This window comes from Acartia tonsa, chromosome 11, assembly GCF_053477335.1.
Source record: "Acartia tonsa isolate MP-2025a chromosome 11, ASM5347733v1, whole genome shotgun sequence".
Taxonomy (NCBI): Eukaryota; Metazoa; Arthropoda; class Copepoda; order Calanoida; family Acartiidae; genus Acartia; species Acartia tonsa.
The window spans coordinates 38,357,295-38,501,473 of record NC_137270.1 but is presented as its reverse complement, the minus strand read 5'-3'; the positions used below and the strand labels follow the sequence as shown (position 1 = coordinate 38,501,473).

General features: G+C 31.4%; 1 protein-coding gene and 1 long non-coding RNA gene across 2 annotated transcripts; both read left to right on the top strand.

Moving 5' to 3' along the window:
• The first annotated feature begins 31,232 nt into the window (after positions 1–31,232).
• On the top strand, positions 31,233–109,086 carry Asap (ArfGAP domain of ASAP). The gene is made up of 18 exons (XM_080176893.1): positions 31,233–31,539; positions 56,180–56,252; positions 60,195–60,261; positions 61,207–61,291; positions 66,480–66,820; positions 75,350–75,509; positions 80,415–80,683; positions 83,936–84,109; positions 84,433–84,596; positions 84,927–85,026; positions 93,885–94,077; positions 94,202–94,348; positions 94,771–94,893; positions 98,899–99,141; positions 99,332–99,449; positions 102,548–102,823; positions 106,259–106,455; positions 108,577–109,086. Exons 1-18 carry the CDS (start codon positions 31,414–31,416, stop codon positions 108,784–108,786), a joined length of 3,066 nt encoding a protein of 1,021 aa, XP_080033019.1. The 5' UTR covers positions 31,233–31,413; the 3' UTR covers positions 108,787–109,086.
• Positions 109,087–137,506: 28,420 nt separating this feature from the next.
• Positions 137,507–143,022, top strand: LOC145331937 (uncharacterized). The gene is made up of 5 exons (XR_013883961.1): positions 137,507–137,604; positions 139,333–139,469; positions 141,413–141,511; positions 142,180–142,346; positions 142,902–143,022. It is a non-coding gene; the product is annotated as an uncharacterized LOC145331937 (long non-coding RNA).
• Positions 143,023–144,179: the final 1,157 nt, after the last annotated feature.

The following is a 144,179-nucleotide window of genomic DNA, read 5'->3' as shown; positions in this document are numbered from 1 at the left end:
TATTAGCGACATACATTTATTCAATTGATACCATATGCCAATATATGACACAAAATAAAAGTGGTTATAACTGAAATATTATCGACATGCAGTTATTCAATTGACATGTGTTATTTATGCCGATATATGACAAAATAAAGATGATTATGGCTGACTTATTTCGATATTCTAATGAAATAATGACTACAAACTTGTGTAATTCGGTTGGCTTACTTTACGTAAAATAGCCTAAAACCAGCCCATGACCAAATCATACTTTTAAGAAAACTGTATAATATTTGAACATGTGATTTTCCATGCTTGCTTTGGACATAATTAGAGACAATTGATGATAAATTGATGTATATTCCTAATTATGATAAACAAAACTATCCCCTCTATAGAATAAAATTATTGGTTAAAACGTTTGGACACAAATAGTTTGGAAAGAATCAATCAAATTTCAATTAGAGCATCTGAAGTTTTTGACCCAACAAATAAAATAAGATGGCTATAGAGAACATTGGGTACTAGTGTAATTTACAGTCCAATGTCCCCTTCCTCCATGTCGTTCAAATCCATTTCTTACAAATCTATTTATGTCATATGGGTTTTTCTCACAATAAAATTTCCCAAACAAGCTGTTCATTGTATTTTCTTCAAAAAGAATCGATATATTATTACTTGGATGTTGCACCAGATTTCATGCACTCTGAGAAAGTGATGCTCCCAACTGGCTAAAACAACAATACCCCTCGCACACACCCATGCCCTTACCTGGATGAACGAACTGACCCTTAAATGAGGTGCATATTATCAAGCTAAATTGGCGACAAATTTTCATGTCACTAAAATCAAGTATTCTATTCCTAATATTTTTCTTCAAAATGAAAAAGAAAATTTTGATTCCAAGGACGTTAAGGCACTATGATATAAGCAAAATAATGTTAAATATTGAATTCGTTGTTATTAAAATTTAATTCATGTTTGTTTGTCTGAATGTCAAATTTTATGAGCTTCACTTTTGTGGATGTTGTCATCCTTTTCCAATAATTTAGATACAATAGCTATCAAATAAAGGATCTTAATATAAATCAAATAATAATATATCGTATTTTACAAAGTAACTTATTTATGTCAAAAACGTGAATTTTTTCATAAATTGTTTTACTAGTTATGGATATAATTGTCCTTGATAGAAGAGAAGCTTTTCTATAATTATGATGGGTCCGTCCACCCGTAACGGATAGCTTTTTTCGTTGACTTAGATATGTTAGAATTGTTCTATCGATTTCAAGCTTTGCAGGATGATTCCTGTAACAGTTAGGTACGATTTAGATTTGCAAACTAATTTTCTGCTTATGAAGTTCGTTTGTCTTTCCTTCTGATTTTAGAGCTTCGCTTTTATGAATATTGTCATCCTTGTTTTTTTTATGAATGAATAACCATCATTAAAGGAAAAGTTTTAATTCTATTGTACCATTCTATCTAATGGCATTGTGTTTATATTGTTTATGGATGTTTATTGGGGGAGGGATTAGGACGGGATTAACTATTAACATCAATGTGTTTTCATTCAAGGAAAAAATTATTTTTAGCTAAATAATTTTATAAACGAAGCTTTTCTCTATTTAGGGCCGGCCCATATATCCAAAACAAGATGCTTTTTTCGCATTCGGTAACAGTTAAAGAAGATTTAGTAAGCGTAGCAACTCTAAAGTAAGGAATTGGTCAATGGACGGTTGATCATTGCCCCCCCCCCCCCCCCCTCCCCCAATTCTCATTTTTTTAACGTGTGTAAATGGTTTTCAATAATTAAAAGTGGTATTCCTTGTTCCTTGCTTAGTCATAAATGGTTTTAGCTATTTTTCGCGGTTTTACGTTATTTAGAGAACATTTTTAAGATTACTAATAATAAATTGATCAAATAATCCGAATAAACTATATAAACGGATACAAGGAGGTAACCAAACCAGTTTTTAAATATAATATTTTAATACCTTTATATAAAAGTAACAGAATCTGTGTCTGTCTGTACCGAAGGATCTCGCTAACCGCTGAGTAGATATGGTGCTCCTCTATAATGTAGCTTCTCAAAGGTCCTGGCAAGGTTCATAGTTTGGGAAAGGGTACCACCACCCTCCCAAGAGAAATCGCCCCTAGAAAAGAAATTGGCCCAGAAAACTAGCATTCTGATTCAAGGACATTTGTGAGGAAAAATCGAACTACTTTACATAATAGGATCATTAAAAACCCGACTAACATGATTTAAAAGTTTATTTACTTGCGTATTATTGGTATTCTCTAATTCTTTTAGTCTTTGATTTTAGCAGGGAGGTTAAGGGATAAGGCAAAGGACTGTGTATGGATGTGTACAGACAATGATGATAAACAATATCATCAAAATTGGTTGAAATGTTTAAAACTAACCAAAAAAACTTCAAATAAAAGGATCTAATTCAACGAATAATATAACGAGGTTATAACAATTTTGGTACAAGTAAAATTTTCATTCCAATATCCTCTCCCTCGCTGCATTTTTGCTTCCAAATTCATGAATCTAGTGGATTTATTCTCGAAAGAAAAATTGTCGATTTATTTGTAGTTATTACATCAACCTAAAGTTGTAATTATAATTTTAGCATAGAACATTTTATGATTTCTGTCAAAATGATCTCGCTTTACATTGTCACCGGGATTGGTTTTAGGCTATTTGATTGATTGATAAAATCCACCATTAAACACTTAGATTTATTACTAAAATAGCTCAATACCACCCGAGACCTATATTAAGCTTCTCTAAAGCACAATCAGTTTAGTCAGTGGTTCACGAGATCTCAATATACAAACAAACAAAAATATAGGAATAGTTATTTCTCGCATCGTATTATAAACGGCTTTCCGCGGATATAGAATGTACAATTATAAGATTAAAACTAGTTTTTTTAGCCCCGAGGTGCCAAAGGCACCGGCTAAAAAAGTGGTTATAATCTTATGATTGTACATTTTTATATTCGTAGAAACCTGGATATAATACGATGCTAGACATAGTTTTTTCGTATGGATGAGAACCGGTTCCTATCCACCGGATTCGAATGAATACGAGAAAATAGATTCTTAATATCTGTTATTCCTGACATAATTGAACTGGATTAAGAAACCAAATACAAATGCTAATCCGCGCATCCGTAAAATCTCTAATCATTAGTTTTAGACATTTTCCTTTTTTTTACAATTTTACAAGAGTAGTAAGTTATATATGTCTGTCTGTCTGTACAGATCTCGCTAATGCCTAAATCGGTTGAGTTTGCCATTTCAGGGGAGCTTTGTGGAGTTCGTGGTAAGGTTTTTTTTAGCTATATTTATCTCTAAAATATTAGATTTCTCTAGTTGTTTCAGCTTGGGGCACAGCCGTTTTGATGTATATTATAATACTAGTGTACTAAACATTCCAATGTCCCATCCCTCCCTCATTAAAATCAACCCCCTAATAAAAAATTTATCAAAGCCCTAATTTCTTTACCCTCACCCCTGCTCTTTCCCCTCCCCCTACAAAATTCAGACGGTTGTTTAAAACACCAAAGAGACAGGAATAATGAAATTACTACCCCTCCCATTTTAAAACTATTCATCAATATTTTAGTTAAATTTAATTCCGCTAGATCTTATAAAACAACTTTGTAATTCTAATTTTATCTTTATTTATAAATATTTTATTAAACTTTATCTTATTTGTAAATGTGAATTAAAGTTCAAATAAGACTATTAAATTTAAATTTAAGTAATAAAAACGTTCTATATAAAAGCATTAAATGTTATGACCAATATTAATTAAAAATGAATACTCATATGATCGTTAACCTGCATTGAAATAACAATTGCAAATGACATTTCTTGTGGATGAAAATCTGATGAGATTCTATACAAAGATATAATTGCCCTGACATGATTAACATAATTATGTCGTTGTATGGGATTGATTTTACGCACCTTTTAAAGAGCCTAAAGCCTGCTCATGACCTCTATTGATGAAGGCAGAATTAATTTTCAAATTGTACTGCTGGCTTGTACACTTTTTTTACTCACTCTTGTTCTTTGCATATCATATTTTCAAAATTTAATTTCACTTCTTTTCTTTATGAATATGATAGTCTTCCTTTCATATAAAAGCTTTTTTGTCTGTAGCATCCGTAAAATCTCTAATCATTTTTCACAAAGGGAGAGGTAGGTTTCTGGTAAAATCCGTAAAGGTTATGCGTTATAAGTTAAAAACAGTAGTAGAACGATAAAAATTTATGTTAACTTTTAAAAAAATGTCTATAGTTCTTTTCAATAAGGAATACACAAATTTAGTGAATATCATCGTTCTACTACTATTTTTAAGCCTTAAAACATACACCTCTACGGATTTTACCAAAAACCTACCTCTCCCTTTATGACAATTTTCTAATTTCTACAACTTTATTGTTCAGAGAAGAAAGTTCTATAAGCTTGTAAAGATCTCGCCTTGAGTTTGCCTTTTCAGAGAGGCGTTATGTAGTTTACGATAGGGTTTTTAGCTATATTTCAATCTAAAATAATATATTTTTCTAGATGATTAGGGCACAGTCGCTAGTTGATATATTATAATACTACTAGCGGCCGCACCCCTAGCATCTAAGATCTTTAAATTTCACGGAATAGATAAACAGGATAAAAATAACATAAAACTATCTCTCGACATACATCTAATACATTAAATAGCTAAAAACCATCCCATGTCCTATGTGAAGCTTCTCTGAAATGGAGAAACCAATCGGTTCAGCAGTTATCAAAATCTTAAGCTACAAACAAACAAGGATGACAACATCCATAAAAGCGAAGCTCTGAAACGGTAGGACAAACGGACATAAACACTTGTATAATGTCAAAACTGAATAATCAGAATGTAAATGTATAAGAGTCAAAGCAAAATTGTAAGTAAATTTGTTGAAAAACTGCTTGATACAGGATAATGTTTATGGACATACTTACGTTATTAGGACTTGATTATAGAGTTGCTTCGCTTATAATATTGTACTTTGTTGTTCCAGGAATCAATATACCAAAAATCAGATCAATCGGATAATTAGATCACATAAAAATTTGTTGTTAAAAAAGTAAAAAAATCAACATGTTTAAAATGGACGTACGGACATTTTAGTGATGATTATAGAGTTGCTACGCTTTTTAAATCGTACCTAACTATTAAAAGAATCAACATTCAAAATTTAAAATCGATAGGACAATTCTAACATGCCTAAATTAACGAAAAAAGCTATCCGTTACGGACGTACGGACGGACGGACGTACGGACGGACCGACCCTAATTATAGAAAAGCTTCGCTTTTAAAAATCTTATTACTTTATATTAAAGGATAGTGTTCAAACTCCCAATGTACCCTCCCTCCTTGATTAAACTCAACCCCTTTATTAAAAAGACTATTACATTTCTTATCTATTAATAGTTTACCCTCACCCCTGGTCCTTCCTTTCCCCATACAAAATTCAGAGGGATTAAACAATAAAGAGGCGAGATTTATGAAATTACTGCCCCTCCTATATTTTAAAACTATTTATCAAAATTTTAGTTAAAATAAATTCCACTAGGTATCTATAAAAAAAATGGTAATCTTAATTCTATCTTTATTTATAAATAATTCATCAAATTTTATTTTTTTTGTATGTGTGAATAAAAGTCAAAGTAAGATCAGAAAATCTAAATTTGAGTAATAAAAAGTTCTATATAAAAGCACAACAATTTATAACCTATGTTAAATAAATACATTGACTGCCAGTTGATTTATATCCATTGGCTCTATGTCGTCGTACCGCGGTATAGCTAAACTGTACGCATTTATGATGGATGAAAATCCAATGATATCCTAAAGAATATTAAATATGTTATTGTTGTACTGATATGTTTATCACTAACTGTAGCACTATGTTCCAGCGAGTGACAAAAAATCGTTTTTTTACATTTTGGAAAATACACTTTTAAACAATTGTTTAGTAATATACACAAGTTTTTGGAAATAAAGCCGAAAAAATTAGCTGCTTACTATGAAAAATAAGAATTTTATGTGTAATTATACCAGAGGTATGGAATTAAGTTCCTTTTCATCATTGTAAACAACTATTTTTAAGGTCAACTAAACTACATTTCAAATCAGTGTGGACCCTTTATTTTTAAAGCTATTTTTAAGTATTATATATTTTTGGAATCAGTATGTAATAATTTATACGTTTAAAAGAAGTCAAATCTTCATTTTTTGTTGTAATTGTAGATGGTTTTCTTAGCATACCCGATTTCTGTAAAGTAGACAATTTTCTTCTAATGAAAATTTTACGTTTGGTTCCAGAACTCTTAAGCGCAAAAGAGCGCAAGCAAATCCTCTTACATGGTGATATTAGATGTATGTATAATATCAGAGAACTTTACCCTGTGTATGCGAAGCTATGCGAAGTTTGTTTTGTTAAGCCCTAAAGGTACTGGGTCTATCAAAAATAACCTTTTTTTTAAGATATAAAAGTAGTATATATTTCTTATTATTTAAAACACCTATTTAATTAAACTTAAAGTAAAGAAAAGTTTTCAAATCAAAAAAGAAAATATCCATTGATGTCTCAGCTCTTATCAGAACTATCATACCTTTTTATTGAGGGGGGGGGGGGGTGCTCGATTTATATCAAACTTGGATCCCATTAAAGCTAGAAGTCTAAAAATTGGTATGTGTTTTCCTTGATCAACAAAAAATATTCTGATTTTATATGTTTAACATTATCTACTCCCTTTACCCTTTTATTGAGCAACCTTTCACAAAAGGTTCTTTCATACTTATTAAAAAAGAAGAGTAGAATTTATATTGATTAAGATAGAAACTGTTTCCTTTAAAGTTAAATGAAAATAAAAATTTAAGTCTTACATATCTATGATCTAAAGGGATAGGACAATGGCCGGTAATGTACATCCCCAATGCTAATACACAAAATTGCCCTTTCTATAAATTACAATTAGTTGTTGAAATATTTGGACACTTAACTACAAAACCAACCAATCTAAGTCAATAAAAGTCCCAAAAGTTGTTATAAGAAAACACTTTTATAAAAACTTTGTGGATTAGTATAATAAACAGCCCATTGTTCCCTTTCTCCCTGCTTAAATATAAATATTAAAATGAGTAAGAAATTGACTCATATCTGTAAGTAATTTTTGTATTAGAAATCTCTAAATATAAATTTTAGCGGCGGCGGTCGGCGGTTAAACGGCGGCAGATTTTCATGGAATTTTAGTCGTGTATTGTTGTTAGAATAGCTTAAGTTTATATTTTGAAGTCTCTAGGTCAAAAATTAAGGTAAAAGGAGCTAATTAAAGATTTCTGGAGACCTGCAGGATCAGGACCTCCAGGATCATACCTGGAACCGGAAGTTGACTTGATCACCTATATTTCGTATTGGGATGTAGTAATATAGGATATTTTAGTATTTTGGCAAGATGAAATGCTAAGTTTAAGTCATAAAAAAATATTTTTGCCATTTACCTGTATGATCCTGCCAGGTATCCTGGCATCCTGAAGATATTCAACTTTCAGTTATGTGTCATACCCATTTTAAACAAGTCACTCAGTTATAGCTCTCTATTTCACACACAGAAAATGAGATCGAAAATACCAGAAAGGGGAGGGTCGCCCCCCCCCCCCCGAGACTGTTAAGGGTTAACAAACATTGTTAATTGGGTTGTACAATATCTTTTGATATGATTCCCGTCAATGTAGCTCAAAAACAAAGGAAGTTACAGCTTCTGGAATGTGCTTATTAGACTATCTTTACACCCCCCCTTGACGCCCCTTGTGTAAAACCCCAATTATAATTATTTTTCACCATTGTTTTAAAAGATATATGTATACTTATTGCTATTTAAAAAAATTTCATCAAAATTTTCAAATATACACTCTCCATGATTTTTTGTCATTTTTCGGGATTTCTGGAATACAGTGTGTAGGGATGACTGGGAGAGTTCAGTAAAATATCTTAAAAGAAGCATTTATTAATATTCCCTGAAAAGTACAAACCTTTTGAAAAAGAAATTTCAACACATCTTTAGCTTCCAACAAAAAAATCATATTACTTTATGTTATAAGACAATCCGTCAGTGAATGGGATGATTTATCAATATGCACCATTTAAAGAGATAGCCTAGAACCTGCTCATGACCTCTATTGATGAAGACAGAATTAATTTTCAAATTGTACTGTAGGCTTGTACACTTTTTTACTCTCTCTTGTTCTTTGCAAATCATATTTTTCAGATCAAGATAGAATAAATTTAATTTCACTCCTTTTCTTTATGAATATGATATTCTTCCTTTCATATAAAAGCTTTTTTGTCTGTAGCATCCATAAAATCTCTAATCATTTTTTACAAATTAATGACAATTTTCTAATTTCTACAACTTTATTGTTCAGGGAAGAAAGTTCTATAAGTTTGTAAAGATCTTGCCTTGAGTTTGCCTTTTCAGGGAGGCAATATGTGTTTCACAGTAAGGTTGTAAGCTATATTTATCTTTAAAATATTAGATTACCCTTGTTGCTTGGAGCACAGTCGCTAGTTGATATATCCTTAAAATAAAGTAACAGGATGTCTCTCTGCTTGTCCTTATAATAAAGTAATAGGATGTTTGTATGTTTGTACCAAAGGATCTCGTTAATCGCTGAACCGATTGGATTCTCCTTAACAAGGTGGCTTCTCAGTGATCCCGGGAAGGTTTATAACTATTTTGGGGGAGGGTACCACTTCCCTCCCAAGAGAAATCGCCCCCCACCCACAAAAAATATACTTTTTACTTTTTAAAAAATCAAAAATAAAAAACTGTTGTAAGATTCAACTAGAGGCCTTTAGGGGCGTGGCCGCTTGTATTTAAATACTACGACAGTGTTTAAACAGGCCAATATCCCCTCCCTCCTTGATTAAAATCAACCCTTTTATTAAAAAGACTAAGAAATCTCTTACTTATTAGTAGTTTTACACTCACCCCATCTCTTTTCTTTCCCCATTCAAAATTAAGACGGATTAAACATCAAAGAGGTAAAAATAATGAATTTACATTCCCCCCTTCCCCCCTATTTTCAACTGTTAAAAAAATTTAGTTAAAACAAATTCCGCTAGGTATCATTTAAAACAAATTTGAATTTGAATTTATCTTTATTTTTAAAAAAAATAATTAAATTGTATCTTATTTTTATGTGTAAATTAAAGTTAAAATGAGATCATAAAACAAGTTTTATATAAAAACATTACAATTTATAAGACGCATCAAAAAAATATATATATATAGTATGTATAAGCTAGAGTGCTAGTGGAGTGTCATCCATCGGTTCATATTCGTCACACCTGGGTAGTAAAAATGATTTTATTTATGAAGGAAGAAATTCCGATAATACACTATATAAAGTTATTTATCTCTTAAATTTCGTGACATGTTTCTTATGATTCTGTCGGCGAATGGGATTGATTTTATGCATCTTTTAAAGAGATTGTTGTTAAAATGATTTATTCAACTTATGGAAAAAATCATAAAAAATAATAAGAAAAATACAAACAATTAACTAACAAAATGATACACAGATAGCAAATAATCATTAGTACAGTAAGTTAATAACAATGTTTAACAATCTCACAGTGAGTTAGATAGGTTCAAAAACGATAAATATGATAAGTTAGTTATGAGATTATTAGCAACATAATGTTATAACATATATAATATAATGACACATAGATTATAATATGGTTAATATCATGATATAATAGTTAATGGATGATAGAAGTTAATGTTTTAGCAGCTAGATTCATATTTCCTCATTTATTGTAGATATTTATCCACTGACAAATAAAGTTTACTATTGTCACTTTTTACACTATATACATAATCCACAAAGACAAATGTCATTGCTTCTCGGTGCTGATTTCTTCTGCAGTATTACCATGACTTGAAATTTGAAGAGGAAGGTGTCAGGAAACTGCAACTCGTCGACAGCAAGACGCCAAAGTTTCAACTAAGAAACCCTTCATCCATAAATAAAAACGGCTGACGCCTGGCATGGATGTAACCAAGAGATTCATACTGAAAAATCAGGAGTTATGTCAAAATAAATTAGTCATCTCCAACCTAATTTATTTTAAATGTCCAAGATTTACCCATTGTGTGCGTTGTAGTGTTGTGGAGTTTGGTGTCAAATAGCACGCCAACTTGAATTGTGCGTCGGTCAGACTAGAGGGAAGGAAGGTAGGCTCAGGTTAAGGGAAGATGGGGAATTTTTGTAGATAGGGTGTATAGGGTAGGTGTAAATTTAATCTTCTTAGGCGGAAAATAGATTTTTTCAATTTGAAAAAAAGCTGGCATTTATTGAATGGCTTTGGTATGTGGAAATTTCTTCATGATGGTTTCAGTATTCTCACAACTCTATGCTTCACTGGGCTCTTATACATTTATTCAGCCCATATTAATTTTGAGCTGACTGCATAAGTAAGACTGAAAAAATTCAGCAATTCAGTCTTTCACTGGATAAGGTTTGTCAAGACGTCCACACTCCGCCATAGATGCGACATAACTGATCTTTTAAATAGATAGCCTAAAACCTTCTCATGACCTATATTGATGTAGACAGAATCAATTTTCTTCTATTTATTCGAAACCGATTAATATCTGGTGGATTAGAACCAGTTCTCGTCCATACAAAAAAAATCATGTCTAGCATAATTTAGCCTGTGCCTTCCGCGGAAAGCTGTGTATAATACGATGTGATACATAACTATTCCAAATTTCTAATAGGAAATCTGTTCTGGGCAATAATTTAAAAGTAAAATATCATATTAAATTATTTTGCTCTCATTATATCGACATATGCAAATCTGAAATTTCTTATTAGAATTGTAATTACTACAAATTAGCTCCCATAAAAACATTTCGACAAAAAGTAAACAACGACCACCTGAACCAATTCAGTACTGTTGACATAAACTCTATGTCAACAATATACCGATAAATCTAACTGGGAAATATTGAAATACGATGTTGTAAAAGATAGTAAAATAAATTAAAATATAAACCTCATGCTATTTTATATCATATCTATTTAAATTCATTTCATTTTTATCAGAGATTTTTTTCTATAGTTGAATACTATTCGTCCATCTAACTTATGCAAGAAACGGTTAGCTCGTTTTATTTTCATTTTCAATGATATTATAGAGAATTAGCACTTGTTGGCCCTGAGCGTTCTAAGGCCAAGACAACAAAAAAAACATTTTAATCTGTAAATCTTTAATACCAGGGTAACGGACGTTTTTCATTTAATTATTAAAAATAGTAAGGTTTTCAGTTTGTCTGTTATGATTTCCCTAACCAGCTATACAAGTATCTTATTCACGCACGGGAGCTTCGCAAAATTCTGGGAATAGTTTTAGGTTATTTTTCAGCCCAATCCAACCCCCACCCCCCCCCCTTATTCGAAAAAAGGGCCCTATTTGCAAGAGTCACGGGCACTTTATTTGATTTGACCTTTATTATATTATTTTTTTTTTGAAAATGAAACTTGTTATTGCTGCGCTCCTTTTCATATGAGTATTCTTTGTGAAAATTGAATTTCTAGCAGTAAAATTAGTTGAAAACAAGGATGACAACATACATAAAATCAAAGCTCTGAAACGTTAGGATAAACGAACTATAACACTTGTAGAGTATCAGAAATGAATAAGCAGAATATAAATGTATGCATAAGACTAAACAAAATCGAAGTAAATTTGTTACAAAACTGTTAAATACATGATACTATTTAAGGACATACTTACATTTTTAGGATGATTATAGAGATGCCTCTCTTATAACATTTTACTTTGTAGTCCTAGGAATCTAAAAATCAGATTAATATTATAATTATAAAACATAAAAAAAACTATGCCAAAAAGTAAAGAAATTAACATGTTTTAAATAGACATGCCTAAATTAACAATAAGAGCTATAGCAATTGCCGACGGACGGACTTACTCTAATTATAGAAAAGTTTCGCTTTTGAAAATAGATATTGTAGCACACTCTAAAATGAAAAAAAAGATTTTTTACAAAAAGTTGGAAAATCTAGGGTAAGAGAGATAGGACAACGGGCGATAAACTAATCTCCATCCTTCCTTATTAAGTAGGTAACATCATAAAAGACAACCAACTAACTGTACGAGGCAATATTTTAAGGACCAAGGCATTTCCCCTTCGACTAATTTAATTTTCTGGTTTTCTGACAGAGTTAGTTTCTAGAGTTATTAATTTTAACGTCTCCAGTCTCGAACCGACAGCAAGCCGACATGTTTTAATTGTTTATAATCTTTTCGTCAAGGTGGGTGAGGGATCTCAACACCCCTTACCCCCAACAAATCCTTATTTTCCAACTTTTATGTAAATAATGAATTTAAGAAACTCTTCTGCCGCCACCCCATTCATAATTTTTCAATCAAAATTGGAATTTTTTACATTTATCCATTTTCAATTTTTAAGATTGATATCTAGATATACACAAAACAGGGGGAAAACTACACTATTTTTTATGTTAATAAATTCACCAAATTGTCTGTTTGTCTCTCAATATGGGCATGTTTTTGGTAGCAAAGCTACTCTACATTATAAGAAAGGGGAAAGACAGCTATTTTTTGTGATGATTCCCTATACCTATTATGATGATCCGATATATAATTCACTTGGTCAGTGGATTTGTTATAAAAATTGTTCATTTTTGGCTTAAAATCAAATAAATTTTAGAAAGGCCTCGTTTGATTAAGGTTTTAGTTGTACTTTAAGGGATGATACATTAAACTATAAATTGATATACATACCCAACGTGAGAAACAATATTACCCAATCAGTATATTTAAGTTATTGGTTGAAAAGTTTTGACAGATTTCTCAAATTTTGTTGACCCAACAAATAAGATAGCGTGGTTGAATAATTCTTGGTGCCAGTGTAAACAGTCCAATATCACCTCCTCACTAGGTTATAGGCTTGTAAAAAAAGTAATATTTTTTAACTATAGGACTTTTTTCTTATTTTAAAGTATATGAGGCCATATATACCCCTATCATTAAAAAACTAAGGATTCAATTTTCCTTATTTCGATACGAGTTAATATAAAGGAGAGGGATGTATATTTAGTTTAGAAATCGTGTAATTTTTTTGTATTTGTACTCAGGGATCTAAAGATAAGACAATTTCCGATAAATTGATGTACATCCCCCATTACAAGACACAAACTAACCCTTCTGTAGATTGCAATTAGTGTAGTGGTTAAAACGTTTAGACACTCAAATTATTGAACTAACCAATTAAAATTCAATATAAGTCCCCAAAATTGTTAAGCCAAGGGATAAGAAAATGTTATTATAAAACTTTTGGGACTAGTGTAATGAACAGCCCAATGTCTTCTCTCTCCCTGGTATGTATTCAAACTAGGATGACAACATCCATATAAACTAAATTCAACACTACAGGCAGACAAACTAACAGTGACAAATATGAAATAACAACACATTTAACATTATTTAGAAGTCTAACGAAAATTTTATGGATATTAATTAATAACATACTTACATTTTAAGACATTTTACCATGAACTGCACAAGAACCGAAGTTTGATATTTTGAAATTAATACGCAATAAAAAAGAAGATTTAAATTGACTAAAATTGCTAATATAAGTTTATGTTCTGGAATACCCTGTTAAATGCTGTTCTTATATCAACAGGATAAACTATAATGTTGATGGATTTATTATTACTTGGATCTTACACCAGATTATCATGTACTCATGTAATAAAGTGAAACTTGTAACTGGCTAAAATAACTATCCTCCCCCCCACCGACCCCATCCACCCCTTCCACATCATATCCCATCTTATTAGATGGAGGAACTGACCAATAAGTGATGTCCATATTAGCAACCTAAATTGACGATAATTTCTACCCTGCCATAATATTCACGTATATTCTTTGTCCATAATAATTTTATTACCAGAATAGCGTCATTTATTACCTCTATAACATATGTCAACAAGAGCTAAAATGTTTAACAGGGAGAGTTTATATAAAACACAAGTTTCAAGTATATAGAAAAGAAAATCAATTTTGAGTTGTTTCAAAATGGATAGGAGTGTCTTCCAATGTTTGCAATTGTTTTTTTTAGATTTGGAAATTTAGCTGATCCAATTATTGTAAGACACGCTGTGATAGAATACTGTTTGAGAAGTATTTATATTGTTAAAAGCGAAGCTTTTCTGCTTTAAGAGTAGGTCTATACGTTAAATATTATGGTTGTATGACCATCTTATTTAACGAGCTTCGCTATTTAAATGTTGTGCCTTGTTCCTTAGAATGGATATATAATTTCTTGGATGTTGCACCAGATTTTCATGTACTCAAGTAAAAAAATGCTCGCAGCTGGCTAAAGTAACGATGCTCCCATTCTCCCCTTTTACGCCATCACCTCCCCTCCTACTGGATGAACGAGCTTACCAATAAATAAGGTCCATATTTGTTAGCTGAATTGATGACAAATTTTCCCCTGTCAATATATCCACCACATATATTCTATATCCATTTTTCTTATAAACGTCGCCTCTTAATATGTAAGGTACGTCCGTCTACGTGTTCGTACACCATTGTTTATGAAATAGCTATGCTGTTTTTGTTGTTATGCTTCTTTTATAAAAATTGTCATTCTTGTTTTCTTGTTTGCTTATATATTGGATAAAAATAGGAAATAGAATACTTAAACATTGAGAAATATTTCATTTTTTCTCGAATGATACATCTTACATCTAATCCTTTAAATATGAGCTGCGGCCCTAACATCTAGGAGAGAGAGGGCAATAAAATAGCCTAAAACCATAACACCTTCCCGGGCATAAGTTAAGCTTTTCTACAAGAAATTATCATGTCAAGTTTGAAATCGATAGGACTATTCTAACATGCATAAATATAAGACCTATCCGTCAAGTAAGGATGGGCCTATCCTAATTATAGAGAAGCTTCGCTATAAAAGTTTTATACCTGAAAATCAATACTTCACAGCACAGATTTTTTGACAAGGTAACTAAATCAGGATATTAAATTCATATAAAAACAAGGATTACAACATCCATAATACTTCATGCTAAAAGCCTTTGGGGTTTTTGAAAAAAAAATACATCCGTTCTAAGTTTTTAAATAAAAATATCAAAATTAACATCCAGCTAAACTGCACAAGAGGGTTCCATATTCATTGAAATATATTTCAAATAAATAATTATGAAGGAAAAGACTTTTTCACCACAGTGAATCTATCTAAATACAAAGGTGGTTTGGAGCGTGCTATGCCACCCCTCCCCTCTATCCATCCCCTCACGACAAACTAAGGCTTGAAGGGGGCCCGACTTTTAGGAATGAATTATAGATAAGCTTTGCTCCTAATCACCCCCTTATTGCAAACTACATGACCGGATATGATGATAATTAGCAAACTGACAACTTTGCAAAAAATATATTGATCTTTTTTTTTGGATTGAATTAGTGCAGAGTATATTTATCCTATCTATTTATCAATCTATCGAATTAGCAAACTGACAACTTTGCAAAAATTTATTGAACTTACTTTCACATTAAATTAGTGCAAAGCGAAAATTATATTGAACAAGCGGCAGTACCCTTAGGCATCTAGGGGCTCTGTATTTAGAGCGGTTGGGAGAAGAAAGGAAAATGGCCTTAAACCATCTCATGACTTATATCTAAAATTACATAAAATGGCCTAAAATAATCTTGGGCCCTATTTGAAGCTTCTTTGATTGTAGAACTAAATTGTTTCGATCAGTGTGGTTAGAGAAATCTTAATGGACAATGCAAAAACATCACAACTTTAAATTAAAGGATAAGTGCAAAAAGTTGTTTACTTTTTTAAAGTAACAAAGCATCTTTATTATTTCAAATGTTCGTACGACCGTCTGTCTGTGAATCAATGAAATTGTACTTAACTAGGCTGTCGTTAATGATATGTGAGAAAACCAAATATAAAACAATTTTTGATTTTTTTATGAAATTGTTTTTGTTTTTTTATTACTTATAGGATTGTTGACCCCGTTTTCTTATTTTCAAAAGTCATACTGCCGAGCCCTAATTAAATTAATCCATAAAATGCAGGGATCAGACAATGGACGATAAATAATGTACATCCACGATGATGATAATCAAAGTTACCACATCTTGAACACTACTAGTTTGGATTTACCCAAGATTTTGTGCTAACAAAATACATAGCATGTTTAGAAATATTTGGTTACCAGTAAAATATCCCCTCCCTTCCTGAAAAATAAAACAATAAGGTCTATCTATATATTTTTATTAAAAAAGGAATTTTAATCTTCATTAATGTTAAAATCAATCAAAAAAAGCAATCAAAGGGCATCTCAATAGGATATGTTCTATTAAAAATACAACCGGCGCGCGGTTTCAATTCCATTTGACGATCACATCATTTTAGGATACATTTTACGGTGTTTTCCATCAAAACGCCTTGTTGATCGCATAATCATACACCCCCGTCCTCCCTTTCCCTCGAAATAAATTGAAAATACGGGGTTATTTTTTATTAGACCCGCAAGGTTTTGGCCTGCCGAAGGGTTTAGGCATTTTTTAACAATCCTTAAATACACTTGGCCCCAAAAAACGGTTGTAATTTGGCGAATTTTGGCGGGAGATGAAAAAAACTAGCAAAAAATTAATATTTGATGATGGCTAATTGAAATCTTTACGTGGAAATTTTTGTGTTTAAGCCATGGATTTTTAGTGGCGAAACTTCTCTTCAAATAGCTTGTCTTGTATTTTTAGTAGCAATAAAAAAAACAGCAATATAGTTGGTGCTTCCCCTCAACATATTTCTTAATCACTGAAATATCCTTCGTTTTTTCAATTTTCTATAAAAAAAAAATCTGCGTGGCTCCTTTTGACCTTTACATAACATAACATAACTTGAAATATGCGTTTTTGTGGTTCAGCTCCACAGTATGTCAATAGAAGATCTGAACATCCTTTATATAGAAATCCTGGATGCGATCCCAGTTCAAAAATTTTCGTAACTGCGGTGTCAAGCTGAGCAATTTCCTACATCTAAAGTCAGATTCAATTTTGCTAATGAACGGTTTTAGGCTTTTTTATTATTATATTGGTAGTGAGTCTACTCTGTAACTAGAGTATATCCACCCGTCTGTCAAACAGGCCGAATAATGGAATAGTTATTTCTCGTATCGTATTATAAACGGCTTTCCGCGGATATAGAATGTACAATTATAAGATTAAAACTAGTTTTTTTAGCCCCGTGGTGCCGAAGGCACCGGCTAAAAAAACTAGTTTTAATCTTATGATTGTACATTTCTATATTCGTAGAAAACTGGATATAATACGATGCTAGACATAGTTTTTTCGTATGGATGAGAACCGGTTCCTATCCACCGGATTCGAATGAATACGAGAAATATAATTAGATTGACGTATACTTCAAAAAAGTGGACTTGTAACTGACTAAAAACGATCATCCCATCCACCCCCTTTATCCCATCCCTTCCCTCCAGCTGGATGAACGAACTGACCAATAAATGATGTCCATGATAAAACCTATAAAAATTAAATTCATAGCTTACCTAAATTCTGACAAAAAAGATTTTACTGATTATTGCTAATCATCTTCAGTACATAAGTGTACTTGTTCTCTATAGAGATTTAAGGTTTTATGCTTTTTATATAGAAATACGAGTGGTTGCTTCGCCCCAGTGGGGGGTTACACAATTTGGTGGGGGAGAATTGTGGTAAGTAGACAACCCCATCAGTATTTAAAATAAAAATCTGGGGGGGGGGGGCGTTGCTCTTTCTAATAGAAAATAGCTTTGAACCTGAGCGAGCATTTCTCATACAATTATATAATACTAGCGGATGCGCCTCTAGCATATCTTTATCTAAAAGGTACAAATCGGAAAAAATATTTTAAAATCATTTTAAGGTTTAAATCTGTCACCTATGTGAAGCTTCTTTAAAAAGGAACACTCTATAATTTTAAAGAGTTATTGAAATCTTAAGCTTCAGACAAAAACCTAATACTTTATATAATAGGATTAGCAGGTGAAAACATACATTCCAATACGTCATAATTGAACTGCGATATGCAAGTGGAGAAACGGGCATATCTATAATACAAAGTAGCTTTATGTCTGTCCTGTTCATCTGTCTGTCTGTCAGTCTGTCTGTCTGTCCGTCTGTCCCTTAAGATCTCGGTAACCACTGAACCGATCGGATTATACTCTTCAGGGAATATACCTACTGGTCCTGTGGTGGTTTTAGGCTATTTTCTTGGGGGGTGGGACACCCCCAACCCCCCAAAAAATAACATTTTTTTTTGCAGAAGATTTCCTTGGTTCTTTTTTTTGCAGAAGATTTCCTTGGTCCTTTCCCTCTGTCAATTCATTCACTTATTCTATATCCATTTTGAAATTTAACAGAAAATATGAAAATTAAATGATCACATTAGAATATAATGTTCCATTTCAAATTTTAATTAACACAGCGAGGTAGATAGTTTGATAGATAGATAGTTGGAGAAATAGATAGATAGTTAGATATAAATGTCTATCCTCAAATATAAAGTAGTAAGTTTTTTGCCTTAAGCGAAAAATCGGAAATTCCATATATAAATGGGTTGTACTTTTCAGGGAAGCTTCATTATGTCTTGGTGGAATTTTTAGCTATTTTCCTGGTCTTATCCACCACCCCCTTGAGGCTAGGGGTGAAGCAACTATTAAAGGATAGAAAGAAAGAGAGAAATAGGAAGATAGAGTGAGAGAGAAAGAGAGAGAAAATGAGGTTTTTTTGTAATAATAATAATCAAAAAGATTAGTTTTAAATTACAAAATTAAGATGAAATTACTTAACAAGAACAATCCCTACGTTACACAACCAAGGAGAGGTATGAGGGTATACCCCCCCCCTAGATATACCACACTTTTCTGGGATCTTGCTGAGTCAAGTATCAACTGTTGGGAATATTAAAGGATGACTCCATGCAAAATTTGAGCCGGATCCGGCCAAAACCGGCCGTGAATTTTATGAAAAACCGGTTTTTTCCGGTTTTTAGGGGGTATCTGTAAATCGATTCAGCTGGAGCAAAACCGGTTAGAGGTACAAAAAATTTTACTTCACATAAAATTTAGCCAATGCAATTGCCTACAAAAATGTACTTCATCATCAACTTGATTTGACAACTCTTTCCCCTCCTAAATGTCCATTAAAACCTCGGAAACGGCAAAAATCGCCAAAAATCACGCCTTCGGCGGCAAATAACGGCTAAACGGTCAGCCGGAGGCGAATGAAACATAAATAAAGAAATGTCTGCCTCAAAAAGTTGTTCAACATCAAAGAGATGCTTGAAGTCTCTAAAACGACTCCTTCCCCTCCTTTAAGGGGAAAAACTGAAAAAACGTGATTTTCAAAAGTATGCCTACTTCGTGGGTGTGGGGGGCACTGAACCCGTCACCCCAGGGTCACCAAATATAAAGTCTAGGCGGCCCACAATGCTGAATTTTCACCAAGTGAAAGTCTTGTGTCATTATCTTTTATGAGAAAAAAGTTATTAATTAATTAAAATTTCAAATTGTGATTTTTTGATGGATTTCTTTGATGAAATGACAGGCCGGTCAATTTTTAGGCCATTTTTTGCGGTTTTTGGGCCGTCACGCCCAAACGGTTTGAGATAATCTCACTAGACCTTTTGCCCAACCTAAGTCTGGTTATTTGTGAGGTCTAGGAAAAAAAACAGACTTACGCAAAAGATTATAATTATAATCTTTACACAGAAAAATGGCACGAGGTGAGGGTTTGAGGGGGCAAAATGAGCCGACCAGCGATTTTTTACGGCACGCAGCGAGGTCGTGCTTCATCCAATCCGGGATTTTTTTTTTCTTAGACCTTACAAATAACCAGGCTTAGGTCGGGCAAAAGGTCCCGTGAGATTATCTCAAACCGTTTGGGCGTGGCGGGCCGAAAACAGCAAAAAATGGCCTAAAAATTGACCAGCCCGTCATTTCATCAAAGAAATCCATCAAAAAATCACAATTTGAAATTTTAATTAATTAATAACTTTTTTCTCATAAAAGATAATGACACAAGACTTTCACTTGGTGAAAATTCAGCATTGTGGGCCGCCTAGACTTTATATTTGGTGACCCTGGGGTGACGGGTTCAGTGCCCCCCACACCCACGAAGTGGGCATACTTTTGAAAATCACGTTTTTTCAGTTTTTCCCCTTAAAGGAGGGGAAGGAGTCGTTTTAGAGACTTCAAGCATCTCTTTGATGTTGAACAACTTTTTGAGGCAGACATTTCTTTATTTATGTTTCATTCGCCTCCGGCTGACCGTTTAGCCGTTATTTGCCGCCGAAGGCGTGATTTTTGGCGATTTTTGCCGTTTCCGAGGTTTTAATGGACATTTAGGAGGGGAAAGAGTTGTCCAATCAAGTTGATGATGAAGTACATTTTTGTAGGCAATTGCATTGACTAAATTTCATGTGAAGTAAAATTTTTTGTACCTCTAACCGGTTTTGCTCCAGCTGAATCGATTTACAGATACCCCCTAAAAACCGGAAAAAACCGGTTTTTCATAAAATTCACGGCCGGTTTTGGCCGGATCCGGCTCAAATTTTGCATGGAGTCATCCTTTAATATTCCCAACAGTTGATACTTGACTCAGCAAGATCCCAGAAAAGTGTGGTATATCTACCCCCCCCCCTCCCCCCTACCTTAACAAACAAATATTTGATTTCTATAAAACATTACCCCTAAAAACAATTTTGCCTCGAAATTGGGGGTTCATTAGACAGCCCTAATTTTTTTTTTTGGGGTGGGGGGAGAGGAGGGATTATCTTCACCTCTTTATCTAAATTTCTTAAACTTACCATATAGAAATTGTTTAGAAAAATAGAATAGACGAACATATAGACAAATCATACTTATAGAGTATCTGCGTTACAAAAATATTAAGAAGAAATTATAAGAAATTAAAAACCATCTTTTCTAAACATTAAGCAGTTATGAGGGTGTGCTAAAACTTCCGCATTTTTTATGTTAATCGATATATTATTACTTGGTTGTTGCACCAGATTTTCATGTACTCTGATGAATTAATACTCGCAGGTGGCAAAAATAATTACCCCTATCCTCTCCCCTCTTACTAAATGAAAGAACTGACCAACAAAGGAGGCCCATATTAGCAATCTGATTTTAAGTAGACGTAATCCTTATATAAAAGTAACTGAATGTTTGTCTGTTTGTGTAGTTTAAGATTCTACTAATTGCTAAATCGTTATAAGTCTCCTTTACAGTGAAGCTTCTCATAGGTCCAGGGAAGTTTTGAAGAAGTAACCACTATCCCCCCAAGAGAAAAAAAATGACTTCACTAAAAATATTTAAAACTAAATAAGAGAAGTGTATGTTTAAGAATGAAAGTAAAGTAAAGGGGAAAGAGCAGTTTGTGCTGTAGTGTTTTGCTAAACAAATTATGCAGAGATCTAAAAGGATAAGACAATGGCCGATAAATTGTTGTTCATCCTTTATGATGTTTCACACTTTTACCCATTGTAATTTAAAATTAGTGGTTAAAACGTTAAAACACTCAACTTAATCAATCAACCAATAAAATTCAATAGAGTCCCCAAAGTTGTTAAGCTAACGAACAAAAAAAGCTTATTATAAAACCTTGGGGACTAGTGTAATAAACAGCCCATTGTCCCCTCCTCTGAGTTTGTGCTGTATTGATAATATGTGGTTTTGCTAACCAGATTCTGTGAAAAATCTGCAGAAGAGATTGCAAACCGTTATGAGAGCTATTAAACTTCTAAATTGGTTTTAAGCTTTAACAAGGATGATAACATCAATAGGTACAACCATCGAATCAAAATATTGATTATTCTGAAGTATAAGAAGTAGGTTCTCTGTCTATTTTTTAGTTACAAAATATTAAACAATTTAATTCAAAGTTTTTATGCCAATCAAGATTTTAAAGTTGTCAAATATTTTGACTTTATTACAAAATTATACACAGACAAACACACAGACATAGAAGCTTAGCTCTCATCATAAAAAGTTGGTTTAAGCCTAAGGGACATAAATAAAAAGATAAACCATTATACTAAATTTCAAATTCAAAATAATTTTTAGTTAAACAAAATGTGTTATATTTTCTGCCATACAATCTTAGCTTTTATCCATTAGTTGTTTTGGAGAAAATCAAAAAGGAACTGTAATTTTTACAATAAGCAGAAAATATTGAAAAAGTTACTTTTCGTCACCTAAAATAGGTATTGATTGATCTACTTTTAACGCATATACTATATAACACAAAAAAGTTTTAAGATTAAAATTGAAATAAATCGCTGAATACCTTTTTCGGTAAAAACTTGATTGAGAGAAAAATATTAGATTAGAAATCAGTTTTTACTTTAGGGTTTTTTGTTGTTATTTATAACTCGCAATTTATGTTCCTTAGATCTTAGATCTAAGTGAAACTTACTAAAAAGGAAACATCAATTGATAAAATAGTTAAAAACCTTACCTAGGAATATTAGAAGCTTTACTGTAGAAGAGGACCATATCGGTACAGCTGTTTGCAAGATCTTATGGTACAGACGCACCGAAAGAAAGACATTCTGTTACTTTTATATAAGGATAGGGGCACCTAGTTAGTTTGTTTTTAAAGGGAGCCGGGATTGGGGGAATAGCCTAAAACCTTCCTACGACCCTAATCTAGAAATATAATTTCCTAAGAACATCCCGTGACCTATGTAAAGTTTCCTTAAAATAAAGAACTCAAAATTTTTATTTTTTTATTGTTATGAAGATTTTTAATCTTGTTTTATTGATTACTTGAACCTAATTTTTAGAAACTCCCATTTACTTTAACTATACTTTCATTTTTTTATAATAAATAATCAAAAATAAATGGTTTTGATTTGGTTTTGGGAGGGAAACGAGGATGGGAAAATGGGAGATTTATTAATGTGCCCAAAATGTTTTTTTTAACTCTGGGATGCTTGTTTTCATTATTCCTTATAGTTTTAGGATTCACTTTTAAAATATAAGAGACAGTAACTATCTAAATATATATTAGGTATGAAAAGATCTTGATATTATTACTGTATAATAGTTAATTGTCTATGTCGTTAGGCTACTAATGGATATGATAATCCTTTTTATCGATAAATAACTGAATAACAAAAAAAGACAATTTTTCATAAAAAAATAAAGATATGTAGTAATTGATATTTTATCGATTTTTTTGCAAAATTTTTCAATAAATAAATAAGGTCTATCTTATTATGATTTGGAATAGGGTAGGTTATTATGGAAAATAAATGAATATCGGAAATAAAGAGGAAAATGAGCTGTTTATGACAATAGTCCAAAAGTTAACAACTTTGGGGACTTTTATTGAAATTTGATTGGTTGGTTTATTAAGTTTAGTGTCCAATCGATTCAACCACTAATTGTAATCTACAGGAGAGGGAATTTGTGTATTATCATGTACATCAAATTATCGTCATTACCTTATCTCTTTTGGTCTGGCCCAAAAATGGAGACCGTATACCTTATGGTCCTAGAAATCCATATTTTAAAATTTAGTTAATATCATATAACAAATGATTAATTTTATTTTTTCATAATATTTGAGTTTGTGAATGGTAATGTTATAGTTACAGATTTAAGTTATCTTAAATATATTTTTTTTTTTTTAATAAATGTCCATTTCTTTGAATTTATTTATCTATGTATGATTAACGGAAATGATAAATGATAAAAAATAGGTTTTTACTGATAAATTATGGTTAAACCAAATCACCCCCCCTAACTCACACGCAACCCAAATTCAATAAAATCAAGGGTTAAGACAGGGATGGAACAATGGATGATAAAATAAATATATAACCAAGACAACTACCTGGCCCAAGTGATGGGGACCTTTTTCGTCTGCTAGCATATAACTGTATACACTTAGCTGTCTGTGTTCATATTTCCGACGCTATTGGCTGATATTCAAGTACCTAATTTCTAAAATCTATCTATATTAGCAATAACATATAATATTTTGGTAGATTGAGAAATATTTTGGCAAAAAATCAGGCCTTCAACAAAAAGATTGTTTTCCAAAGTAGGGAAACCTGAAAAAATGGTTAATTGTTTTTTGTTTCATACTTATCCTTATTCCTGAAAAAAAGCTTCCTTTTTTCATTTTTCTAACAATGAAGATGTCCATTAACCCTAATCAATGAGGTGTGCATTAATTTCCGCCAAATATTTATATTTCTTGCCCCCTCTATATTATTTTGCTGTACTCATTTCATATAAAAACTCTTTAGGAATATTGAAATGATCGGTTAAGCGGTTAGCGAGATCCTTTGGTACACACAGACAGACGGAAAAATACCATGTTACTTTTATACAAGGATTAGTTTGAAAATCATATATTAAATTGATCCAAAAAGATCTCAATTCATTTGCTTTTTAATTTTCTATTTTTTTAATGGTAAGAAAAAAAGTAAGAGAACAAGGATAAAGAGATAGTCAAATAAAAGATAGATTAATCTTTCCACAAATATTTTCATTATTGACTCAAGCTCTCTTAAAGCGCTGTCCTGATGTTTTTTATTTTTAAATTTTTATGCAGTTTGTCACATAATATCGATAACATGTCAGCCATGGCCACAATTAATTAACAAATAGTCGATATAAACCATTGAAACTACGATGGTTCCATTAACTAAGAAAAAACCAAGAGAAACTACCAGGGACATCCAAGCTTTTTATATTGAATGGTGATGAAATGAAGGGTTTCAAAGGTTGGTTCGAGGGGGGCAATCAATTGTATTTTTAAAAATTTTAATAGGGTAAAATGAGGGGTTTTTAAGTTTGAGGGAATAAAACACCCCTTTATGCCTATCCCTATATTCCTTATCTAAAAAAATCGGGGAAAGTGGATGGGGAGAAATAAGAAAAATGGCGTAATGGAAAAGAAAAATTATATTTTGATGTTTTTGAGTTTTACAATTTATAGGATAGCTGCAGGAGAGATTTTTTATTCGGTAATCAATTTTAGTAGCGAAGCTAATTTAGAACTATTGTCTGTATGTACTCCGCATTGATTGAGCATAGTTATTTCTCGCATCATATTATAAACAGCTTTCCGCGGATATAGAATGTACAATTATAAGATTAAAACCAGTTTTTTTAGCCCCGAAGGCACCGGCTAAAAAACTGGTTTTAATCTTATGATTGTACTTTTTATATTCGTAGAAAGCTGGATATAATACGATGCTAGACATAGTTTTTTCGTATGAATGAGAACCGGTTCCTATCCACCGGATTCGAATAAATACGAGAAAGAAAGTTAATACAATAAATATAAAGTGTTTTTACTTTAAAAAATTTTCTAAACACAAACTTTTTGAATTAAAATGTTAAACTTTGAGTATTTTTATTAAATCAAGTTAGCAACTATCATTGTCTTATTTTTTCCACCTATATATTTATCTACTGAAGGTTAATTATGTTTATCATTATTTGGGATGTACATCAATTTTCGTTGATTTTTGTCACTTAAGATTTCTAGCTTACTTGTTAAGCCAAATAATTATTGCAGATTTTTTGTTTTGCAATTCTCCTTCTGAACAAATTGGCCCTTGTTTTAATAAAAGTTTTTTTATGATTATTTAGTTTAGAATGGTACTAAATTTAGATTTCAACGAAACACAGAAAATAGTATTAATGAAATAAAGTATACAATAGAACATTACTGTGATATTATGTCTTATTGGCCAAGGAATCAGTATTATACAATAGATGGTTTTCTAAATAATACCTTATTATTACAAGAATCTTTAGGTCTGGTCATAAAGGGTATATATTAGGATATATAAGTTGGAATTAATTTTAATGTTAGAGGGAGATTTGAAATCTGCATCAAATTTTAAGGATTTTTTATAAAATTCGTTTTTTGTATAATTCTTTATCTAAAAGCGGAAATACAATTTAAGTTCATAAATTTTGACCAATAGGATGAGTGGATTGGAAACTACCTGCACTCTAATTAGTTGAATGATGTGCGACACTTAAGCTTCACCAATCAGAGCGCTGATAATTTTCAATCCACCAATCATAGATGTCAAAATTAATTAACTTAAATTGTATTTCCGCTTTTAGATAAAGAATTATACAAAAAACGAATTTTATAAAAAAAATCCTTAAAATTTTATGCAGATTTCAAATCTCCCTCTAACATTAAAATTCATTCCAACTTATATATCTTTATATATATCTTAATATCTTTAGCCTAACAAAGATAAAAATTAAAATGTAAGCTTTTTTAACCAAAATAAAAAACTAGGCCACTCTAACAGATTTTTTTTTATATTTGAATCAGGTTCGGTCTATTAAATCACATATGGTAAATAGTAACAACATAACAAACTAACCAACAAAATGCAAGGAAAATGAAATGTATTAAGAAAAATAAATTGATAGACATTGATAACTAGACAAGAAAAAAAAGAAATACTTTAATAGTTATTTATCGCGTCGTATTATAGACAGTTTCCGCGGATATTAATATGAAAAAAATATAATAGTAAAACCAGTTTTGTTACATATGTAATTTGTTGATTTTTTATTATGGCTGAGAGCCAGCGGATATTAATCGGTTTCGAAGCCATACTGGAAATAAAAATAGTATCTTCGCCCTTAGAATCTACGGGATCTGCATTTGATGATGTGGGAGTGGGAAGAAAATAGCCTTAAACCCTCAAAAGACCTAAGTTTAACCTAAAACCATTCTGGGACAAATGAGAAGCTTTACAAAAATGAAGAACTTAATCGGTTCAGTGGTTAGCAAGATTAAAACGGACAAACATAAAAACCTTACTAAGTAAGTCTTAGATAACCTCTTACAAGTTACCAAAGCCATAATTACATGATGTAAATAGAGGAGAAGATTAAATTATCTTCTATTATCAATCCCTGTATGTCAAGTTTTACCTTATAATGGATAAAGTATGCATGGATATTATGACAGGAGAAAAATTGTAATCAATTTAAGTTGCTAACATTGATATGATTTATTGGTCATTTCTGTCATCCAGTAGGATGGGAGTGAATGAGGTAAAGGGGGGTATCGTTATTTTAGCCAGCTGCGAGTATTACATTATCAGAAAATCTGGTGCAGCATCCAAGTAAGAATATATCCATTGCCTGTAAGTCAAGTATTACCTCACGAATTTGTTGATTACATAATTTTTCATGAGATGATGGGTTAATAATCAAATTTAAATCTAAACCATGCATGTTTTAATCATTAGTTAATACCAGGAAGGGAGGGGAACTTTGACTGTTTATTACATTAGTCCCCAAAGTTTTATACTAACGTTTCATATTTGTTGACTCAACCACTTTGGGGGCTTTCATTGAATTTTGATTGGTTGGTTCATGAAGTTTAGTGTCCAAACGTTTCAACCAGTAATTGTAATCTACAGAATGGGTAATTTATAGATCATCATTGGGGATGTACAATGTACATCAATTTATGTCCATAGATTTATCCCTTTAAACCCCTGACATTGACTTATATTATGCTAGTACCCAATGTTTTAAACACTTTCTCTAGCGTATTTGCTTGAAAACTTTGGGTACTTTAATTAACTTTGTTTTTGTACTTTGTAAGTTAACAGTGTCCAAGCTTTGTACTTAAAATTTGAAACTAATAAAACCATTTTATATTCTAGGAGTTTTCTACTACTTGTTCTTTATATATAATGAATCTTGGAGATTTGGAAAGTGTCATGTGTGACGTCATAAAAATACGTCTAAAAAGGAAGGATGAAAGGATAAGTGAGAAAGGAAATTCTTAAAAAGAGATGGATTTAGACCTATTTTATGAGATCACACATGATACTTTCTAAGCAACATGCTTTTTTTTAAAAACCTTTGGCATTAAAACTTCATACTTTAAAAAGGGGGGAGAAGGGTTGATTGGTAAAAAGTAGTTTGGTACTTTAATTTACATATAACAAACTATCTTCCTTGATAGATAGATAGATAGATAGATGGATAGATAGATAGATAGATAGATAGATAGATAGATAGATAGATAGATAGATAGATAGATAGATAGATAGATAGATAGATATATAGATAGATAGATAGATAGATAGATAGATAGAAAGAAAGATAGATAGATAGGTAGATAGATAGATAGATAGATAGATTAATTGTTAATGCTCAACTGTCTGATTTAATGATCATTCATATTATGCATGTTGTCATCCTTGTTTAGAAACAACTTCTCATATAAATCACAAATAATACATGGTCATTAAAAGAAAATTTCTTTTTTTTATGATTGATATTTCAAACTAGGACAAATGTGTCTATAGATAGCGCAGCAATAACAATTTTTTCATCAAAATAATCCGCTTAAGTTATATATCCCAAATAAGAGCCCTTTAAAAGTCTTTTCTTTGCTGATGACATTGGAGGGGTTGGGGGAGAGGCGAGTTCATTGATTAGTAAAATATTAACAAGTTATAAAAACATAATCTATTTGTTGAAAAATGAAACATCTGGGCTACGAGAAACTGCTTAATTAAAGACTCTAAATAGAAAGACTGGCATCATAGCATTTTTCTAAAGCTTTCTAAAAATATAAAGCTTCTCTGAAATAAAAATGCCTATTAGCCGCTAGTTTTAAAAAGAAATCTAAAAATGGTCTTAACCAATGCTAAGCTTCCTGAAAAAAAACATAAACATATAACTTGGGACGTTTACACGTTCTTACTTGACACATACATGAAATTCAGCTATAAGAGAAGGAATAAAATAATATAGAATTTTAAAAATCACCAAACCTCTTAAAATGTCAAATTTAAATACCTTAAAATTTTAGCAGCAAAATTTTTTTTTCTCAATTATTGAACATTAAAATTAATTTCCAAATGATTTAATATTTAAGAATGACAAAAATGATTTTGCTACCAAGAACGAAATCATTTCCATAACCGTAATTTTTAGGATGAATCTTTAAATAAGTATTATACGTTCTCAGAAGCAGAAATCTGCGTAGAGGCAAGAGCCACTTTTATAATTTTCATTCATATTTATATGCTTATAGTACACACCCTATTTATAGAGCAGCTATGCTACTGTGAAAAATCATTAATACAATAATACTTGAACTATATTTCATATTTCTTCTATAATAAATAATTTGTTTCTTGTGAACCAAAATTATTTTCTTTAAAAATCACCAAACCTCTACACATTAAAATTTTCCTAATTATGTAAATTCCTTAGCATATGAAATAATGAATTTATTGTTTGTACGTTAAGCTCTCACTAACCAATGATTGATTGAGTTCTTTATTTTAGAAAAGTTTCTCATAGGTCTCTGGATGTTTTTGAGGTATTCTTAAATTTCAAGCCTTGGGTTAGTTTTAGGCTATTTAAATCTTCATGACTTCACCCTTAAATATATATGGAAGAAGCCACTATCTCTATATGTATCTCTTTGTGTCAAGTAATATCTCGAAAATGGCCTTTGATTTAAGGAAAATTTGACAGGTTTTAGGCTATTTTTAGTGCAGTAAACAATCTAAAAAAATAATCATGATAAACAAAATTACCCCTGTGTAAGCTAAAATTATTGATGGAAAAGTCTGGCATTGCTAGTTTGAACCACCCAATCAGGATTTGATAACTTTCTCCAAGGTTTTAAGCCAAATAGTGAGAAAACATTTTAAAAAAACTTTTTGGGCCATTAAAAATTAGAGTCCAAACACCGTATTTCTTAGTCAAAGAGTAGCCCCGCTACTAAAAAGCAAAAACAATTGAGAAAAAAACTTGTTTCTTAAAATGCATATATACATACATACACACAACACCTTAAAGCAATTTTAAACACGTATATTAGCATCAGGGACTAATAGGGATAAGACAATTGAATACAAATTAGTACCCAAAACGAAACTTTGGGTACTTTTATTAAATTTTGATTTTTGATTGGTAGGTTGAAAACTAGAAGTGTCCAAAATGTTCAACCATTAATTTTGGTTGTATAGAAGGGATAGTGTTGTTTATCATCATTGGGAATGCAAAAGTATCAATTTATCATCCATTGTCTTATCCCTTAAGATCTCTGGTGTTTATTAGTGTATGTACATGAAATACGATGTTTCATGCCTCTGTAAGCGTAGCAACTATATATGTATGGTTGGAATCAGTGGCGTGCACCGGGTTTTGCCAGGGGGGTGCATTGATTGAGGGGTCAAAAAAGGGAAAGTTAGGGCTTTCAGACAAATTGTATCCCATCAAAGAGTCGTTTGTCTGTAATGTCACATTTATTGTATCTACTAATGCTATGTCAGGTGCATATTTTATGTAGTATGAGTTGTGGTAATGCCTTGGCCAAATAAAAGGTACAATCTACTTTTAATATCAAGACATTATACTAAATCACATCAAACAAGAGATATAAAAAAGGACATCTTTGGCTGAATTATATATGTGTCACATGTCATATAAGGAAATGACAATTTTTATTGGCTTAATAATTCGTATATTTTTTTCTCTTAAAGTCCTTTAATTTTTATGAATATTGTCATCCTTGTTATTTTGGTTATTCTATACGTAGAGTATTATCGTGTATTTTACGTATTTCTCTCTCTCTCTCCTTTCTCATCTTACATTTTTAATCTCTTTCTCGCTCGCTCCAAAACCTTTCTCTCTCTCAAAAATTGACAAGTTCTAAAACCAAACACCTCTTCCCCCGGGGGGTTTAAAAAGGGATTAGAATAAGAGAGAGAGAGAGAGACACTGAGAGGGTATGGGAGGAAAAGGGAGGTGGTGAAAGGTGATAATGCGCTCTACACTACACGGGGTTATGTGTGCGGTGTGTTAGCGTGCGTGTGTGTGTGTGTGTGCTCGTGTGTGGAAAGAGAGAAGTACAAGGAGAAGTTGCAAAAATCCGGGAAAAAAGAGAGGATACAACTATACCCCGTTCCCATTTAGGGGCTTAAAACCCTTTACCCTCACCCTCCTCTTTCCCTACAGGGCCTGGGCTACGGAATGGCACGGACTACACAAAACTACGGTATTTCAGTAGTAGTGCTCTGCACGTCATTTAAGGTTATGTGAGACATATTCATGACAATTTTTATAATGAATTTATACGAAAAATAAACAAATATGATTAAGTGAAATTGAATATATATAACAATAATATATTAAAATAAAAATATTTTGGTGAAAATATAAAAAAAAGTTATACAAAATGCCGGGTTTGATAACAATACCCGAGTTTGTGCGCGAAGCGCGTGAAGATTTTAATAGTCCAACTACGTCGACTTTTTGTAATAGAATTCCACATTGTCGTGACACTATTAATCGTTATGATGAGGTTTGTATTTTATTTTTTTTTCATGTTTCACATACCCAATCGGCCCCCTCCTCCCCTAAGAAAAAATGTTTTCTTTATAAATTATTATTTCATATATTTTTATAACAAATTAAAGTACATATATAAAAATATCATAAAATGCAAAGTATACAATTTCTTTGTTTGTCATATTTTTATGGAAAAAAACAAGTGTTTTTATTAGATTAAGATAAATATTATTTATTTTTGCATTATAATTTCTTAAATATATATAGGTGTATTAGGTATCATTTTTATATACAAAAAAAAAATCATGATTTTAGTATTTAAAATTTTCTAAAACAATTCTTATTTCGAGATAAATGGCTTCGGTTATCATTTTTTATGTAAAAAACAATAATAAATATATAAGTTATAAGAATACAGGTAGTTTCTACACAAAGACTCATACACACACACAAACACACACACACACACACAGGCACCACATATGTATAAGGCAGAGATTAAGCTTAGGCCTTGTCTAACAATACATAATTATCCATCTATCTTCTAGCTAACTCTATCCATCTATCTTGCTACCAAGGCAGCTAGGTATCTTGTATACATGTTGTATGCAAATATATTATGTTTCAAACCATTGGGAAACATAAGATTTTTATATAACATTTTAAATGATGTATAGGTTGGATGCTTAAAAATACAAAAAATAAGATAAAAAAGTAACATGCCAAAATCATTACATTTTGTATTAAAATTTTTAAAGTTCTAGGTAATTTTTTATATTTTGATATTATAAAATTGATTTTAAACATTTTTCATGTAATGAATATTAAAATCTCCAAAACCCTTTCTAAAATTAAAGGACCCTTTTTGGGACCGCGTAGAATTGTATTCCCATTTTTAGGTCCCTAAAAATAACTGCGTATAGACACTTTTTACGCACCCCTATGAATGGGCTTTAAAAATATTCTTTTTTGAAAAAGAAAATTATTATCAACTTGTACTAATAAATCCTAATATAAGTTAACGTTAATGGATATTAGAGAAAGAAAAATATTTATCTTTCTCTCTCTCTCTCTCTTATTCTCTCTCTCATTTTCTCTTTCTCTCTCATTTTTATATTAGTCTGAAAGCATTAGATTAATTAGATTAGATTAGATTAGATTTATTATTCTTGGGTGTACATACATAGAAAAAAAAAAACAACAAAATAATAAATGAATTAAATGAATATTATATACATTTATATATACAGTCAAATTTTATTGATATGATTAATTTATAAAAAAATTTTCTTCCCAAATGGCAGTTTCCTAAAAACTAGGAAGTATGCAGTAATGTGTATTCACACATTGTTTTCATACAGGCCATATAAATAAGACAAAAAAATAGAAAAAAAGATAATAAGCAATAAATAAAATCATATTGGAGAGGAAAGAATGATAATAGGAAGGATTGATTAGGACATACAAGTCTCACACCATTATTGCAATAATAGAAATTTAAAAAAAAATTTAACAAATAGATTTTGATTGATTTATCAGATTTCAAACAATATTGAAAAGAAATATAATTTTATCTACATTCTTGACATAATGGGTTGTTACACACTAAAGTTAAGCTTGATAACAAAGATTCTTTTAGATTTTTCATAAATTTTTTTCTTGATTGATTGTGGGTTAATAAATCATTATTACAATGGTTATTCCATAATTCTTGGAAATGATACTTAGGAAATCTTTCAATAGATTTAAACTTCGGTTTTTTAACATCAAACATATTAGAGTTTCTAAGATTTCTGGTATGTAATTGATTACGGCGAAGCCATGTACCTTGAAAGGAACTTGGTAGCTTACTGTTTATAAAATCATACATAAATAATAATTTCAAATAATTAGCTGATTCATGTAAAGGAAGGACATTCATTTTTTTAAATAAAGGCATTGTGTGTGAGATGTGTTTCTTACTAAAAACAATTCTTATTGCCTTTTTTTGCAATTTAATTAATGGGTCCATAGTAGATTTTACATAGAGTAGATTATTTTTGCCAAACCCCAGTTAAACAGTTTTGCTCTTATTAGGTATAGTCATTAACTGTTGATGAAGTACATTGCCTAAACAAGTATTTTTTTTATATAAATTTCAAAGGTTTAAAGTCCCTTTTTCATATCAGTTACTTAAAATAACATAAGTATTCTAAAAATTACTCATATTACAGTTTATTTTTATATTGATCTGACATTTTTCTAAACAGCTTATCATAACACAAGCAAGTGGATTTTTTAGAATTTTGATAAGAATTTAAAACAAAACATTAATTTTTAATTATTAGGGGGGGGGGGGGTATATGTTCCTTGCTTTAAAAGATTATTTGTTAAATACTGAAGTAGAATTTTACATATGTTATACCCAACATTTTTTTGCTGTGACTAATATAAAAAAATATGTTTTAAGTTTAACATGATAATTTTTTTTCAAAAACATCAAAAAACCCATATTGAATTTAATAACAGGTTTCATAGTAAGATACTTCAACATAGAACTTTTTTTAACAACTTTATCTTTAAATCCTATCATTTTACAAAAAGCAAAAAGTTGGAAAACAAAAAAATCTCTTTTCAAATATCACTACGGGACAGTTTTAGCTGGGATGTATATTCGTTTCCGCAAATGTTTTACATTATAAGATACTTAGAACTGCAAATTATTACAATAGCAGAATAAGCCAAATATTCCTTGCTTCACTCTCATAAAATGGATATAGGATTGGCCTCATTTACTAGTCAGTTCGTTCGACCAGTAGGAGGGGAGGAGATGAAGGGGGATCGTTTTTCTAGCCAGCTATGAGTGTCACTTTATTAGATTACATGAAAATCTGGTGCAACATCCAAGTAATAATATATTGATTCTTACAATAAAGCATCCTCTGTTATAAATTTGCCATTATTTTTTTTGTGTGTAAATTTGCGTAAGCGAATGCACATCTTATGTTTAGGTATAAACAGATAGAAAGTGTAGATACATATCTAATAAGTTTTTTACTTATCAAAATTTTAAATACAAATTTAAAGTTAACATTTTTAAATTTCCCTGTCGAAAAAGTCTTTGTTGTTATATCAACATATTACATTATTCAATATTAAAATAAAGGTTTATAAAATGACATATAGTCGAAGAAAACACTGAATTTTTTTTTGTTTTTTTTTAGACTTTTAAGGAACAAATTATATTTCCCACATAATGCATTTGTATAATGTTAAAAAATGTAAATACTACCTATATGCAAAACCACTCAATTACCTTAAAAGAAATTTTCCACAATTTTCCCAGAGATACCTGCATAGAAAAAAGTATTGATTATACCGGTGCAGTGCTTTAATCTACACACGGCTCTCTGTATGCTGAGTTTGAGATCTGTTAAAGTATCCAAGTTATGAAAAGATTCTTTATATCAATAAATAACCAATCACTATTCGTTCTATTAGAAAATTGAGCTTAACATATTTTGAAGCAAATACTTCATCAAAGGTTTCTTTCAAAGTTTCAAAAACCTATTCCAAGGAGCAGTGAATGGCAAGCAAATTTGGAGTGAAAAATGTTGTGAAGGTACCTACCCTGTAATTTTTGCAGTTTTCTGTTGTCTTTGTGTAGGTAGTATATGCATATGTGGTTGCTGCCAGGGATCTAAAGAGATAAGACAATGGCTAATAAATTGATGTAATTTCCCCAATGATGATAGAAAAAATTTACCCTTTTGTAAATTACAACCTATGGACACTCAACTTCATGAAACAACCAAACTTATTTCTGTGTATTAACTTATATGTATTTGTGTACATTTTTGTGTATAAAAATCTATGTATCTCTTTGTGTGTGTATATGTGTGTGCGAATTTGCATATACTTATAAAATCACGCTATCCCCCTTTCCCCTTTATCTCCCCTCCCATGCAAAAACTAGTGCAACTTAGAAACAAATTTTTGTGCAATTTTCACTTCTGCAAATGTGTAAATAAAAAACTGCCCCAACAACAATTTAGAATTCGAAATATGCAGGAGGCGGCTTTGGCAAAAAATGTCTTTACCTAAATTTTACACAAAAACGGTGGTATGCTGTGCGCAAATTTACATTGCGGATTTTTTAATGAAAGTAAGCCCAATTTTTATCATGTTTGTATAATTCATTTGTTATTCCATATTTAAGATGTATTTTTTTAATGTTTTGATAAAAAAAAAACATCCTATTCATATAAAAAACATAATAGAATAATGGCAAAAAATCAATAAAATTGACAATAATGTTTAACCACCACTTTTATTATTTTTCAATATTATGACTATGAATAGGTATATCTGTATATATTCATTTTATTCAATAATCTAATAAAAATATTGAAAGGGGGGAGGGGGGAGTCAAATAGTGATTTTGACCAATATAATATTGATTCTTTCTGATTATCGACCCTTAACTATTTAAAGTAGAGTAACTTCTCTAAAACTCTCCTTTTGTAGGATATACTGTCTTATATTGGACATAACTACCCTTGTTCCTTGTATAATAATTCAGCCAACCCCTTTTGTGGTAAATGACAGATTAAAAGAGCCTTTAAAAAACCCCACCCACCCCCCTATCTACAAAAATACTTCACCATACCTAATAAAAAAGCTTTATCGTGTATGAAAAATTGATTTCAGCAAATATCCTCTTTTTTTGATAATTTAGATGATTATTATTTTGGGAAAATTTGATTGCTGAAAGATTAGGTTTTCCATCAATTTTCGGGGATTTTTTTTGTGAAAATTTTGGAAGATTTTTTTATTAAAAATAGTACAGCGTTTGAAAGTATTTTCAGCGTTTTAAGCAATAAGTACAGAGTTGCTGTGCTTATGATAACTGTTAAAAAAGCCTTTTTTTCTCACAGGCCAAATCGACGGAAATATCCTTAGTTAATAATAAAACAAACGAGCTCGGTTGGTTACCTCTTGATCTTTTAACTACTCCCGGTCTGTAATTAAACATTAACTTAAACCTTATGACATTATGTAAAACTGCTTAAGCCGAAAAATGACCCAAAAATCAAGGAGGGGAAATTGTATTAGGGAGAAAAAAGTGCATCTCTATTGAAACAAAATACATTATTTAAAAAATGTTTAAAATGAAATGGATGTAAAAATTATTGAAAACAGCTTTTAAATTTTCTCCTATTAATTACTTTTTAGAAAACTAGCCTAAATCCTTGCTTCTAGGGGGTCTTGTTACTCAACAAAAAGTTTATTACCGGGATAAGGGGGGGGGGGTGAGATGAACTAATTGTAAAAGGGAAGTAAGCCCATAAATTAGATGAATACTCACTTGTTAAATTACTACATACATACCTACTTACACACAGACAGACAGACACACACACAAACTCTCTAGTACTACTACTCCGGAAGTATAAAAGTCACCTTTTCGCGGGGTTTCTCTTTTTCTCATGTTTTACTTCTTTTGTGGTTATGTCTGTCTGTTTGTCAGTCTGTATGTTTGTCTGTCTGTCTGTACGTCTATTTTCTCATACAAAAACCACCGTTCCCTTTCATGACCAATACTTATTTTTCAATCAATTAAAGTTTCTCTAATTTATATTTTTGGTCTAGTTTTCCCAAGGGGGGAACAGGGGGAATTGGAAACCTATATCTACAATTAAATCCTATTCTTATAATGTAGTTTTGAAATATTATAAAATTGAAATTATATAAAAAGCATGTTACGACACTTTTTTTAATCCCTTTTACAAAAATGTATGGTTTAATATGACGATGAAAGGTAGAAAAATAAAGCTTTGTTTTCATTTTTCTAAAGTTTTCATCACCTAATACACCCTAAGGGGGGAGAAATTTATAACAAGTTGCTTTCAATCTTATAATGTAGACCCATTAAGCCATCATTATATTGTAGATAGAGGTTTCTTGTAGTTATATGGCTTTGGCATAAAATTGTCGGTTGAAAAGTTTGAACACTTCTGTTAAATGTTTAACCTTATTACAACATACTAAAATATTGCAATGAAGAAATAATGATTGACGTATTGACTAGTAGTATAGCGGTTCTTCAAATTTTAAAATGCAATTTTTATCGGCTGACTAGTCGCTTACGGCTAAATTATACATTAAGATTGGTTAATTTTGCTTAAAAATAAATATTATGATCAAATAATATATGTTATATTTATAGCAAATTTGCTTTTAATTAAAAACAAATTGTAAGATCAATGTCCTAAGTATGGAAAAAAGAACAGGGTCTTATATTCAGTAATTTTATTAATGTTATTTTTTTGTCGACATCATAAATTATCCATTTCAAATTCTTATGTCCCTAATCCTTAATTAATACATTCTATTTCATACAAACTTTGCATGATTCAAATTAATTAAAATGGCAGAAAACCTGTCCGCCATCCTTGCCAGTATGTTAAAAATGTGTGTTTTATTGCACATATCTGATTTCGATGCATTTATTGCTCTGCTCCATTGCCCCCTCCCCCCCCCTTCTTATTTTTTTGGCACCTCGCCCCTTTATTTGGTGGGAGAGGTGGGGTTCGAACCCACTTCCCCTGTTTTTTTTGTTCTTAATAATAAATTACCAAATTTCTTCAAAATAACTAATTTAAAGAAAACAGCAAAAGTGGCTGTTTAAGCCGTTTATGAGATAGTAAGCAACAAGCAAACTGGAAACTTCTGTTTTCTTAAGATGCGCCTAAATATGAAAAAAATTAATTGGCTTACGGACAACCGTACTTAAGAACAGACCTTACTTACAATACTTTTCCGCTATTTAGATATAATTTTGTAGTTACTTTATAATAACACCCAGTAAGTATTAATAAGTTAAGACTGATATTAATTAGCACTTTATTTAGGTTCTTAACAACTAAGAACTTAAATTTTATATTCATATTTTTAACTTGTTTATTTTTTCTAAGTCCTTGCAATAAATTGGAGGATTAACATTTTATTTTGTTAATCTGTATATTTCCGTATTCGTAAGTAGCGCAGCTACTTATTAAGTAGGGCCTGTCTGTCTGTTTATGGACATAATTATCTCTGTTTTTTTTTATGTTTTACAGAGGTCAAAATTGATATGAACCCTACAAAAATGAAGAAGAATAATGGATATAAGAATATACGTGGATATTATGATATTAAAAATTGTCGAAAATTTGGGTTGCTAATATGGACATCACTTAGTCAGTTCCTTCATTCAGTAGGAGGTGATGGGATGGGTTAAAGGGGGTGGATGATTGGGAATCAATATTTTAGCCAGCTACAAGTTGCATTTTATTAGAGTATTACTACAATATGGTGTAAGATCCAAGTAATAATAAATCCATTAGAAGAATGTCGTTTTGCCATCTCTGTGTGGCTATCTTGGCAGCCATCTTTCCCTAGATAACTTGACGTTTGACTGTCTGCCAGGCAGATATCAAATTTGTGTAACTGGATACCCCGAGATCAACGCAAGGGTAGCCAGATATCAATCAAAATAAAAAAGTGTACGCATTTAAACAAGGACAGTTGCGTCTATCAGTAGCGTAGCTGAAACAATCCGATTTCTTCTAAAAATAGCTACCAAGACGTACAGACTAGCTTAAATAGCTAAATTTTAGTAGCTGCGCTACTAAAAATATAAGTTTCTTTATTTTTCAAAATTCTATGTTTAAATGCCGTATCAACAGATTATCATCAGCCGAAAACAAAATATTTTCAATGAAAATTAAAGATAATCCGCGAAAAAATGTCTGGAAAAATGCGGTTAGTCAGCTGTGGCGTGTTTGTGACGCAGCGGGATAGCTTAGCGGTCAGTAACATAGGGGTTTAAGGTAGCAGAGGGGTGGAGAGAGAGAGGGGGAGAGAACAAACGTAAAGGGGAGAGGGAGAAAAGCAATTTAGCTTCAAAACAAAAACAAAAGTAAATAATAAATTGAAATATTAACAAAATAGATTATTATTTTTTAACATATAGAATGCTATTACTTTTAATCTCAATAATGATTATTCTTATTGAGTTTTTATGTATAAGCAAGATTGATTAATATTGCATAATATAATAATGATAATAACAAAATGAATTATTAATACTGCATAATTGTTTTTACTATAGAAAAGTTATTTTATGAATAAATAATAATAAAAAAACATTTTTTTCTGTAGATTTTTATATATAGATGCTATGCTTACTAAAATGACAATTGAAAAACGCCAAAAATCTGTGAATTGTTTGAGAATCTTCCTAAGAAAGGGACATATATTTAGACTTTTAATGTTCTTATGTATTTTTAGTTAGAAATCCTCTTTTTATTCCCTTTTTTACATAAATAGCAACATTTTACACTTGCATAAAAAAATGATTAAAATAAAAAAATATACTTATTGATTGTCTGTCCTTTTCCTCTGTTTGTCTGTAATTTGCCCCAGTGAGGGAGGAGACATTGGGCTGTTTATTAGACTAGTCCCCAAAGTTTTATAATAATGTTTTATTATTTGTTGGCTAAACAAGTTTAGAGACTTAAGTAAATTTTGGTTGGTTCTTTAAGTCGAATTTTCAAACTTTTCAACCACTAATTATATTCTACAGAAGGGATGATTTAGTGTATCATCATTATTGATGTAAATCAATTTATCGGCCATTGTCTTATCCCTTATGATCCCTGAATTCGCCCACACATTTGGAAATCTTTTCTGACATCCACAAATTATAGAAAAAATAAAACACAAATTGATAATTTCAATAATTGGGTTGAGTAAGGGTATTCCAAAAAGATAATAACTAACACTCAAATTTCTTTTATTTTCTTTGTTATTGACAATTACAACAGTATACTGTACTTTAACCAGTGATTTTAATACACAAAATTACCCCTTCTATAGAAAAAAGTTAGTGGTTCAAACGCTTGGACTGAATGAAACAACCAATCAAAATTCATTAGAAGTCTCCTAAGTTGTTGAGCCTACGAATAAAAAAAAACGTTATAAAAAAACTTTGGGGACTAGTGTAATAAACAGCCGATTGTCCCCTCCATCCCTGAAAACATACAAAAAAACAAAATATTTTGTTTTAAAAATATATGTATATCTTTTTTTTTCTTCAGTATAATAATCCCTTTCCCAAAGTCTGCATTTTCTCAAAAAGAAACTTTGAAACACATTTTGGTTAAATGATGATTCCTATTTGGATGTAGAAATAAGGGAGTGGCAACTTTAAATGTATGGTTAGCTAAATTTTCAGAATTTTGGGGGATTGGGGGATTTTAAAAAAAAAATATTCCAAAAATTGCAACTTTCTACAATCATTACGAACACAAAATGTTTGTCTTTTTGTTTTATCTTTAAAATATGATACCATAAGTGTTGTCAATAAAAAAATTTTCCCTTTATGACTGGTTTCAATTGGAAAGGAGGATTCTATATGAAGTGTATTTTCAATAAAAAAGTCTACGCCCACTTCTTGATGTAGTAATGCTACTTTTTATACTTATTTTCCCAGAAAGAAGTTTTACTTTTCCGGATATGAGATTTCGGTGCTTGCTTACATGTGAAGACCGGAGCACCGAAAACCCCGCCCCCCGCTTAGTTTTGACAAAAATCAAAAATAAGGGGGGGGGTAGTTTTTTACCCCCCCCCCCGCTTAGTTTTGACAAAAATCAAAAATAAGGGGGGGGGGTAGATTTTAACCCCCCCCTTAATTTTGAAGAAAATCAAAAATAAGGGGGGGGGGGGTAGTTTTTTCACAAAATTTGCGCAAAATTAAAACCTTTTACTGGCCAAAGTCAATAAATAAGGAAATTATGCCCCAAAACATGAATATCCATGTAATAAGGTTTCCCCTCTGGTATACTGGATTTACTTGATTTACCTCACTCAACTTTCTGGCGTGTTGTACAGTGAAAAAACTACCCCCCCCCCCCCTTATTTTTGATTTTTGTCAAAACTAAGCGGGGGGGGGGGGGGGTTTCGGTGCTCCAGTCTACCACATGTAAGCAAGTACCGAGATTTCTTTTTTACTCCCTTTACTCTTTTGGGAACTTAAAGTCAAAGAAAGTTTAATTTATCTTCCCTTGATCTATCTGTGTACTCAAAAATTAGTTAAAAACATGCTGAAATTAGTGTGCTTTAATTTCCGCACTTTGAGAACTGTATAACCTATTATATAAAGTGTAAGTTTTTTTGTCTGTAGCTTAAGATTTTTATATCTACTGAACGATTTAGTTCTACATTTTAGGGAAGCTTAAAATAGGTCTCGGGGTGGAAATATGCAATTTATTTGTTAGGTATAAGTCTTCGGATGGTTTTATGCTATTTATCTGCTCTCATTGCCTTCGAATATTGAGCTCCTAGATGCTAGATGGGACGAATCAACTTGTTATCTATTGTTAACTATTGTGGTTATATGCAGAAGTGAATGTCCACCACTGCTAAAATATTAGTCTGCTAAAAAGTGTCTAAACATGGTATTATTATCCACCTAGGGGGGAGGGGGGGGGGGTTAGAATACTCAGCCGTTCTGGGTGGCATGCTATCTCTATTTACAGCTAAGATATTGATATGTATTATGTATTTTTTTTTATTCTTAGGTATGTATTTCTTGTGTGTGGGATTGTTGTGAATCATACTACGGCAAACTACATTACTTACAGACAACCAACCAAATGTTGAGACATTTGTTAAAGGGAATTTTTGGCAGAAATTGTAAATAAATCCCTGTATATGACTTTCTCGAAAACTTTTCTCCATCTGAAAATGATCGGTTCATTTGTTTTTGCCTTTGCATGATGACTTTTTAAAATCACTTGAACCATTTAAACATCTTTTGTCTGCTAATTAATATCTTTTCAGTCAGTACACTAAAATGTTCTCTGATACTTTTCTTTAAGTAGGATTTTAGATCTTTTTAATGAAAATAATGTCAGCTTTAGACCAGGGAGTAAGACATTGGGCTTTTTATTACACAAGTCCCAAAGTTTTAAAATAATAAGTGAATTTTGAGTGTTTAAACGTTTTAACCACCAATTGTTATCTAGAGAAGGGGTAATATTGTGTATCAACATTAGGGATGTAAATCAATTTAACAGTTATTGTCTTATCCCTATAGATCCCTGTGTGATGTACATATTCTAGAAAGCTACTACTCCTCGCAAGACATCCAGATGACTTTGAAATGAAATTCTGATTTCTAGCTCACGAATTCAGTATTAGCCTCCTGGATAATTTTACCAAATGTTCATTTTTCTCAAATCTAATTTAATTTGCCGGGATATTAAATGTAGAACTTAATTCGACCCTCCCTTTTTCTGTATAAAAATGTAGTTTATTTTAATATTAAATCTGTTTTATTTGTATTTTATAGGATCTCCACCTTTTTAAATTTTGTATTTTTTATGTAAATTTGAAGTTTTCAGCTTTCTTATCAAACTACTTTTTAGCAAAAGATGTTTTGTATAATGATTAATTTTCTTTCCAGTATGGCTTCGAATCCGATTAATATCCGCTGGATTAGAACGGGTTCTCAGACATACTGAAAAATTATCTATAGCATCTTATTACAGACAAATTTCCACGAATAATAAAATAAAAATCATAAAAGTAATTTTGTTAGCCCCGAATTTTTCATTTCATATCTGTGGAAAGCTGTCTATAATACGATGCGATGAATAACTTTTAAATAGAAAATGGTTCTAAAACTAGCATGATGATAATATGACGACATAAACCATTGAAATTGAATGTCAATATAATGCTTCCAAGTCTAACAGAGGTATGAACACACCCAACCAAACTCTAAACTAAAAGCAAATGTTTCACATAAAACCCCAAGTCGACAATTTCACAATTCCTTTTTTGGAAAAAATTATTGTTATACAATATCTGTGTAACCTACGCATATACAGCCAAAAGTTGTAAATTTTTCTTGGGTTGGGTTAAATACTCCCCCCACCCCACTCCCCTTACAAAAAATTTTAAGGCTTATCAAATGATTAAAATAAAAAACTATTACCGTTTTGATATCCTAACTTTTTCTTACAGCCGAAAACCAGTTTTAACAACATTGAAGGACCACTATTTTATCCCATGGAGCGCAGAAAATACTAACAATGCCAAAACTGATACAAAAAATATCAAAATGAAAGCAAATTTTGAAAAAATTTGATGCCTATGAAAGTTTCATATCATTGTTGGACACGTTATAAAGCCTAAAATTTTAGTTTATTATGTTTTTGTAAAACAGTAGATAAATAAAAAAAAACAATTTAGTGACATTTCCTTTTTAAAATAAATTATAATGTTTAAGGTATATTAACAAAAAAATGTATTTTGTAAAGAAAATCGAAAAAATAATGTTTTTTAACCAAAATAAACCAGTTTTTTTGTGTAAAAGCAATCATAACTTTGATTAAAAAATCTGCAATATTTTAAGTTTTGATGCTTTAATTGTCCTATTTTAATTAGATCTTAGGGACACTCATTTTTTTGAGGGGGGGGGGGGATTTGATCATGACAACCCACCGGAATTTTTCTTTTCTTTGTTGATGATAATTTTTTATCTGTTGCTCAGTGACATCAGCGAAATCTTTGTCAATGATAAATAATCCGGGGGGTGGGGGGGGGGGGGATTTATCCATTATCTAACAAACATAAGGGGGTATCAATAGGAAGTGAACCTTTTTTAAAAGGGGGGGGGGGATAAAGAATATATAGAGCCGCTAATGGTTTTAATTTTATTTTTAAGGTAGCTTGAAATTTTAACAAGCATTTATATCTAATATAATAGAAAAATATTTTTCTAAAATTTTTCTATATTTGAAGTCTAATTGAAATAATCTGGCATTTTCACAGAAAATTTCAACCTAATTTTGGTTAAATAAAGGACTTTTTAGTTTATGGGCATTGTTATATATATTTGTTGCTTTTAAGTTTATGGGGTACTTAAAATGCTTTAATAAAGGCATTGGGGCGTAAACGGATTTGTTTTGGGGGGAGGGAGGGAGGGGGAGGGGGTACTTATTCACACTTTGAGCCAAACAAGAAAATGGTTTTAAATACAACAAAGCAATATACAAGTAACACATGTAGGATTATTGAATGTATGTTGTATATGGGAACAACAAGGACTATTAAGTCCATAACAAGCCAGGAAATTATAGGGATAAGACAATGGCAGATAAATTGATGTACATCACCAATGATGATAGTGATACACAAAATAACCCCCTCTGTATATTACAATTAGTGGTTGAAACATTTGGACACTACTTAGTGAATTAACCAACCAAAATTCCAGTCAATGAATAAGAAAACTGAATTACAAAAATTCAGGGACTAGTGTAATTTACTTATAGAGTAGCTACAAGTCATTTTAAGATTTAGCAATGGGCTTAAGGCGACCAAAATCTAACATAATCCCCCTCTTCCACCCTTCAATACTCAGATTTTAATAGAAATACTTGAATTTGGAGGGGGGGGGGGGGGGGGAGTTTAATTTTTGACTAAATACCAAATTGTGGTCATTTTGAGTTTTTTAATTACTTTTTGTGGCTTTTCAAAAACTGTTATTTTATTAAATACTAAAATAATTTTACATAACAAATTTGTATTGCAAAGGAATTTTATAAAAGCTAAGTTTATCTTTTTTTCAGCTGTGTTAATCTTAAAGTTTTAATCCGAAAATCTTTTTGCATTCGGCCTACTTAAACAAGGATGATAACATCCATACAAAGTCTAGCTACAATCTACAAAATAATAAAATTGAAGCTGTAGGCATAATATTTATACCTATGTTTACTAAAAAAAGATGAAAGGAAATACTCTAGTAAACTAGCCACTTTGAAGAAAATGTCCTTAAGACGGACAGAAAACACAAATTATAGAGTAGCTGCGCTTCCTAAAGCCATCGAAGCAGCAAATCATAAAGTTTTACAGTAAAATAATTCTTAAATAAAAACATGCACAAAAGGGGATTGAGGGGGGGGGGGGTTCTTTGATATCCCCCCCCCCTAAAGAATAATCCCGGGAGGGGGAAGGGGAGGTGGAATGCTTTGTAGCTAAGGATATAAGTAAATAGATAAAATTTTATATTTAATTTTATTAGATATTTTGTTATTTGGCTTGAAAATTCGTCATGATTTTTGTACATAAAGGTAGAAAAATGATGATCTTCTGCCATTTAAACTTAATTTAGATAGTCTTTCCATTTTTGCTGTATTAATAACATGACAACTTTAGGTAAATTAGCCTAAGCAAGCTTGAAACCTAACCATAACCGTTTAAAACGACTTTTAGTAAAACTCCTTGAAATCTCAGCGCACACAAAATACGTGTTTGAACTTAAGATTAAAACATTTTGTTAATTCGTAGTAAAGCGTCGCTTTTTTGTCGAATTTTTGTAAATTCTTAATAATTTGATTATTAGCCGTTTTCATGGTCGAACAGGCTAAATAATTGTCCAACAAGCTTCACGCAAAATTAAACTTTTATAAAGATCTAATCTAATGCTTAAAATTAACACCCCAAAATTATGAAATTTTAAGTTTTAAGGTTTAACATAAAACAGATGAATAAATAGGCAAGAAATTTTGGGGTATATACAGGCATAGGACCATGAGAAAGAAATTAAACTTTCTCCCCCCCCCCAAAAAAAAAAGCTATTAATATATAATCATGGACGCATAAGAAATTATAGGGGGGGGGGATATACTTATCCTCGATTACCTTATCCTTGATTCTCTGTCTAACTTCTCATGTCTGTCACAAGACAGAGACAGATTGACAGATGGGAGAAGGGGCATGGTATTTGTCTTTAAATTAAACCCTAGCATCTTCCATAACGCATCCCCTCCCTTATAATTTTCTAGGGAGGAGGGGCTTGGGGGTCCTCCCTCTATCTATCTTATGCTTTAAATCTTTTATGAAAAGCCCCACTTTTTTATTCCCTTGTAATTTAAGTTTTAATAAACAAGGACGGTTCTATTCACAATAAGCATTGCAATTATGATATAATAAACAATTTTATGGTTTAAATTATATATTTTTTAAGACAAAAAATTGTGTTTGTTAAGGGCATTAAAAATGACGTTCTTATTTTGTAAAAACACAACAAACTGACAAAATTGATTATTAAAAGCTTCGCTACGTAAAATAAAGCAGATAAATACTTAAGAAGATTATAGCGTATCAGAAAAAAGTTTTTAAAAAAACTTTTAATTATGTATTTTTGAATATCTATCTATTGTTTAGCCATTTTTTGATGTAACAGATTATTTATAATTATTCAAAACTCAACAAAAAAAATTTCCCTTAAAATTTCTACCTTAATTGAATGATATAGTAATGCCTGTTAAACTTTTAAAATGGATGTAAAAAAAACGTGGATATTATGACAGGGGAATAATTTTCGTCAATTAGATTGCTAACATGGACATCCTTTATTGGAGGGGAATGTATAAAAGGGTTGGCTGGGGGGCTCTTTATTTTAGCCAGCAACAAGTTTCACTTTATGACAGTACATGAAAATCCATTGTAATTGGACTACCGTAAAATTTGGAGTTGTTTATTGACAACATCACCGTGGGAGAATTTTATTTAGGGCCTTCAAATTTGTCAAAGTTTGTGTAAAAAAGTGATTGTATATAGGATCTTTAGGAATATGCAATTGATTATACATAAATTGATGTACGCCCTCTGATTAAGTCCCCAAAGTTGTAATGCTTAACATTTGGGGACTATACATTATTATTATATATTGAACGTTTAATTTTACATAATCATAGTTCAATACTTAATAGAAATACTTTGGTTGGAACCCAAACTTTTATTTGTTTGCTTTTAATTCGCTCAAGTATCGCTTTAACACGGATGATAATATCCACAGCAAGCATAATCAATCAATTGATTAATACTTGGATGTTGCACCAGATTTTCATTTACTCGCTAAACGATGTCAAATAACGGTAAACTGACCAATAATTAGGTCCATAGTAGCAATTTCAACTGACCAAAAGAATTTCCCCTGTTAATATAGGCACGTATATTCTATATTTACTAACTTCTAAACCTTTTTAAAAATCCTCCAAAATCTAGAATCTCAGACAAACGTACAAAGCTAAGTACATAGTATCTATGCAACTCTATAACAGTTGAAATGGATTGCTGTTATGGAAATCAATAAACATAATAAGGACATACTGACATATACAACATCATTGGGGGATTAATACGCCCGCCCTCGATGGGAAAACTTTTATAGTACAATGATTTTATTGTTTTCTAGCGGGGAGGGTGGGGGGGGGGGGGGTGGAAAGTAGATTAACTTATATTACACAATAGGACTTCTATAGGCCTTTTTTTTATAAAAGTAGCGCAGCTAATCTATTGTTAGTGTTTGTCTGTACGTTTATTTAAAAAAGTATTTACATTTTCTTGTGGATTTTAATAATTCAAAACAAATTTTCTCAATCCTATTTTTGTTCTTTTAGAATAGTTTTTGTTATTATTTTGAATATAGATATATATCACATGACATTTTTTTTGATTTCATACATATTAATGGATTTTTTTTTCATGGATTTTTTACTAAAAATAACTGTTTTTTAATAATTAAAGATATTTTTGTGTAGATTTCCTGTTTATGTAATGTAAGGGATTTAGAAATTTTCAGAAAAAGTAATATATTTTGTCTAAATAATAACTTTTAATTTATTGCATCGTATTGTTGACAGCTTTTTTCTGAATGACAAATTATAATATTAAAACCAGTTTTTTTAGCCCCGATGGACCACAGGACTGGGCTGACAAAACTGTTAATAATTTTATGATTTTTATTTTAATATTTGTGGAAAAATTTCTGTAATACGATGTTATACATGATTCTAGTATGGCTGAGAACTGGTTCTAATCCAGCGGATATTAATCGGTTTCGAAGCCATACTGGAACGACTATATATCCCTTTACTTCGTGTAGCATTGAATATGTGGATTTCTAATGAATTTTTAATTATTTATCTGTGGTAGAAATATATTCCATGGGGTTTCTTTCCCACAGCGCTTAACCACGCGGGGATAAATGTTCAGAAAAATTATTCTCGTATTCATTCGAATCCGGTGGATAAGAACCGGTTCTCATCTATACGAAAAAAACTATGTATAGCATCGTATTATATCCAGCTTTCTAAAAATATAAAAATGTACAATCAACAGAACTGGTTTTAATCTTATAATTGTACATTCTATATCCGCGGAAAGCTATTTATAATACGATGCAAGAAATAACTATTCCCAGTTAAACCTCAGGTCTTGTGTTAACATGTTTTTGTCAACATATTACAAAAGTGCTTATAGCTGACCAAACTCTCATGAGAATAAAATTACTACTTTATACCAGTATCTACCACGTAACGATTTGAGCAAATGTTGATATGTTTTTTAAGAAAACATTTCCCTCGTTTAAGATATCGTGTATTTAAAAAGACATACAGCGAGTTTCTCTTTTTTAGTAGCGAAGCTACTCTATAAGTAACTATGTCTTGTTATAGCTATAAAAACTGGAAGCTAATGATTTTGATATTAGCCCAAAGCGTTTTTTGATTAAAATCTTTCTTTGAACATAACTGTCCCTGTTTTTCATTAAAATTAAAAGGCATTTTTCTACATAAAAGAGCGTGGTAGCATTTTTTAATTATCAACCATTCGTAATCAACATTTTTAAATACACGTTTTCGAGTGCTTTTTTACATGTTGTTAAAAAATCGCATTCAGTAAAGTGTTTTAAGTGTATCTATTCATTTAGCATAAAAATTAAGGATTGTTTGATAAAAAGTTAGAAAATAAAAAAAAGTGTAAAAAGCAACTTGTCCAAGAAACTAATTCGGAGATGTAGAAAAACAATCCATTTTGTCTCAATAATGATATTTTTATACTGACATAGCCTTAAATAATGTATTTTGTTGGAAAACATTATTTTTCCACCTTATTGTACAATAAAATGGCATTTACACTCACTATGTTATTTACTACTATTTTTGGTAGCTTATTCATAATTTACCACCCCCCCCCCCCCCCCACTGTAAATATTCTATTTGAATGTTAGTTCATTAATTAACTTTAATTTATTCAAAAAGAACAAGAATGACAACATTCATAAATAATAACAACATTTTTTCAAAAGCAAAGTTTATCATTTATTTTTTCTTAAATTTTGCTTACTTTTTTTCCTTTTCAGACGTACACATACCTAAATATATATTTTAGAGTAGCTTCGCTCCTTATTATACATATGTTAATGGAAAGGTATACACAAATATTATGCATATGTTAGACAAGGATAATTATTCTCAAAAACAATTAAAGATACATTTTAGTAAACGCAGAAATGATAAAATTATATACTATAATTTGATGTACATCCCCAATTGGGAAAAAAAACTATAACCCCTTCTGTAGATTATAATTATTGGTAGAAAAGTTTTGATACTTTATTTTTATGATTAGATGTCTGTATTCCATGCATAAAATTGTATGATGCTTATATTTTTACATATCCTAGGGGCTTACAATTTATAGATGTCTTTAAATCATTATTTCTCTTTAATGATCTATAAAGATATTTACAATAAAAAAATCTTTGATTTTTGTAAATTCTAATTTTTCGTTATTTTTTCAGGTATGTTATTTTCATTTTGTAAATATGAGTTTAAAAAGATTGAAGAAGTTTTTTAAAATTTTTAAAACGCACAAATCAAGATCTATATCTCCTATACTACTATTTTAATGGTATCTTTTTCTCTTTCAAAGATAACTATGTCAAATTACATTGTTTTGCCCTCCCCCTACCACTAAAAAAAATGTTCAAAACCCATAAATCCTAATTTTTAAGTCAAAATACCATAGGTAAAAATAGCGTCGCCTGCTAGCAAAACATACAAGAAATTTCAAATATAGCTTATTTAAGACTTTTGCGGGCCGGGATATTTATTTTCATATTTTTAAGTAAAAATTTTACCAAAATAAGTTATCACATCTTGTAAAAAAATATGCTTAAAATTACTTTTTTTTTATCCCTCCGTATCCAAAAATATCACATAAAAAAGCTTAAAATGCTATAAAAGTATTAAAATTATTTTGCTATACATCAAAGTAAAGGTGTTTGGGTTCCCCTTTCCCCTCATAAAAATTAAAGTTAGTAGGGGGGGGGGGGGGGATTGGAGGGGTTGTAACACCAAAAATTGCTTTAGTACACACTTAAGAATTAAGCCCCCCAAAAATATATAATTCTTTTTAAGAATTATGACTTTTCAAACAGTATTAGCATTAAACCTTCCTTGCATAGCCTAACCCTTTAGCCCCATAAAAGGGGTTGTTACTTGTTTACTATGAAGTTAGAATCGCTCTTTTGAATTAGTTATAATATTTTGCCTTAATATTAATCTTTTTTTGACGCCTAAAAAGTTACATATTGGTATTATAAATATGGATACAAAGGCAAATAGGGGTTAAAAATAATCTACAACTTTTACTTTTCCCAGCTACAAATCCAGAATTTTACATTTTGAATGGGTGAATGGCATTTTGTAAAGTTTAAAAACATAACTATAGAGAACACTGTTATAAATATCAAAATTTATACATATTCATATATAGAGAGAGGTAGGTAGTGGGGTTTAATCAAATTTATATGTAATAACACTTTTATGACTTGCTACAACCTATTCAAGTATTTCAGCAACCAACTCTTTGCATAAATGTTTAAGGGATTCAAGGGATAGCACAATGAAAGATTAATTAAATATTAATCTTAAATTCTATCTGAAATGGGAGAGGGTTGGGGGGTGGGGGGGTGAAAACCGTAGAAAATATTAAAATTGCACCCAAACAAACATAATATAGATTTCTCAGTATCTATCACATTTTCCCTGATTTTTTTTATAATATGAAGTATTTTAGAAGTGGCTGAATAAATACACTTTCAGCATATTTTGAATATTCATAAAATTGCCATAATTTTAAAGGTGGCTTAAATAAACATTAAAAAATCAAAATACAAGTATTTTACAGCAAAATATTAGCAATTTGAAAGTTTTTTATGTTTGCTAAGGCTAAATAGTGCAGAAGAAGCTATCTCTTTCTTCGTCTAAAGTTCATAATTTCTCCAATTAAGGCTGGAACATAAAGTTTTAAGACAAGCTTTGATTTTTAGTAGCGAAGCTACTCTTCTAGTCTACATGTGTTTGTCAGTATGTCTTTACGTTTAATGAATAGCTTTGATAAGCTATTCTAATAAGTCTTTTTAAATTTTCTTTTTTTTTGTTTTATCGGCTTTATAACTTTAATGGAATCGTCCTTGTTAAACAGTACACGATCATTCACTCACACATACACACACACACAGACACACACTCACACACACACACTCACACACTTAGACACACACACACACACGCCGGAAGTTAAGTCCTGTCTAAGTTGTAAATGTCTCATTAGTCCTAATTTCCTCTAATTATTTACTCCAGCTTTTTTGTTATAGCTCCGCCACTCAATAATACCAACTTTGGACGTTTGTCTGTATGTCTACAAAAGATTGGCCTGACTTTTATTTCCTCAAACATGATTTGTTAGTTCCAACAACTTTCAATATTCCTCTGTCTGTTTATGCTTCGCTCATTTCATTTATAAAATGTTGTCATCCTTGTTTTTTTTTCATTTAAACGAGAGCCATAAAAGTTTATTTGTAGTGTACTTTTTAACATTGTAACTGAATTTTAATTAAAAATTTACTAATGTTTTATATTATTTCTTATCATAATATGAATCATTTCTTAAAATAAAAAAAAAACAAAAAAAGATTAGGATTGAATAAATATAAAAGGCCTTGTTAGGGTTTTAAAATATCAAAATCGTGTCCATTTTGAAATTAGAGATAGGTTTACTGAAGAAAAAAAGGAACTTTGGTAAATTTTGAGGTTCAGATATGCCCTAGTCCCCAAAGTTTTACAAAAACGCGTTCTTATTCGTTGGATTAACAACTTTGAAGATTTCAGTTAATTTTGATTGGTTGGTTCATTAAATTAAGTCTTCAAATGATTCAATTTTTATCTATAGAGGGGTAATTTTGTGTATCATCATTGGGGATGTTTTTTTATTCATCTGCCATTATCTTATCCCTATATATTCCTGCCTATACTACTATTTATTTATGAGAATACAATTCCTTATTTGTTGTCCACTAACAAGAATTCTAAAATTTGAAAGAAATTGGGGAGTGTTGAAAACGTGTATTCAAATCTCAACCAACGATAAAAAGACGTTTTTGCAATAATGTCCTAAAAAGCTTTCCGAAAAAGCACAAGTGTTATGTTATAAGCATTTTCTGAGATCTTAAGATTAAGATACATAATCCTATGCATTTATTTATATCTATCTTTTATTAAAATGAAAAAAAAAACATTTTATGATTTTTTTTTTCAAAATTTTTGTACTGAAAAATAAACACCCATTGAAAAGGGGGGAGGCGGATGTGCCACTTTTTGAAACCAAAACTAAAAGACAACAAAGGAACTCGACTAAAAAAAGAGTTACAGGTCTGAGATTTTGCATGGCAGTTGCTTTATAGGGGTACAATATGGAACTGTGAAGAAACGGCGGCGCAACCGCCGAAAACCGCCGTTTCCCGCCGAATTTTTTTTGCAATTTCTTGGCGTTTTTCGGCGGTTGCACCGCCGTTTCTTCACTGTTCCATATTGTAACCCTATAAAGCAACTGCCATGCAAAATCTCAGACCTGTAACTCTTTTTTTAGTTGAGTTCCTTTGACTTTTAGTTTTGGTTTCAAAAAGTGGCACATCCGCCTCCCCCCTTTTAATCAAGGCCACCCAATAACTTTAATCTTTACAATTCTGGGTCACATTTTGTTTCCTTATCAAACAATGATAGGTCTCCTCAAGAAAAAAATCCCTACCCCCCCCAAGAAAAAAGATATAAGTTGTGTCTAAAATATCAAATTCAAATTTAAAACAATTATACTTTTTATTTAGAGGATTTCACAATTACAAATTTCGTTGATTTATTATTTAAAAAATTTAATTAGCTTATTTTGAAAAGCACATTTTACTTCAGACATGATCAGTTATATTTCAAAATGTGTTTAGAGGAATTTTTTGAATTTTTGGCAGACGTTCAACAATTTTTATGCTGCTATGTGGTGAAAAATTATAAATTTTGTTTATGCTTGTTTATGTTCTGAATGTTAGTTTTATACAGAAGTATTAGGTGCTGCGCCCCTAGGGGGTGTAACCCCCTCCCCCTTCCTCTCCCCATCGGAAAATGTGTAAAATATCATTAAAAGAAAAATCTATACAAATCGATATCATTAAAATTTTTACATTTTTGCCTAATGGTGAAATTTTGTACTAGTTTTATATACAAGGACAATTTTTTTCATAAAACACAAATTTTGCTGTTTTTTGTTGCTTAAAGTTTTGTTGATTTAGGCTTCTAAATAACCTAAAATAAGTCAAACGGGCCTACATACTAAGCAAATTATAGAGTAGCTTCGCTACTATATGCACAGATATTAGTAAAGGAAGGAAGAAAGTCAATTTTAGAGAAAATTTTTACAAATCTAACTTTTAATGATGGGTATCAAATAACCCCAAAAAGGAGGGTTCCAACAATGGAATATAATAGTATTTAGCATTACAATATTAAGGACTACAAAGACTAAATACTTCTGTTAATATTTCGTGGCAATTAATAAAAGGAACTGTTCAAAATTGTGACAGAAAATTAGAAAATTTTGCAGGTGGCCATCTTTAGTCCCTTTTTAAAATAATTTTGGACTCAAGAAATTTCAATGATATTACTGTCCTATATCTTTCAAGCCCAGATGTTTTAAATTCGACACTCCATTCAATTGTTGACGTTTTCAGGGGGCGGGGATGGCGATTTTACACGCACCGCTTAGATATGATACCCCGCCCCTTTATTTTCATGCATTCTTCCTTTTTTATCTCTTTTTATTTTGGAAATTTTTCTTACAGGTAGAAAAATAGAGGATTCATTCGTAAAACGAGCATGTTAAAAATCTTGGAACTTTTTATATTTTATTAAAGAAAAGATATTTTTAGCGTTCAAAATGTCGTATCAAAATTAAAATCTTACATCCAGGTGTCAGGGAGTGGGTTTATTTTGCTAAATAAAAGATAGCTAAATTAAAAATCGTATATTTCTAACTATTGTAGGCTTAATATTGTTTTTTTTCTTTTGAACTAATTAAAAATCTAATAAAGTTAGGTTTAAAAATCTACAAGATTTATTTTGTTGTATTAAACCCACATTCGCCCGCAGGCCATTATATGCTTCAGGCTTAAAGTTGCTTTAGATATGGTTTTGGTAGAAAGGTGAAGATTTAAGGGGAGGGGGGCAGTTAAAAACCCCGCTAAAACCTTTCCCATGGTATTATAGAATGTACTTTGAGATATCTTAATGTAAAGATAGATATTTTGTTTTATTATAAAAAAAATATTATGATTTTAACATGATATGTTGGTTTTTCAATTTAGTTTTCATAATTATATCATAACATGCCATATTTTTACCGTAATTACTCTACTCCCATATTATTTTTGATAAATATGTGAACTAATTTTCATAAAATTAACAATATGTTACAATTTTAAAGAAAAAGGGAGAAAAAATGAGAAAAAGCCACGTATGTTTAAAGTGTCGGATTTGCGAAAAATTTCGCAAAATTTCCCATAAGCCTTGCAGTGGAGAAAAATTAGACAGGTATTTTGCCACAGGGAAAAAAAGGGGGAAATTAAGGGGTATGGGTGATAAAACAGTTATGTTACCTAACTTTAGTGTACGTTTATTAACATCCATACATATAAAAACATCAAAAAATTCATAAAATTTAGGATTTTTGTACAATTTTAATAATTTTCTTTAAAACTATTTTTTTCTTCAAGTAAGCTATCTCAATCCTTTTTGCATAAAAGTAACTGAATCCTCAAATGTTTATTCAATTTAGGCACAAAAAATGGGATACCGTAACTTCTTTCAAAAGTCCAAGCACTTAACAATTTGGCATTAGGTTTTTTTTTGTGTGTAGCGCTACTACTCTATAACTTAATTTGTCTCTATGTCTATAAAAAATATTTCTTTCATAGTTACTCTAGCTTGTAGTATTTTTTGCAGATTATTTTTTCCTTGTTTTGCTTCGCTGGTAATGGACAACGTTGCCCTTGCCATGACATTTCTAAATTTTAATGGGGGTGAGGGAATAGTAAGGGGGGGGGGGTACTAAACGGGACACCCACCAATTTCAATAGTAAGGAGTTATGATTAGGTCAAAAGTTAATTTGAATATGTCAAATTTTGACCAAGAGAAAAATTACCCCTCCCCCCTACTTCACCAAATCAAAATATATAATAGGTAGACAATTATCTATCTATCCTACATGTGTAGAGAAATATTAATTTTGAGATGTAATTGTACATGAGTTACAAGCCAAAGGGGGTGGGCAACTTTTGTAGATTTGTTGCAGTATAAAATTTAAAGCAAAAATTGTATTAAATACATAATACTTTTTTGTAGCATAACAATTCTATAATCATTAATTATTGTTGTTATTTCAGGCGCTGAATCAAGATAAAGAATGTTTGAGCAAGCTGAAGGGTTCTCTCAAAGAAATCCACAAGTCAGGAATAAGTAAGTCATAATATTAGTTGCTACGCTCCTCGTTTGTCTGTACGTCTGTTAAATATTTGTTTGTTAAAATTATGCAATTATTATGATTAATACTTTAAATAAAATGCATAAAATGAGGAAGTTAATAAAATAAGAACTTAATAAACCTCAAATTCTATTCAAAACTGTATGTTTTTGTCATAAAATTAAATAAACATACTTATTTCCCACGTTAAAAGTTCTTGCTGATATTATATCAACAAAAGATCAGCTTAAAAATAATGGGAGGGAGGGCATATTGGAATGTTATTTATAATGGTACCCAAAGTTTGATAAATTTGGCACAAAAACTTAAGGTACTTCTATTAGATCTTGACTAGTTGTTTTTAACAAGTATAGTCCAAACTTTTTAACCAATAATCTTGATCCATAGAAGGAGTAATTGTTAATCATCATTAGGGAAGTATATCAATTTATTGTCCATTGTCTTATCCCTTAAGATCCCTGTCAGACTTTGCAGTTTATAATGCTGTTTCATTCACATTATTATATGTCAATAACACAATGTTTTAAGTCTAATAGGATACCACTTAGGAACTTAAATTATACTTGATACAATTATATTTTGGTTTTACTATATATAACTGTTTCAAATTCCTGTATTATTAAATCGAGAATTGAGGGAAAGGACAATCATTGATAAATTAATATATTTGAGAGGAAAAAAGGAGGTGTAGATTTATCTGCGTTAATTGCCAGGGAGGAAGACATTGGGTTGTTTATCATATTAGTCCCCAAAGGTTTACAATAACGTTTGGGGACTTTTATTGAATTAGATTGGTTGGTACATTGAGTTAAGTGTCCAAACGTTTCAATTACTAATTGTAATCTACTGAAGGGGTTAGTTTTGTGAATCATAATTGGGGATGGTACATCATTTTATAGGCCATTGTCTTATCCCTTTAGATCCTTGGTTATTGGTACATTCCTCAATAATTTTTTTGCGCGTTTTTCATCGACGCGCCATCCGTGTAAATCTAGAAGGGCTCCAAGTATGGTTTTAATATAATAATTTGATATTATATCTCAGCTTGAAACCACAAAACCACCTAAATTTGATTTGGGAGGATATTTATTATTTTAATATTTCACTGCAAATAAGAACTGCGAAAGAGATAGATTCTTTTTGCGATTTTAAAAGGTTTTAATTAAGTATTTTTTGTGTTTTTTACTTATGATTATACATAATAATAAAACACATTGGAACTGCTAAAATTTGTCCCTTTTCGACATAAATTTGATATATGATGGCTAATTTATATTTGCCAAAAGTTATAAAAATTTAACCTTTTTATTACTTAAATTATTATTTGATAAAAAAGTTATTATATAATGATTTTAATAGTTATACTTTATTAGAGTTTGAAAGAATTTTAAAAAAGAGTAAACCGTAAATGTATTAACCACGTAAGACTGTTATTAGCTACATTTTTTCTTCTGATATATGGTATGTGAAAATTTTCATGAAAGCAATAAAAAAAGTTTATATAATGTCGTATAAAAAGTACCTCTTAAACTTTGCTTTTTTGTTGATAACAACTAGAGCTTGCTCATTTATTATAAGACAAAGATTAACAATGTTTTTAGTTTTATTAATGATTATGTTACTTAGCAGCCGTTTGGAAGATTTTTCTGTCAATGTTCAAAGATTTTTTTTCACTTTTTTGAATGAACATTTAAAGAAATATGAACTCTCTCTTTGTATAATTTAAGAAAGTGATATCAGAAGTCATTGCTGACCAAACCAACCATTAATATTGGTTGCTTATAGTATTAGCGCAGCTACTCTATTAATAGGAGTGGTACGTCTGTATGTTTGTTACAAATTTGTATACACTAAATAATATAATAGTATAGTACAAGCATAAAATTGACTTTATAAACATATTAAGATATAAAAATTTTCATATGCTTGTTATTACGGTGTTTTTTAGTCATTTATGATCAAAGCATGTTTTAAGCTACATATTTAAAGGAGGGGGGGGGGGGGGGCTAGTTTATAAGAAGTCAACTTAATTATAATTATACCTAAACATGACATGATTGAAATCGATTAAATCCTGACTGACTGGCTTCTGATACCTCGCACATTCTAAATATAATTACTTGGAAGTTGCACCAGATTTTCATGTATTTCTTATAAGTGAATCTCTCAGCTGCCTAATATAACGATACTCCCAATCCAACCCCCTTTAACCTATCCCAACTCTCCTACAGGAAGAACGAACTGTCCAATAAATAGGAACCTAAATTGACGACAAATTTTGCCCTGTCTATATATCCACATATTCCAAATCCATTGCATTGTTCTCAGCTCTCACAATGATTTATGTCACACATGACGAGAAATTGACGAAAACTTTCTGTCCAATTACGCGTGATACAGGGATACAGTGATATGTTAATGGAGAACAAATCAATCTTCCTCTCCAATATTTCAACATTTTAAATGAAATTTTTTATTGGGTGTAAGATAGTTTTATCAGATGTACACTAAAGTATATCAATTCTTTTGTCAATTATCTTATCCCTTTAGATCTCTGGGTTTATCCACTATAGTCATATTCCTAAATGCCTGAAAACACATCATGTAAAAAAAGGTTTCAGCTTTCACTTTAATCTAGAGAAATTTATTCACATTACCATTTAAAACAAGTATGTTTACGTCCATTAATTGCAAAGAAGGAAAGTTAGGGACTTATTTTACCCCCCCCCCCCCCCAAAAAAAAAAAAGGAATACTTTTTGACATTCTACATGAATACGTCTTATCATATAAAAATAACCATTTTTTATTATTGTTACTTTTTTGCCTTCAAGCGAACTAACTTTTTTTAGCATAGCTCCGCAACTATTAAAAAAACAAGTATAACAACACCTATAAATAAGTTATAGAGTAGATGCACTATGAGAAGTAGAATTTTAATTTCAGCAATGCACTTAAAGCATAAAATAATAAGTTTTCGGCAACAAGGTTTTTTTCTTGGCGTTGAAATGAAATTGAACCATTTTTTTCTGCCTTGCAATAATAATATAATTGGATGCAGAGGGGGGAATGGTTGCAATTTTTGTATAGTTGGGTACATAGAATTTAGTAAAGTTATTATTTTAGAATAAGACTGCTCATATTTTAGCTTTGGTCATTTTAATTAAGCTTAAACGAATTAAATTATTTAAAACTAAAGGATATTTTTGCTGCAAATAAGTACAAAAATGAGTAGAATTAAAGTGTACAAAACAGTACAAAATCTAGTACCAGTGTACAGTGAATCTAATAATTGTTATCTACTGTTGTCCATTGTTGTACGGATAAATTTAGGAACAGGGAAATGTCATCTGGAGAAATATTCTGCTGCAAACTTCTTTTCCAGTCAAAAGCTTCTTTAGGAATGCTCTCTTTGCTTAGAATAGCCAAAAATCAATACATTTTGTCGTATTAATGAATATTTTTAAGTGGCATCCTAGTTTTTCTTCAGTTGTCACATCCCTTTCATAAAGTAGAGATAAATTATTGAGTGCAAAGTCCAAAATTGCTCAGCGAAGCAATAACAGTTTAATTTTGCCAGGAGCGCAGCTTTGATATAGTTTGCAGTGGCTGTACGTCTCATCTGGACACTAATTCATAAATATCAGGGATATACAACATAAAAAAACTATATTACCCAAAATCTACTTTTGTTTTGAGAATAAAACTAAATTTTTGCTGCGAAACTTTGAAAAAAAACTTGTTCGTGCAACAGCTTATCTCACTAAAATTAAACTCATTAAACAGTCAGCAAAATTGTTTTTTGAACAAAAAAAATGCTAACATTGTCAGTCAATCAAAATTTTATGTTTTCATCATAAAAATCTAAATTTTTGTATTAGAACCATTAACGCTATCCTAATGATGATATTGTTTTTAGATCACCATGGGTTAGAGATGGAGATGACCAAAATTCTGGACCGAATGGGCGATACGGCAATTTCCAGGTAAATTAAAGTTACAGACAGACAGAAAGACAGATAGAGTAAGGGAAGCATATTTAAATTATTAAAATACATAGAAGATTTTGTATGATTAGGGTTTGTTCGTACGTCTGTCCATCTGTAACTGATAGCTCTCATCGTAGTTAGGGATACTTTAGAATTGTCCTATGCCTTTCAAACTTTAGTATGTATATGGATAATGTACAATCTTGTTAATTTTTATTATTAAATTTCCTGTTTATCTTATCTTTAACTTTAAAAAAAAATAACAACATAAAAAATTTAAATTAATTTGCAGCTAACAACATCCAGCGATTTTGATAAAATTTATTAAAATCGAAATTATAGCATTTTAAAGTTTAAAATTACTTTTTAGCTTTCCTTAACTTATACAAATACATTCAATTAATATGCCTGTGTTGCAACTTGCGAATATTTCATATTCGCGAATACATATCCAAAATTCGTGATTACATCCGCATACAGCGAATGGCATTTGCAAACTGTTTCAGAAATAGTTTTCAATTTGCAAATTTTTTACATAGACTTTTTGCTTCGTAGATTTTTTTTGGATTTTTAAAATTTTTTTGACAATGTAAGTAAGCGTAAGAGAATGTTTTGGCCCAAAAACAGGTGTAACTTGAGCATGAGTAATAAGAACTTTCATAGCACAACACCATTGGACATATTAACAATGCACCCACTGTAAAACCCTGCGGGTCCCCTCAAAATTGAATCTTTTTATAGTGCCTATAAAGAATGATGTCGTACAGTACAAATGACCAATGGTAGGCCAGTATACAGACTAAATTACCAATTGTAAATTGTATACTGTATGACGTCATTTTTTACTGGCCCAATATATGGCTGTTTCAATGTACCCACTATAGGTACCCAAACTTTTGTATGTTTTTTAGGTACCCAATTAACAATGTTCAATGTTTTTAGGGAGGAAGAAGAGGACGAAGTTGGCGCAGCCTTCAGAAAATTTGCAGTACTAACCAAAGAACTTTCTTTACTTATGAAAAATTTAGTAAGTGTCTTTTTTTTATTTAAAATTATGCTTTTCTTTAATTTGAGTCTGTCGGTCTGTCCGGTTTACAACATTTTTTGGTATTAATGATTCCTAGGACAACAAGGTAAAATCAAGTATTAAAAATGTATATATGTCCTTAATCAGTTTCCTGTATTTCTGCAAGTTTACAATTTTGTGTGGACTTTAAAAATCAATTTTATTAAGTGGGAAAAAAGGATATCATTTTTATTTCTATTACTGTTATTTTTTTATTTTTGTTATTTTTTACTTGGTATGGGAAATTGTCTAAAAAAGCGGAGTTTTCTCACTCATTATTTATACATTATCTATGCGGTGGGCATCACTTTCCACAAATTGTCACAATAGAATTTTTGCAAAATGACATATAGCAGTTAATGTTAAATAATAAGAAAAGAATGCAATAAAAAGCAAATTTGTGCTGTTTTAATAATGTGCGATTCTAAATGTTAATGTGAATTATTTGGGGAAATGATTGCGTACCTATCAATGCTTTTGGACATTAATTTCATATATAAGACTGTAGCTTTAATATTTTTTAAATGTATTTTCTTACAGATAATATTAATAAAGCTATTGATTATTTTTTGTCTGTAAAAAACTATCAATTTTTAAGTTAAGTTTAAAGCAAAAAAAACAATAGATTTTATCTTATCATTACTCTGAACTTACATATAAAGAAAAACTTATTCCCATAAAAAAACTGATAAAATTCCAAAAATACAGTCCTTTTTTTTGGAAAAGCTATTGGAAGGAAGGGTGTCATTAAATTATGTTTTAGGGGAAAAGATTATTAGTAAATGATACAATTTTCACCCACAAAACATAAATAAAAAATAAACAGGAACAGTAATGTCCAAAAGATTGACAAAAAGTCATAAATAGTTCATTATAGCATCGTATTATAGACAGCTTTCCACGGGCATTAAAAAAATTAAGTTTCGTTATTTAAGGCTAACAAAACTAGTAAAACCATCGGCGGAAAAATGTCTTTTATTCGATGCTATACATGATTTTTCTGTCTTGCTGAGAATCGGTTCTAATTCAGCGGCTATTAATCGGTTTCTTAGTCATTCTGGAAATAAATGTCTGTAAGTGCTAAGTAGTGAAGCAAAAGCAATTTAGTATTATACAGATAAACTGTTTAATAGAACTACTGTTACAATGACTTAAATACGCACGTACAGACAAAGTATTTAAAGAGTAGCTGCGCTACGAAAAATCCATAAATATCTAGCTCAGGGGGGCTTTTTTTATTTAACCAAAAATTGGACGCAAAATTGGATAAATCAAATATTTGTCTAGCGATTAATATTTTCTATAAAAATGGATTTTACTCATAGTTTTTAATAGAAAACAAGGAATGATATGTTTAAAGTAATTTTTTTGCTGTAAAAAGGTGGTAAAAATGACTTTCCCGAGTCGTAAAGTGTCAATTTTTAATTGGCTAAAATAGGTCAATGTGTAGGTCCTATAAAAAGTTACCCCATATTTTGAATAAAGGGATGTGTAAATGGAAGCTAAAATATTATTCCCACAAATTCTTTTTTAAACATGGATGCATGGCAATTAAAAAACCTAATTTATCTTATATTGTCCTATTCATTTATCCCTGCTTAACTTGGAGCTTTTTGTTGACAAAAGTGTAAATTTTCTGTGAGGCATTTATCTTCGACTTTTGTAGGGGTAAAGTGATATATAAATGTTTTAAAAACAAATCTTAAACATCTTATTATATAAAGTAGTAAGTTTGTTTTGTCTAAAGCCAAATACGTGCGTTTAAGGGAAGCTTTATGTTTGTCTTGGGGTTGTTCTAGGCTATTTTAATCACCTCCCTTGCTCTGTCATATAGGCTAGGGGTGTAGCAATTAGTATTTTATAAAATAGAATGCTGTTATTGTTATAAATTTAGTAAAGAATCCCTTTTTGATTAAAAAACCTACTACTTTATTTCTAACTTTTTTGCTCTATTTTTCTCCATCTAGTTGTAGTCAAAACAAACGTAGTAAGAGTAAGAAAACACACAAATTATCTCAGCTTTTTTTGCCTCCTTTTAACTAGTTTTTACATGTCTTAATAGCCCTCTATGTGTATGTTTTGTTTTGTTTTTTAGAAGCGATGCTGCTCTATAAGCAGTGCATAACTTATCACTTTTGGGCATAATTTTTGTTAATCTTTAACATAAAAGAGTGTAAATAAGGACAATATATTCCAAGCACAGAAGAAAGACAAACGTAAAGTTAACTTAACTTATAGAGTAGCTGCGCTACTTGAAAAATAAATTGGACATTTGTAAAATTCTTTTTAAAGAGACACTTTACATAAATTTAAATTCTTTGTCTAAATATTTTAAATTTTATTATCTGAAGGACAATTTTAAATGTAATTTAATTTTAATCATTTAATTCATTTTAATTTTACTTTGAAGCCTGTGTTAAACATGGTAGGATAGTGGTATCTTGTTGATTGCAATTTTGTTGATGTCAATTATGATATCTTTTCATATAGATAAAATGCTAACATTATTGACTGGGGGGAGACATATGTCGATACAAGAATAGCACAAAAGTTTAACACGTATTGGAAGAACACTGATTTTTATCTAAAAATAATTGGTTCACAATAGCGCTAACATTTTAATCTGTTTTGTATCCTTCTTTTATCTTAGGGATAAAAAAAACTCGGGTTGTTCTGCAAAATTGCTAAAAAATACTTTTTATTAGCTAAAAAAGTGCACTTTAAAAAAGAAATTTTGTTTTCAAAACAACTTGATACGCTTGTAAGATGTATTATCACTAATAAAATGCTATATTGTCGATTTAAAACAGTGAAATAGTTGCTTAATAATAAGTTTCCAAATTTAACTAAGTATTTTTTTTGCATTAATGTCTGAACATATTAACAGGTTTTCTATAGAAATGCATTTTTAGAATCGGTGTAGCTTACAATTTCATGATGCATGCACAGACAAGTCTCACATGTTTTAATCATGTAATGTTTGTGGTAAATTAACCTATGTAAGATGTGTTTTAAAGAACCTCTTATTTAAGAAAATATCGAGGGTAGGTATGTATAAAAACTTGTTAAATAAACAACAATGTGGTATGATTTCAATAGATTTAAATTGCAGAATATACGTCCATATTGCTTACAAAACATTGCTTTTTATCTTTTTATTGCGTCTTAAACAATGTCTGTTTGTCCGCCTGTCAGTCCGTCCGATTGAAGCAAATAAACTCAACGTTTTCCTACCGCCTCTATTATGGTTTTATGCTATTTTTCCTAAAATTTGTATACAAGAAAAAAACAAAAATATTTTTGCGTATTTAGGCCATAAAACATAAAACATCTTCTATGCTCTTTTTGCTTACTTTCGCATTATTACATTAAAAAACAAGGCCGTTTTTGGCAATAACACACTAAAATGTACTAAAAACACACTACCTTTAATGTATGCATATTTTCTAAGCCTTATAGAACTTGCTATGCGAAATAAAAAACAAAAGCAAGGGTGTTATTCACTGTGTGTGTGTGTATGTGTGTGCGTGCATGTTTGTGTGTGTATTTGTGTATGTGTGTATGTGTGTTGTAAGTTATTAGAAATTGAGTATAAGGAAGTGAATCTCTGTAGCTCAGGCTAGGCTAGCGTAAGAGGTAGTAGATTTTAGGTACATATAATACAGGGTCATCCAAATAAGTCAGAAATATAAAAAAACTTTTTGTATACATTTCTATACATCCCCATGATGATAAACAAAATTACCACATTAGTTGAAATTATTGGTTGAAATGTTTTAGGATACAATCCAAATGTCCCCTAGATTCCTTGGTAGAGGGATAAATTATTAAATAGACTTACACAACCCAGAGACCAATAAAGAAAACATGCTTTCATATGAATTGCCTTTAGATACGTAAATAAAACTAAATTTCTCACAAGAACTACCTTTTTTTAATAACCCTGTACATTTATATTATAGTTGGGGAAATTTAGCGGCCAAGGCCATTTCTTTCATTCCTTTTTTTTCATGGACCTACCCCTCCCCTTCCCACCACTCTTTCCTCTTCATTTACTCATGCATGATACCTGCTCACACACATGCACACACACACACACACATACACACACACACGCACACGCTCATAAACATCTAAAAAGCCCTGGGAGATAAATATTCATTTCTAAGTGTTGGAGGGGGAGAAAAAAATTAATGATAGGAGGTTGTTTAGGAGGAGGGAGGGGGGGGGGGGTGAATGTTTGGTTTAAATTGAAAACTAAAGCAGCAAAACATCATTTGAGATGCCTAGATAGATAGTGCTTTAGAATATAATGATTTTTTTGATATTCCATACATGTTGTATGGTAAGCGTGAATAGGTTAGCACCATGACCCCTTAAATATACGCATTCCTCTTTTAGTAGCGAAGCTACTCTTTAATTTTAACTGTGAAGATTTCTGTAATCTGAAAATTACTTGGTCTATCCGTTTATTGGAACCTCGGGGCTTACAAAACTAGTTTTGAATTATTTTTTTTTACTTTAATATCCGTGGAAAGCTGTTTATAATACTGCTTGGGCTGATTCCCTCTTATTCAAATTTTCTAGAGCTCGGTCGTTTGTCTGTCTGGCTTTTCTTGATATTTTAGTAATAAAATAGTTTTTCGCTGCTTATTGTTGTTGTCATACTTGTTCAACATTTATAGCAGGCTTAAAAATTCTTTGTTCTGAGAGGATAAAAACATTACTTCCTTCTTTATTCATTTTTTAAGAAAATGAAAATATTTTTTTTTAAATTGTTTATAAATTATATTCTTACACAAGTAGAGTAAAATTTATTATTTTTGGCACAATTCCAATTTCTCTCATTCTAATTGATTCACATTTTTTTCTGCTAAATTTTTGTTTTGAAAGAAAACTTTGCATTGAAAAAAATATGTGTTAATTGTTGTATTGCTTATTTGACTTCCTATAGTGTTTAAATCAAGTACGTGTTAAGCGCGAAGCACACAGAAAATTTTACATTAAATATATAATTAAGGGGGATGGAAGGGTTAACCCAATGCAACCTTCATACGTTTAACTTGGACGTTGAATTTTTAAAATTTCAACGCAATTTCTATCGCTATACAACTATAAATCTCCCACTCACGTATAATTTTAATTTCAGATGAACAACCTGAACACGATCATCATGTTCCCCGTGGAGAATGTGTTGAAGAACGACCTGCGCGGCTCCAAGGGCGACCTCAAGCGGCCGTTCGATCGCGCCCTGCGCGACTATACCGACAAATTTAGTGAAATTGAACGGACTAAGAAAAAGCAGGCGGAGAAGGCGGGCATGATTCGCCAGGACCTGTCGCCCGCCGAAATCGCCGACGAGTTGGACAAGGAGAGAAAGTATCTGCAAATTTCGATGGCGGATTATTTCTTGAAAGTGAATGAGATCAAAGCTAAGAAGGGAAGCGAACTGTTGGTCAGCTTATTAGAATATTACAAAGCTCAAGTCAAGTAAGTTTTTATAAAAAAAAACGAAGCTACTTTGTAATATACTTTATATATTCATTATAATGCTTTAGATCAAAATATTATTTAGATTTTAACCAAGGTTGAAAAACAAATAAAAACATTACATTTGTTTTTCTCTCTAAATGATGAGACGAAATATAAAAAGAAAAGGGGTTGGGTTTTGTCCGTGTGTTACTTCAAATTAGCATATCTGAACACTATAAAAGTACCCAAAGTTTTCAAGCCAACAAATGAGATAACAAGCTTTAAAAACTTTGGGTAACTTACAATTTACAGTACAGTGTTCCCTCCCTCCATAAAAATTTGAATTTTAAAAAAGTAGAAAAAAATGCGCGATTATGGCAACACCATCAGTCTACGAGTGGGCGTACAATGATGACCACTTTTGGATTAATTGTACGTTTTAATGACTCAGATATCATCGCACAGTCCAGCACGGATAGGACAATGGATGATTAATTAATCGGTGCTTTCACTAAAGATGCCTCGCAAACACGGAAACCCCCTAAACTCCCAATTATTGGAGGGGGTATTTTTTATAACTAACCCCTCAGGATTGCTTAACCCTACTGAGCTTAGACATGCGGATATTTGACCCTGTATGGCTACCCAGTACCTAAGATAACCTAACCTTACCTGACCTAAATCAAAAATATTTTTAGAACAATTTTCTGTGTTACTAAATGGGTTAATTTAAAAAGATACATGTTTGATTATTTTTATCAATAGACAAAGGGTCATTAAAATAGTCTTATTTGATATAAAAGTACTGTAATAGGCCTTTAAAATTTCTATTCCCTTTTATATCAGATATGACTAATTTAATTTAATGCAATATAGCCGACATAAAGTATCCTAATTAAAAGTCAACAAAAGATTTTTATTTTAATATTTGTGGAAAATTGTTTGTAATCATTGTTTACATGATTTTTAGTATTGCTGAGAACTGGTTCTAATCGGTTTCAAAGCCATACTAGAAATTCTAATAATCTGCTCTGCTTTTTAGAATAAATTTCTTTTCTTGAAATTAAAATAAAAAGCAGGTGTCTAACTTTCTTCAAGATTAAGATTTTATCAAATTTTTATGCGTATTTTATTATATTTTGACTAATAAAAGAAATTTAAAACTAATTGGAAAATTCTTTAATCAAAGATCCTATTGGTTATACAATGGATTTATTATAACTTGGATCTTACACCAGATTATCAAGTACTCTAGTAAAGTTAAACGTGTAGATGGATAAATAACGACCCCATCCACTCCCTTTTCCCATCCCCTGTCCTCGTCTGGATGAATGAACTGACCAGTAAATGATGTCCATGTTAGCAACCTAAAATGACGACAATTTTCTCCCCGTCATAATATCCACCTATATTATACATCCATTGGTACCGACGGGTTGGGGTAATGCCTGAAAATTTAATCTACAACCCTTTTCTCCCCCCAATAATAATAGGGGAAGATAAATATATCCTCCAATTTCCAATCCCTGTATCTCTGATAATTACTTTCTAGTTGTTTCTCGGTTTGAATAATTCTGCCATCTGTGCACACCAGAGCTATTGTGGTGTCCAATCAATTCCACCAATCATTAGCATTGCTTATTTTACTGCAGGCTCTTAGAGAGGGAGGGCCGGGGGACATTGGGCTGTTTATTACACTAGAACCCAAAGTTTTATATTAACGTTTTCTTACTCGTTGGCTCGACAACTTTGAGTACTTTTATTGAATTTTGATTGGTTAGTTCATTAAGTTGAGTGACCAAACGTTTCTACCACTTATTGCAATCTACATAAGGGGTAATTAAGTGTATCATTATTTGGAATGTACATCAATTGAATTTATTGGCCATTGTCTTATCCCTTCAGATCTCTTGTATTTGTGCGATTTTGAAATACTAAGGGGTATAAATAAAATGCGGAACTGAATACACACTAAGTGCCATTATACAAAATTATAGAAGATAAAATTTCTCTTACTATCTATCTATCTATCCACTTGCTATCTATATATCTTTCTTATCTACACATGTGTTATCTTAAACTATTTTTCCAAAATTTTGGCAGACCAATGTACGTGATCTGGGAAGAATAGCAAAAAAATGTTTTTATTTTATATTTTTCAACAACTTTCTTTCATATGTACTTGATTTAATACTTTATGTTTTTATACTTAAGTGCATTTTCTTAAATCAGAATCATGTGAAAATATGTTAAAAACAAGTTTAAAAGTTTTGAAGAAAAAAATTTATGTGTTACCCAATCTGACTTATTTTTGCAAAAAAAAAAATAAATGGATTTGGGAATAAGGCAATGGACTTAAAATTGTGAAATTCTGCCTTTAAGTGTCTAGTAGTTTGGGGTGGGGGGGATTAAAGTTTTAGATTATCATCACAAGGGGGAATGAGGGGGGGGGGGTAATCGTTATTTTAGCCGGCTACAAGTTACATTTTATTGGTAAACATGAAAATCTGGTGTATGATTCAAGCAATATTAAATCCGTTATCGCCTTATATGACATTTTTAAAAGCGAAGCTTTTCTATAATTAGGGTCGGTTAAAAGCGAAGCTTTTCTATAATTAGGGTCGGTCCGTCCGTCCGTCCGTACGTCCGTCCGTCCGTACGTCCGTCCGTCACGGATAGCTTTTTTCGTTAATTTAGACATTTTAGAATTGTCCTATCGCTTTCAAATTTTGCATGGTGATTCCTTTAGTAGTTAGGTACGATTTAGAAAGCGTAGCAACTCTATAATCATTACCAAAATGTCCGTACGTCCGTTTTAAACATGTTGATTTTTTTACTTTTTTAAATAGCTTTTTTCGTTAATTTAGGCGTGTTAGAATTGTCCTATCGATTTCAAATTTTGCATGGTAGTTCCTGTAATAGTTAGGTACGATTTAGAAAGCGTAGCAACTCTATAATCATCACCAAAGTGTCCGTACGTCCATTTTAAACATGTTGATTTTTACATTTTTAACAACAAATTTGTATGTGACCTAATTATCCGATTGGTCTGCTTTTTGGTATACTGATTCCTGGGACAACAAAGTACAATATTATAAGCGAAGCAACTCTAGAATCAAGTCCTAAAAATGTAAGTATGTCCATAATCATTATCCTGTATCAAGCAGTTTTTCAACAAATTTACATACAATTTTGCTTTGACTCTTATACATTCGCATTTTGATTATTCAGTTCTGACATTATGCAAGTGATAATGTCCGTTTGTCCTACCGTTTCAGAGCTTCGCTTTTATGGATGTTGTCATCCTTGTTATTGTACTTTTTGATATTTAAGTTTAACTATATGCAAAAATATATATATTCCTGCTTCCATGAAAAAAACAGCACACACATGTGAAATTTTTATACTATTTTGATTGGCAGAAAGGATGAAAAAGGTAAATTTCTACATCCATAAATAGAGAACTAAATTTGATCTTTTGGCCCCCAAAAAAGAAAATTGGCCTTTAACCATAGATCTAAAGGGATGAGACAATTGCCGATAGATTGATGCACATCCCAAATAATTGAACTTCAAGTAACCACTTCTGTACATCACATTTAGTGGTTGAAACGTTTGGACACTCAACTTAATGAGCGAGTCCTCAAGGTTGTTTGTTAGACAAAACGTCAGAGTAAAATTTTGGAGACCAGTGTAATAAACAGCCCATTATCCCCCCTCTATCTGCTTATACCAGAGTGTTTTTTTTACAAAACCCTATTCCATAGCTATTCCATCAGTTTTAAACAAATATTTTACTTATACCAAAATTACCCTTTTTGAAGACCCCTATATATCAAAATAGATTTTTTTGCTTGAAAAAATCTACAATACATTATTCTTCTAAATTTGAATGTTTTTTTTATCAGTTAAAATAATGGTAACATCAGTCAACGCGACTGATAACAGATAATTTACCTAAAAAGTAGTTGGCATACAGGGTCCCGCAGGGATAAGCGGATATAAAACCTAACCCAATAATGCTTTTAGTATTTATTTCAAAGTTGGTTATATCCTAATATATGTATAAGGTAGCAAGGTTTCTTGTCTGTAGCTTAAGATTTCGATAACTACTAAACCAATAGTTTTAGGCTATTCAATTTATAGCTAAGTTTAGTTTTAGGCTTTTCTACTATTTGCCTTACTCTTACTGATTAATTGATTAATATCTTATTACAATTATAATGGAAAATTTTCGCCTTTTACTAATCCTTCATCCGTGGGGGGATCTGAAGGTAAATTGGGGGGTGGGGCAGATAGGGTTCACAGATTGAAATATTTGACTCAAAATAGACATTTTGAAAAATTGTTCAGGTTTCCGCCAGCAATGGATATAATATTTGTGGATATTGTGAAAGGGAAATTTTTGTCGTCAATTTAGGTTGCTAGTATAGTCCTTAGATATTGTTCAATATGTTCCTCCATGTCCAGAGGAAATGATGGGGTTATCGTTATATTATCCAGCTGGGAAAACTTTTTATCAGGGTATGCGAGAACCTCTCACAATATCCACGTTTCATATATTCATTTCTTTAACTATATGCTTAAATATACAAACATTTATAAAAAAAAGGGGATTTTTGGTGAAATGTATTGATTTAAAACGCAGCTTACATCTTTGGGGGTCTATATGTAACCTAAAGAAAAGAAAGTCTATCAAAAGAATTGATCTTTCCAACTGATAACAAGATGAAAAAAAAGAAAGGATATTTATTTTAGTCAATATTCAAATTTGCCCCCCGGCTGTTTGAAAGATTATTCTTGTTCGCTAATGGTTTGAAAAAGACATCTTTTTCTGGCTAAATATACTTGCAGCATTAAGCATATCTCTAAAATTCAATTAAGGGGTTAAGGAGTCAAGTGGGTTAGTTTAAATACAAGGATGACAACATCCAAAAAGTACCTAAAAGTTCATTTAAAATTTAAAAATTTTTCTTTTATTTTTTCTTTTGTTTTATAACTTGAAAAACATTAAAATGTTTTGAAACTATTTTTCTAATTTTTAAATGGAAAAGTTGTGTTCAGAGATAAATAATAGATTAGCGAGAAAGAGTTTTTAGAAAATTAATTTTTAGAAAAAAAAGTTCCTATGTACTTTTCAAATACATCAAAGTATAATTTACTATCAAAATGATTCTTTTTTTTACCTTTTTTAGTATGATATTTAGGTTAATATAATAACAGCAGAAAAGTGTAACATGGCATAATAGTCATAATTTACGATTATGTTTAATCCTAAAGACATGCCGTTTTTGGACATAGTATAATAAAAGTTGTAATATCCCATTTTCGAGTTTTGTTACTAGTTTTACCCCCCCCCCCTCAAAAAAATTAAAATAACTAACAGAAGAGAAAATTAAATGTCTTTTTTTTTTGTTCGAGAGGGGGTTAAATATGTTGTAATACCACTCTTTTTTTTTTTTTTTGGGGGGGGGGCTTTATGGACTAACCAAACAGCATAGGATTGTCCAAATTACTATAAGCGTTATGACTATGCCTATAAAGCAAGCAAAATTAAAAGATTTTTTACATAAGGGTGTAAAATTAATTGATTAAGTAAAAATTTCCATTTAAATTAGGTTCCTTTTTATGTCAAAGAAAGTCAATAGTCTTGATTATTATAAGAATAGCGTTACTTTGTAGGATTTGTGTATCCTTTATTTGCAACCCGAAGTATAATAAACTTGAACAGAAAAAAAACAACTTTCGAAAACGCGTCTCACGTTCATAACCATAATTATTTTGAAATACGAGCTTTTTGCGAACATTATAACTTGCAGGCATAAGCCAGAATTTTTGCAATTGTAGTGTAAATTCCCCCCCTCACCACTTTAAACGTAATTTTGATCCAATATAACCTATATCTACAGTTGAAAGACTTATTTACACCTCTAGTTTCTTCGCCCCTAGCCTCTAGGGGGGCCAGTAATGTCTGGAAAATAGCCTAAAACCAACCCATGACAAATTTTCTCTAATAAGTAAACCAAATTCGGACCAGTATTTTCTGAGATCTTAAGTCTCTTTAAAAAAAACACTACTTTATTATAAACTACAATGGGCTATTCCTGGCTTTAATTAAGTTATCAACATAATATTGATAAAATAACCTCTAATAAAAGGTTTTAGGTTTAATACCAAAGTTTTTGGTACAATATCCTTGTAATAAGCCTATGATTTAAATATTTCTATATAGAGAAGATGGACGGTAAAAATCCTCTAACCCCATATACCATACACCTTTGACATTATAATTACATACCACTTTTTCGCGGTTTTTTTCAGAAAAAAATTCATTGAGAAAAAAAGTCTTTAATTTTTTACTCTCGTTCCTTTTCTTTTATCATCAAAAAAACTTAGTGAAAGACAAGGATGGTAATGGTCACAGGAAGCGCAACAATAACAAAAATAAAAATGTTTTATTAAGTAGTTAGAAGAAGAATTTTTCCAGTATGGCTTCGAAACCGATTAATATCTGCTGGATTGGAACTGGTTCTCATCCGTACTGAAAAATCATGTATAGCATCATATTACAGACAATTTTCTATCAATATAAAATAAAGACCATGAAAATAAAACCAGTTTTGTTAAATGCGAAAAGCTGTCTATAAAGCAATGTGATAAGTAACCCTTATGTCATAGGATTAAGTACTTTTCAAAAGGCTTCAAAAGTACAGACTAAAATACAAAGTATACAGTAGCTTCGCTACTAAAAAAAGGGTTAAGAAATTGTCTCGTATTAGAAAAAATATAGGACTTTAAACTTTATATTGTAGCCATTAACAGAGATAACTGTTCAACAATTTTTTAATTGATAATTTTTAAGATGAAATAATATGCTTTAACTTTTAAACCATTAAGAATATTCGTTATTAGGGCATTATATTTTATTTTCTACATCGCTTTGTACTATAACATGGTTTAATGGTTTTTTAATTCTTTCTTTTTTCTTAAGAAAAAAAGTCCCTAACACCTGATTTATTTTTGTAGACTGATTTTTATTGTTCTTTTTTGGGATGGTATGTCTAGCCCCATTGTTTCAACCAAAACCTAACCTTTTTTGTCAGCGGGACTACTCCATAGTTTGTCTGTCTGTTAGTACAAACATATTCAATTAATATGTTAACTATATTTCTTTCAATAAAGTGGTAATTGCTGACATATTATCGATATGCTGCAGTCATTCACATGACATGTTTTTATCGACAATGTTTGGTAATTAATAAAAGTATTAATTGCTTTGAATTAAAATATGTATTACTTTTGTAAATAATCGTTCTTTTTTATTACTGCAGTTTTTTGTTCATTTTAGAGTTGCTGAAAATATAAAATATTTTGGTATTGTTTTTATGTGTTAGGGGCGAAGCTGCTCTTTACACAGCCATTTAAAAAAATGCGTCCCTTGCATCTAGGGATTCTGTATTCAAAGGGTTAGGGAAAGCAGAAAATAGCCTAAAACTATCCTAGCACCTATGTGATTCTTCACTTAGTCATCAAAATCTTAAACGGTAGACAAAATAATAACTGCTGAAAACAGGGAAACTAATTTTATATTAATGCACAATATTGGGGAAAAGAAAGAATTGTAGATTAGGTATAGGGTCAATTACAGGACAAACGGTTTGATTTACCGCAGGATAATTTTGTTTGAAACCACAGACAGACAACCAGCTGATAAGATCAGTTAAGATAATTTATCATTTAATTAGATACCTATGGTTTTTGTAGACTAATATAAAGTTTCTCGAAATAGCACACATACATAAAATATGCAATTTTATCCAGATATTACAATGGACTGTTTATTACACTAGTCCTCAAAGTTTTATAATATTTCTTATTCGTTTCCTTAACAACTTTGGGAACTTTTAACGAATTTTAAATTGGTTGGTTTATTAAGTTGAGTGTTCAAACGTTCCAACCACTAATTATTATCTACAGAAGGGGTAATTTAATGTATTGGGGATGTACTTCAATTTATCGGCCATTGTCTTATCCATTTAGATGACTGAATTTTTTAAATAATATTATTAAGATAAAATGGTTATGAACTAAACTACCATTGAAACACCTGAATTCCTACAAAAGACTAATATCCACCATTAAAAGGCTATTCTAATAATGACATTAGTGTTTTCTTAGATATTGCTATTTTAAAATCTGGTTGTTTTTTGGGCAAGTTTTAAAATTTGTCATCAACGAAGTATTACGCCATTAGGATCAATTAATTTTTCTTTATTTGATTTAAAGATAGTAATTTGTTTAGATTTTTATCTGTTATTTTAACACTTTGGTCATATTTTATCTATATTTTGAAATAACTGTATTTTAATAAGGTTTTTTTGGTGATATATTGCATTTCTAGTTTCTTCTTCGGGAAGAAATGAAAATAGCCTATAAATTACCCAACGACATTTACAAAGCTTCCCTTAAAAGTTTTTAAAAGCCTAACGCTCGCAAATTTAGAATAAAAACTTAGATTCACCCATTCATATATTGTTTTTCTTTCAGTTATTTCACCGACGGATTGCGGACCATCGAGCATTTCGGGACCTACATCGAGGACCTAACCGTCAAGCTGTCCGGCATCAAAACCCAACAGGAGGACGAACGACGGGCCCTAATTGATGTCAAGAATTGCCTTAAAAATTCTGCCGGCATTCATAAAATGGTAAGTTTTCAACTTGTTTCTTATCCCTTCTGTATGTAATAGTTATTGGTTAAAAAGTTTGGACACTAGGAGTCTAGAACCAACCAATCAAAACTTAATTAAAATACCCAAAGTTATTGAGCTAACGTAGTTATAAAACTTTGGGTAACAGTGTTATTTACAGTCCAATGTCCCCTTCCTTCCTTTAAAAGGGAAAAATATCCTTTTTATAAAAATTAAATTGAAACCAAATAACCAAAAATTGAATTTAGAAAAAAAAGTTGAAAAAACTGCATGTGACAAGGTGCTTGGAATTGTGAAAGGGCACCACTTCCTTTTCTTCTTTTATTTTTTAGTAGCGCAGCTACTCTATAATAGCTTGTGCTTGTTTTTTTCAATTTCATAATGCTTATTAGAGCATAAGCAAGACACAAAATACAAACAAAATGTAAAATAAAGATGTATACTAGTATAACCAAGACAACAACCTGGTTCCAATGGTGGGGACCTTTTTCGTCTGCTAGAAAAATGCTTTCTCTTTCCTTGTAGAGACTTGGCTGTTAATATTTCCAACGCTTTTGCTGATATTTAAAGACCCAATTTAAAGTCGGCACAGCCCCCACACCCCTTGAACAGTTATTTAACCCCTGCCCCTTCAATTTTTTATCAAAATGACCATCTTACATAGTAGTAGAGTCATTAAACTAGAGTTAATAATAGAGTTAGTTTAAGATATTGCTGAGCTGCTATAGAACAAAATCATCCTTGTTAACTATTTCTTTCCTAATTTGAAGAACGACAACTTTCCCTCCAAAAAATTAAAATGGAATAAAACGGAAGGGGTTTATTAGTATATAAGGTAGGGGATAAAAGTACGTTTTTGACATTTTAGAAGAGTCCTGGAAAGTTTAGGAATCACCATTCTGCCAATCTTAGAAAAGGGCAGACATAAACTTACAAGAAATGTAAAAAGAAAGGGTTATTTCGGTTTTAAGCATGAAAATTTAAACTTATAATATTCTTAAAGAAACCGAATTTTATGAACTACCATTCTGAAGCGCATTTTTTCTCTCTTTTTAAAACCTCGCACAGTATACAATTAAAATGTCATGTTTTAGAGTTCTAGGGTTTCAATTAACACGAGGCTAAGCTGTAAAAAAATTAATTCTCCTAAATGTCGGTTTAATTGGGACAAAATGATATTCTACAGTTAGGGAGTTGAATCCATTTTTATAGAAGCAGAAATATAATCTATGATTATGGTTTGGACCCTCTAAAACTGTAATCTACCTTTCCACTTTCTCCTCTCTTGGTGAAGATATCTTCAACGCCGATACGATTTTTGAAATGTAAGATTCTACTTTCCCCTCTCTTGGTGAAGATATCTTCAACGCCGATACGATTTTTGAAATGTAAGATTCCACTTTCCCCTCTCTTGGTGAAGATATCTTCAACGCCGATACGATTTTTGAAATTTAAGATTCCACTTTTGCCTCTCTTGGTGAAGATATCTTCAACAAGAGAGACAAAAGTGGAATCTTATATTTCAAAAATCGTATCGGCGTTGAAGATATCTTCACCAAGAGAGGGGAAAGTGGAAGGGTAGATTACAGTTTTAGAGGGTCCAAACCATAATCATAGATTATATTTCTGCTTCTATAAAAATGGATTCAACTCCCTAACTGTTCTATATGTATTATGTTTATATTTCTTTTAAAAAATAGTGAAACAGCAAATTTTAAACAATTAAAAATGATTATATAGAAGCGAATGTCAAAGCAAAACTTTATGACATCTATTATGAAACTAATAAAATACTAAATCTATTTTTGATTGGCGGAAAATTTGGCGGTTTTGTGGTCTAACCGGTACAGGACACGAAATCCAGACTCAAGGACCACTTTTTGCCCGTACACCAACCAAACAACCAACCCTTTGGCTGCATCGTTGCCCTCCAAAATTTCTTGGACAAAAAATTTCGCGGTTTTTTCCAAGGAAAAAAATGCTTTTAATATGTTGTTTTTTCTAAACCTCAGACCCCACAGAAATTTAAAAATATGCCGCTAAATTTGGCCTTTTTTTCACATATTTTTGAATTTTAACTCCTTTTTAAAACAAAAGACTAATATTAGGAACAACTAAAAAACTATTTTCAGTTAAAACACAAAAATAGTAAAATTCAAATGGCTTCTTTTACATTAAAATAAACACAAAAAATAACTCATGAAAAAAAAATGTTTGACCAAAAAAAATGACAGGACCTTCAATATGGTAATGTTACAAAAATTGACTGTCAAAAATTTAAGATTGTATTGCTGCGAACATAATTCTTCTTGTTAAAGCCAAATTAAACATATTTTTTTTCCCTAAATACCAAAATAATCTAAAGACAATTTATCTTTAATATGTGAAAAAGTTGTTCATAGACAATTTAATGAGAAAGAATAATTATTTAACGTATTAAAGAATCATTAATTTCAAACTTTATGGCAGAAAATCTCACATTTCTTTCGGCGGTCAGGCACTTGAGTGCAACTTGAATCTGCTTATTCAAAACTTTGTTTATATTTTTTTTTGTATTTTATGCTTTCGAAATGCAAAAATCAAGGATTTTTAACAGCATAAATTCATTGCAATTTGCCTGTGAACAAAAATCTACTAAATAAAATAATAAAAATCCGAATAACAACACAATAGTGAACACAACGCCCCACTATTTCACATAACTAAGCGTGTCACACAAAAGTGAAATCGAAAATGAATACGAGAAAAAATATAGAAATTTTCTTCATAATTTTATTACCGTAGCCTTTTTAATGATATTTTTCTGGAAATTATTTTATGAAATCACATATTATTATTAATTCTCTTTTAAGATTTTTATTTTATTTTGAAGCTTTTTTTGGTGCATCCCTATTTTTGTTCAGACACTAGTTGTCATATGAATATTATAAAATTGATGATCTTGGCCTTTTTTTACAACCGAAATATTCAACAAGGATAATAACTTTCAATACCAGCGCAGCAATAACAATGTATATAGAATATACGTGGATATGTTGACAGGGGAAAATTTGGATTGCTAACATGGACCTCATTATTGGTCTGTTTGTAAATCTAGTTGGAGGGGAAGTGGTTTATTGTTTAGACCGCTACAAGGTTCACTTTATTACAGTAAATGATAATCTGGTAAAATATCCAAATAATATTAAATCCATAATAATCTTACAACTGACACTTTTAGGGTAGCTTTGCTACTAAAACTTGAATTTTAATTTTCAATTCATTAAAATGTTGAAATATTAATTATTTCAAACATGTAAGAAAAAGGCTTAAAACCAATCAAATAACATTTTTTAAGGTTTAAGATTATAGATTATAGCTTAACAAAAAAATTACATATTTTTTAGACTTTTTTATTTCCCCTGACTTCAAGCTCTAATGGTATAATTATATTTCGGTTTCTTTTTTAGTTAAATAAAAATGAAGATTGGACTAATTATGGGCCGCGGATAGATCTCTTATCTTATTAACACTTTTGGGGGAAAAGAAAAAGACAATTATCTCCATAAATAGCTGAGAAATCAGGGATCTTAAGGGTTAAGACAATGGACGATATTGATCACCATCAAGATAAACAAAATGTTCCTTCTGTAGATTAAAATCCTAATATATAAAGTAGTAAGCGTTTTTTGTCTGTCCCGAAGGATCGCACTAACCGCTGAACTGATATTGTTCTCCTTTACAGTGAAGCTTCTTATAGGTCCTGGGAAGGTTTTAAACTATTTTTGGGAGGGTATCTTCACCCCCCTCCTCCCCAAAAATATTTTTTTACTCTTTTGAAACTCAAATTTAAAATGGAATGTTGTCGACTTTTCCCCCTTCTACCTTAAGTGCCCCTAGAGGCCTCTAGGGGCGTAGCCGCTAGTTATTAATAAAGTATAAACACCCAAGGTTTTTAAACCAACATAAGAGATTTCCTGTTTATAAAACTTTGGGTACCAGTATAAATTATAGGTTATAGATTAATTATATAGTATCTTCAATTTTAAAATGCTATTCATTGCTTAAGTTAGTATTTATAGAAAAAAAAACACTTTTCTCTTGATTTTATCAGTTTTTCAAATTTAAAATTATAGAGATTTTAATCTTAAGTTTCAATTTGGTGGGTTAGAGAGGGGGGGGGGGTGTTGAGGGGGTGTAGGGGAGTTTTGAGGGGGTGTGGTTGAGCAACCAAATTTTACACTTTTCTAAGGCTTTGCAATTTATCTTTAGAACACCAAGGAGAGGGGAATAGCTTCTGATGAAAAACTTCTTCGTTTCGACCTTTTTTTACAATCTAGAAAATATCATTATTGTGTCAAAATGCATTCTGCATTCTTTATGAAATAAAGCATGTTTTAATTGTTACAAATAAATAAAAATCATAGGTTTTTTATCAGCATGCCGTAATATGTATCAATAAGGAAATCTTTGACAAAAAATATTGAAAGAAAATCTTTTTTTCTTTAATTGCATTATCCCTATCCCTGTCAAACCTTTTTTGAAGGCTTTGATTGAAATTTAGTTAAAGGAAAGTGTTTAAAATTAAGTAAATTATAAAGTACGGGTTAGATAATAACAATCTAAGAGTTCCCCAAAAAAGCTACCGATAAAAATGCTAACACAATCCAGGGAGGGAGGGGACATTGGTCATTAGTCCCCAAAGTTTTAAAATTACGTTTTCTTATTCGTTGGCTCTACAACTTTGGGGACTTTAATTTTTTTATTTGTTGGTTCATTAAGTAGAGTATCACGAAAGTGTAATCTACAGATGAGGTAATTTTTATGGGCGTGTACATTAATTTATCTAACTTTGTCTTATCCCTTTAGAGAACTGAATATAATCGGCGCAGCAGCTTTCTTTAATTAATTGTTATATTTCAGAACGGCACCAACTCCACCAGTCAATACACGCTGCACCAGGCTAAGGGCGACGCCAAGGCGGGCGATTGGCGGGACGGATACCTGCTCAAGCGGTCAGAGGGCCGGCTACGCAACGTGTGGCAGCGGCGACGGTGTGAGGTGCGCGACGGTTTCTTGAAGATTAGCCACGCCGACGAGTCTAAAACCCCCAGTCAAGTCAACCTACTGACGTGTCAAATGAAACCTGTGCTTGAGGACAGGCTATGCTTTGACGTTGTCTCCTATAACAGGTGAGTGTGGGGAATACAATACACATGTAAAAATGCTACGCATCCAAAAATAAGGTTGACAATATCCATTAAAGCGAAGTTCTGAATTCAGAAGGAAGGATACACGAGCATTAGAATAAGCATATCAATAATTTGTACTTAACTGTTAGAGGAGTCTTGCAAAATTTCATTACGGGCGCTTGGACCAACCCAAATTTTTAGAAGCAAATCTTCTCTACAACAATTATGTGCTTCTAAAGGTCACTTTAAGATATTGAAAAAGTATAATTAAGAAAAGTATAATGGGCAGAAAATAGCCCCTAAATTCTCAACTAGCCTTTTATTTTCTTTGTTTTTTAGTTTCCTTTATTAGCTTGGTAGCAGTTAAATAACAAGGATGATTTAGGTCCCAAAGAAGTTGTCCCCTTTGTTTTTACTGGACCTTTTGAATTGCGCCAATATGTAAAAAAGATGTTGATTTAATAAACTAAATTTTTTTTCCATACCCTTGCTTTATAACATTTATAACGTCAAGTCCAGACGTACAGATAAACCAATTCGCAAGGCTGCTGCAGTTGCTACGCTGCTAGTAAAAAGCTCTAAGCACAATTGAATTAATTTAGCTAAATTGTCAATGCCTCTTACCTAGCTATTTCAAATGTAAATTAGTTGGAGGGTTTTTTGGCCCAGGGCGCATTTGAAAGAAAGACGGTCAAAAAACTTGCTTATCCTAGCTCTAGCTAGCAACGGTAAATAAAAAAGATTTTTAAAACAAGAATTCTTATAATCAAAATAACATAGAGCAAAACAGAAAAAGATTTAAGCTTGGTAAAAAAAAGCAAGTAAAAACTAAAAATTGATTTTAACTCCTTGAATTTAAGTAAAAAACTGTTCATTTAAGAAAAAGCCTTTAGGTTGAAAAAAGCACTTAAAACCAAGAAAATAAGAATAATTATTTACTTTAATTTACCGTTCACTTTAAACAATTAAAAACTCTTTTCTTTTGTTTTTTTGAATAATTTTAAAAGAATTTATTTTTAATTAAAGCTGGGAAAAATTCAAAGTTGAAATAATTAAAAAATCATTACAAAAATTAACTTTGGTTTTTACTTTTTTGTTGTGTATTCTATAAAATTACTCTATTATTAATTACTTGGTATATTAAGGTTTCACATAGTCTTACGTTTAACAGCAAAACTACACTATTGGCCTTTTTAAAATTACAAAAATAAATCAAAATATTTAAATTAAAAAGTCGGCAAAAAAGGTTATCTTAAACTTTCATCGCTTGATAAAAAACCTTTTATATTGATAAAATTGGGATAAAATCTTTTAATCTTTGGCATATAGATCATTTAGCTATAAAACAAGGATAAATATTTCTATAATAAAATCTTTGAACCTTTGGACAAACTTATATACTCTCCTACTGGATGAACGCACTAAGCAATAATTGGGTTCCATATTAGCAACCTAAATTGACGACAATTTTCCCTTAGTTATAATATCCACTAATATTGTATATCCATTAATGATATATAGATACAGACACTACTATTGAGAAGCTATGCTTTCATCAAAACATTAAAGGCCGTTTGATAGATTTTGACGACAGCCTTTATGCTTCGGTATTTTAATTAGGGCCATAAAAACTTGGGGATTAAGAGACAGGGAAAGCTTCTCTGAAAAGTATAATAATTTGTTATTCTTTAATTTTCATTTTTTTGCTCTGTTAGACTTAAAAGATTGTGTTGACTTTCATTGTGACTGGCAAACTATTGACATGCTTACTTTCGTCGAAATCTTTTCCTTTGACGATATTCTAAAATTCACTATTTGCTTAAGTTAATATAATAACGGCACCAAGTTTAACAGGGGCAATTTATCAATTAATTTTGAGAGAAGGTATCTGCTGACCCGTGACCGAGCTGTAGCCCACCTAATTTTCTGATCGTAAAAATTGAATGACTTAGTAAAACCTTGATCGATGGCTCTATCCATCAATTTGAAGGATATTAATCAGCGTCCCCCAACTTAAATTTTGAGTCGTTAACCCCCCCCCAAAAAAAAAAAAAAAAAATACAGAAATCAGTAAAAAAAGATGCAACCCTTTTTGAGCCATATATAATTAAATTCAACAATGAAACAACAAAAATTGCTAAATATCTTATATTTTAAAACCAGGGGGTCGTTTTTAAAAGGGGTTAAAGATTCACAAAAACGGGAAATTACCGAATACTGTTTTAGATACGAAGTCTTTTTTATGATATGCCTATCACATTGACCAATCGGGGGATCAAAAAATATTACTTTTTTTTTCAAAACAAACCAATTTTTTCACAAATTAAAAAAAAACCGCGCCAAAAACTTAAAGAGGAAACTAATATTCCTAATTTACACTTCAAAATTAGAAAATTAGCAATTACTCTTTTTTTCTCAACCACCAAAATACGCTTTTTTTTCACTAATAACAATTTTTCTCTCTTCTAAATATGGCCAGTGTGATTTTTTTGGCCTTGGGGGTGTTAAGAATTGCAAAACGATGGCTTTTTTTCTCCCTCAAAATTAGATTCTTAACAAGGCTATGTAAAACGGTATACTTATAAACTTTGAAAAATCTTTATATGAAACTTTTTGCCTGATATTTGTTTCAGTATTATATCCATTAATACAAGAATTACTAAATGAACTTTTGAACATAATGGTTATCACATTATGCTGATGTAATTAATATAATTAATAAAGCAACCCTGTATACATGACCTTGATTGTTTAAGCCTTGAGTTAAATATGAATAAAAAGAGTATAATAGCTCCGCTGATTTGCAAATTTAAATTTTCAAGGATTTTTTACTCAAAGCTATGTCAATTCCTGCCTTCATTTTCATTTTATATCGATATTAGTTCATTTTAGGACTCTTATTTTCTATAAATTACTTAATTAGACTATTTTAAAACTCTCTTATTGATAGTTATTGTCTTCAAATCTATAAAATTTGCAACCCTAGCGTATGAAAACTTTAGTAAGCATAATCGACATTATCCTTTTTTCGTAAATTTTCTAAGAATGGTTAATTTGAAGGCTATTAGTTAAAATTCAGGTTTTTGGTTCTTATCTTTGAAAATATAGCAAGAACTTTTAAGGTTATAAGAAGCGTAGCTATAATTTAATTGATTCGTTTGGACGAACGTCCAAATAATCTTAAGACTATTAGAATAGCGTTAGATGCTATATTATCGTAGCAACTCTTTAATTATTTTTTTTCTGTTTCAGAACCTACCATTTCCAAGCCGAAACCGAATACGACCGGGACGAATGGATGTCGGTGCTGCTCAACTCCAAGGAGAAGTCACTGAACCGCGCCTTCGAGGACAACGGACGGGCGGGCGGCGGCGGCGAGAACCAGGGCCTTGTAGAGTTCCAACGCACCCTTGTCACCTATATTAGGTAAAGATATTTAGATTAAAGTTATATTTTTAGTTGTACAACAGATATAAATATAGATGTATATACAGATAACTACCTGCGTACCTTTTCCAAGGACCTGCTAGCAAATTGCTTCTGCTACTTGACTGTGTTAATATTTCCGACACTATAAGTTGATTTTCAAAGACCCAATTGAGAGTCGGCACAAGGTTCTTGGGATGGGTACTATACAGTTTTTTAAACCCTTCCTCCTCTAGTGTTTTACTCTAATTTTTTTACATTTTTAACTTTAAAAACTCCAAATATTGATTGACTTTAATTTAAATATTTTTTGAAAAATTCAGGAATCTACCATCGAATGGAACCTGTGCCGACTGTAGCAGCCAGAATGACGTCACGTGGCTGAGCACAAACTATGGAATAATAGTGTGCATTGAGTGTTCTGGTATCCACAGAGAGATGGGGGTACATGTGTCCAAAATCCAGTCTTTAACCCTTGATCATATAGGTAAGTCAATTTCAAAATCTTTGAAAAAAATCATTATTTTTCTAATTTTCTATCTCAGCCATCTTGGATTTTATCTACCTTACCTCATTTAGCTATTTATCTTATTTTCTACCTAACTATCTATTCCCATATCTATCTAAATACTATCTATCTTAATATCTATCTATCTTAATATCTATCTATCTAACTATCTATCTATCTAACTATCTATCTAACTATCTATCTATCTACATATATAACTATCTATACACCTACCTATCTATCTATCTTACTATCTATTCCCCTTTCTATCTACAAAACTTTCTATCTATCTAACTATCTATCTTTTAGGTACCAGTCAGCTGTTGGTAGCACGCATGATATCCAACGCAATGCTGAACAAAATTTTAGAATCCCGGGCAACTTGGAAACCAAAGCCTAACAGTACAATGTAAGTTTTAAGTGTTGTACTATAGTGATGCCATCTAGTGGTAATTTTAGTAACTAAAATTTGCGCGCGATTAAAAGAACCACTTATTTCAAAACAACTTTGCATGTCTATTTGTTTAATTCAAATTTATTCTTGAAAATCTAATAAAAAGCATCGCTATTGTTTAATTTTATTGTGTTTTCAAAATTGAAAAGTCATTTCTTTAATTTCTTATTCACAAGAACAAATGTTGGTATAAGTAGCGCAGCTCAGCTACTTTTCATTGTATTTTCATAGAATTTATAAAAAGTCATAACTACAAGAATAACATTTTTATAGCCTTTTTTCTTTATTTCTCTAGTTGCTTTTTTACTTATGAACATAATTACCCTCGTTCAGTCCACAAAAAATGGTGACTTACTTAAACCATTTACAATTCCTTTTTTGTTGTTAATGTGACTTTAGAAAAACAGCCTAAAACTTGCCACCTCATGGTTCTTAACTATAGAAATTTATTTTCTCCATATTAAACTAGAAATTTATGGACTGCGAGAAATGGGCAACTCATCCCCCTCCCCCCATTTTTTTAAAACACACTTTTTTCGAGCGCAGTTATTATATACGTAGGATATATACTTGTAAGTTTATGGATTTTAAAATATATAGGTATATAAAATCCCAATTTTTAAAGGAAATGTACACCCTCAATCATGATAAACAAAATTACCCCTTCTTTGAATTACTATTCTTGGTGGAAGAAATTACAATCCAACATACCCCCCCCCCCATATTTTTTTCAAGGAAACTTTTGGAAATGATATTCCTTGTTCCCCTTGTGCTTTAAATGACCTTATGCTTGTTTTTGGTTGATTAAAAATTCATTTTATCCGCCGCTGTATGCTTATACGTTTTTGTCTTATCATTCCACTAATTATCATTTGACTCCTGTTAAGCTTTTGTGCTGTTATTATATCGACTTAAGAATCTATTGAATCGTAACTCATTACATGGACAAAGGTCGTACAATCAATGGGTGTGTTGTCTGCAAAAGTTGAGATGTTTACTTTAAGACTTTTTACGTTATTATCAATCGTCCTCAGATATTTAATTAGATAATATAAAGTTGGGTAGAATTGGGATAAGATTAATTTGTCTATTCCTTTATTCAATTAAATATATATATACAGAATTAGGGCTTGAATAATATATTAGGTTAGTCTTGGGGTGTGTATTCACTAACGTAAATTGCATAGCGTTTCATATTTGTAAAACAAACAAACAATAGCAATATGTAAAAGGAGGTGTTTGTTTAATGATGCCTACGAAACAAAGTAAATGTAAAAATTTTTGCTGTTTTTATAATACTATGCTATTCTTCTGATAAATTAGTATATGTGCAGGAATGAAAGGACGCTAGTCTTTTCATCTAAATATTAGCAAGCTAACTTCAAAGCTACTTTGGATATCAATACCAATCTTTTATAGGGTTGGTAAGAATATTTTAAGAGTTATTTTTTACATTTTTAAAACACTAATATATAAATACTAGAATAAACAATTTACCTTCAATTTTTCTGTTGGTAAAAAAAATGATTTAGATGAATATGTTATTAAATGATACTACATTAACCAATCCCTTAATAAACAACTAACTAACGAATTTGTAGAGTAGCTTCGCTACTAAAAATCAACACAAGCCTATCTCTTCCTTTGATTAAATGTTTGTTTGCTATTAATCTTCGCATAAAGATCAAATTTAAGATTAGTATTAGGCTGAAGATTTATTTTCATTATCCCTATCCCTGACTACAAAAGAAGTTCAATGAAATTTAAAGTGTTAGATTAAAGTTACCCTTGGCTTATAGTGCTCCTATTAAAATCAAATCTACTATTAACTTTTCATTTAAATTGTCGATTAGCCTCTGTTGAAAAAGGGTCAGGGAACAAACGTTCCAGATATATTATAAACATTTGAAGTACAGAACATTTTCAGCCCTCAAAGATCGTCAGCAAACTGAAATACAGTAATTTTGACATCTCTAGAAATCGGCTTTAATTTCTGAAAGTTACTGCGCTATCTTTAAGGCCCAAGAAAATTCTTTTAGATTAGTTTGACCCTAATTTTATTATTCGGAGCTGTTTGATTATCTTTTTATTTTCATAGCCGTCTAAACTAATGCAAAAAGCTTCTGTTATGCCTCACAAAAGATCTTGAATTGATATAATTTTAATATATATCTTGAAGCTCACTTTTGAAGTAGTGAATATATATCAATGGCCATATCTAACAGTACTTTTTGACACCACTCACTTTTTACACTGAATTGTCTTACAAAACGGTTAATACATTTATACATAGTAAATAGCCAAAGAGAGAGGGAACAATGGACTGTTTATTACACTAGTCCCCTAAGTTTTATAATAACGTTTTCTTATACGTTGGCTTAACAACTTTGGGGACTTCATAGAATTTGATTGGTTAGTTCATTAAGTGTCCAAACGTTTGAACCACTAATTGCAATTGACAGAAGGAGTAATTTGTGCATCATCATTGGGAATGTACATCAATATATCGGCCACTGTCTAATCCTTTTAGATCCCTGCCTAATTACAATTCCAATAATGAAACTAACATTTTTGCTAAATTTTAAATTAGCTTTTCATATGAACGGTTTTAAGCTGCTTTTGTAGCTCAGGCCTTTATGTAGTACCAAATCAAACATGACTTGAAACAATTAAGAATCAAAGTGTCCATACATTTAGACAAAAATAATTTGGAGTAGATTTATTTATCATCCATTGATCTATCTTTGTGTCCCTACAAATTGGTGTAAGATTAATTACAGTTCATGGATATTGACAATTATATTTATGGATATATTATTACTTGGATGTTACACCAGATTTTCATGTTTTCTAATAAAGAAAAAGTCGTAGCTTATTCCCCCTTCCACTCAATTAACCATTTATCTTGCCTTCTACTGGATAAACGATTTGACCAAGAAATGATGTCCATTTTTCCCCTGTCAAAATATCCATGTTTATTCTATATCCATTATTAAATTTAGCAATTTTCAAGTGTTTTAACGTATTTTTGAATATCTATCAGTGTTCAATGAGTTTGGCCTGAAACTAGATTCAAATCTAAATGTAATTATATTCATTATAACAAAATGGAATCATCATACATAGTTGCCCATCATTTAACATATATTCATTAATAGGCGGATGGCCCACTTGCAAAACTGCAAAAATATTGTTATTGTTAGATTTAAAAGTAGTACTTTTTTATCAAATTGTTATAACTTTAAAGATTTAGCCTATTTGCAGCAAAATAACTAGAAAAATGTATAAACATATAGAACCATAGTTAGCTCAATCATAGAGTGCTTTCATAAAAATCTGTTTATTTTTTTTTAACTGGCAAAGAGAATGACTGTTTTTATATTATTTTATATCATATCGACTATGATTATCTAATAATTCATTGCTAAAAGGTATTATTACTAATTCAGCAAAGGTGGAAATTATGAAGATTTATAATAATGAACGCTATTGCCTATTTCTAAATAAATCTTTCAAAGCCTATTAAATGCTCAGTACATTATTGATGTTAAGAATTTTAATAGGTTTTATCATGCCATATTACGGCCTATCTTTATCTATAATTTTACTATCTTACATCTTTATGTATTAAATTGTTAAAAAAAACCTTGAAATCTTGCGTATTACATAATTTTTTTTTTCAAAAGCAAGGACGTTTATTTTCATAAAAAAGTTCCCCCCCCCCCAAAAAAAAAATATAGTTTTTGCATTTTTCTTTTGATTGCTCCTATTGAGCTTTGGCACCTAGAATTAAACAGACTGACATACATACATTCATAACTTGAAGAGTAGCTCTACCACTAAAACCAACGTGGTATTGAAGTTTAAAGCGTCAAAAGCTTACATTATCAAAGAATCAAAAGACTTGATGTAATGCGTCAGCCTAATAGTTGATAACATCTAATACGCAACTTCTAAGAGGGGGAAGATAATAGAATAGCCCAAAAAAGGAAGGTATCAAAAGCTACAATGAATTATCTAACGCCGAAACTTTTTGGACAAAATTCTTTTTTGAGCCCTAGTTTTTTATTATTATTATCTTTAAAAATCCACGATATTAATGGGCTTGAATATTCGGTTGTTGCGTGAATATTACCAAAAGATAACAGGTCTATGCTTTAATGCCTTTTAATGTCCAGACTTTATTCATAACGAGTTAATTCTTAGTGCTCTTATTATTTCGACATTTTTTAGGGAATGCTTAAAATATGTCATTCAAGAGTACTTAAATGCTCTCTTGGTGACAAAAGATATGTCAGTACATTGTACTAAGACTAACAGGGAACATACATTCGCACACAAAAAGTCCATCAAATATAGGGCCTTTGAAGTCTGTTTGTGCTTCTAAGAAGTTATTTAACACGCTGCTGCCATTCAAAGATATAAATTTGATAAAGGTCAAAAAAGGCTACATTCATTCTAAAGTACATTTTAATATGATACTCAGCGACTTTAATCAGAGATAGAGGGGACACTGGGCTGTTTATTACACTAGTCCCCAAAGTTTTATAATAACGTTTTCTTATTGATTGGATTAATAACTTTAGGGATTTAAGTGAATTTTGATTGGTGGTTTAATAATTTGAGTGTTTAAACGTTTCAACCCCTAATTTTACGCTACAGAAGGGGTAATTTTGTGTACCATCATTGGGAATATACATAAATTTATCGGCCATCGTCTTATCTCTTTAGATCCCTGGATTTTAATCCATTTTTTCTCCCTATGACTGATTATAAAATTCATGATTTTACTGAACTAAAAAGACATACAGACAAGAAAATATAATGTAGCTTCGCTACTAAAATTTGCAGCTAGGGTCATGATTATATTATAAAACAGGAACTCATTAGGCACAATTCATTCGCTGCCGGCAGGCACAAAAACTGACTTAGGGCCCACTTACCCTGCTAAACTAGGAACCTTCTTGTTTACATATATTTTCATTGGTTTTTATGTCTTTATAGAATTCAATGTAAGTGTTATAGTTGTAATGTTCTCTAAAAATCTTATTTTAAGTTCTATTTTGTCGATAATAATATGAGCACAAAGTTTTACTGGGTCTAATTCAAAAGGCCTAGCGTTCAAATTTTGGACATTTAAGATATTTCTTTTGTTTTAAACTTCGCTATTTAAATAATTTTATAAATATTTTAAGCATTTCAACAATTTTGTGCAAGTTTGCTTGCTTTGTTTTTAATGAAAAAAGGCTTTTAAATCAAATTAATGTAGATTTTCTAATGTTTTTGAAATCTAACATGTATTTTTATAATTCAACCTTCAAAGTATGGATGTATATACTATGTTTTGAATATTTTTAAGCAATTCCAAGGTTTTCAAATGCATAAAATGGTAATGGGCCTTGTTAATGCAATCTTTTTTTTACATGCGCGCATTTTTTAGCTTTTTTCAAAGATTTTTGGAATTTTAATTTGTTTTTTTAAGTTTGCTGTTTTTAATTGTCCATTTTACCAAAATTTAAAGGACTAATTTACCCATTTAAAATCCACCCTCAGTTTATGCAGCTTTTTAAAAGTCAGTTAAATTGATGAATTGCCTTGTATTGCTTTTCAAACTAGGCATATGTGTACAATTTACAGGGTTTCAAAAGTATTTTTTTTTTGCAGAATTGCCTTAAAACTTTTAAATAAAACACCTAGTATTTCAAAGTATTTTAACTTGTCTAAAACAAAACAAAAAGTGTCTTTACACTTTTTCGTTTCCGCGTTCGATTTATTCAAAGAATTCATTTTTTAAGGGTGCTTAAAAATAACTTTTTAACACCCTTTTCAGGAAGGGCGTTGCATTTTAAACTTGTAGAAAAACTAAACTTTTTATCTTTTTTTTATCTTTCTGGGGCAAACTCAAATTATTTTATCTTTTTGAGATAATTGTCATAACTGATTGAAACTGTGTCTAAAATTGTTTAAAATTATTTTAATCTCACCTTTTTGGCCCCCTCAATCTATCATTCCCTTTTCGAACCATCCCCTTAAATACCCTTTTGAACCTGTCTCGATCTAAAACTGTATCTTTGAAATCTTTTTTAGAGACGTAAGGTCATGTCACAAATCAAATTCCTTAGGATTAAAAAAATGATATTATTAAATAATAAGTTTTTTTAAAGATTTAAGTATAACCCATGTAAAAAAAGCTTTTCTTGGGTTTGGGTTTTAACTTTATTTTGTCTTGGAATTATGCTTATAAAATTGAGTGATTGAAATTGAGGGGGGTTAGGGGGTTCTGCAGGGGGGCCTACACAGGGTTAAATGATCTTTGCCCTTGTTGTTTTATTATAGCAGAACAAATTGACGCGAAATGAGCGTCTTACACAAGGTTATATATTAGGGTAGGCAAATTAGCCTATTAAACATAAATGTTCCTGTTAACAATAAATTTTAATGGTTTTATTACTAAAATGTGTTGTTATATGTTTATCAAATAACAGCATACGTTTTATTTGGGATACTTTGATATAAAACCTTGATGTTATGGGCGTTCTCTTATTGCTCCAATTATTGATTCCCGGGCCTAGGTGTCTGTTTTACTAGAATTTAAGGGGGGGGAGGGGGGGGGGGGTGATCTCCCTTTATTTAGATTTGGTTTAGATCTTGAAGCTATAATATGTTAACGCCTTTAGAACTCCTTAATGGACACTCTCTAAGTTGATTTTGTTTGTTTAAAAAAATATAGCATAGAGTAAAACACATGGTAAATAGTTTTAAGTAATTAGACCAATTCAATTCGAGTATTTTCATATTTTGCTTAAAGTTACCACAAATCAAAGTCATGTAGCGTCCTCTTAGCCTAAAATTTATCATATTCATTGCATAAGAGAGATACGATTTATGATAAAGCTTCATTATTTAGATGCACTGCAAATCTACAATTATGTTCTGTCCATAAGTTGTATTGTTATTGCTTCTTATAAACATAATTGTCTTTGATAGTGTACAATAAAATGTACATTTTATATGGTTTATCCTAAATCAATCAATAGTATATCTATCTAATGCCTAACAAGAATGATATAGTCCAATAATAGCAAATATTTATGAAATACACAAAATAACTTTTAAGCATAAACGTCTATGGGTGGGTTTATTACCCTATCAAACTTTGAATCCTAATTTCACCCTACTAAAAATAAAAAGCTTGGACATCCCTGCTTTTAAGTGCCGTTAGTAAAAAAAAGGGGGACAAAGATAAAGTTTTATATTATATAGAAATAACATACAAACATACACATATAACTTATAGAGTAGCTGCGCTACAAATAATAAAGGATGTATGTCATTTTCTTTTGTCACATAAAGACAGAGAGAGAGATGACACCCAATAATTCACCCCCCCCCCACTCCCCACGTACCCAAGTAACCAGTAATTCACAACCCCCCCCCCCCCCCTATTTTATAATCGTTTATGGCCTGTTTTATTGAGCCTAACTGTTCCATAATACATATGTGATGCCTGCATCAAGGACAGATAACAAAATTACAAAATAGTAATGGTACCCAAAATTTTACAGCTTGAAAACTTTGGTTACTCTTATTTTATTTTGATTGGTTGCTTCCAATCTTTAAACTAGATGTGAACAAACTTCTCAATCACAGATTGTAATCTAAAGAAGGGGATATTTAGTTTATCATCATTTAGGATGTACATTAATTTATCGTCCATTGTCATTTCCCTTAAGATCTTCGATAAAACCTAACATATTGTACAACAAAATAATTTATTTTTATTTACATTTATATGCCTGGCATTTAATTTAAACTTATATATAATAATTCCATTTTTTAGCCCTACATTATATTGCATTTGTTTCTGATCTGAGATAACCTTTCCCTACCCCCTAACCCAAATAAAATTATATTATAGGGATAGGTAAATAAAATAGAAGATAAATAAATCTTATAGAAAATGATCATGACTGAATTTTGTTCAATTGCAATGGTTCTAGGTGTCAGACATCAATTGGATATCTAACAAGATAGCTAGATAGAAAGATAGACAATTTGCATTTTACAACATATAAAGTGTGTTTTATGTTAGGATTGGTTTACAGTTTATTGTTTAAATCGGTAGAATTCTTTAATTTGGTAGTGTGTCTACATTCCCCCCCCCCCCCCAACTTTCACATCATTATCTAAAAAAACTTTCAAACATCTAACCTTAGATAAAGGGACCTAAAGGGATAAGACAATAATAAATTAAATTACATCCCCAATGATTATTATCAAAAATACCCTTTCTGTAGAAAACAATTCAGAAAACGTATTGCAAATTCCAAAGTTTAAAAAGGGGGGTATTTACAAATGATCCACTCTCGAATTAGTGTAAATTGCCATTTAAGATCAGACACCTAACATACATTGATAGGCGCGCCAAAAATTGTTTTTGAAATGTTGTTTGTTTTTTATTTGTGTTACAGTTAGCTATATTTGATTATTTATATCTCTTTGTGCCTTTTTTAATGCTATTCAAAATGCCCAATTAAACAGAGATCTAAAGGGATAAGACAATAGCCGATAAATTGATGTACATTTGCAATGATGACACCCCTCTGTAGATTACAATTAGTAGTTGAAACGTTTAGACATCTTAATGAACCAACTAGTAAAAATTTTAATATAAGTCCCCAAGGTTGTTAAGCTGACGAATAGGAAAACGTTATTATAAGACTTTGGGGACTTGTGTAGTAAACAGCCCGTTGTCCCCTCCCTCCATGCCAATTAAGCTTTGAAATGAAATTAACAAGAACAATATTTTTCAGGGAAGAGCGGAAATCGTTTATCCGCGCCAAGTACCTGGAGAAGAGCTACTGCACGCAGTACTGCGCCACTAAGCTGGAGGTGTACAGCGAGCTCGAGCAGGCCATCGCCACCCACAACCTTACAGACCTCATTCAGGCCGCCAGCGAGGCGCCCGGCTTGGGGGCCGAACTCACCGACTCACTGCCCGATAGTGTAAGTGTTACGTCCTTGTTTTTTTGTGATATGTAAGTTCATCGTTTTTTTCTTTTCCAATTCCAGTTCATAGCTTTAAATATTTTTTGAAGTTCACATATTTTGATATTTGTGTATTTTTTAGGAATTCTGTGAGACCTTCTTGCATTTGGCAATAAATCAGGAGAACGGCTCCTCTCTTCACATTGTAGACTTCCTTGTCCAGAATTCTGTTAATTTGGACAAGAAAACAAAGGAGGGCAACACTCCCCTACATTATTGTGTAATACAGGTTCGTTGCTACTTTTGATTGTATTAATACTTGTTTTTTATTTATCTAATTATCTAAATATATTATTTTGTTTCTTTGATTATTTATCTATCTATCTTTCTGTTTTTTTTTTTATTTTTAATTATCTGTTTATTTTCTATCTATCTATCTATCTATCTATCTATCTATCTATCTATCTATCTATCTATCTATCTATCCATCTAGTCATTTATCTATCTATCCATTTATCTATCAATCCATCTATCTATCTATCCATCTTAATATCAATTTATCCTTCTAACTATCTATATAACCAATTTTTATTTATCTATCTTATCTATCTATCCATCTTTTCTTTATGTTATCCATTGATCCATCTAATTATCTAATAGTATTATTTTTATCATCTATTCTAATTAAAATTTTAATAATTTTTTTCTCAGAACCAACCCGAAGCTATGAGACTGTTATTACGGAGTGGTGCTAGCCCCGACATGCCCAATAACAACGGCAAGACCCCCCTTAATATTGCCAGAGAAAGGGGGTACAAACTCTGCGAGGAATTGGTGAGATTTTCTTTTTTAATTTGTTGTATTTCAAGCCTTTAACGTCCAGGTTTATTTTTAGACCATATCTATCTGTTTAAGAACTGTCAATTGATTAAAAGAAAATATTTTTTACAGCTAATTTTATTATTTCATAAAAAGCATTGAATTCAAAGAATATAATTTTAAAGACTTTAAAATCTCATCTTTTTGGCAAAATGACAAAGGGAGATATCAAGCATAAAAAATATAATAAAACAAGGGTTATTATATTCATAAGTAGCGCAGCAATAACAAGGTTTTTAAAAAAAAATATTTATAAAAAGTTAAACCAAAACAATTGTGTTTCCAAACATTCTCATATCTGAAAATCATACAATAGGACATATTTTTTTATTATGACGTAAGTACTAAGGACAGAGCCTAATTATAGAATGGCTGCACTATTTTAAAACTACAGTTAAATAGCTCTGAATTCATCATTTCTTAGTATTAAATATAATAATAATCCTTATTTTACGAAAAAAAGTTATGTTTACAAAAAAAATTAATATTTTTATGTAGCAAAAAATATTGTCATATAGTCATTATTAAATGTCTTCTTGTCGATATAAATAATTGAAATTTTATGTCAACATATACCATCTTAGCTTAATATGGGTTTATACTGAACTAAAATCTTTGCTAAAATGTACAGTAACCCTTTTGAAGTCTTTGTACTTGGTTTCAAATCAAATCTTAGCAAATTAGCCATGGTCTATTATTTCATGGAAAACGGCCAGGTTTTCTGCTATTTTAATCATATAATTTTTGTATTTTTGTTTTGTTTTAACCCACTTTCTTCGGTTTGCCTTATTAGCCTTATAATTTTTTTTACATATAATGAAATGATATGAATTTACTTAAAAAATCGTCCAAATATTTTTTATAAGATTTATCTTTCTCTCATTTGAAAATAATACTTTACGCGAAGTGAATTTAAATCAAAATTTACATTAAAACACACTAATTCCATATTTGAAAAAAATTGTCATTTTCAAATTTATATTAAATAAAAAAAAATAAAAAAAAGTATTCTTCTAACTTTAATACAGTCAATATAACGCAAAAGATTAAAAAATGCTTTATCAGCCCTTAGTCAACACAATGACTAATTAAACATTAGTAATAAAAACTTCAAAATTTAACATTTTACTTCAATTCAGTAGGTCGGGCCAAAAAATTAACCTTATTTTTCATGGGTTGGTTTTTGTTTTATTTTATGGATAAAAAAACAATTTTAAACGAAATATAAAATCTCAAAAAATGTTAAAGGGCAGGTTTTAGTCTAATTTTGAGATTTGGCCTGGGCTTATTTCAATCATGCTACTACTATCAAGTTTATTGTTATTGTCAAGTACATTCAGTGATAGAAGGATAGGTCAATATCCCGACATGGAAATAAGACAATGGCCGATAAACTGATGTACATTCCCAATGGAGATTCTCAAAATGTCCCCTTTAGTGAATTTAATTAGTTGTTGAAACGTTAAAACACTCATTTTAATGAAACAACTAAACAAAATTTAATAAAAGTCCCTAAAATTGTGAAGCAAACGAAGAAGAAAATGTTTTTATAAAACTAGTCTAAAAAAAGCCCAATGTCCCTTCCCCTTGCAATCTTCCCCCTACCTTATATAAACTATAAAAAAAAACAATGTTAAAGTTTTATTTTCGTTGACTTATTCCTTCATCCCTGTATGTTTTACAGCCTTGGAATAGGAAAAAAATGAAAATTTAGGTCACAAATATCCGCAGGGATAAATAGGGGCTGATTAGTTGGCACTAATTAAAATAATTAATGCCTTTAATTATATCCCAAAGATATGAAAATTCATGCTTACGGCTAAAAAGCTTAATAGACAATTTTTTGATAATAAAAACTGCTTACAAAGTAATCATAAATGTCTTTTAAAAATTTTATGCCCTGAAAATTGACTTTTTAATACCTAAAGGAAAATTTATAATTTTTTTCCCTCTGAGTCTGACACGTAAGGGTGCCAAAAAGAGCCCTTTTTACCCCTCAAAATAGGTCAAAAAAGGAGGGGGGGTTGGGTAGGTGTACTTTTTACAAGCCTACTTTTGATTACCCATAAAACTGAACTTTAATGTGATCAAAATCTTAACTGTTATACTTTTTAACTTCATACCCCCACAAAAAATTGGACCATAAAAAAATACATACATTCAAATTTTGAGCCGTTTTTATCAAAAGAAAATTGAACTTTGATGTTGCACTATTAAACTATAAAGAAAATAGTTCTTTTATTGCGGCTTATAAAACAAATACAAACAACAAAAACAGCCTTGAAAAAGTCCAAGTGTTTTGAAAGAAGCCAAAAAAAAAGCTGAATTAATGAATGTTTATATGGTTCCCCCCCCCCCCCCACCTTTTTATATGTTGCCACCTCTTTGTTTGGAAAACAATAGTTTTAATTGGACAGATATATGAACATAATTACATCTTAGACAGTAATGGATATAGAATTCGTGGATGTATTGACAGGGAAAAATTTGTCGTCAATTTAGATTGCCAATATGGATCTTACTTATTGGCCAGTTCGTTTATCCAGTAGGAGGGGGTTGGATTGGGTAAAGGGGTGGATGGTGCTATAGTTATTTTAGCTAGTATCTCTTTATTAGAGTACATGAAAATCTGGTGCAACATTCAAGTTATAATATATCAATTTTAACAGTCAATATTATCAGTAGCTAACTATTTAATAAACCGAAATTCTTTTTCAGTATGGCTTCGAAACCGATTAATATCCGCTGGATTAGAACTGGTTCTCTGCCATACTAAAAATTCATGTACAATATGGACAATTTTACACGAATATTAAAATAAAAATTTTAAAGATTTGTCGATCAAGAATACAAAAACTAAATCAAATTCTTCACCATAAGACAACAATACGATGAAAATTATCAACTAAATGTTAGATTTATACTAAGGTCATTTAATCACTTGAAATATGTCTTTTTTCTCAAAAAAAATCATAAAACACTTATAATTATAGCGTTTTTTAAAATTGTTAATTATCCCCGCTCTAATTATGTTTAAAATGGAGCTTGTTTTTAGTTTTTAACTGTCTTATTTTTCATTAAGAATAACTGTTTTGATTAATTAGGGTGCGCGTGTGAGTGTATTTTTTAAGGTCATATAAAAATTAATATAATATTTACATCAAAAACGCCCTAAATATGCTCTTTCTTCTAAAAAGTCATGATTCTTCAAGCATTTTGTTATAAAAAAAACTAACAATCCCTTTGGACATGCAAATCCTTGTTTTTTTTCTTGTTGTTTGGCTATGTGGTTACATAGCCAAAGACGGAAAAAACTGTCATTCAAAATGTCAAATTTGATCTTGAAAATACAAGCCAATAGAGGACAGATATATAGAATAGATGACTAATTAGATAAACAGATTATCTCTCTAATGACCCTATCTAATAATTACTTTTAAGTAACAAAACTCCACAAAATAAGCCCACACATGTCAATTAAAGGTTTTGGGACATAAGGATTTTGAACATTTTTTCTAAAACTGCATAACTACTCTATAGATATGCGTCTATTGTGGCTCGTAGGTCCGGCATAATATGATGAATGAGGAAAAGAGGGAGGCGCACCCACACTCGATAATTTACATAAATACCTTCAAAAAATACAAGAATATATTATTTTTGAAAAAAAAACATGTTAAAACAACATTTTTGAGGTTTTTTAAGATACATAATTTTAGCTGTTTGTTTGTTTGTATCATGTATTGGCATATTATAAACACGCAAAACGTGTTCTTTAACGTTTTGCTTCCCCTATCTAAAACTTTTTGCTGTTAATATTTATGCCTCTATGTTAAATTGCTAATCTACCTAGAGGGAGGGGGGGGGGGGGGGCATTTTCCCCTGGTTGCTTTCATTTTTTAAACCTTCTCATTTTTTCCTGCTATATAACCATCTAACATTAACGTCGTTTTATTTCAGTTGTTGCACGCCCTCGATCGGCAGAAGACCATGTTCGAGAACGTGAACATCGACTGGAACCTGCACCACGACGATATGACCACCGACTTCTCCGACGAAGAGACGCTGGAGGACACCAGTTCGCGGACGTTGAACCGGACGCCGGATAGACGCGGCGGTGCTAGCGGCGGCAACCGGCCGATGTCAGTCTACACGCCTGTCGGAGCGGCCGAAGATGATAGTCCAGAAAATAATAGGTCACAGGTAGTAACTTTTGATTTCTTATAACTTTGTTAGTTGTTGCTTAATTTTGCTTAATATATCCGCGGAAAGCTGCTTATAATACGATGCGAGAAATAACTATTACTACCCAAAATAGAACATAATTCAAAACATACATATTTAGAATAAATATTTTTTTGTAACCCACTTAATCTTGATATTTTTGTTACAGGGTAGCACAAGCGACTGGAGCAGATCAAATACCTCAGACAGCGGAGATTCTCCGGGATCTTACAGGACAAACGCCATGCCTCCCCCACCCCCTCCACAATCAAAGAAACCCTCACTATGTAAGTATCTATCTATCAGTTTATCTCTATCTATCTGTCTATCTATTTATCTGCCTATCTGTTTATCTGTCTGTCTATATACCTGTCTATCTATTTATCTGTATATCTCTCTGTATATATATATCTATCTATCTTTTTTCTATCTATTTGCTATCTATCTGTCTATCTATCTATCTGTCTGTCTATCTATCTGTCTATCCGGATATCAAGTCAAATATCTTGTTTTTTTTGTCTCAAAACTAAGTTGTCCTATATATCTTTCTTGGAAAAAAAAACAAAACAAAAAAACTTTTTTTTTCTAAGAAAAAGAAACAAATAAGATTAAGCAATAATGTATTTTTCTTTCATCTTCTTTTTTCCACTAAAAACATAGCAAAATAATGTTTTTGCATTTTTCTTATTTTTCATTTTCTGTTTTAGAAAGAAATATATTTTATGTTGATTAAGAAAATTATAATGTTATGACCAGTTAAGTGTAACAAGGATAAATATTTCCAAAAACATTTTTTTCTAATACATGAAAAAATGGCATTTATTATTAATAAATCGCTGAAAATGGCATTTTCGTACTATTGGTCATAAAGCTTGAATTTAATTTTTTTTTAAATTCATCAAAAATGCACTTGATTAAGTGGCTCGTTCAGACGGACAGACGGACGTAACGTACCAAGTAATAGAGTAGCTGCGCTACTAAAAAAGTAATCTAATATAAAAGATTTATGACTATCCTTGGAAAAATATACCAACACTCATATATTACAGGGTTAGGCTTTGAAAGACTAATTATTTTTGCAAATAAAATTGAGTTTTTTTTTAATATTCTACCAACCTTCAATGCTAACAAAGGCATAAATTTGGTATTTTTTCGACCCTAAGCATTCTTCTTTTTAGATACTGAAATAGGTCTGACAAAAATGTAAGCACCATAAACCGTTGAAAGTCCTAACTATTAAGACATGAGCAAATGTTTTTACACTAAATTGGGAAATGAGAAATATACAAATGTGCGAAAAACATTTTTTTACATCTTTGTACATTACAAGTATCTTGTATTTTTTGCAGTTCTAGATAGATATATTTTCAGTATGGCTTCGAAACCAATTAATATCCGCTGGATTAGAACTAGTTTTCAGCCATACTGAAAAATCATGTATAGCATCGTATTAAAGACATTTTTTCACGAGTATTAAAATAAAAAAATTTGAAATTAATACCAATTTTGTTAGTCACGAGGGTTAATCTTAGAGTTTTTCATCTTAATATCTTAACAGCCGAATGCTGTCTATAATACGATGAGATACATAACTTTAAATTTATTTTATTTTTAACCAGCGGAAAATAAATGTTCAATATCTTCTCTAACGAAATGTTTTTACAAAATAATCCTTTTTATTTTTTGGAACAATTTGCTTAACAAATGTGTTGTTCTCTTGAATAAGAATGAAAAACAAATATTCTTGTTTTTCCAGCAATTTCTTAAGTAAACATTTTACATCAAATTGAAATTTTCAGCAATTTATATTGAAAATGAGAAAGATTTAAACTTAAATTGAACTTATTTTTTAAAATTTAAACTTAACACATTTTTGCTAAATTAATATACAACTCTCTCTTTCCCCAAAGGCAGATTTTCTAACAGATCATCTACTATTTGAATCATGTTTAAAAATTTCTGTCTTTCTTGAAAGTATTTATCTAAAGGGATAAGACAATGACCCAAAAATTAATGCACAGTCCCAAGGCCGGATAATACACAAAATTACTCTTTCCGTTGATGAAAACTTTTGGACAATCATCTTAAAGAACGAACCAATCAAAATTCAGTAAAAGTCTCCAAGTTATTAGATCAACAAATAAGAAAACATTATTATAAATTTTGGGGACTAGTGTAACTAACAGCCCAATGTCCCCTCCCTCCCTGCTTGAAAGGCTATTAAAAGGCGTAGCACAGATATAAAAACACAATGGCCGGCTTCGAACCGAGTGCCAAAGGACACTTTTGTCCTCCCATTAATTATGATTTCTCTAATTGATACATTGTACCATGCTAAACCTATCATTAATTCCTATACAACAGTGTGTATGTCTTTTGTTAAAACATTTAAAACTAAATTTTTTCCAAACATTTTTGCAATACAACCAAAATTTAATTTTTTTAGCTGTTTAAAATTTAGTTAATCATTAGATTTGACGACCATAAAGTGTTTTAAACAAAAAAAATGCTCCAGAGGCGATAAAAAGAATGGAAGTTGATTAAAAACAATATATAAAAACAAGCATTACATTTTTTAAAAAAAGTTTTGCTATCTCAAATAGTAGCTACAATACAGAATAACCCCTCTGATACATGTTGGTCTAAAGCCAAAAGGGGGCGGAAAGGGGATAATTTCTTGTAATATGAGGGGGTTAAAACACCCAGGGTGGGGGGAGGACATATTAAAGCAAGGGGGGGCATTTCAAGGGGGGTGTATGGTATTTTTTCTCCTATTGTCAAAAATGTTGATTATAGATCTTAAGTTTTTCTTCAATGATCAATTGTTGGAAGTTCAATTTGCACATTTTGTAACTATTATATAGTATCTATATAGACACCAAAAATCAAATATTTATTTAATTAAAATACAGATTATGAATATCAATCTTACATTAATCTATTAAAGAGTTATATATAGTACAAACTTTACAAAAAAAGTAATGTATGTATTGGTCATCTATTCTTTTTTTCGCCATTGTTCACTTCTCCAGTTTTTGACTGCCAAAAAAAGTTTTTAATTTTTTAATAAACGGGTAAAATAAAGGTCTGTGGTTCTTCAACCGATTTCGTTTTTGTGTCATTGTTTTAGCAAATATCTATCTATCCATCCATCTATCTATCTATCTATCTTTCTATCTATTAATCTATCTATCCATCCATCTATATATCCATCCATCTATCTATCCATCCATCTATCTATACATCCATCTATCTATACATCCATCTATCTATCCATCCACCTATCTATCCATCCATCTATCTATCCATCTGTCCATCTATCCATCCATCTATCTATTAATTTTTATTCTATTTGACAACTATTTAATAATAATTTTCTTTGCAGTTTCCGGCTCAAATTTGGCGAACCATTTTGTGGGCTCGCTGAAGAAGGGCGCCAAGGGTCCAACCAGCTCTCCCGCCAACTACGCCACCCTTCCCTCCCAGCACCAGATGCGGATTACCAACGGAAGCGGCGGTGGCAGTCGGACGCCTGCCGGGGTCAGCAGCAGAGAACACACGTCGCCGCAATATTCGCTGCCGCCAGCACATAAACGGTCACCATCAACTGATAGCGGCAACGCTGGTTCTAGATCAACTACCCCTGTCTCTTACAGGATAGGTAAGACATTTTCTCGTATTTTCTCGAAACTGATTAATATCCGGAGGACTAGAACCAATCCTCAGCCATACTGAAAAATTATGTCATTAGCATCATAATATATCCAGTTTTCTACGAATATAAAGATGTACGATAATAAGGCAGGGGCTAAAAAAACTAGTTTTAATCTTATAATTGCACATTTTATACCCACGGAAAGCTGTTTATAATACAAGGCGAGAAATAACTATTAAAAATACTGACAGTTAAAATTAAATTTAATGAAGCTTCGCTTCTTTCATAACTTTTTTCCACCATAAAAAATTCTTAATTTACTATTAAAAAGTTGGTTAAAAGTCCTTGGAACTTTTATCAACGTAGAAAGGATATAATTTCTTTAACAAAACTTAATTTTAAAAGGCATTTTTAGCGGAATTTTTAATATTTGAAGCAAATAAAAATTTCCTTTATGCCTATTAAAAATACAATGATATGATATTTCGGCAAAAAATCAATTTTCACGCAAATTTTTATTCGCCATGAGCCATTTTAAATTGATATCACGCGTTCAGCCTATTTTTTTTTCAATTTCTAATAGATATTGATTTTTAAAAAATCCTTTTAAAATATTGTTTATTAAAAAGAGAGAAATATAAAAATGCCGTATAGATGTATAGTAAAGATAAGAGGAAAGGGTTTTTGCAAAATTGCACATCAATAAAAATTTTGCTATTTTAGCAATAACTTTGTCTAAATCACCAATAATGATACACAAAATTAGTAGCTATTATTAAAATTAGTAGTTGAAATGTTTGAACACTCAACTAAATGAACCAACCTATCTAAATTCAATGAAAGTCCCCAAAAGTTATCAAGCCAAGAAATAAAATACACTGTTTAAAAATTGAGGACTAGTGTAATAAGCAGCCCAATATCTTCTCCCTGACTATTTTGATTCAAGTTGACTAAAACCAATAAATTTTCTCTTTTTTTTGCATTTTTGTCAAAATTTTTAAAAAAAATGTTAAAGGGTGGTAACGTATAAACACCGCCTCGTAAATCTACGGCCGTGAACTTTCTGTTACAAATTTAATTGTCAAATCACGCAAATTTTGCAACAAACTGCAAGACAAAGGTTGCCAAATAAAAAGTAACTTTACATTCAAAATAATTTACAACATATTCATTTAAATTTCTGACATGTTTTATAATTAAATAAATATTTTTTGCAACTCGGAAAAACTCAAATTTGGCGACCCTAATATTGGGTTGCCTGAAATTTCATGTTGTGTGTGTGCACTCATTTTTTAGCGCGAACCCGCGCCACGCACAAATTTATGAGTTTTTACATTACAGCCAATTTTATTACCAGAAAAGTTTGATTTTCGATATTAATTTTGAGTTCTAATTTTACTTTATTAAAAGTTGTGTTTTAAAATAACTAACTTAGCTAAAAAATAGCAAATTATTTTGCAAGTTTTAGACAAAATATTTTGACAATTTTCAACGGTAACCTGCTCGAAACATTTTTATTCAGATATCCAATGCATTGAGCTATGCATTATTTTAACAAGAACACCACTAGACATTGGTAGTGCTGTCCACAAATCTAAACTATCATAATTATCGAATAAAAAATGAGCCAAAGAAATTGCTACAGTTGAGCTACTTATCATTTTATAAATGGAAACAAATCAAACAATATTTATTAAGATTTATTCATATTTATAAACAGGCCTTATTTAAGCTTTGAATTATGATCAGGATTTTCCTTGTTAACCTTGGAAGCCTTGCTGACATACCATTTCTATGGTTTGTTTGACATATGATTGAAATCTTAGGGGATAAGATAAAGAATTAGTGTACATACCCAATGATAATACAGAAAATAACCACTACTGTGGAATGATATAGCCTATTGGTTTGAAAGTTTCTTCTTCAACTAGTGTTTTTACTTAGATTATTAAACTTTGGGTACCACAATAATTATCTTATGTCGATACAATATCAGCACCAAGGGGCTAACAGGGACATTATTAACCGAGGGTATTGAATTTGAACAAAGAAAGTATATCCAACAAAGAGTGTGTCCCCATTTCCGCATAATATCTCTTTGGCATAGTGTTATATTTTTGCGTGTACATCCCTCATGATGACACACTAAATTACCCCTTCTGTAGATTAAAATTAGTGGTTGAAACGTTTGAATACTCAACGTAATGAATCAACTTATCAAAATTCACTAAATTCCACAAAGTTGTTAAGCTAACGTACAAGAAATGTTATTTAAAAACTTTGGGGACTAGTTTAATAAACAGCCTATTGTCCCCTCTCTTTCTGCAAAATAGCAATAAATTAGAGGGGATGTTCAATCATTATGTTTGTACTGTTGTTAAAATTTGCTATTTTGATATTGGCGAAAGTGAAAGTACACTTGCACAAAGGTGTAGTAAGATTAAGATTTAATAATGCAAAGCCAACAAGGATTTCAATATCCATAAATAGTTCAATTTTATTAATTTTATGGGGACTTTAAGTGATCATCAGTATTCATGCTCACCTAGAAGGAGAACCATATGGGTACAGCGGTCAGCGAGATCCTCCAATACAAATAGACACACACAGATCCTGTTACTTTATTATAAGGATGACTTCTGTTTAAATTAAATAGTTGCTTTGTTCCAAATAATATTTAAACTGATCAGAAAACTGGGAGGGTGGTATCAACAACTTACCCCACCCAAACTTTAATTGATGATAATCGTTGCTGCTTCTCTTCACTTTGACTGTCCGTCCGTCATGCTAATTGTAACTTGATGGCAAATCTAATAAAAGGACAATGGACATAACATTGATGTACAATGTACATCCCAATGATTTTTAACAAAATAATCCTCTGTAGCATAAATAGCTGTAAAGTTCGAACATGACTTGATTGAACCATCCAATCAAGATTTAATTAAATACATTATATAGGTGCTTAACTAAATATCTTAATTATTTTTAAAATATTTTCGTCGACCTTTGAATATTGTCATCCGTGTTTTATTATAATCACACTCTACAATCTAACTAAATTGCATGAAAATCTGGATTAATTAAAGTTTTTTTTGTTAGCTAATTTTAACAAAATGTTAAAAACTAAACAAAGACCTTTATCAATATTAAAATGTAAAGAGCTATAAAACAAAAATATATAAACCGACGCAGGGTGATAGGAGACATTGGGCTGTTTATTAAACTGCTTATTATTTGACTTAAAAACCTCAGAGACTTTTATTGAATTTTGATTGGTTGGTTCATTAAGTTGAGTGTCAAAACGTTTTAACCACTAATTGTAATAATTATAGAGATAATTTTGTATATCTTCATTGAGGATATACATCAATTTATCAACCTTTGTCTTATCCCTGTGGATCCCTGGAACCCGACAATTAACGTATTTCTTATTTTTAGGCGGAAATTTCAACACATCTCCGCGTGGCAAGCTGCTACACACGCCGTTGAAGAGTTTCATCGAGGAGAAAACACCGCCAACCGTTACACCGTTAAAACTGTCTAACGGGCAGTCAACCGAGTCTCTAGAATCTTTGTCAGACGAAATTTCCAATAATACCAGAAGTATGCCGAACACACATACGATTAATCGAAGGGTAAGTCAATTTTTATCACAATTTCTAACGGGGTTAAATTCTCAGTGATTTTTAGTCATGTAGTCTTTGAATTTTTACACAAATATTATATAATTCAAATCGCTGAAAGTCAGTCCCTAATTAAAACTAATTTTTTCCATGTTTCCAAAATAGTATTGAGAATATATTCTATTATCATATGCAAAATTATGCATACAGCAGCTTTTGCAGATTTATCTGCAATTGTCCCCTCCCTCCAATAATTAAACCACTTTATAAGTTTATATTGCTTACTGAAAGGTATTTCTAACTTGAATAGAATTTAGAAGTTTTTAGGGGTAGGACATTGAAAGAAAAACATTATTTAGAATCTTTAATTAACTTGCATTAACCTACCCCTGCGATCCCTGAACTTAAATATCTCTCTTCTAGTAAAAACTAATGACAATTTAAATCTTTTCAAACGTAATGCAAAAAAAGTTTATTTAGGGTGTTGGCTTTGAGTAATAGACTGTTTGTAGTAGTAGCGTAGCTACTCTATGATTAAGTCTGTCCGTCCTTGTTATTTACAAACTATCAAAAGCAATCCATCAAATATATTTTTTATCTTACATAAATTATGATAATATATGAAACTTAAAAATTATAATCTAGCATGTAATCTTATTATTTTAAATCTCTGATATCCTTTCACAATATTTTTATATTGTGAATATTTTATAATATTATAAACATATTAAACAATGGATACAAAACAATGTTGTGTATGCATGAAAGCTTTTTTAATATGTTAAACCATACAGGACAATTAGATCCATTGGAAGCGAAGCAATAGTAAGCTAAGAAAACTTGAAAAAAGGCAAAACATTTTTATTATATTCTTTTGTTCTATTGTTTCATTTATGTGTATAAAATATCTAAATCCACCAAAAACAAAAGCTGTTATAGTCCTTTACTATAGAAAGAAATTATAGAGTAGCTTCGCTCCACGAAACAACCTACTTCCGGCCTGAGAAAAGATTTGTAAGAGTATATTTTGTAGTTCTGAGGCTTTGAATCAATCTATTGATTTTTTAAGCGCAGCATCTCTATTACTATCAGTGTCCGTCCGTACGTCTGTGCTAATTATGATAATGCTATTTATGTTCCCATTTCTTGTAGCAAGCTAAGTCAGTTAGTCAGTCGATATGGGGAAATATTTTCTCGGCTGCTATTGAGGAGAGACAGTTATTTATTTAGTGAAGATCCCCATGACATATGCGCATTTTATTTTATACATAGTTTTGTCCGTCTGTCTGTCGGTTATGATTCAAAATATATATCTCATTTCATGATTTTCTTGTAAGTTTTTGTATCTTTCCTTTTTTGTTTTGAGAACAGATCATCAGCTCTCTAACTCACTTTGTACATTTTTTCCATTCCATAATTTTTTATGCTTCGCTACTTATGGATGTTGTCATCCTTGTTTTATTCATATTTTAACCAGCTGTTATAAGAGACGTTTAAGTTTTAAATTCTAAAAGAGTTTTAACTGAATTTTAATTCTAGACAATGGTTCTATTTGAATTTCTTAAGCCTCATAAATTATATATTTTATTTATAAACTGTTTAGGGTTTGAGCTCTACTACCTTATTATCTTGAAATTTATCAATTTATATTCTGCCTTAACTTAAACTTGAGATGTTGTTCACAAGTTTGAAATGGTTTCACTAGAATTTCATAATAGCCAGGAGAAATATATAAATTCTAAATTCTATTCAAGTTTAAATAAACCTTTCAGCAAGCAATGTAAACTTATAAAGTGGTTCAAGTTTATACAATATATTGTAAGCGTAGAAACTAGGGATAAAGTTTCTAGAAAACAGAAAGCAATTAAAAAGTAATAGGCACAATAAAACGTTCAATACCAGTTTAGAAACATGGTAAAATAAGCTTTCCACAAAGATCTTTCTTTGTAATGTAGGTTTTTTTGTCTGAAGCTAAAGATTGTAAAAATGGCTGTTTCTGCTATTCTTGGATCCTGGTTTTAGACTATTTCCTTCCTTCTTAAAGTTTTCCTAGAGGCCTTCCGGAACAAAGCCATTTGTGATAATTAATATACATAACTTGTGCATCATTTAATATCCCTTTTTCTTTTTCAGCGGTTGGATTTGCAGCGGTTCAAGAAGTGTCGGGCACTGTACGACTGCGAGGCCGATAATGAGGACGAGTTGACCTTCGAGGAGGGCGATATCATCATCATTATGGCGGAGGAGACAGAGGACGAGAACTGGATGGAAGGAGTGCTGGAGGCGGAGCCGGACAAGCGCGGCCTCTTCCCCGCCTCCTTTGTCCATATGCTGACCGACTGACATCAGCTGCTCAGCCGAGATGGGGAATAGCGGGGTCCAGCGCCGGTCAGCTGATATTGGCTGATTTTTGTCAGTTATAATAAGCAAGGCTGACAAACAAATGACCGATTATGTCAGACACAATCTGACCTGAAACCAGTGGAAAGAAATATATATATATAAAACCAGCTGATTTTTGTCAGATAAAAAACTGACAGATTTTTGTTCAGCTGATTTTTGGCTGATTTATGTGTGTTCAGGGAAATTGCTGATAAATTGTCAGAATGAACTTTAAGAATAAAATCAGCATATTCCAAAAAATGTGTAAAAATAAAACTATTAGTGTTCAAAAATATACAAAAAAATCCTACAAAAAAAGTTGTGATTTATGTCTTTCTTTTTACATATTATAACTGAAAAATAACTCCTAATTGAACATATTACCATAGATACCAAAAAAATATTAACATAGACAATAATGTTAAAAAAAATAATTTTAAAAATGTTGAACTTTTTATATTAAAAATTTGTCAACTGTGATCATTTTTAAGTGAAAATAAAATATTATACATAAAATGGATTAAAACCATTTTTATAGTAGATTTTATAATAATTTATATGATGTTATAGATAATTACATAAATTAATACTTATAGTCTTGTCTCAACTTTCTGTTTTTATTAAAAATTTGTAATTATGATGACCAATTATGAACAAAAAAAGATTGTTTTTATGTTTTATGACTTTTTATATAATATATAATTTGCAAAAAAATAGGTTTTCAATTTTTTTCTCAAAATAATGAAGTAACTCTATGATGAAGTTTGTCTGTCAGCTTTTAAGTAACCTGATTCTGTCTTAGGGAGCTTGAAAATACAAGAATATTTATTATTCATCGTATTATAGATTGAATTCCGCGGATATTAAAATGAAAATTTATAAGATTTAATCCAGTTTCCTTAGCCCCGAGGGGCCTAAGGCACGGTTTAAAAAAACTGTTTTAATCTTATGATTGCACATTTTTTTTATCCGTAGTTAAGTGCATACAATACAATGCTAGATATAACTTTTAAGTATGGCTGAGAACCGGTTCTAATTCACCGGATATAAATCGGTTTGGAAGCGATATGGGAAAATTAATTGAGAATTAATAGTCAGGTATCTTTGTGGATAAGAGAACGGACGATAAATTAATGATTCGCAATGATGATAAATAAAATTCAGGGTTCGGAAGCCGCGCTATCAGCTATCTATTTGGGGGGATGAAGGGTGACTTTTATTATTTTTTTATGGGAAAATAGGGGGGAGTTTGGTTGAGCACCCACCAGTTTTAATTTTAGTTTTTTTAAAAATTCAAAAACTTGGAAAAGGCAATTTAAAAAGTTTTCATTAGTTCAGTAGTTATCGAATTCTTAATCTACAGACAAAATAACTCTCCATACTTTATACAAGGTTTTAGAAATAATCATATGTAATTCTTGGTGGAATTGAACAGAAAACCTTTCTTACACATTATGGTGCACTAACCCTTAGAACATAGGTGTAAAGCAATTTTATATTAAAATTTAGTTAATAATATTACAAATAAAGTAAGTTTACCTAGAACAAATCTCCTCTAATCTTTTTTTACACATTATATCCACCCTCCTTTTAAAATTTTTTTTCAACTTGAGAGGAAAATAACTAAATATAAATGAGAGGAAACAAAAATTATTGTCCATTGTCCCAATGTCCATAGCAGAATAAAAACTTTAATCACATTCAATTCTTGGTGGAATTGAACCAAGAACCTTTCCAACACACGACTGCCACACTAACCTCTAGACCAAAGGTGACAGAAATTTTGAAGAAAAATTTAGGTCTAAATATCACAATTTAATAAATTATTGGGTGCTAAATTTCATAGGTATAACTCTTATGTACATACTTTTAAAACCTGTTTTAATATGTAATGAGTTAATGGTTAAAGGATACTAGTGGCTGCGCCCCTAAAACCTCTAGGAATACTTAAGGGAAGCAAAAATAATTTATTTTGAGGGTCATCTTTTTTTGGGAGGGAAAAGATACATTTCCCCCCAAAAAATATAAACTTTCCCTGGATCAATAAGAAGCTTCACATTACCACTTTATATAATAGAATATGTGGATATATTAAAAAAAAAAATTGTTAATAAAATTATGGACCTCATTTATTGGCCAGTTCATTTATATATCCCATAAGAGGGGAGAGATGGATTAAAGGGGGTGTATGGGGGTTATTGTTATTTTAGCCAGCTGAGATTATTTCTTTATCAGAGTACATGAAAATATGGACAACATCAAAGTAATAATATATCGATTCATGTATTGCTTATAAATTCAGAAATTGTATAACATAATGATAAAGATAAAGAAACATTTTTTTTTATAATAATTGCAGTTTCAAAAATAAAATCAATTTTAGTAAGCATCTTTGTAAAATAAACAAAATCGGATGATATATGATAATCATTTAACTATTTCAATCTATCGAGTACATAAAGATTATGTAGATTTTTTTGCATATTATACAGGACAATTTATTGCATTTTACAGACCTTTTTTTAACCAACTTTAAAAAGTAAAATACATCGCTGTTTAAATTTTTTTTGTTAGAAAACATATTAGGATTATTTGTGTTCAAAATAAACACACACACACACCCTCCCCCCTCCCCAAATCTTAATTTAATTATTTTCATTAATTTAAAAATACTATGAAAAATGAAATATGTATAAATCTTTTTTTTTTGCATAACTTTTTCAGTGTCTCTCATCAACCACAAAGTATTAAATACATTTAAAATTGAAGAAATATCTAAGTAGGAGAAGCTTAATTATATAGAACAAGTATTGCGTACCTAAACGGAAAAATAATAGAGAAGCTACTATATAACTTGAGTATCACAAGAATTGATTGCCCCCTGTGAGGTTTGAACTCACGGTCCCTAGTTTACAAGACGAGTGCTCTACCATTGAGCTAAATAGGCCACTTGTACAAGAAAAAAAATTTAAGATAATACAAATTCATAGTGAATACTAAGTAAATTCTGAAAAATTTGTATCTTTTAAAAACAATAAAATTAGGCAAACGTCAGTAGGGCAGTTACCCTATAAATAGTATTCAATAATATTCATAAGTATCAACGTTCAAAAACCTATTGCTCCTGGTGAAATTCGAACTTATAACCCCGGCATAACAGTGTAGAAGAACCGTGCGCTAACTGATTGCGCCACTGGAGCTCTTACATTACAGGTTCAAACTTTTTGTAGTTGTTCGAGATGGTAGTTTCTAAGTTGTAATTTTAAAAAAACTTAAGATAAAATTTTTATAAAAGAATATAAAAAAATTTAAAAGTATAACATTTAAAAAAGATATTTTTGGGCGATGGAAATGTCTGACCCCCACCCCAAAATTAGCTCAAAACCATCCAATGTCAATATATATATAACTAGCGGCTACGCCCCTAGAGGCCTCTAGGGGGCACTTGAGGAAGAGAGAGAGTCAAATTTAATAACCCAATTTCTTATTTTAAATTTTTAAAGAAAAGTAAAAAAAAAAAATTTTTTTTGGGGGGGGGAATTTTTTTTTTAGGGGGGGGGGGGGCCTCCCCCCTCATTTTTAATTTTAGTTTAAAAAATTAAAAAATTTTTTTCTTTTTTTGAGGGGGGCGGATTTTAAATTTTTTTGGGGGGTTGGGGGTGTCCCATCCCCCAAAAAATAGTTATAAACCTTCCCAGGACCTATGAGAAGCTACCCTGTTAAGGAGAACCCGATCGGTTCAGCGGTTAGAGAGATCCTTCGGTACAGACACACAGATACACAGACACACAGACATCCTGTTACTTTAGTAAAAGGATTCCTGAGAAGGACAACATTGTCAGTTCAGTGGTTGCTGAGATCTTAAGCTTCAGACAGACAAAATTAAATGAAAATTAAGCCCCGCGGCTGAATTGACGGCTGAGGCTTGTACTAATTTAGCACCTGCGGCTGCGGCTGGGGCTTACAATATCTCAGCCGCGCGGCTGTGTCAAAGCTGCGGCTGAATTTAAAAAATTAAGCTGCGGCTGAGGCTGCGGCTTACAAATATCAAGCCGCGCGGCTGCGGCTGCGGCATAATCATAACTTTGCAGCTGCGGCTGAGGCTTTCTTGAAGCCGCGCGGCTGAGTGCGGCTGCGGCTTCAAATTATTAACAGCCGCGCGGCTGAGTGTGGCTGAGGCTTCCCCAACTATAAGCCGCGCGGCTGATTGCGGCTGAGGCTTAGAGGGGCGTTGGCTGAATGAGGCTTAGTGCGGCTGAGGCTTAATGTGGCTGAATTGGAGTTTTGTGGCTGAGGCTTACAGTGGCTGAGGCTTACAGTGGCTGAATGCGGCTGAGGCTTACAGTGGCTTATGTTTTCTTTAAGCCGCGCGGCTGCGACTAAGGCTGAGGCTGCGGCTGCGGCTTCCGAACCCTGATAAAATTACCCACTCTATTGTAAAGTTGTTTGAAAAATTATTACATAGCCAGATTGGATTTAATAAAAGTTCTGAAGCCAACAAATGAGAGTACGTGTACATATATAGAACTTTGGGTACCAATATCATTTACAGTCCAAAATCCCCTCCCTCCATATCTATATCCCAATGTACCCTAAAAATATATTCCGTCCCTGTGTTGTTAATAAGCCAAGTTTGGTATAAGAGGCTATTTTTAATCAAATTTACAGTCCAATATCCCCTCCCTCCCTTTCTGTATCCCAATGCTATTGAAATACATTCTGCTATTGCCTATTCCCTGCCTGTGTTGTTAATAAGCCAAGTTTTGTATAAGAGGCCATTATCAATCAAATATTGAAGGAGAGAGTGAATTCTTATTATTAGACATATAGAATAGAGAACCATTTACATATGAAGAAAAATCATCTTTTTATAATGTCCCTTTTCTAAGAAGGGTTCGTTAAAACGATTAATAAAACAAAAAAGGGAGAAAAAGTCATTCCAATAGCCATAAATGTGAAAATAACCCGTAAAATGGATATAGAATGTGCGTGGATTTTAAGACCCAAGAAAATTGTTGTCAATTTAGGTTGCAAACATATATCATAACATACATCGGTCAATTCGTTCATCCAGTAGGTGGGGATGGGGTAAAAGGGGCGAATGAGAGTATCGTTATTTTAGCCAACTACGATTTTCAGTTTATTAAATGACATAATAATCTGGTGTAAATAATGATAAATCCATTTTTTATGATAACTTTGTGTAATTTAGTATAGATTACAATTCAATGTCCCTCCGATCCTTAATAAGATGGATAAATGCTCTATTTCAATCTTCAATTCTAATCGTAAAAGGATTTGTAATAAGTAATGCCAAATTTTATTTTCACTTATGCATCAAAGGATTTAAACAGGGGTCGGCAGCCGCAGCCATCTGTCTAATTTTAAGTCATAGTTGCAGCCAAGATCTCAATGTTTGTAAAAACTCTGACAGACTGAAAATCAACTACATATCTATTATAAACAGCTTTCTAGGATGTTAGCCGCTAAACGTTTGCACATCTTATTGGCTGTTTCATAATAGCAATCAAAACATTTTTGATTATCAACATTGGGAATGCACATTAATTCACCGTCCATTGTCTTATCCCATTATATACCTCTGACAAATACAAATAACCGAAGTACAATAATCAACTTTATCACGCAGCGCACGTAAATGCGCGAAAAGATAAAATCTCGGTATTTTATCACTCATTCTTAAGATCTTCCGAAAAAGGTTTCTTCATTTTACCGATTTGATTCTGACGGTATGTCGATAATATGTCATTTAAGAACACTTTCTCAAATTTTAAGCCATATTCGACTTAAACCATAGAAACTTAATGTCAACAAAATACCTTTTCGTCTAACAGGATCCATGCCATTATTTTTAGAATTCCTCTTCCCTCCCCAAATCTAAACGGTGCATAGACATAAAAGGGACGAAAATTGGTTTGAATTTGTGGGCCTTAATATTCAGGAATTCAGACATATTTTCAGTAATTTTAATCAAATAATATTTGATTGTCTTATTTGTGTACGATTCAAAATGCGTAGCAAATCAAAAAAAAGATATAACTAGAAAGTTAGTAAGTACATTTGAAACTTATTGATTTTATGCTTTGTTTTTTACGTTTTATTATACTCAGGGAAAATTATACTAAAAGTTTAAACCATCCCAACATAATTATAAAACTTCCCTAAAAATTACAACCAATTCGGACCGGCATTTTTCGAGATCTTAAGCCTTAGACAAAAACCTCAGGAGCCGAAGGTCCATGCTGACATAACTGGTATTAATTTAATGATTCTTATTTTAATATTCGTGGAAAATTTTCTGTTATGTTGATTCTCAAGATGATTGGGCATAACGTTTTAAGTATTAATTAAAATCTGTTAATGTCTATCCCTATTCCCTGTTTGTCTAAGAGATGAATAAATTCCTTAGTATTTGTGTGAATTATAAATGGTGAAGGTTCCAATAACTCAAGGTTAGGCACATTATATCATAAACTTACAGGGTGGGCAAACAGTTTTCTAAAAAAAAATAAAATATACTATGAAGGTACTTTCATTTGTTGTTAGATACCGGATGTCTCAAAAAGTAAAAAAGGTACATTAAATAATAAATTCAAAGGGTGTTCTAATTTTAAAAAAGGTTACATTATTTCATAAACATACAGGGTGTCTAAATAGTAAAAAAAGCTACTTGATATAATTAAACATACAGGATGGCTAAAAAATACACGGTACATTATATTAACAAACATTCATGGTGTACAAAAAGTAAAAAAGGTATATTTTATCATAAAAATAATACAGCATGACCCTCGAAAAAGTGTTTTTAAGCATCTGCAGCCTATATTTCTCAATAAAATATTAAAAGATTCATATGTACTTGTTCTCTATAATTTTATACATCAAAGGATATCAAAATATTTTTTTTAACTCAATTAACTGCCGAGATTTTTAAAGCCAAAGTTTGGAAAAAGTGCTTGAGAAACTGGATATTGCTAAATATTTCTTAGTTTTTTATTAGTATATTACTTTTTATCAACCAGTTAAAAAACAAATAAGAAAGAAGAGCAAGTTTACAATTGATACATTTTTTATTGCATAAAAAAGGTTAGTTTTACATATAAAAAATTACTTTTCAAAATTTCATCAAATGCATTTTTCTTATAACCATTTACCCTAAAATCTTATAATATCTCCTCTTTATTAATATGACCTTAAATAAACCCCTCCCCAATTAATGCTTACGACCGGAAAGATTAGTGCTTAAATTCCCGCCCACTCATACAAATTACTTAACACACATAAAAATCATTTAAATTGTTAAATATCTAATAAAAGTTTGTAGCTGTAACTTTTTTGTTTTTTAACTTATTTTATTAAAATAAAAAGTGTTTGATTTCTGTTTATGTAAACTTTTAATTTGCTACTATTTTTCATAGGATTTCTTTCTGTAGGGGTGTTTTTGCAATTTACACTAATCTAAAAATGCCTTTTAGAGCAAGTGAAAAAAGTGCTTTCAGCATGAAATAAATTTCTTGGAAACATCTTTATATAAGTTTTATAAAAAGTATTGAAATTATGAGGAAAACACGTCATTTCACTTTAAAAAAACATTTTTCTTGAAAAGTTACTTTTTCCTCAGCCACATTTTCAAAACTTTGGCTCTAAAAATCTCAGCTGTTAATTGATGTAAAAAAAATATTTTTATATCTACTTATGTGGAAATCTACAGAGAACAAGGACATATACATTTTTTGATAATTCATTGAGAAATATGGGCTGCAGATGCTTAAAAATACTTTTTCGAGGGTCATGCTGTATAGATTGAGATACCCTGTATATGACCATAGACCATACAGAGGAGCATTAAATTTAGTAGCATTAGATACAATCAATCCAATAATTATTGGACACCCTGTAAATCTATAAACAAAATTGTATTATAAACGCATACAGGGGAACAATAAAGAACTTTAAACACACGAAAAGAATAACTTTGGGACACCATGTATAACCATAAACCATATTGAATCAACATACAGAAGAACAATTTGAGAACTTTAAACACACGAACAGAGTAACTTTGGGACACCCTGTACAACCATAAACCATATTGTATCATAAACACATACAGAAGAACAATTTGAGAACTTTAAACACAATCAAAATAATAGCTAACACTTCCTTTACCCGTTTTCAAACATTGCCCTTCGTATTTCTTTAAAATTACCAGCAATATTTCATATATAACCTTATGTTCTACCTTTTATGGAGATTCCTTTGCAGCTAGATGATATTAAAGCTAAAAACTAAAAAGAAACCTAATCTTTACATGATACCATTATCCTATTGATATGGTATTAATGCTGAATTCTATACCGATTAGACACAACATTATTTACTAAGTATATTTGCGATAACTTTTATTTAATGAAATCTTCCAATTTTTAACATGTACAAAACGGCCTGCTTAATTGCTTCAAGATCCATGTCAGATCTATATAGGAAATAAATGTCTATAAACGAGCTCAAGTTTTCCAAGGAATATTTGTTTAAAACTCATAGTGCTCCAATAATCCATAATAAACTCTCATTGCCCAGAACGATAAGACCCATTTTTTTACTTTATTAAAAATAAATTCCTTTTTTTAATTTCATGTTGCTATTTACCTTATATCAATGTATTTAATTTCTAATCATAAAAAAGAATATTTAAATTTATAATATAATAAATTTAAGAAAACTCTGTTTTAAAAGAATTCGATTGTGGCGACACTTTGTGTGTTCAAATATTAAACTAAAATTGTAATCATCATCATTAACCCTTTGGTGATGGTAATGTAAAAAAAAAATATAATTTAAAAAATCTTTTTAAAATCATTTAGATTATTAAATATTTACTTTCTTTTAGATAGTAATGCCGGGTGAGGAAAATAGATTTATTGAGAAATAGATATGTATATAGAAAACTAGCCAATAGGGAGATAATTATATCGAGCCAACTCTAGTTAGAATATATAGGAGTGTTCACCATCTTAACTGAAAAACTAGCGGCTGCACTGTTAGCATCTAGGTTGTCTGTACTCGAAGGAGTAAGGAAAGTAGGAAAATAGCCTAAAAACAAACTTAGCCTGAAACCATCCGGGGACCTATCAAAAGATTCCATTAAATTGAGAACTCAATCTCTTCAGTGTTGATCTAAATCTTAAGCTACAGACAAAAAAAATAAGATTTCGCTAACCACCTAACCGATTGAATTCTCCAACCTAAGTTAGCTACACATAGATTTTGGGATGTTTTTTTGTTTGTTGACTATTTAGTGTTTAAATTAAAGTCTTAGGGTGGTTTAAGATTTAAATATCGGCCATTGTCATCTCCATCATGCATAATACATATGGATACAGTATATACGTGGATATATTGACAGGGTTAACTTTGTCGTTAATTTGCTAATATGGACATTATTTATTGGCCAGTTCGATCACCCAGTAGAAATAGGAAAGAGAATAGTTGTATCATTATTTTAGCCAGCTGAGAGTATAACTTTATAAGAGTACATGAATATCTGATGTAACATACAAGAAATAATATATCGAATCATAATACACATATAAGCACAACAAAGGACCATAGGTGGAAAAGGGGAAAGGGAAAGAGAAAGGAAAGGAAGAAAGAGGAAAAGAGGAAACTGGATGGTTTATGGGAAAAAGCAAAGGTAAAATGAGTAAACATAGTCACCTAGGCACCTTGCTCCTTCAAAACAACCAAATTCGAAGCAGCTACGTAATTTCTATTTTTGTTCACTCAATTATAATAATTCAAGCGTATTTACAAACGTACCAACGCTTCCTAAAATTACATAGAGTAGCTTTGCTACTAAAATTCCATAGATAACGGTTCAAAAACAAATGATAATAATGCATAATCTTCAAAATAATAAAGTATATTTATATCAATAGAGGAATTCTTTCAAAAAGATTTCAGCTTTTTATATGTACTTGTAGTCAAGAAACTTTTGCGCTCAATCGACGGACTGACCGACCAAAACGAGTAACAGAGTGTATGCTTATTGGCATAAAGACTCTATAGCTGTCTATCTGTAATAGCAACCGAGAAAATAACGATTCCAAAAAACTGTTATAGACATACAGACAAATGGACGTTTGCAATTATGAAGTAGCTTCGCTAAAAACAGTGGCTTGCTTTATTTTTGTATATATTTAATTTTTAGCTGCAAACTAATAACACTGATATAGTAAACTTAAGAAGGAAGAAAGGAAGATGGGTATAACACATACACACACACACACCTACACACAAACACCTGAGAGTACCTAAGGCCAAGTTGCTTAATCTACACCCACCATCACACACATACACAGACAACCAACTTTCCCTCTCAATAAACCAGTCTAAGACACGCACACACACACACACACACACACACACAATAGTCATAGGACACCATATAAACAACCTTTCCATTTATCCTGACTCGAACCCATGCCCCTAAAATTTTCATTTTTAATATGATAAAAGGAGCGTTACAACTGTAGGATGAACCATACGCCCCTATTCAATTGTTAAGCCGTGTTTAAATGACAACTCATAAGTTTTTCATGGGAATGGGGGGAAGGGAACAATGGAACCCCCCCCCGGCCCCCCCCCCTCCCATCCCACATTCTGAAAGTATAGTATGTCATCATAACTTAACTTTAACTAAACTTTTGTATACAGTTTAGACTATGAAACTATGGTCCTGCAACACAAAGTAATAAGCTAAAGATCTCAGAAACTGCTGGTCCTAAAGGGTTTCACATTTTTCTGGTTTTGAGCTATTTTCCTGACCTTTTCCTAGAGGTTATGGGCAAAGCAATTAGTTTATATAGGAATAATTTACCCCTTTTTTGTTTTTGAGTAAACAACTACTCTGTAACTCGTTTTGTTTTATGTTTGTTCTTCATATAAAAGTAAAAGGATGTCTATCTATCTGTCTGTCTGTAGCAAAGGATCTTACCAACGACTTGACTAATATATTTCTCCTTTACATTGAAATTATTATAGGCCCAGGAAAGGTTTGAAACTATTTAGTCAGAGGGTACCTTCACCCTCTCAAGAGAAATCTTCCCTGGAAAAATACCTCCAAAAGTAGAGTAAAGTGGTGTTTATTCCCTTGAAGCTTTGAAACACCTCATTTTACTACCCTAAAATTTTTAAAATACATTAGATTGCCCCCCTCAAACCTTTCAATCACATTATTTAACCCTCCTCAAAAAAAGGTTGGACGTCCCTGCCCCCTTTCCTTAAGTGCCTCAAAGAACTCAAGAAAGTTGATAGGCTAAACTGAATTATTTGTTAAGAATATAGAAATATTGAGGACAAACTGAATGACAGAAGGACAGATAGTTCAATCGGAGACATGGAAATACAATCACAAGAAACAAAAATAAAAGGGATAGACCAATGGAATTTAAAGTAAAACTTTCTGAAAACGAACAATTTAAAGTTAGGTACCTTTATCTAAATATTTTGGTGGAAAAGTTTATTTTAAATTTGTCGTCAATTTAGGTTGCTAACATGTTACATGGACATCATTTATTGGTCAGTTCGTTCAGGGGATGAGGTAAAGGGTGTGGATGGGGGATTGTTATTTTAGCCAGCTACATGTTTCACTTTAGTACATGATAGCCTGGTGTAAGATCCAAGTAATAATAGATCCATTTAAAGACTATGGACATTATTAAAATAGTGTTAGAGTTTCTAGTATCATTTCAGGTTATACAATGTTAGTCATTGGTTGAAAAGTTTGGACACTGCTGGCTTTAACCAATCAAGATTCACTAAAGACAGAGTCAATGAATGAGAGGTCATGTTAATAAAATTTTGGGTACCAGTATAATCTACAACTTTTTACATAAATCATATAGTATTTAAGGTTCTATATTCTATAATTTTTACTTAAATTGCACACACTTTAACAGACACTTTGCGGGAATACGCTTACACTATTTTTTATGCATTTTCTCTAGCCATGCGTTCAATTAATCAAGGCCTTCTTATGTATTTATTTATGAAAATTAATATTTTTTCTATTGTCATATCCTTGTATTCATAATTTCAGCCAGGGATTGAGAGGACATTTGACTGTTTATTACACTAGTCCCCAAAGAATTATTCATTTTTTTATTCGTTTGCTTAACAACTTTGAATTTTGATTGGTTAGTTCATTTGGTTAAATGTCCAAACCTTTTAACCGCTAATTGTATTCTACAGATGGGGTAATTTTGTGTACATCAAATTGTCGGCCATTGTGGTATCCCTTTAGATTCCTGAGTTTTAACAATGCCTTTTCTGTTGTAACTATATCAATACAAAAGAAAAGCTAGAAATGGTTGAATCGAGCAAAGAAAAGGAAAAATTAGTAAGTTCAAGCTTTTTCACAGAAAAACCTATTATTTTGCTTTTTGATTTTTTGAAAATTATCCTTTTTTGTCTGTAGCTTAAGATTTTCATTTTAGAGCAGCTTCACATATGTTGTGGGATTGTTTTAGACTATTTTTTGCCTTCCACAACCCCTCAACAAAAGTTAAAGTAATAAATTGCATATGTTTGATTTTGTATGTCCTAAAAGATCTCGCTAATGACAGGGCCGATTGTTCCATAATTTTAAGAACAGGGCAGGTTTTAGGCTTTTTTTCACTGCTAGTCTGTAAAATCAATCAATATTTAACGAAGTCCTCAAAGTTTTAAAACTTTTAATTTACAGTCTAGTTGCCTTTCCTTCCATGGTTAAAACCGTTAGTATGATATTTAGAGTTACATCAATTTGCTATTATATTTTTCATTGTGGAATTGATAAAACGATGAAAAATGAATCCCAATTGCAATATTTGTCGACCTTCGTCACATATGGAATACCTGGTGTGTATTCACTTCCGCATACCTATAACATTATCAAATAATCTGAATCGCATATTGCTGTAATAAAGATGCAGTTTCTGTGTGTGTCTGTTTGTACCGAAGATTCTCGCTAACCACTGAACCGATGTGGTTCTTCTTTACAATGTATCTTCTCAAAGGTCCTGGAAATGTTTATATATTTTGGGAAGGGAACCACCATCCTCTCAAGAGAAATCGTCATTGGAAAAGAAATACAAAAAAACATTTAAATGACCGCTAGGCGTCGTCAGTTTCGAAAAAAAAACAGAAAAACAGCTGATCATAGACAAATTACTGCTACTGGCCTATGGGGGCGTAGCCGCGAATTATTAAAACAGCACAATTAATCCATTTAACTGTTGCTCCAATCTGCTTTTTTGATGCCCACTTTCCCCTAAATGCGTTTTATTTTTCAGGTAGAAATAGGTCGTTGGACTGTAAATTATAATGGTTCACAATGGTTCATAAACATGTTCCAGAAGTCTTTCAGTAGGTAAATCTTGATTTAGTTGTACAATCTATAAATTCAACCGTATCAATAATCCACAAGTATATTTATCATAATTGGGAGTTTGACAGCAATTAATCGTCCATTGTCTTATTACTTTATATCCCTACTTTTTGCGATTAGGAAACATTCCGAACATATGATAATTTGCGCAATTAAGTGCACCCCCGAATACTTGTTGTAAATAGTGACAATCACATTTATTGAGAGTAAGGACTCTTTTGTCCACAAGTGGCTGCGCTCCTAGAATCTAGTGGCTCTGTATTCGACGGGTTATGGGTAGAAAATAGCATAAAACCACACTATAACCATAATATTAAATTAGAATTGCCTAAAACCCTACCCTAGGACCTATGTGAAGATTCCCTATAACGGAGAACTTAAACTTTTCCGCGGTTGGCGAGATCTTAATGAGCAACCAAAGTAAATATTAAGTACATATTCAATTAGATTTCACGAGCAGTTTGGATTGATATCCGATACTCAATCGCCAACTGGGATATCTGGGTGATTGACATCCCTTTATTTGTAAGACTTTGTCTGAAAGTGCTAACTGTGCATAGTTATGAGTTGCAACTGTAAATGGGTCAATGCATTCTCACTTTAAATGTCACGTGCTAGATATAGCAGCAATAGGTACATTTGTAACGTCTCTAGTGTAACGCTGTGTGGACCTAGGATAAGACAATGGCTGATGAATTGATGTACATCCCCAATGTTAATACACAAAATTATTCCTCCTGTATATTACAATTTGCAATGGAAACATTTGGACACTTATTTAAATAAACAAACCATCAAAATCCAGTAAAAGTCTCCAAAGTTGTCAAGCCAACGAATAAAAATACGTTATTATAAAACTTTAGGGACTAGTGTAATGAACAGCCCATTCCAAGTCCTCTCTCTGACTAATGCCGTGAGTAAGTAAAACCTTACTACTTTATAAATATTTTAAATGTTGCATACCCAAAAATATATATGAATATTACTTGAATATAATGTTTTCAAACAGGCAATATACAAAAATACTTTTCAGGGATAATACAATGAAATATTATTTAAACTTTACCCCCAACAACTTAGTCTCTACGAATCTTGTACTATTGAAGCGTAGCTTTCTTACGGCAATCAACAAATGGTCAGTACGTCCATCTATTTTATGGGCATTTAAAATGTTTTACTCAGTTTTACACTTTATTGCAAAATATGTGCTTCACTCCTAGCCTATGGGAGAGGGCGGGAGAGTTCAGTAAAGTAGCCTAAAAACATCCTAAGACATTTATGAAGCTTCTCTGAAAAGTAACTAATTTGGACCAATATTATTATTTCTAGATCCCTAACTTAAGACTACTTTATATTATGGGATGTAATCATTTTATTTTTAAATAGCCTAATTCCTAGAATAATTAGGTACAATATCTTTCAAGGGCAGTAGGAATATTTAGTCCCTACCTATGCTCAGAGAGAGGGGACCATAGGCTGTTAATTATATTTGTCCCTAAAGTTATAATAACGTTTTCTTATTCGTTGATTTAGCAACTTTAGTGAATTTTGATTGGTGTTCAAACGTTTCAACCACAAACTTTAATCTACAGAAGGAGTAATTTTGTGTATCGTCCTTAATTTATCAGCCATTGTCTTATCCCTTTAGATCCCTGGCCTATCCTTGCATCCGTGTTATACTGTGGCAGTAAAGATGATCATAAACTTGGCGGAATCTTTGGTTTCATGCATTATATCTTTACACAGGAATTCAGGGAGGGGACATTGCAACATAAATTAATATTGTTCCAAATGTTTTTATTGAAGAGATTTAAGGGAAATTGGACAGTTAATTATTATGGTAAACAAAATTTTATAAAAGATTGTCTCATTCGTTGGCTTAAAATACTTTGATTGGTTGGTTTAAATTTTGTAGTGTTTCAATATCCATTTATCCCTGGGATATACATCAGAACGGCAATGTGGTAAACCACGCAGGTAGGGCGGGGACATTGGGCTGTTTATTACACTAATCCCCAAAGTTTTATAATAGCGTTTTCTTATTCGTTGGCTTAACAACATTGGGGGATTTAATTGAATTTTGATAGGTTGGTTCATTAAGTTGAGTGTCTAAACGTTTCAACCAATGATTGTAATCTAAAGAAGGGGTAATTTTGAATTTCATCGTTGGGGATGTACATCAATTTATCAGCCATTGTAATATCCCTTTAAATCCCTGTAAACCACGTAGATAAAACAAAAAAAAGAGATAGAGAGAAGGAGAGAGAGGGTGAGAGAGAGAGAGAGAGAGAGAGAGAGAGAGAGAGAGAGAGAAAGAGAAAGAGAAAGAGAAAGAAGAAAAGAGTAGAGAAACAAGAATGTCAATATCCATAACCATTAAAGAAGAGGGGGAGAGAAAATGAAAAATAATTTACAACAAAGCTGCCAATTAATGAAAAAGAATATGAAAGATAAAATCGAAAAAAAGAGGGAAAAAAGGCATTAGGTAAAATAATAATGAAAGTCATATAAAGAGACAGAGCAAAAAAAATTAAAAATGACATAATCATAATATAAAAAATGGATTTACAAACTCATAAAGACGCTGCGCTATTTTAAAAAAACGTAGGTTCAAAGAAAAGAATGAAAGGGAAAGAGGAAAAAAATACTTTGCGCCGGATTTTGGCTACAAAAATAAAATGCTTTTAAAACGTTGTTTTCTTCAAAGTAATTTTAACTACAGGTTAGAAAATTAGTAATAATTGTAGTGTATTTTCTATTCTGTTTTTTTTTCATAACAAAAAAAGATATTTACAACCAAAATGCAGCAGAAATTTAAACATATATCCCAGTATAACTTCAAAACCGATTAATATCCCTTGTATTAGAACCATGAGCAAAACATGTATAGGACAAAGCCCAAATTGTGTCAAAAATGATCCATGTGACGTAATAAAAATGAGGGATTATCCATCTCATTTTTAGGTGTTTTCTTTCCCACTTCTTCTCTCATCTCCCTCATTTATTACGTCACATGGATCATTTTTTACACAATTTGGGCTTTGTCCAATTCCATGTGTAGCATTGTATCATAGTTAATTTTCCACAAATGTTAAAATTCAAATCATAAAAGTTATATGAGTTTGTTAGTTCAGGCCTACAGCCTAAAGTTGTCTATAATTTGATGCGATAAATAACTATTCATGTTTGCCAAACCCAAAACACTAATTTTCTAACTACAATGTAAAACAACTTTGATCCATTTGTCGTGATATGTTAGTTTGGGGTGTACAATTTTAAAACCATAAATAAACAAACAAACAAATAAGATAGAGAATAATAAATCATAGATAGTTCAAATTCTTAACTGGTTAGCTTCAAAAAAATTCAAAACTTATGGTCTTAGAAAGAACACTTTTAAATGTTTTTATTTATTTAAAAGTGAATTTTCGAAATTTTTTGTAAGGTTTCCATTCTTAAAATGTAGTTTTAAGAAAATGCAATTTTGCACTTAAATTAATAAATAAAACAAATAAATGCTTTCATGATTTTGAATTGATAGAACTATTTTAATTTACTTGTTATCTAAGTTTAATAAAATCACATACATTTGCCATTTTATGAATCCTTTTCAATTCTTTTTACGTGGATTAAATTTTTGCCTAGCAGAGGTTTATATGGGTATGGGTTTGGGCATCTATAATACAAAGTAGCTTGATGTCTGTCTGTCCGTCTGTCTGTCCCTTAAGATCTCTGTAACCACTGAACCGATCGGATTCTACTCTTCAGGGAATATACCTACTGGTCCTGTGGTGGTTTTAGGCTATTTTCTTGGGGGGTGGGACACCCCCAACCCCCGCAAAAAATAAAAAAAACCACCCCCCCAAAATTGTTTTTTACATTTTTTGTAAAATTTCAGTAACTGCTGATCAAATTGGGCTCTACCCTTCTGGAAATATACCTACTGGTTTTAAGCTATTTTCTTGGGGGGTGGGACACCCCAACCCCCCCCCCCCAAAAAAAATAAAAATATCCCCACTTCCAAAATTTTTAAATTTTTTTTAATTTTTGAAAACAAAACCCAGTAATTGGGGTGGGGGAACCCCGCTGCAACATGGAGCGAAGCCCCCATTAATCCCCCCCCCCAAAAAAAAATTTAAATATTTTTTTAAATTTTAATTTTTGTGTATGCGAACAACCTAGGTTTAATTTTTACGAATTGAAATTTTTGTGTACACGGCAAACAACCTGGGTTTAATTTGCACAAATTAAAATTTTTGTGCATAAAGCGCACAGCCTGGGTTTAATTTTACCACAAAGTAATTAAACAAAGATTATTTTTTTTGAATATTTCTTTTAAGCAGGGTTGTCTTCCCATAACTATATAGGGCGAAGCCCCTAGAAGCGAAGCCGCAAGTAATTTCATAAAGTTTTTCCATAAAATTTCCTATCCATGAATGTTTAGCAACAAAATTAAGATGTGTAGATATAAAGAGAGAGGAGAGAGAGAGAGAGATTAATTTACTTTTTACTTTCATAAGAAAAAGAGATTGTAAAATATACCAAAAAATGGTTTTATTATTGAATTAACTTTATTTGTAATAAAATTCACTGACACATTACATATTTCAATAGTCTAAAATCTAATCTTTTAATCCGTCGATTTTGTGGTTTCCGAGATTTTGCAGAACACACACAAAATCTGTTTACTGAAATATTCAGAAAGGAGATTGCTCAAAGAAAGAGGGTTTTAGAACTCATCAATCAAATTTGTTTGTGTATTAAAATATTGTTTTTTTTGGAGCGGGGGGGGGGCGGGAATAATTTTCATATTTTTTTACAAATGACTAATACTAAACTTTCCTATTATTCTTAATTTCCAGTACCTTTCACATATTATATTTTAAAAAACTAAATATTATTATTTTTTACTCTTGTTGATCTATCCCCTTACTCCCTGAAAATATGGTTAGGTGAGAGGACAATTTATTTGAGTTAAAGTGTAACTGAAACTAATTATCCTCTACCATGCTTCAGGGATATAAAGGGACAAGACAATGGACGAAAAATTGAAGTACATCCTTAATCATGATAAAATTTCAATAGATTAATATTAATGGTTCAGTTAAAGTACCCAAAGCCAATAAATGAAAACATGTGCTTATAAAACTTTGGGTACCAGTGTAATTGACAGTCACATAGACCCTCTCTTCCCTGATCATACCCTGTTGGACGTTGCAGTCTAACATTGACTTGCAATTTATGTCGCCAATATGAAATTTTTTAGATATAATCAACTTGTTGATATGGATGCTTGCGTTCCTTTCCCTCAAAGTGCCTAGAGAGCACAGAACTTCTCCTCCTAATTTCTGAAACGTATCATAGACAGCTTTCCGTGGATATTAAAATAAACGTGTTTACAAACTTTGTTACATTCTCGGTGTACTTGGTGTCTGTCATCAGCAAAAAGTTTGTGTCCAAATTTCTTCTTCTTTATTGCCCATGAACTCTCTTGGATGGAGCATACACAGCACTAATACACAGTACACTTGTCATGTGAAATATAATGTTTTAAGCTTAAAATCATAGCGGAGACAAATTAAACTAATGCAAGCTTAGCTGTGATTGGTTCTTGAGCTGATTCAGCCTTCTGATTGGCTGGAAATACTACAGTACTATTGGTACAATGCAAGTTAAACTGAATTTGTTTTTTAATGATTTTGGCTATAAAAATGGGTATTTTTATTTTGAAAATATAATTAGTTAGCAACCTAAATTTATGACGAATTAGCTTATAAATTTATTTCTAGACTACGTAGTTTAATTTCTAAATTTCTAACATGAGCAATGAAAATCTTTCAAAATTTTCATTGTACATAAAACGTCATTTTTAAATGCCTACAACTTTTTAAAAGCAAAGCTTTTCTATAATATGGGTCGGTCCGTCCGTCCGTCCGTCCGTCTGTCCGTCCGTCCGTCCGTCCGTCCGTCTGTCCGTCCATCCGTCCGTCCGTCCGTCCGTACGTACGTCCATCACGGATAGCTTTTTTTGTTAATTTAGACATGTTAGAATTGTCCTATCGATTTCAAATTTTGCATGGTGATTCCTTTAGTAGATAGGTACGATTTAGAAAGCGTAGCAACTCTATAATCATTACCAAAATGTCCGTACGTCCATTTTAAGAATGTTGATTTTTTTACTTTTTTAAATAGCTTTTTTTGTCAATTTAGGCATGTTAGAATTGTCCTATCAATTTCAAACTTTGCATGGTGATTCCTGTAATAGTTAGGTACGAGTTAGAAAGCGTAGCAACTCTATAATCATTACCAGAATGTCCGTACATCCATTTTAAACATGTTGATTTTTTTTACATTTTTAACAACAAATTTGTATGTGACCTAATTATCCGATTGGTCTGATTTTTGGTATACTGATTCCTGGGACAACAAAGTACAATATTATAAGCGAAGCAACTCTATAATCAAGTCCTAAAAATGTAAGTATGTCCATAATCATTATCCTGTATCAAGCAGTTTTTCACAAATTTACTTACAATTTTGCTTTGACTCTTATACATTCGCATTCTGATTATTCAGTTCTGACATTATACAAGTGTTAATGTCCGTTTGTCCTACCGTTTCAGAGCTTCGCTTTTATGGATGTTGTCATCTTTGTTATTAAAGCAGAAGGCTTCAAATTTGGGGTATTGGATCTACTTGTGGCAGTCTTTTAGCATTTAGATCGGAGTATTTCTTGCAGGCTTCCTTTAAGTACAAAATATAAATTGTAAGTACTGATCATTATGAATTGCTGAATATGTTGTGCCAAAAAACGTTTCTGCAATGTACAATTGAGGTTTCTTATAGTAATAGACATGTGTTTGAGCAGAAGCGAATAATTCTTAGACTATATGATAAATTCACTGAGTGAAAAAGTCTTTGATACTTCTTAGTTATTTTTTATTGAAATATATTTTGATGGACATTGCACCCTCTTCAGTCTAAATGACATAAATCATATTAATTTAACTTACATATTTAATTATAGGTAAAAATAAAGAAAAGAGTATTTAGAATTAGGTTATGTTGCATAGATACTGTAGAATAAAATTAGTATTTAGAAGTCAAGCTGTTTATACATTAGGTCTTGTAAAATAAAAATAAATTTATTTGCTATTAGCTATCATTTACTATATCCATTATATTGACAAAAAATTGGTATTTAAAAGTTAAACTGTTTATACATTATTATTGATAATCAAAAAAAAAAACATTTAAAAAAAAAGTTTTTGTGGAAAAGTTAGACTATACTTTAACTTATGACGGAGTGACCGACAACATATATTAACCCATTAGTACCGAACCGGGCATTAAAACCCGGTTCCGAAAAATGGAAAAAAAACCGGTTTCCGGCTTCATAATTGCATAATTCTCAGTAGGAATCCCCCCTCTACTACCCTGGCTTTCATTTCCCCCTGGAGCAGGCACTTTAGCTTACTTCCGTTTTCCGGTATAGCTCAACAAAATTTGAAAATCATGAAAATTCAAAATACCCCTTCTAACTTTTTTGTTTTTATAGTAAAGTCGCTGATTTTTTTCGTGAAATCTAATGTTTATTGACAAGTACATCTATTTGTGAATTCGATTTATTCAAATTATTATTTTTTATATGATTTTTTTATCGTTTTTTACGCCCTATTATGACCCGGTTCGGCGTGGCCATAAATACCCGACAGTTTTAAAACCCGGCTCGGTTTCGGTTTTTATTACCCGGTTTTAACTTTTCAACCAATAAAAATAACAGTTTACGTCATTAGTAAGGGTTTGAGCCACCCTAATAACCCTAGTAATCTCTATCGGTGTCACCCAATAGTTTTATTCTCGTTTTCTGATATGTAACACCCAAATTTTATATGTTCTTTTTTTGTAGTGTGTGTCTTTTAAAACTTTGAGCAACGGGTTTTTTTACCCGAAAACGGCAGCACCTATAGCCGAAACACTAAATTTGAAATAAATCGCTTCGTATTATACTTGTAGCTCTATAGATTACATGAGGTTGTGTAGTTTTCAATTTCGGATCGTATCAAAGTTCTAAAAAGTGTTCATCTCACTTTTGGCGTTCAAAAATTACATTTTTCGATTTTTGGTCGAAATAACCGGGTTTTTACAGCAAAACCAGGTTTTAACGCCGGCGGAAACCGCCCAAAACGGGTAATAATGCCTGGTTGGTATTTATGGCCGAGCCGAACCGTTTTTTTTTGCAACTTTCCTGTGCACGCCAAGAATTTGCTATGTTTTGTAAGAATTTGCTATGTTTTGCAAGAATTTGCTATGTTTTGTAAGAATTTGCTATGTTTTGCAAGAATTTGCTATGTTTTGTAAGAATTTGCTATGTTTTGCAAGAATTAGCTATGTGAAGGACAGAAAAGCTAAGTTTTCCAAGAATTTGCTATGTTTTGCAAGAATTTGCTATGTTTTGCAAGAATTTGCTATGTTTTGCAAGAAATTGCTATGTTTTGTAAGAATTTGCTATGTTTTGCAAGAATTAGGTATGTGAAGGACAAAAAAGCTAAGTTTTCCAAGAATTTGCTATGTTTTGCAAGAATTTGCTATGTTTTGCAAGAATTTGCTATGTTTTGCAAGAATTTGCTATGTTTTGTAAGAATTTGCTATGTTTTGCAAGAATTTGCTATGTTTTGTAAGAATTTGCTATGTTTTGCAAGAATTAGCTATGTGAAGGACAGAAAAGCTATGGTTTGTAAGAATTTGCTATGTTTTGCAAGAATTTGCTATGTTTTGCAAGAATTTGCTATGTTTTGTAAGAATTTGCTATGTTTTGCAAGAATTTGCTATGTTTTGTAAGAATTTGCTATGTTTTGCAAGAATTTGCTATGTTTTGCAAGAATTTGCTATGTTTTGCAAGAATTTGCTATGTTTTGCAAGAATTTGCTATGTTTTGTAAGAATTTGCTATGTTTTGCAAGAATTTGCTATGTGAAGGACAAAAAAGCTAAGTTTTCCAAGAATTTGCTATGTTTTGCAAGAATTTGCTATGTTTTGCAAGAATTTGCTATGTTTTGCAAGAATTTGCTATGTTTTGCAAGAATTTGCTATGTTTTGCAAGAATTTGCTACATTTTGCAAGAATTTGCTATGTTTTGTAAGAATTTGCTATGTTTTGCAAGAATTTGCTATGTGAAGGACAGAAAAGCTAAGTTTTCTAAGAATTTGCTATGTTTTGTAAGAATTTGCTATGTTTTGCAAGAATTTGCTATGTTTTGCAAGAATTTGCTATGTTTTGCAAGAATTTGCTATGTTTTGTAAGAATTTGCTATGTTTTGCAAGAATTTGCTATGTTTTGTAAGAATTTGCTATGTTTTGCAAGGATTTGCTATATTTTGTAAGAATTTGCTTTGTTCTGCAAGAATTAGCTATGTGAAGGACAGAAAAGCTAAGTTTTCCAATATTTTGCTATGTGATGGACCAAAAACCAATTTTATGCAAGATTTTGCTATGTGAAGGATCAAAAAGCTAGGTTTTGTGAGGTGAAGGGAGGCTACTTATGTCCTCAATCTTGCAAAATCTTTGTTAAGGGAGGCATGTTATGCCCTTCATCTAACAAATTATCACTTAAGGAAGGCTACCCTAGTAATCTCTGTCTCAGCAATTTACCTTTTTTTGTGCTTATATAAGCATTTTTGTCAGATTTAAGTAGGACGTGCTCACATCGGGAAAGTCCGCACTTTACAACAAAAGTGGCTTACTTAAATTGGACATGTCGGACTAACGAGCCATTTTCGTAGGTTAATTGCTTACTTGAAGAACTATTATTGCCCTATAAACCCCTAAAAAACCCCAAAAATAAGGGTGGCTGATAAGAATCAGCAAAATCGGATGCTTTTGAGGTAAATGTCTTACAGATTAAGATTTTAATCCGGATTATTTTTCCTCAAAATTTAATCCCTTCTCAGCCATTTAGGCTATATTTGTAGTTGATTGCTTACTTAAACAAGCCATTTTTGTGATTAATGTCCTACTTATATCTTCCATTTTTGCTACAAAATCCTTACTTAAACAAGCAATTTTTGTGATTAATGTCCTACTTATATCTTCCATTTTTGCTACAAAATCCTTACTTAAACAAGCCATTTTTGGGGTTGATTGCTTACTTAAATCCTCCATTTTTGCTGCAAAACCCTTACTTAAGTAAGCCATTTTTGGGGTTGATTACTTACTTAAATCATCCATTTTTGTTGCAAAATTCTTATTTAAATAAGCCATTTTTGGGGTTGATTACTTATTTAAGTAATGATTTTGCAACCAAAATGGATGATTTAAGTAAGTAATCAACCCCAAAAATGGCTTATTTAAGTAAGGTTTTTGCAACAAAAATGGATGATTTAAGTAAGCAATCAACCCCAAAAAAGGCTTATTTAAGTAAGGTTTTTGCAACCAAAATGGATGATTTAAGTAAGCAATCAACCCCAAAAAAGGCTTATTTAAGTAAGGATTTTGCAACCAAAATGGATGATTTAAGTAAGTAATCAACCCCAAAAATGGCTTATTTAAGTAAGGATTTTGTAGCAAAAATGGATGATTTAAGTAAGCCATCAACCCCAAAAATGGCTTATTTAAGTAAGGATTTTGCAACCAAAATGGATGATTTAAGTAAGCCATTTTTGGGGTTGATTGCTTACTTAAATCATCCATTTTTGTTGCAAAAACCTTACTTAAATAAGCCATTTTTGGGGTTGCTTACTTACTTAAATCATCCATTTTGGTTGCAAAATCCTTACTTAAAAAAGCCATTTTTGGGGTTGATTGCTTACTTAAATCATCCATTTTTGCTACAAAATCCTTACTTAAATAAGCCATTTTTGGGGTTGATTACTTATTTAAATCATCCATTTTGGTTGCAAAATCCTTACTTAAATAAGCCATTTTTGGGGTTGATTACTAACTTAAATCATCCATTTTTGTTGCAAAAACCTTACTTAAATAAGCCATTTTTGGGGTTGATTGCTTACTTAAATCATCCATTTTTGCTACAAAATCCTTACTTAAATAAGCCATTTTTGGGGTTGATTACTTACTTAAATCATCCATTTTGGTTGCAAAATCCTTACTTAAATAAGCCATTTTTAGGGTTGATTGCTTACTTAAATCATCCATTTTTGTTGCAAAAACCTTACTGAAATAAGCCATTTTTGGGGTTAATTGCTGATTTAAATCTTCCATTTTTGCTGCAAAATCCTTACTTAAACAAGCCATTTTTGTGATTAATGTCCTACTTATATCTTCCATTTTTGCTACAAAATCCTTAATTAAACAAGCCATTTTTGTGATTAATGTCCTATATACTTATATCATCCATTTTTGCTACAAAATTCTTACTTAAACAAGCCATTTTTGTGATTAATGACCTACTTATATCTTCCAATTTTGCTACAAAATCCTTACTTAAACAAGCCATTTTTGTGATTAATGTCCTACTTATATCATCCATTTTTGCTACAAAATCCTTACTTAAACAAGCCATTTTTGTGATTAATGTCCTACTTATATCTTCCATTTTTGATACAAAATCCTTACTTAAACAAGCCATTTTTGTGATTAATTTCTTAATTAAGCTAGAAACTAATGACAAATAGGGCTTGTAGATGTAAGTGTTCTATGACAAAACTGGAGGACATATGTAAGAAATTAATCACAGAACTAGCTAGTAAGGATTGTATAGTAAAGATAGAGGATATTATTAAGAAATGAATCACAAAACTTGCTTGATTAGGTAAAGGTTTTCAATAATAATAATGAAGGAAATAATTAATAAATTAACCAAAACATTTGCTTACTTAATTAGAAGCTTGTAGCAAAAGGGCAGAACTTAGCCAGTAAATAATGATAAAAATTGCTTGTCTCAATAAAGCTTTTTTAGTAAAATTCTAGGATTTTTGCTTTAAAATTAATTAAAACTTGAATTCTACTTTTTGCTGCAAAAGTCAACATTTTAAAAAATCTTGACTCAAATATTGCTTACTGAATTATAAGACCCCTTATTGCTGTTAAAAAATCAATAAAAACATCACATAATCTTGCTCAAACATTTAAAAAATTATTTCATATATTCATTTATAATACAAAAGACTCTGATTTATTCAAGTTGATACAAATTAATTTGATGTTTCTGATTAAATGAAGTCTATAGGAGTTCAAGCAAAACCACTCTAACAACAGACTGAATTAAAAACAATACAATCTATTTTTAAAGTGATTCTAAATGCCCCCTATTATTTTTTTCAGGTGATAAGTTTCTGTTCTTCACTGAAGTAATCTAATGAAAAATAATTACAGACAATCAAAATATAATAAAATGTACAAAATAGCATTACATAAAAATATTTCTTAACAATTTCCAATTAAATATTCAAGAAATATTATCAACATTTAATAACAATAAATACTAATAAAAATATATCAGATATAGAAAAAAATAATATTCCAATGCCTGTTTGTTAATAAACCTGAATAAATTTCAAAAAAAGTATTTTAATTTAGGGTTGGACTTTTATAAGGAAACTTTTAAACATTTTGATTATTATTGTGCCTTAAATACCAGTTTTTCTAAAGGCCTTATAATTAAATATTTATGGATTTAAAGGTTATGGAAAAAATGCACATATTTTTAAAATTATAATTGCGCGGATTGTAATAACAGTAGTAAACATTTTTCAGCTATTTGTAGTTTAGGAGCTACATTGAAAATGTGAGAAAAAGGTTGAAAAGTTTTAAGTAAGGTGGAACATTTTACCATGTAGCTCCTATACTAAACTTGGCGCAGGAATAGTTCTTACATATCCAAAAACTAGAGCTTATGACAATAAATTTTTTACTCCAATTCACAAATAGCTATACACTAAAAGTGACGTTTAAAAATTGAATGTATGGTAACCAACAGTTTTTAGACTTAACCCATTAGTGCCGAGCGCCACTTTTATGGACCGATCGAGCTGAAAATTTCAGGGAAGCTTTAATATGTCAAAAAACGGAATTCCAATTTTTTTTTTGCTCTAGTGGTGTGCACAGGAAAGTTGCAATAAAACCCAGTTCAGCATGGTTATAAAAGCCCAACGGGCGTAGGGACCCATTTTTGGGCAGTTTCTAATGGCATTAAAACCCGTTTTTTTCTAAATACCCATTTTTTTGGCCCAAAAAATTTAAAATGTAATTTTTGAACGCCCCAAGTGAGATGAACAGTAGCTAATACTACATACGATCCATAATTGAAAACTACATAACCTCATGTAATCTACAGAGCTACAAATAATATATGAAACGATTTATATCACATTTGGTGTTTTGGCTATAGGTGCCACCCTTTTCGGTTAAAAAAAAGCCCGTTTCTTGAAGTTTTGAAACTTCACACACACACAAACTACAAGAAAGAACATATAAATATTGGGTGATACATATCAGAAAAAGAGCATAAAAATATTGGGTGACACATATAGAGATAACTAGGGTATATTTATTAGGGTGGCTCAAACCCTTACCAATGACGTAAACTGTTATTTTTATTAAAAGAGAGTAAGGTACATTAGGATTAAAATGATAAAAATGCATTAGATGCATAGAGACATAAAAATTAAACAAACAAAGGGTCATTGGGGCTAATAAATTGTTATTTTAAATAATACAATAATGAGTAGTGTAGTAGAGACAATCTAATGGGTTAAAGGGACTGTGAACGAGAATTTTTCTCATCTTAATATCAAATCTTAACATTATCTCATTCATAATATCTCACAGATAGAGCAAAACGCGATTTTGTTTGCTTAAAAAACGGCTTTTTCCGACGATTTTTATAAGGTACGGGGAAAGGAAGAAATTTTCCGTATTCTATAAAATGTGCATTAAATTGCTTTTTTCTCTCATTATAGCTAAAATTAAACTTTTTCGCATAGTTCTTGACTTTTCCTAACGGTTAAGCTATCTGTAGATGTAAATTATTCATTAAAATATGAACCAGGCACAGAGAAATTGATGAAATAAGTCATGTTCTTTTTGGAAATTCAAATCAGCCATTAAAATTACATAACAAAATTGACACCACAATTCTACTGTGACACATATATTAACTCTTTTCTAGGTTCGGAATAGGTTAGTCTAGTATTTCCACTCTTCCCTTTTTTTCATTACTTCCCCTCCATTAATTTGAAGCAGACAAATACAATATAAACAGCTGACTGGAAAATTATATAAAATAAACAACACGTTTGTAATTGTTTCTGAAAGTTTTTCTATTTAAGCAAAATTAGTAATATAGTAGAACGTTCAACGTACGTCGTACATAGTTATCATATTAATTGTCCTGTGTTTTTTTTACGTTTTTGCCATTCCCGAGGTTATAATGGGCACACAGGATGGGAAGGAGTATATTTATTAAGGTGACCCTGAATTACTTTTATTTGGGCATTAAAATATATCATGTAGAGTACAATTTCTTGTATGTCCAACTGATTTTTATCTAGATGAATTTCAATTGAACTTGATTTTCATATTATTTTAATTTTACCGGCGCCGATAATGGATTAAGTGGTTATGTCTCTCGGCTGAAAAAGAATTAATAGTTAATGCATAAATTACATTCAATTATAGAAATTATAGAATGTACTAGCGGCTACGCCCCTAGAAGCCTCTAGGGGCACTGATAGCTAGGAGGGGGAAAAGTCGACTTCATCCCATTTTAAATTTTAGTTTCAAAAGAGTTTTAAAAATATTTTTGGGGGGAGGGGGGTAAAGACACCCTCTCCAAAAATAGTTTAAAATCTTCCCAAGACCTATAAGAAGCTTCACTGTAATGGAGAACAAAATCGGTTCAGCGGTTAGCATGATCCTTCGGGACAGACAAATAATGCTTACTACTTTATATAATAGGATAAGTAAGTTTTTTTGTCTGTAGTGAAGAATCTCGAAAAGCCCTCATCATGATTTTCCTTAACAGTGAATATTCTTATGTGTCCAGGGAAGGTTTATAACTATTTTGGAGGATGGTATCTCCAACCTCACAAGATAAATTGTCCATAGAAAAAAATTCTCCCTCTCATATTGTTTTTTAATTTAAACCAAAATTTACTAAGAGGGTAAGAGGGCCCTGGGGGGAGGGGTCGACTTCCCCATCCCACCTCAAGTACGTACCTGATATTTGTGGGGGAGTTTGGTTGATTTTCATTTAGTGTTTTTCTATCAGAAATTCTTTACAAAGTATTTAATTTTCAGACAAAATGCAGTTCAGAAATCACATCACTCGGATGTTGACTATTTCAGCTTCTTCCCTAGTTAAGCTTTAATTAAGGTATTAATATAATTTTGTTAATTGCTCTAAATTAATATCACTAAAAGATAAACATTCTACGAGTTCTTAATACATAGATTTTTTTGGTGGGGGGGATACCCTTCGAGTCCATACCTTCCCCTATTTAAGAATCTTCTTAGGTGAGGGCGTTCTCCCCTCCCCTCACCATCCCTCACTCACGCGATTAATTTAGGAAATATTTACTTAAAAATACGTCTCTTTAAAATTAAGATAAATTAAACGGCTATATAAGGGAGAGGGGGAAGTTCTGACACTTTTGCGTAAACAGTGATTATATGCTTTGTCTTTGGAGTGAGAGGATAGGTTATTCAACAAAAAAGTTTCCTTTTGGGATGTAGTTTTCCTATTTTTAAAAAATAATTTGGATTCGGCCTCCAGGTTCCGGTACTCCAGGCCTCCAGGTGGATTCTGGACAGGTAAATAAAAAAAATTCATTTAGAACAAAACTTATTTAACAAAAGTTGCTACTTTATGGATGGTATGAACTAATTTGAAGAAATTTTTGAAATCGGGCTTCAGGTTCAGGTACTGCAGGCCTCCAGGTGGATCCTGGACAGGTAAAAATTGAAAATTTTTACTTTAAAAGTTAGAACAAAACTTATTTAACAAAAGTGACTTCTTTGTTTTGTTCTAACTTTAAAAATAAAAATTTTCAATTTTTACCTGTCTAGGATCCACCTGGAAGCCTGCAGTACCTGAACCTGAAGCCCGATTTCAAAATTTTCTTCAAATTAGTTCATACCATCCATAAAGTAGCAACTTTTGTTAAATAAGTTTTGTTCTAAATGAATGTTCTGAACCTGGAGCCCGATTTCAAAATTTTCTTCAAATTAGTTAAAACCATCTTTAAAGAAGCCACTTTTGTTAAATAAGTTTTGTTCTAACTTTTAAAGTAAAAATTTTCAATTTTTACCTGTCCAGGATCCACCTGGAGGCCTGCAGTACCTGAACCTTTAGCCCGATTTCAAAATTTTCTTCAAATTAGTTCATACCATCCATAAAGTAGCAGCTTTTGTTGAATAAGTTTTGTTCTATCTTGAAATTTTTTTTTACCTGTCCAGAATCCACCTGGAGGCCAAATCCAAAATTTTTAAAAAAATAGGAAAACTACATCCCAAAAGGAAACTTTTTTGTTAAATAACCTATCCTCTCACTCCAAAGACAAAGCCTATAATCACTGTTTACGCAAAAGTGTCAGAACCCCCCCCCCCCCCCCACCCCCCTTAGTCATCGAAATCTTAAGCTACAGACAAAAAAAACTTAACTTTATATAGAAGGAGATTTAGACCTCTGAAATAATGGAATACAATAATATACGTGGATATTATAACAGAGAAAAAAATTGTCTTCAATTTAGGCTGCCATTTCCTTTGTTATTTATAAGTTGGTTCGTTTATCTAGTAGGAAGGGAGGGTGGGTGGTTATTTTAGCCCGCTATATGTTTCACTTTATTAGAGAACATGAAAACCTGGTGTAAGATAAAGCGTATAATTTAGTAATTTATCACAGCTTTCAGCGTATATAAAAATGCACAAATATTAGATTAAAACTAGATTTGTTATACCCGAGATGCCAAAGGCACGAACTGACAAAACTGGATATAATACGATACGATACATGATTTTTCAGTATGGCTTAGAACCAGCATTAATCCAGCGGATATTGATCCGTTTCAAAGCCATACTGGAATAAATCCATTATTATTAGGTGCGACCAGACTGGCCCTTTTGCCTGCGAGTGTCCTAGCGGTGGTGACCGGGGGATTACCGTCGTGGAAAAGGGAAGGGGGGGTGCAGGTGGTGGAGGTTCTAGCTCCAGTGTTTGCTACAGATGTGATGGCGTAGGTAGGAGTTTTATTGCGAAGCTTTGGGATCTAAAGGGATAAGGCAATAGTTGATAAATTGATGTACAGTCCCAATGATAATACACCATTTATAGATTAGAATTGGTGGTTAAAACGTTTGAACACTCAACTAAGAAAACCAACCAATCCAAATTTACTAAAGTCCCTAAAGTTGTCAAGTCAATGAATAAGAAAATATTATTATAAAACTTTTGTGACTAGTGTAATAAACATCCCGTTGTCCCCTCTTTCTCTGAGCAAAACTATTCTTTAATTAACTTTGTTAGTTAGTACGCTGGTACTACAGATGAAATGGCGTAGGTAGGAACTTTTCAGTTTGGCTTCGAAACCGATTAACATTCGCTGGATTAAAACCGGCTCTTAGACATACTAAATAATCGTATTAGACATTTTTCCACGAACATTAAAATAAAATTAATTTTAGTTTTGTTAGTCCTGACCTTCAGTCCCTCAGGCTACCAAAACTGGTTCTTTAAAATTTGGATTTCAAGTCGCGAAAAGCTGTCTATAATTCGATTCGATTAATAATTAAGATGCTCTTTAATTCAATTTTGTTTTTACGTTGATACTTAACACTATGGGGAAAATGTAATTTTATTTGCTGCTTTTCAAGATTAACTATTGATTTTTTTTGTGTTGATTCCCTATGTCAATCAGCAAGAATGCTAGATACGGTACGGGTAAAAGAAAGTCGAGATGTATTTTTTTTACAAAGATTCTCTTTACTAATGAGCATCCAGTTTAGAATTTTGCTTTGTCCGTCGGTCTGTCTTGTCATTTATGCTACAAACGACATGGACATATTTATTTTTATTAGCGAAACTACTCTAAAATTTAAAATGTCAATCTGCCTGTTATAATGTTATGATGAAACTACAATAGATAGACTGCTGAAACTTCTTGTTAATTAAGTATAAAACTACCAACGCTGTTAGGCAGGGTTTTAGCTTTTTTAGCAGAAGGCTCGGAGGTGGTGACAGTTGTGTCGGCGGGTCCAAGAGGGGGTATTTTTTCAGGAGGGTATATTTCTCACAAGATATTTTTTATCCACCCCCCAATCCCCCCCCCCCCATACCTCGCTTTTCTCTTTATTTTATCAATTTTACTAGTGTTTTACTCCCCAGAAGGGAGAAAAACTGTTTTTAATAGGTACTCTATTTTACATTTTTTCCAACACTTTTTTTTTATCCCCCTCTCCTCCTTTAGCAGAGATGGGGTCTTAAAAGATAATGCCACGTATTTTCGACATTTTTTACACTATGAATAACAAGCGCGGCATTCGCGAAATCTAAACAGAGTATACAACTATTTATTTAATTATTTCGCTTTTGTTGTTAAGGCCTTCATAGAAGAAAAAAAAATTATCTTCAATACATTTTTGATGCATATTGATTAATGCATCTTTTTAGAGCTGTGTTAGACATTATAAAAATGGCTAAAAATTTATTTTAAAATTTTGAATTCTTAAGTTGTATACTCTGTTGAAATTCAATCGTCTTTGTTCAATCAATCAATGTCTAAAAAACGCCGAAAAAACGCGGCATTCATCTTTTTAAAACCCATCTCAGGGGATCCCATGTAGAATATACACCCCTGTTTACACTAGTACCCAAAGTTTCCCAATTAAGTTTTCTTATTGCAAAGAAAAACTTTATAACAAATTTTGATTGGTTGATATATGAGCTAATAGTGATTGAACTTTTAACTAATAATTCTTATTTGCAGATGGGTTGATTTTATTACTAATGATTGTGTAAAAATTTAGGTTGGGCATATAGTGAAAATTGGATTCCTGTGCCCGCTGTGCGCCCCCCCCCCTCCCCCTCCTTTAGATGGCTCAAATTTGCAGAATATACACCCCTGTTAATAGCTCTTATTTATGAAAGGAGTAATTTTGTTTATAATGATTGTGTAAATATTTAGGTTGGGCACATAGTGAAGGATTGTCCTGACGCTGGAACTAAGACATGCTACAAGTGTGGCCGTGCTGGTCATATTAGAATAGAGTGCAGAGAAAAACAGGTACCGCTGAACCGATATTGTTCTCCTATACAGTGTAGCTTTTCTTAAGTCGTGGGAAGGGTTTTTAACTATTATATCCCAGGGAGGAAGGGGACATTGGGCTGGATATTTCACTAGTCTCTAAAGTTTTCTTATTCGTTGAGTTAGCAACTTTGGGGACTAAAGTGAATTTTTATTGGTCGGTTCATTAAGTTGAGTGTTCTAATGTTTCAACCACTAAGTTTAGTCTACCGAAGGGATAATTTTATGTATCATCATTGGGATAAACAGGTAATACATAGGGAGTGAGGGTGGGGACTACGGGCTGGTTATTCCACTAGCCCTCAATTTTTTTTCTCGCTAAGATACCCTCATAAGACAATGGCCGATTAATTGATGTACAATATGTACATCCCCAATAATGATAGAAACAAAATTAAATTACCTCTTCTCTAAATTACCATTAGTGGTTTAACTTGAAATGTTTGGACACTCAACTTAATGAACAAACCCATCAAGTTTTAATATAAGTCCCCAAAGTTGTTTAAGCCAAAGAATAAGACTACGTTATTATAATAATTTGGGGACTAGTTTAATAAACAGCTCAATGTCTCCTCCCTCCCTTGGTTCTGCCGGTCTGTCTGTCTTGTCACAAATTTATTTTTGTTAACAGTTCAATTATTTTTCAGAGCAGTTGGAGTCAAAGTATCAAAACCAGTTCAACAACACTATGAGAGGGGGAACGGGTAACCCCCCCCCCCCCCCCCAAATTTGATATCTACCGCACTTGATGCGTAATCGGTTTGTGTTGTCCTACGCCCCCCTGGCACAGTTTAAAGAAAATTCATTGGTTCAGGTAAGGGGACAAAATTTATGTGGGTAGGAGGGGGGGGGGGGCGGGGGGGGGAGGGAGGAACCTTGAAGATACGGCTGAAATTTTCAGTATAAGTGTTCTAGGACAAATGCGCATCCAACCTACTTTGTTACTTTCTGTCTGTCTGTCGGCCATGTTTAAAAAGACACAAACCCTATGTTTTAAGGAATCGTGATTTTCTTTGGTATATTCTCATTCTATTTCTAAACTGAACATCTGCTCTTTAACTAACTCTGTCCATTTAATGACTTTTTATGTGCCTCGCTATTTGAAGATGTTGTCATCCTTTATGTAAATACCAACTAATTTAAGTAAAGTCTTTCACTTTTTATAGCCATTTAAAAGTTTTTAATGCTTTTTCGTCAGTTGTATGTCTCCATTGGAATATATAAACGATGATTTCAATAAAATTTTTCGTTCCGTGCTTTTTTCTTTAAATTAGGAATGTTAATTGTCCTCTCGGTTTCAAACTTTGCATGCCGATTTTTATCAAACACATACAAAATGTTCTTTATTAATTATTTTTTTATTTTTCAGGTGTTAAGAAGATACCTAGCTTTCATTGAGAAATGAAAAAAAAATAATTGTAACTACCTTTTATCTTGTATCAGTTGAATTTAAAATATAAAATATTCAGAATAAATTTACTTGTCTTAAAGATATTTACTTTTTACAATACAAAATTACTCTATGATTAGAAATTTCCGTCTGTCATCTGTGTATAAAAATTATCATGTTTGAAATGAAAGAACAAATTTTCTAGTACTGATTATAGAGCTGCTATGCTATATAAGTCTAACCCTATTGTTACGGGAATCATGCCTAAATTAAAAAAACCGGTCTAGCAGTTACGGACGGACTCAATTATAGAAAAGAATCGCATTAAAATTAAATATGATTTGGAAAGTGATGCAACCCTTGTGACCATTATCAGAAGATCCATATATATACAAGGGGGGGGGGGGTTTTAATGCAACCATCTCGTAATCAGTGAGCAAATGGCACTTAGAATTCGAATTTCGATCTAAACTTTTGCATGAGTAATCCTTGGTAGGTCTATTTTCCCTAAATCGAACAAAAAGTTGAAAAAGTAACGGCTAACGGCTGGCGGCTCAGCAGTTTTGCGATTTTTTGGATATCTATAGTACAAATTATTCACGAAAACTATTTCCACCTTATTCTTGTTGCCACTCTAAAACGCTATCAAACGGTTCTAGACGGTAGTTGTTGGTACTAGAAGTTTCAATAATGGATTTTGCTATTATTTAACATGAATTAAACCAAAAATATGTTTTAAATAGTTGATTCCTACGTAATTGATGATGAATTTACCCTGAAAATAGGCTAAAAACGGCTGAACGGCTGAGCCGCCAGCCGTTACTTTTCCAACTTTTTGTTCGACTTAGGGAAAATAGACCTACCAAGGATTACTCATGCAAAAGTTTAGATCGAAATTCGAATTCTAAGTGCCATTTGCTCACTGATTACGAGATGGTTGCATTAAAAAACCCCCCCTTTTTAATTACATTGAAATTTACCCTTTTAAGCCTTTTGAAGATATGTGTCAGTTAATAAGTATTCGATTTCACTATTAGAGAAAATGCTCTATAATTTAGCATTCGGGACCCTTGCCGCACCTTTAACGGTCGAGGGTGGGGGGCGTTCAAATATTAAACATAAATTTCAGTGGCCGCAGCTGTACATTAAGAGCTGTCAGCCGCCACAGTCAGCAGTTGGCGGGAAATCTTTCAAAGATTTCTGGAGACCTGGAGGATCATGCCTGGAACCTGAAATTGACTTGAACACCTGTATTTC

Bases quoted from the DNA above. Each gene is read 5' to 3' on its own strand.
- Asap (XM_080176893.1), top strand. From the start codon at position 31,414: ATGCCGGGTTTGATAACAATACCCGAGTTTGTGCGCGAAGCGCGTGAA. The intron at 61,292-66,479 runs GTAAGTGTCTTT...TTTTAATTTCAG, and splicing joins CTTTACTTATGAAAAATTTA to ATGAACAACCTGAACACGAT. The intron at 99,142-99,331 runs GTAGTAACTTTT...TTTTTGTTACAG, and splicing joins CAGAAAATAATAGGTCACAG to GGTAGCACAAGCGACTGGAG.